Source organism: Mya arenaria, chromosome 3, assembly GCF_026914265.1.
Source record: "Mya arenaria isolate MELC-2E11 chromosome 3, ASM2691426v1".
NCBI lineage: Eukaryota > Metazoa > Mollusca > Bivalvia > Myida > Myidae > Mya > Mya arenaria.
In genome coordinates, this window is record NC_069124.1 from 44,755,949 (window position 1) to 44,873,840 (window position 117,892).

Below are 117,892 nucleotides of genomic sequence, written 5' to 3' on the forward strand. Positions count from 1 at the left end.
ATGTGTATTTTAATAATAGCTCGATATTATAAAGCTGGCATTAACTCCTACGTGTTTGACTGAGACAGTTTAACGCCAACGTTACATTTTAAGGTTTCCCGCCAAAAACACAGTGATTGTATCAAATAATTCGACGAAAGTACAACTAAATGCTTGTATGGCGAAACCTCAAGAACGGACGGTTAACTCTCGTTACAGTTTAAGGTGTTCCACCCAAAATGAAGTGAATGTATCAAACAATACAAAGTAAGTACAACTAAATGCGTAACCTCATAAAGTACTGTCGGTCAACTTCCGTTTCATTTAAAGTTGTTCCACCAAGAGTGCAGTGAAAGTATCAAACTATTCGATTTAATTATGAACTAAAAGAGCTTTCTTAATACAACGTTAAGAACAGACGCTTAATTTTCGATACTTTTAATGATCTACTTTTCATATTGATTGAAACAGTCAGTACAATGCACCTACATTACTGGCATTGCAGTTATAGTTTTATTTTAGTTTAATTGCGTATTCTCTCTAAGATGAAAATACAGAGATTCCTCGGAAGCAGATGAATGAAAAAACAGTCTCAGTTTGAATGATATGTATTGATAACACTGTCAACAACCTCAACTCCTCTCAGCGATCCCGCGGTTTTAATTGGAATGAGATCATGTATTGAAGTCTCTGTCAACAACCTCAACTCCTCTCAGCGATCCCGCGGTTTTGATAGCACTGTCAACAACCTCAACTCCTCTCAGCGATCCCGCGGTTTTAATTGGAATGAGATCATGTATTGATAGCACTGTCAACAACCTCAACTCCTCTCAGCAATTCCGCGGTTTTAATTGGAATGAGACCTTGTATTGATAACACTGTCAACAACCTCAACCCCTATCAACGATCCCGAAGTTTTAATTGGAATGAGATCATGTATTGATAGCACTGTCAGCAACCTCAACTCCTATCAACGATCCCGCAGTTTTAAATGGAATGAGATCGTGTATTGATAGCACTGTCAACAACCTCAACCCCTATCAACGATCCCGAAGTTTCAATTGGAATGAGATCATGTATTGATAGCACTGTCAACAACCTCAACTCCTATCAACGATCCCGCAGTTTTAAATGGAATGAGATCATGTATTGATAGCACTGTCAACAACCCCAACTCCTCTCAGCGATCCCGCGGTTTTAATTGACATCTCTGTCAATAACCTCTATGTCTATTAGCAACCACGCAGTCTCAATTTGAATAAGACCAGGTACTAACGGTACTGTCAACAACCACTACGTGTATCAGCAACCCAACAGTCTCGATTTATATGAGACAATGTATATAAAGTAATGTCAACAGCCATAACCTCGATCAACGACCCTGCATTTTCAGTATGAATGAGGCTATGTATTGACATAACTGTCAACAGCCAATACCTATAACAGCGACCATGCAATCTGAGTTTGAATGAGACCCTGTATTGACAACACTGTAAACAGCTTCTAGCTCGATCAGCGACCGCGCAGTTTTAGTTAATATGAGACCATATACTTATAACAATGTAAACAACCTTGGCCTCGATTAGCGATCCTGCAGTTTTAGTTTGAATATGACCATAAATTGAACGCAATGTTAGGAGCCTCTATCTTGATAGCGACCCCTGCAGTTAAAGTTTGAATAAGACCATGTAATAAAAACACTGTTAATAGCTTCAACCTCTATCTGCGATCTTGCAGATTTAATTTGAATGGATTTATGTATTGACACCACTGTAAATAACCTTTTACTCGATCAGTGACCCCGCAGTCTCGGTTTAAATGAGTATTTGTATAACTGATTCATGTGATGCTTAATAATACCGACCAACATCTTCTTAATTTACCCCCTTAGTGCAATAAGGTTCAAAGTACATTTGAAATGTTTTCGAGGTAATCGCATTTAGATGTTTTACTTAAAGATGCACTCTGACTCCAAAATTAGATTTACCCCAATCGATACAATTTTTAATATACCAAAATGGAGGAATAAATTTGTTAAACAATGGTTTTTATGAAGTATACCGAGTTTAATTTGAAAGAAAGGTACAGATAGAAGATCGCACTAAATCTTTTAGCACTCACCAATCATTTAATATATATGTATATATGTTGGTTGTAGACATTGTGTAACGTCTACAATGTCACGTGAGTAAGAGTCCTGCGACAACTACGCAGAAGTTGACGATAATAATACTGAGGTTATACATGACAATCAGATAAAAAATGCATAGAACATTGTAACACAAAAATATAAACAAGCACATGTATAACACTAAATTAGTTCATTTTTATTCATAGAATGCGCTCTATAATTCAGGTAGAGTGACTTTAATGTCTTATCGTTAAATCAATTTATTTTTAGGTCGGAATTTTGTTAAAGTAGAAATGCAGTCTCTCAAATATAGGGAAACTTGTATTAATTTACGCTAAAAAGTAAAAGAAATGACGTTTGTTAAGTTTAATTGTCAGAACTTAATGGATTTTCTTCCTTTCTGTATTATGAATCACATGTTTTATACTAGTTTAAAGAATTATTATAATTGATATAACTACCTTAATGTTTCTTTCTATCTCTTAATATCCGTATGAAATGAGATGCAAAAATAGATGATAGAAAAGATTAAAGTCATAATAAATTAACAGGTTTAGCAAGTTTCGTCAAATTATACTCATGATGTTATTTCGTGTATTAAGACTAACAAAAAATATACGTATGATTATAATGTACGGTTACATTAAGACATTTGCAGGGTTGAAATAGTCTACTGAATGGTCAATTTGTTATCAAACAAATACAAAAAAAAATGCATAATTTGAGCAACACTAAGGCAAAATGTCAGTGTTTCCGATGTCCTTAATTGTCTTTACTATCTCTCAGTTATGAGAGACGTATTATGTGTTAAAAATATAAAAACAGTCGTAAATACACTACTGTAGATAAGTGCAGATTGTCGGAGGTCATGCCTGTTAACAAAGGGCAACTTATAAGTCCTACCTAGTCTGGACGCGGATTGGTCAGTCGGATATCGACCGGCTAGTTTGACTTACAGCCGGCTCATGTTAATAATACATTCTTAATTATATTTTTGTTATGATACTTTTAAGCATTATACTTTCTCTTGATTATGGAAAAGAGTACCATATAACATTTGATGTCTTAATACTACAAGCATTTCCTTATTTACTGAATGAAAGGTGTGCCAGTGATGGTTGGAAATACATCGAACAAATGTGACGCTTAATGAACCCAACGTCTTTGACGTCATTGGACTGCGCCGGTCGGTTTCAGCCATTTGTCGAATGGATTGTATTTCAGCGAAATGTATTGCAATGAAAATTTCAGGAATTGTATCGGATATGTTACATGTATTGTATGTGAACTTTCTATGTTCTATTTGCAATGATATTTGAATTACTGAAAAAAAAGTCCACGTAATTCTGGATCAGCTTTCGTAGATGTAGTAGATATAATGCTATAACACTGAAATATACCAACAAGCCATTGTTGGTAAATATGTAAGTTGGCACCTATCCGCACTAAAGGGGAGAAATGTCCATTATGACCGTCAGTTGATAATTACTGTACTGGTGGCTTATTTGACGGACCGTTCATGTTCAGTATATTGAAAATATTTCGATTGACTCTTAATGCTCAGTGTATTTTATGCTCGGTGTACTGATAGTTCTTTCAACGGACCGCTAATGCTCCGTGTACTGATAGCTCTTTTGACGGACCGTTAATGCTCCGTGTACTGATAGTTATTTCGACGGACCGCTAATGCTTCGTGTACTGATAGCTCTTTTGACGGACCTTTTATGCTCCGTGTACTGATATCTCTTTGGTCAGACAGTTAACGCTTTATTGCTTTAAATTATATTCTCATGTCTCTTATAGATGTAATGTTACAACATTGAAGAACGGACCGTTTATGCTCCGTGTACTGATATCTCTTTGATCAGACCGTTAACGCTTTATAGCTTTAAATTTATATCCTTATGTCACTTATAGATGTAATGTTACAACATTGAAATATGCCAACAACCCATTGTTGGCAAATAAGTTAGTACACACTTTTCCGCACTAAAGGGGACAAGTGATCATTATGATAGTCAGTTGATGATTAATGTACGGGTGGCTTTTTGGACAGTCCGATAATGCTCCGTGTACTGATAGTTCATTTGACAGCCCGTTAATACTCGGTGTATTGATATTTCTTTTGATTAAAACTTAATGTCCGGTGTACTGAAAGTTTTTTTTAAAGGACCTTTAATGCTCCGTGTAATGATAATTCTTCTGACGGACCGTTATTGCTCCGTGTACAGCCGGTTCCTTTGGCGGTCGTATATTGATGCATTTTCTGATCAGTTCTTTCACGTAAGTATATTACTCGATGTTGTGACTGCTTGCTCATTTGACGTTCGTATATTGATCCATGTACCGATGGTTCCTTTTATGGTCGTAAGTTGCTCGATGTCGTGACTGGTTGCTCATTTGCCGTTCGTATATTGATCCATGTACCGATGGTTCCTTTAATGGTCGGAAATTGCTCGATGTTGTGACTTGTTGCTCTGTTGACGTTCGTATATTGAACCATTTACTGTTTGGTCCTTTTATGGTCGTAACTTGCTTGATAGACTGACTGGTTGCTCCTTTGACGTTAGTATATTGATCCATGTAACGATGGGTTTTTTCATGGTCGTAAATTGCTCGGTGGACTGGTTGGTTGCTCCTTTGACGTTAGTATATTGATCCATGTAACGATGGTTCTTTTCATGGTCGTAAATTGCTCGGTGGACTGGTTGGTTGCTTCTTTGACGTTCGTTGATTGATCCATGTAACTATGTTTCTTTTCATGGTCGTAAATTGCTCGATGGACTGACTGGTTGCTCCTTTGATGTTAGTATATTGATCCATGTAACGATGGTTCTTTTCGTGGTCGTAAATTGCTCGGTGGACTGACTGGTTACTTCTTTGACGTTCGTTGATTGATCCATGTAACTATGTTTCTTTTCATGGTCGTAAATTGCTCGATGGACTGACTGGTTTCTCCTTTGATGTTAGTATATTGATCCATGTAACGATGGCTCTTTTCATGGTCGTAAATTGCTCGGTGGACTGACTGGTTGCTTCTTTGACGTTCGTTTATTGATCCATGTAACTATGTTTCTTTTCATGGTCGTAAATTGCTCGATGGACTGACTGGTTGCTCCTTTGATGTTAGGATATTGATCCATGTAACGATGGTTCTTTTCATGGTCGTAAATTGCTCGGTGGACTGACTGGTTGCTTCTTTGACGTTCGTTTATTGATCCATGTAACTATGTTTCTTTTCATGGTCGTAAATTGCTCGATGGACTGACTGGTTGCTCCTTTGACGTTCGTATATTGACCCATGTACCAAAGGTTCTTTTCAATGGCGTAAGTTGCTCGATGTACTGATTGGTTGCTCTTTTGGCTTTCGTATATTGATCGGTCGTAAATTGCCCGATAGTTGCTCATTTGGCGTTCGTGTATTGATTCATGTACCGATGGTTCCTTTTATGGTCGTAAATTGCTCGATAGTTGCTCATTTGGCGTTCGTGTATTGATCCATGTACCGATGGTTCCTTTTATGGTCGTAAATTGCTCGATAGTTGCTCATTTGGCGTTCGTGTATTGATCCATGTACCGATGGTTCCTTTTATGGTCGTAAATTGCTCGATAGTTGCTCATTTGGCGTTCGAGTATTGATCCATGTACCGATGGTTCCTTTTATGGTCGTAAGTTGCTCGATGTATTAATGGCATCACATGCGGTCGTGTACAAGCAAGTTTATGAACTAGTGGCGGTCGTATGTTGTTCCAAGTACTGGTGCTTCCTTCGAAGATCGTATATTGCTTGATGTCCTGATGGCTGCTTAGCTGGTCACTACATGCGCGATGTACTAACTTGTTTTTCTTTTGACGTTCGTATATTGATCCATGTAACTATGGTTTCTTAAATGGTCGTTCATCGCTTGATGCACTGATTGCACCTTGGACGGTCGTGTACTGCCCCCTTCAGTCATGGTACCTTGGATGGTCGTAAATTTTTACTGCTCCTTGCACATATGGCTCCTTTTATGGTCGTTTATTGCTCGATGTATTAATGGCATTTCAAGTGGTCGTGTACAAGCTATTTTATGTACAAGTGGCGGTCGTTTGTTGTTCCATGTAATGGTGCTTCCTTCGAAGATCGTATATTGCTTGATGTCCTAGTAGCTACTTACCCGGTCACTTATTGTTCGATGTACTGATGACACCGTGGACGGTCGTATATTGCTGCAAGTAATGATACCTCATTTAACGGTCTTGTACTGCTCCCGTTTTCTGATGACCCTTAAATAACCGTGTATTGCTCCGTGAACTGATGGTTCCTTTGACGATAGTAGATGGCTCCTTTGACGACCGTGTATTGCTCCGTGAACTGATGGTTCCTTTGACGATAGTAGATGGCTCCTTTGACGACCGTGTATTGCTCCGTGAACTGATGGTTCCTTTGACGATAGCAGATGGCTCCTTTGACGACCGTGTATTGTTCCGTGAACTAATGGTTCCTTTGACGATAGTAGATGGCTCCTTTGACGACCGTATATTGTTCCGTGAACTGATGATTCCTTTGACGATAGTAGATGGCTCCTTTGACGACCGTATATTGCTCCGTGAACTGATGATTCCTTTGACGATAGTAGATGGCTCCTTTGACGACCGTATATTGCTCCGTGAACTGATGATTCCTTTGACGATAGTAGATGGCTCCTTTGACGACCGTATATTGCTCCGTGAACTGCTGGCTTCTTTAACCTCCGTATATTGCGCCGTGGATTGATGGCTCCTTTGATGAACGGAGATGGCTCCTTTGAAGGCCGTATATTGCGCCGTGAACTGCTGGCTCCTTTAACCTTCGTATATTGCTCCATGTTCTGATGTCTCCTTTGACGATCGTATATTGCTCCGTGAACTGCTGGCTCCTTTAACGGTCGTATATTGCTCCATGTTCTGATGGCTCCTTTGACGATCGTATATTACTCCGTGAACTGATGGCTCCTTTGACCGCCGTATATTGCTCCATGTTCTGATGGCTCCTTTGACGATCGTATATTGCTCCGTGAACTGCTGGCTCCTTTAACGGTCGTATATTGCTCCGTGATCTGATGACTTCTCTGACCGCCGTTTATTGATCAATGTTTTGGCTAGGTCAAACATCTGCAGAAATTATCCCCAAGTCTTAGGAAGTACAAACCCATTAAGGGTCTTACCTACGTACATGTATGACGAACCTAATTTTCGGAGGTCAGACCTTGATCATTCTCAAGCCACTTAGACAGCACATGGTTGAAAGTTTATATTTTGTTCATACGGACACTAAGAAATCCTACTGAAAGCTAAGGACAGACGTAAACAAACATGAAAATGACTATACGTATGGTACACTGTGTTCGACTCGCTGGAGTTTAAATCACTAACTGCCTCTACAGTTTTAGCGTATTTTTATGACACCATTTGGTATGAACACATTAAAATGAATTTCATAAAATAGTCAATTGAATATACTTCTATTCAGAGACATTAAGGGTGCGTAAGTTTGCAATAAAAAAGGATCACTAATAGTAAGTTATTTCCCTTTTCATTTTAGGTTTTGATGCGGTTTGTGACTGCGTCACTTAAGAAGGTACTCAACAAGTTAAGTGAAAACACTCCAACATTAAAGGGACTGTACACCAGATTGGCACCAAAAAAGTTTTTTTGTAACGAATCTCAGGACAATTATTTAATAGAATATGTTACGCTTTGATATCATAATTGTAAAAAAGTACCAAAAAATAAATAAAAATGTGTTGAAGACCGGGTTCGAACCCGTGTCGCCAAAATGACAGTCCAATGTTATTCTCACTGTGCTATGAAGGCTTACTTCAAACGAGTGGTATATTTAAGCTATATACCTAACTTGGTAATATCGACTAACCAATCACCCATAAGGAATGAATTCTACTAGGTAGACATACCCAGTTATCTTTTTTATTGGAAAAATACGAATAAACTGCCAAACTTAAATCAGTTGTAAACTATGTGGTACTTCAGTAAGTAAGTTTCAATGCATTGTAAACATTAATACCAAGTTTATGTCAGTTTTCGACAATTTTCTTTTTTTCTTGCAATTTGAACATCTGGTGCACAGGTGCATTAATGCATATGTTCAGTTCGATTTTTATTATGAAGCTTATTTTTGTATATAACTTATTAATTAATGTTGTATATCTACGACATAATTTTGAATTATTAAAAGCAAATGAAAGTGTTTATCATGGTTATCCTTTAACTGCATTCGAATTCTAAATGAAAACAAAATTATTGATAAATTAAAGTTCAAACATAATTAATATAAACAAAATATCTAAGTATAAGTTTTAAGTTACACATCTGAATGTACTTAAATTACTTCCACAGTGGTTTTGTTCAAACAGCATTTTTAATTCTCTCAGTACAGAACTTCTCATCATTATGTTTAAGGCTAATGCACACTTATAAAATAATACGTTTTTTGTTTAAAAAAATGTATGCATTTTTTTCTATTTTTATACAAATACCTATTATTGAAAACACCACTGTCATTTTTGAGTAGCAGTTAAGCTTAAGCAGTAAGATAAGGAATTTTTTTCCCTTAAGATTCGTTTTATGCAAATATGTCTTTCCTTCAGACTTTTGTGATTTATGTTTTCAATTTCTAAACATTCTAGGGTTGTTGTTGTATTCATGAAAAAAAAAACGATCAAACCTCCCGCAAAGCAGACGTGCATACTTTCTTTATCTCAAACATAACTCAAAATTGATTAAAAAATTACGGTTTAACCTTCAGTTGTTTAAGGTCAAAGCAGGAACATTCCATATCACTCGATTTCATTGATTAAAACGAAACCATGAACTGTTAACAACTGTTTATCACGATTGCAAATCGCTCAGGAGTGGTTTGAAAACGTGTTCAACGTACAAAGATGAATACCAGAAAATGTGTGACGTCATCAGTGAACATGAGTTCTATTAAGGGGGAAGTAACATTTTTACTTTCGAAGGATAGTGTCCAATGAACTGTTAGTCATATTTGCATCTGTTTTGAAATATTGTTTTATATTACCTCTAATGAAATATTACAAATTGTGATATTTTCTTCAAGCTGATCATCATCGTGTTATCGAGTATCGCGTTTTCGATCAGCATATTCACAGGCGATGGTCCTAACGGATTCCGTAGTTTAATTCTAATCCAATGTATTGACAAAACATGTGGCTTGAAACAGGGTATATGGTACAACTGTGGCTACGGTGCATGTCCTGACATTACCCACACCGACACTTGACACACCGCATTATTATCCACAGTGTTCAAATGGATAAAATGACTAACATTTGACTTTGTAAGTGTCCTGCACTCTCACATGCCCTAACCCATAATCAATGTTGACCTAACTTTCATGAAAATAACATCAGTTTGAGGAAGTGAAGTTGCAAGAGGATTTGATTAAAAAGATCCCTAATATTTTCGATGTACTAGCAGCAGGTGATAAAATGTTTAGCAACAATTAATCCCATACATATTTTGTTTCTATCGGTAGATTTTACTCTTAGGAAAACATGACTTCAAGATAGGCTATGTATAACATAGACATTCAAATAAAAACATAATTGTTCGAAACATGTTCATCGAAGGAGATACGGTTGTGGCCTTATTCGACTTATTGTCGATTATATAAACAATGAAAAAAATATTGCAGTAACTTTTTTACTTTCGTGTTTTCATCATCGTTTGGTCGCGTTTTTACAATTGTTATATCGTGATGTCGCGTTTTCACAATTGTAATACCTTGATGTCGCGTTTTCACAATTGTAACACCGTGATGTCGCGTTTTCACAATTGCAAGATCGTGATGTCGCGTTTTCGTAAGCGTTGTATCGTACCGTCACGTTCTCATCATCGTACTGTCACGTTATCATCATCGTATTGTCACGTTATCATCATCGTATTGTCACGCTATCATCATCGTATTGTCACGCATCTTATTGTCACGCATCGTATTGTCACGCTATCATCATCGTATTGTCACGTTATCATCTCGTCCCAGATTATGACATGAGATTAATGGTTTGTTTACTCCTAACTGTATAAACCTTGCTGACATGCTTTTACTCAGATAGACACATTTTAATGTTTGGCCCCATCAGGGATTTTCGTCAAATTTTGTTGTCTAGATAGCTGCATTAAATGATGTAGAAAAATGGATGCAATTGCAAAATAGAGTTAGTTTTAATTTACCCGTGCTATTTTCAGACTTCTGACAATGTGTTTGATGTAGTGGGTAAGAACCAGTCGCACAATAAGCTCAGTTTGTAAGAGGGCTGTGCTTGTGTTCAGGCTGTTGTGGGTTAGGGCCCAACACTGGGCTCACTTTTCCTCTCAGTTTATCTTTAATGGTGGCTTTGGTAAACAACAAGAGTCCCTCCGTCGGCCTCAAAGGGTATTAAACTGGGGAAAGGATTGTAATGTGTATGGGTAAGAACCAGCCACCCGGTTGTCTCAGTTGGTTAGCCGTTCTAGTGTTCTGGTGTTCATGGGTTTGAGCCCCACACTGGGCGCACTTTTCCTCTCCGGTTTCCTTTAAGGTTCCCATTATCGGCCCCATTTTAGGCAGATGAAAATCACCAAAACAAATGTGTTTAATGTTTCCTATATTGTAGGTCGCTGGAGGTGACTTCCCCCATCTGTTAGTGTATGGTCCATCAGGGGCTGGAAAGAAGACGAGGATCATGTGTATTTTGAAAGAACTGTATGGGTCTGGAGTGGAGAAACTCCGCATTGAACAACATCACTTTACCACTCCATCTAAGAAGAAGCTGGAAATCTCAACAATATCCAGTAACTACCACATTGAAGTTAATCCGAGGTAAAACTTCATTAAAATGTTGTGTTATTTTATTTTTAGTCTTTGTATACAAGATAGAAACACAGTTTGCACAAACCCGCAAGCCCTGCACTGCTTTAATTCTGAATTATAGATAGCAGGGTTTTGTCACAAATTTGATGCCATGTACTAGTGGAAGAAATCAGATATTTGTACAGAATATTTGCAATAACTTGTATGTTGTCAGTTTAAGATAATTAAAAGAGTAACATTTGTGTTTTACTCACGGAGATATTGAATGACGATCGCTGCACTGCCCTTTTTTGGTAGCACCTTTCTGCCTTCATACGAATAAACCATAAGACTGTTAAATATTCCTTTTAATTTGTTTATTAATACACACAAAAGTTAAATATTTTGCAGGTGAACCCAATAAAATTCCTAAAAAAACATAATGTTCAAGTTTAGTTCTTCACAGCCTGATACAATGTGCCCTTTTCTCACTTAGCACACTGTTCTTCTTCTTTAACACCCTGTCTATTTTAAAAAAAAAAAAGAGGCTCAAACCCTAAGCGCATCATACATGTATATATATATATATGTGGTACATGTATTATCATTAGGCCTAAAAATCTTTTTGTTTTGTTTCGGTCTTCCCACCTTAAAAAATACTTTTCTTTTAAAAAATAACTGTCATTAACTTTTGACAGAATAAAGCTCCATAACAACATGTGTATATATGATCTTTTAATAAAGTATATTTGAAAAAAAATTAATCCCTACTTAGTAATTTTGGGGATGTTATCCTAAATGGACAATTTGCTTTTAACAGGCCTAAACAATTATACATGAACAATGTCCAAGTATGAATAATAATATAATAATATATATGTTCCTTTACAGTGATGTTGGTAATAATGATCGCGTAGTGATTCAGGAACTCATCAAGACTGTGGCTCAGGTTAATCAGCTGGAATCTTCTACACAGAGGGACTTTAAAGGTAACTTAGCAATTTTTAGCTTGTCTGCTTGGTGTCTCTTTTCGGCGTTGTGCACAAACTTAAATATTGGCCATAACTAAAAAACTTTTCAAGATATTCACAGTGGTCGAAATTAATACAAGCCCGCAAGCCCTGCACTGGTAAAATGTTTTCCGGGCTTGCTCAAATTCTGAATTTTATATAGCAGGGCTTGTTCAATTTTTTTATGCCAAGCATTAATATAAGAATTCGGGCTTGTTCATCCTCAAGTCTAATTTCCATGACTGTATTCAAAAGTAACATTTTGTCAGAGACAATTTGTATAATGAACATGTATAGCAAGGCCCATTACTCTGTTTTAAATAATTACAGAGTTATGCCCATATTCAACTGGAAAACCCCAACAAGAGACAAGGGTTGGCATTCACTCTGTTTAGTTTTGTTTTATTTTTACTATCAAAGTTTTAAATCATACTGTTAACAAAAGAAATGGATAGGTATTTCAGCTTCTGTTACTGGAACATTGTAAAAAAATAACAAAAACAAATATTTGTTATTGTTTTTATAACAATATATGCTTTTGTTAAGTCTATGTTACTTAATTACACTGGTCAAAAAGATATGAACTATTTTGATAATCCTCCATGATAATCAATGTAGTTCATAATCTACAACATTATTAGTTAAAAAATTGAAATAAAAATGAAAACCTTAAAATGATTCCAGTCTAACGTTGGATTTAAAATCTAAATTGTTCTTTTTACATTATCAATAATTCTAGCCTTATTGTAGTGGTTGTGCTGACAGAGGTTGACCGTCTGACAAAGGACGCCCAACACGCCCTTCGTCGTACCATGGAGAAGTACATGGCCACCTGTCGCCTCATCTTGTGCTGTAATTCCACCAGTAAGGTTATCCCTGCCATTAAGAGCAGGTGTCTGGGCATTCGCGTTGCTGCGCCTTCATTGGATGAGGTACTGGTTGCTAGTCATATACTTGTATTTAATTGATATGATGCTTAAAAGGGATTATAATCACCCTTGATAATTACCTACTCTTAATAACAAAAGTCCAAATTTTTACACTGGTGCTTCACTTTAATCATTAACTCGCCCTGCTATAAAAAAAACCCCAGAATTTGAGTCAGATATGAACGCATTTTACCAGTTGCGGGCTTGTGCTAATCTCGGCCAGTTTATCCATAATTTGAGCAAGCTGGGAACACTTCTTACCAATTGCGGGCTTACGCTAATCTGGATGAGTTAATCCATACACCTTCATGTTTTGTCAGGTGTGTCAGATCCTACAGATTGTTTGTAAGAAGGAAGGTCTGAATCTCCCTATGGAACTAGCAAAGAGAATCGCAGAGAAGAGCAACCGTAATCTCAGACGAGCACTTCTCATGTGTGAGGCCTGCAGAGTTCAACAGTAAGCGAAGATTTATCACAGAAGTTCACTGAATTCTTTTTCATATTAATTATGAGCAGCATTACAGTTGGGTTTATAAAACCACGACAAGATATATTGATATAATCAAAGGATTTGATATTTCAAAAAAAAGAAATTATTTAAAAAAAACACTGCTGTCAGATTTAAAAACAGTTAAGCCCAATTTGTTGAGCCATTATCTGACGCCAAAGTGACTGGTTCTTTTATTTAAGGGTTACCGAAATTTGTCTTTAACAGCTACCCTTTCACCGCTGACCAGGCAGTGAGTGAACCAGACTGGGAGGTCTATCTGCGCGACACTGCACACATGATCGTTCAACAACAGAGTCCTAAAAGGTGAGCTCCTCTAGAAATTATGTCACCTTTTTGAAGTAGAATGCTGCCAATTGTATTGAACATGATATCTCCTTGGTTTAATCAGTTAGCCAAAAAAATTACCGATGGGTCAATGTTTATCCAATAATTGATATCGACCAATCAAATCACTTTAAATGTGCAAACTATATAACCTGTGGACAACTTATCCAAGTTTTATTCGATTGGCTTTAGTTTGTGTCCTCCTGCTTCCTGTTTAAAGAATTTAAACATAGTTTGGCCAACAAAATTTTAATGGTAAAAAGTGGCCGATAAGTCATTTAGCGATAAGTCGATAAGCTTTGGCTTTTTGATAAAATCTAATTTTGCCCACGAGTTCTTTTCTGTTGATATGATTGTGGCTGGATTACTTCTCATGTTTCATTATAATTACTTAATGTAAAAGTAGTTTAGCGACACAGATATTAAGTACATGGATGTATGTGTTTTAGTGTCATATCACTAGGCCATTTATGAATGAAATAATAAAAGTCAAAATAGAAATTTTATTTTATCTTAAGATTGAGAATTCTACTTTCTGCAAATGTTTGTTTTCAGACTGTTTGAAGTGAGAGGTCGACTTTACGAGTTGCTCACCCACTGTATTCCAGCTGACATCATTATGAAGGTAAAACCCAGTTCAGGTTTGAAAGCTCCATGATAAAATTAAAGGAAGTGATATTGTTAATGGCTGGTATTCTCAGCCATTCATTACTTCTTTGATCCACTGGCGCGTGCATGTCGCATGAGGGCACGGGACTATTTAATTTCTTATTAGAATTAATTCTTTTAAGGCAAAATTTTCAACTGTGACAATCCTGCAGTCTTGAACTGATTATGTCCATTAATGAACGTACATTATACAAGTTTATGTTACCAGGTATTGGATGTAGCGCTAATACTGTCTTGCTATGGAGCTAGCTTCTATAGTGATGTTTGAGTGTCCGTCTGTAGAGCCAGATGTTTGTTTGATCCCCACCTGATACACAAAACATATTTATGTTGTTTTTCACTAATAATCAACTGTTAATAATGCATGTATTATAAATCAAACTTTTATCTGGCAGGGCTTATTACAAAACTTGATCAACAGCTGTGATGGTGAGCTGAAGACAGAGGTGATTCAGACAGCAGCGTACTATGAGCACCGTCTACAGCTTGGTCAGAAGGCCATCTACCATCTTGAGGCATTTGTAGCCAAGTTTATGGCCATCTATAAACGTTTCCTTGAGGAAGGCATAGCAGACATTTTCTGAAGTGTTATTGACAGAATACACTGGACATGCAATATTTATGTAATTGACGGTCTGAAGTCGCTTTTGAGAAATGTGCTAGTGTTGAAGTAGAGACACTGAAAGACAGGTGACAGAGTCAAATGTCGGCAAGGATTTGAAAATTTTGTATTAATTAGATATTACCAATTGAAATTTAACTGTCATATGAATAATTGTGATTGTTGAATATTTGTTAATAAAGTAAGGGGAGATGTGAATCTTATGTTGACTAGTAAAAAAGTTCAGTATAGACACCAAATCGGAAATAATGGAGGATTGTCACATTAAGAAATCTTAGTCATAAACCTTGCCAGGCTGAAGAGTGCTCAGGGACACCTATAAAGTTATGGGCTGAATTTATGTGATAAATGTCTATGATTTATAGATTAAAACAGATTATGCCCACAGGGTTACGGCTGGAAATTTAAGATCTTGAGCCTTGCAATCTTTACTGAAACAGGGACACGGTGTGTAGGTCAAAGGTTAAGTGACATAGCTGGATCTGAACCTTTAACAATGATGAACTTTTTTAGTTCCTGTATACATATTTTAGCAGCATGCTGACCATGTCAAACCATGGGACTTTCATACATCGTTGGGCCAGTTTCAGTCTGTAATAAAGCTTGTGCCTACCAGTGGAGGAAAAATTGTGTAACTGCATTAAAAGTGCCCTGTGCTGATTAAATCACAACTTCCTCAGCTGATTGCTTTTACAAGTCAATAGCGTGAAATGGAAGTATATTTACATTTAATACAAAAACTATTTATGAAACTGGATTAGAAAGTTTCAATGAATGGTCTATACTGAATATGTGCTCGCAGGTAAAACTATGCTGCAAGGATTACAGCGACGCAGACGTCTGCAACAGCTTTTATTCTTTGAATATTTGGTTTAAAAAACATCCAAACAAAAGAAGCTTCAATATTACTGTACAAAATGTACAGGCCAATTGTAGCAATTTCAGCAGCCATCATGGTCCTCTTATTTAACCAAATTATGTACAGCAATTGACAAAGGGGCAATAATCTCAACATAGCTATTTGTACAGTTCTTAAATGATGCATCATGTTTTACAATAAGGCATTCTTTATAGTCATCACTGTAACTAACAGCTGAAGTTTCAGGGGAAATCTCCACATTTCACTTACAAGGAATCTGACCAATAAATAATAAGTTTTTATGATAGGTCGGTTGGTAGGTCTGTTGCAATTTTCCTTGGAATGGAATAAAAGAAAAGTCAGATGTAACATTGTTCCTATAAAAAAGGACATGCCATAGTATTGGGCCAGGAGTTTTTCCAACATCAGCTACGATAAGCAAAATGATTACATTGTCACGTAACCTATGTTATCAAATGTCATATTTCATTACGAGGGGTGAAAGCGAGAAAGCGTGAAGGTTCTATCTTTTTCTTTCTTCAATGTCACTTAGAACCTTTTCGCATTCACCCCTCGATTAGAGCACATGCATAGGAATAAGAATAATTATCACTCGTAACTTGTGTACAGTTCCAATTGCTTATCTTGGAACTGTTGCGTTGGGTTATGGCCAACGATCAGTTTTTGCATTACCTTCTAACTATGAACAGGCACAACTTGCCAATTATTCAAGCCAAAGTTATCAGCCTTGCTACAGATGTGAATTTTGCCATCAGTGACATGATCTGAAAAAAAGATTGATCTGAATATAGAGCTGTTTTAAAGTTTTTCCCTAGCTAAATGTTGTGCACACTAACAGTTGTCTGACGGAAGGCGCTTCGAAAAACCCATGAGCTTATGCATTCATTGTAGGGAAATACGAAAAAGTAGATAAAAACATAACTGTGTAGTAGTTTTATTCACAATATTAAATACATTAAAAAACATAAAAGCAGACTCTATTTAAGGTATTTATATAATACATATTATGTAAAATATTTCTGGCAGAGGTAAAGGTACAAAATTATATATCATGTGGTTAAAGCTGCAATCTCACAGATTGATTGTTATGACAACTATTTCATTTTTCGTCTAGGAATGAAACAATTATGGCGTAAATGTATGGAAAACAGTGTTATAATAATATATTAAACAATATAATATCGCAGCTTTTCCTATGTACGTTCGAAAGTTTTGAGGCTAAAAGAATTACTACTGCTGGAAAATGAAGTTTTCTGCAGTTTACCAAATAATTACGATCTGTGTAAGTTATCTTATATGACTAAATTGAAGGTACTGATGCCAAAATGAGCTGATTCTGAGACCAAAAAATTAAAAATGGTTAAAACTATCAAATTTGTGAGAGTGAAGCATTAACGCCCGAAGGCAACAAAGCGATTTACAACATAGAAGGTTTAGGCTCCTTCTGGCACTTACTCGAAGGTGTATGTTTTAATGTAATAGAAATAAAACTTCGTATAACTGTTGAATCCTTTAAAACCTCTAAGTTACACTCCAACAACTTGACAGTTTCGTTTTTTTTGTTACGAAATCAGCTGATTTTGGTATCAATGCCTTCAATTCAGTCATATAAGATGATTCACAATAAAACAGATCTTATCATTTGGTAAACTGCCGAAAAACTCATTTTTCTTGAAAGTGTTTGTAACGCCTTTAGCCATACATTTAAATTTTCAACCATAAATATGGACAACTGCGATCTGATCTTTTGCCAGCAGTCTTGTATCACTGTTTTTCAGACATTTACACAAAAATTGGCTCATTCCAAAACACACACACACAAAAAGTTGTCAAAACGGTCAATCAGAGAGAGCAGCTTTAAGGGTCTCCTTATATGCATATAGGAGTGTGTGATTTGGGTTTTTTACTCTTAAAACTTTAGTATAACTTTGGTTGTATATAAAAAATAAAATTCAAGAAATTAAATAAAGTATTAGGTTAAGAGAACTTCATGACCACACAATGATAACACAGTTTTCTTTAATCTGAATCTAGAAGTCTAAACAGCTGAAATATTACCAGAATATTTGATAAAAGAAATGTAAAACATATACTAATAACAATGTGAAACAAACACACCAGCTGTCTTACATGCCAAATTCTCTGACTGGGTGGGGAGGGGGATAAATAAAAACAAAAAAACAGGATTTTTAAAATTTCCGCGTTCTACTGGGCAGGGGATGAATATCCCCCAGATTTCTTCAGTTCTAGTCGATACCAGTTTGCTCGATATCACTTGGCTCGAATTTCTTGTTGCCTCGAACTTGATGTAAAGGATTGATTTTCATTTACTCTATATAAGCTTGGCTCAATATTCCCAAGGCTTGAAGTTTTTTTCTGGTCCCTGTGATATGGAGCCAAAACAACTGTTTATATTTTGGTATATATTATATTCCTTACAACATTTATACTCAATACAATGCATTTTAGTTAAAACAAAATCCCCACTTCAAAGCAATTTTTTTTATTTTTTTATTAATAATGCTTTATAAAAATCCCCCTTGTAGAGGGCAAAATCCCCTGGTTTTCTGGAAAAAACAACAACTTGCAAAGCCTGTCAAATGAGTGATCAATAAAATAAAGTCAAAAAGTACTTGATTAAATAACGTTTTTTTAGATGTGTTACATTTTTTCTATTCCTCTTTAGATCGGCATGACTATTATAACATACAATCCTTTACTGCAACAGGTCTCAGAAATAAAAATCATCCACGGTAAGCCTCAAGCCAACCATAACCTAACATTTACATGTATGTTAATTAATAATTTAATTAAAAAGTAGTACATAATGGGCCGATAGCTCAGAACTTTTGTTAAAACTAACAGCGTTGTTAACGTTATCGTCATTAACTTTCATATATTCACTGCTCAGAAAGTTTCATGGATTTACTTGTGATTTGCAGTATTTCTTACAAGATTTCAGACAACTGTTTCAGCTGAACTCAATTTATTTAACTTGTTGAGCGCTTATGAAATAGTTAACCTTTAAAGCTTCACTTTCACAGATTGAATGTTTTGACAACTTTACTATTTTTTGTCTTGGAACGAGCCAATTTTTGCAAAAGTCCATGGAAACTATTGATATAAGACTGCTGACAAAAAATAAGACTGCAGATTTTTATATTTAAGTTCAAAAATTAATGTTTTAATCATTTTTCTTAAACCATTAGTAACGGTTAAAGCCATAAAATATTAATTTTCGAACGGAAATATGAAAATCTATGATCTGATATTTTGTCAACAATATATTATCATTGGTTTGCAGATATTTACGCAAAAATTGATCTTTCCAAGACAAAAAAATAAAAAAGTTGTATAAACAGTAAATCTGTGAAAGTGCAGCTTTAAAAGTTAACAACGATGTTGTTAATCATGTTGTTAACTTTAACAAAGTGCTGAACAGCTGGCCCATTGGTTGGTTTCTAACTTCCTATGCTTGAAAAGGTCATACAGTCCCTCAACCTCTTTCTCACGTAAGAACACATAATTCAGTCAATGTTTTGAAGCTGATTATGATAAAAAACAACACCTATCTAAGAGTAATTCTGCAAGATTGCTCTTCACTTTTTGCGATTGTATGTGATAAGATATTCTGGGTACACTTGTTGTCTGTCATACGCAACAAACTCGCGAAAATTCCATTGACCGTCAGCGACCACAGAATCGTAAAAATCGTTATCTGTACACGAGCACTTGTCTTTGGAACATTCCTTACAGGGTGCCCTCGCAAATGTATACGGCGTCGATGTCACATACATTTCCCCGAGACAGACGCGACAGAGTAGCATATTCAAGTTGTTAAGTGTTCTTTTATCTCTGGGATCTGAAATGAATTAAAAACTGATCTAAGATCTTTATTGTGTACAAAACAATCAACACTTATGCTTTTTCGGATCATTGTCTTAGAGTAATAAAACCCTTCACAATTTAAACAATGATCATCATTTTTATAAAGGAAAAAGCTAATCGTTAATTTCTTCTGTTTGCAAATACAATTGTGGAAACATGCTCTTCAGCCTTTTAATGAGTCTCACTCATGGTTTGTAAAATGCAATTTTTATGCTCTTTTTTTAAATACGAAATAAAGAGTGTTAAATCAACACGAGTGTTAAGACTTAGATACTGACAGCTGGAACCCTTCAACAAATGTTAATATATGCTCAAATATTGTCTTTGAAGGCCACAATTTCCAAAACCTTTGCTAATGCAATTCAGCAAAAGGCTGTTATGTGATTGGTTGATTGTCATAATCATATGCATTCAAGGTATTTAATAGATGTTAAAATATCCAATAACATATGTCCCTGTGGCTGAGTTGTTATGCTTTTGGTTTTCTTTTTTTCTTGACTGTACCAGAATGGGTTCGTTTCCAATTGAAACCAGAATTTCTTTTTATTCTTGAATTAAATTTTTCCTGCAATTTTTGTATTTAAGAGTAAATTATTGATATAAGTGATTTCAGATGCATTGCCCGGAAAGTTTTTTTTGGTGCCAAAACATGAGCGAGTCCTTTTATATAAAGCAAGATTGCAATGCCATTTTGCCCTGCAGTTATGTCATCAATATGTACTGCCAAAACAACAGTTTCAGCACAAGAGTTTCGTCTGTCACTGTTACTGGGCAGTTCTTGCAAGCAAAATCTAAGGCTTTGATTTAATTGGTCAGTTTAAGTGAAACCAAAGCTAACTGTACATGTACACAGTAGATGGTTTTGGGGGAGAGGCCTGCCATAACAGTAGTTAGTTCCATGTGATATTTAAATGAAGATGCTGATTGCAGCAGTCTGTTTTTTTCATGTGTGAAGTTGATCACAGGTTGATTTGAAATTCATTTAATACATTGGGGCAAAGTTAAAGCTTTGAAAATTCAATGCTTCAACAAGTTGAAACACCAAGTCCATTAGTAACATAGAGCATTTGAATCACTTCAGTTTAATTATTTGCACAAAGAAATAGAAAGAAAGAGCTATAACAAACAAAAACCGAAAGGTGAGGACAGATCTTGCAATAGTTTAATATTTACCAAATGGTTTATTTGATGAATCAAGGTCAATTAGATGATATAAATTGGTATAATCAAAACCATATTTATTGGAGATAATTGAAGAATTAACTTCATAATTCACATTCTACACACTTAAATAGTAGTAATCATATAAAGATTTTAAGCATACACTCAGGCAAATTAAAAAAGTCAAACCTGCATATTGATCAGCCTTTGTAGAGCTTTCAGCACAATAGACGCCTTGCCCGAACATGGCTTGTGCTCCCGCCAGTCTTGAGTCCAGACCCTGCTGTACTATCTGATTGGCTACAGACGTCCCGTGAAACACATAGTGCTCATTTATCTCAGAATAAATGTCCTTTGCCAATACTGTACTGCTTGCTATTCTCGCAGTGGTCATCAGTTTAGCGCTAGATCCTTTAAGATTCTCGAGAGCTTTAAAAGCACCTTTCTTTATACCTTTCTTAAATAACTCTATGCGTTTGTGATAGTATTGTGTGAACAATTCATAGTTTTCTATTCGTGCAATTTTGGTCACCTGGATCGAGTCGTAATTAAGGTTTCCGAGTCCGTGAGCATCACGTCCCTGACCAACATGGTCTCTGACCCAAGTGTCCTGGACTAGTTTATCTATGGCATGGAATGTAGATGTGTCTACATCTATAATATGTGCTTTCTGGCTGCCAACCCTTGTATCTAAGGCCCAGTCAATAAGCGTTTGTCGATCATGGAAATGTGACCAGTAGGACGGGGTTCGGGGCTGGGCTTTGCACATAAACTTGAACCAATGGTCTACACCACGAGGAGGGGCATTTGCTCTATCCATGGAATTCTTGGCAGCCATTTCCAACATTTTAAATGGTAAAGTCATTTCGGCATTGTCGTCATCATCCTCTTCTGTAAAACAATAGAGAGTATTGATTTAAAAAAGAAGGAAACAAACAAGGAACGAACAAGAACTTTCATTGGAACCTGCTATGTCCCTTCCCCCAAATAGGTCTTGTTTGAGCGATTGCCATTTGTTTTTACATAAAGGTAATTTGAGATGTTGGCTGACTGTTTAATATATCAAAATATATCTTGACACAAATTCTGTGACAAAGATAAGTTCAATGAATAAGAAGTGTAACCTTGACCTTTTAGGTGAGCGTAAAACTGCTATGTAAGACACCCTATTCTATGCTGCTGTGCAATTCTATAAAGTTTCATCAAACTCTGCTTATAACTGACAAAGTAACAGCTTAGACACAATTATCACTGTAAAATACCTATCTAGTAACTAAAGACTGCCAACAAAAGATCAGATCGCAGATTTTCATTCCCAATTTAATGTTTTAAGGCTTAATCCGTTACTAAAATTAAAAAAAAAAATGCATAAAACATGAATTTTGGAACAAAAATAAGAAAATCTGCGGTCTGATCATTTGTCAGCAGTCTTTCATCACTGGTTAGCAGACATTTATGTAAAAATTTGCTCGTTCCAAGACAAAATATAAAATAAATTGTCAAAATGTTCAATCTGTGGGAATGCACCTTTAAACTGCTATATTAAGATAACTACCATACTTTTCTATCCCACAATACCATTCTTACCTTCATTCTCTGCTTTAAGGACTGCCTTCAGCTCATCATCGAATGCCTAGGGAATGTAGAAGATGAAATGTTACACATGAAAAACAAACAGCTGCCTTACATATAAAACTACAATTTTCATTTTCAGTAATTTATAGAGCAGGTAGGAAATCATTACATATTGGGCTTAATCATTAAGAATTTCAACTTTCCCAGGTGTTTAAAGGTCCGCTTACTGCCACAACTCTGATACACACTCCCTTTGTCAAATATAGCGTTTACAATGTGTCAGCCAGTGAGGTTGTATTTTAAGTCAGAAAGATGATCTGAAGAAAAACCTTAATGATAAATAAGGGCTCTTCCACTATGCTCGCTCTGCCCTTTCTTAATCATATAGATATAACTACATGTCATATATCTTTCACATAACAAGACTAGCAAACTTCACCAAATTTTGCCCTTTAATTATTTATCCTTAATGTTTGTGTGGTTTAAGCAATTAAGCATACATGTGATAACGTCCCGGACGTCCGGGATTGTCCCGGAAATCGTATCTCTGTCACGGAGTCACGGAGGGTGCATGTTTGTCCCGGAAAGTCAAAAAAAAAAACGAAAAAAAATAATCTCGGAATCGGAATCGATTATCCTATTTTACCAATGTAAGTCAGCTATTTTGCCTGTCCGGGACACTGGTCGTAAAACACAGGACATGTTGACACTAATCCGTTAATTGGTACGTGTGTCGTCGAGGTCATCGTCAATCACCCGATAATTGATCTATCGGCCTATTGTTGTGCTTAACGAGTGGGGGAGGGTTCTTGTATACAAATTCATTGTTTTCATATGGATTTGTTTGGTCTTATGAGTGATAGCTTTAAATTGATGAATTGATATTTTCCACACATTTTACCGACAAACGAGCATGAAGGTAAGTTCAAAGAAAGTGACAAAATGAGTAAAAAAACAAAATTAAAACACGGAAAACATCCCATATTCCTTTCAAATTTCAAAGTCGATACATCGTTATACTTTAAACAACTTTAAACAACTTACGCGTCCATAAGGAATTTTAGTGTTTTGACATTTTTTTCCGAACTATCGTGTGTATTTTTACGCCGAAATAAAACTGACGATATGGGGTTTACAGGTGGTTATATAGAATGCTTTAATCACGTGACCATGGTAAGTCACGTGATCGCTTTATACAGCCGATTGTTGACATGTCTCTATCAAAATTATATGCATCTCCAAACGTTTGTGTGGTTTAAGCAATTAAGCCATGACTCTGAAGAGACTGGAGTGACCTGACTGGTTATAAAACTTGGTCTTGATATTCTGCCAATATACATATTGTAAAAGTTTGAAGATGCTGGGACAAAATCTTCTCAAGTTTGAAAGCGGGCAATTAAGTGGGCACTGCTGATCATCTGCCTGCCATAAGTGAAACCATTATAGGTCCCATCTTGTAAAAGGCAAATATTTTTTTAATCTTGAGTTGGGAACAGCATTTTTGCTCTGACATATTAAACTAAAATTCAAGAGTTCTGTTCAAAATTTATTTACCCACCGCTTGCACTTTCTGCCAATCTTTTCCCTGGTTGTAAACAACAATACTGATTTTGGATAATCTGCTGTCATTATGACTTGTAATGAATTTGGAGATACATTTCAACATGATGTTGGCACTGACATCTGCTGGGAAATTCAACGATCCTGTTCCCAGTGCTGGGAATGCTATAGAGGTGACCGTCTGGTCAGCATTGGCCTCCTCTAAACAGTTGCAAACAAATCTGCACAGAATCTGAAAGAAATGTTAATACAGATTATAGATACACAATTTCATAAGTTGCATAACCTTAGTTGAATTTAATAAATGGACATTCTTAAACACTGATGGTTTTACAAAATAATATTTTTTTAAATGTTTCTTTCTTAGAGCATCAAAATAAGAACAGATACATGTAAAGTGAAACTCATCTTCCATATCCAAAGAACTCCAGCATTGACAATACCTTTGAACAGTATAAGTTGTGGTTTTAGAAGCCAGGTTACTGTATCTGCTGGACAAAATTTAAGTCAACAGGTTATCACACACAGGTTATGGCACAGAAACTTTTGAATTCTAGTACATGTTACACCAACAAAACAGTAAATAATGATTGTTATACCCTTTTAGCACTGTAGTTTTTCTTGTCCCACTTGGGCAGATTACCATGGTAGATCTTACAGTCTAGTTTGTAACCTTCAGTAACTGCTACGTCCCCCTGCCTCACTCCGTTAGGGTAACTTTCATCACACTCATCCTAAATGATAGTATAAAATATTTCAAATATTTTCATCAATTTAAGAATAAGCAGCAAATGTGTCCATTCAATCTTTTTAATGGACAATGCTCAGCGTGTTAAAAGATTTATGACAGTTTATAGATCAACTATGATTATTACATTTGAACTGGATTGTGAAGACGGCTACATGTATGAACTAATATAATTTACTCTCAAGTTCTCTTCCTCAAAAAATCTAGTTATGGCATCCTAAGAAGCATCCCACAGTTGGGATCAAATATGAAACCCTTTTGGACAGAAGCTGAGGCCCCATTTTCTGGAACAAGCTTAATTGTCCCTTATAACAGGATAACTCTAATATCATTATATTTATTATGATATGATTTGTGTAGTATTCTTATTTTGAGTTTTAAGACTTTAAAGGAAATTTTCATTATGACTATCACAAAAAACTATTTTCCAGTTTGTAAAGTCAAGGTTATCATTGTAACTTAATGAAATAAGATACTTCAGCTTGTTAAGTTTGTTTGAAAAATAAGCGCCAGACTCCTATACTTTAAGACAACATCCTCCCCTAAATTATATTTCAAACTATTAAATCTATGAGAATTTTGTCATAAATTTCAAATGTTCAGAAAACAATTCCACAATATAAACATTTTTGTCTGTAAAATGCTTTATGTAAATGAAATAAAGTTAAGATCGACAGGAGACGTACCTGCAGTTTAGTCCCTGCAGCCTCCAGTAGCGACTCACTCAAAGCCCCGTTGGCAAGCTTCAAGTCAGCCTTTGTATTATTTACAAGGACATCAGCCTGTAAATCAAGAATCATGAATTTTTACAAGCAAACGGTAATATGATTTTTTTCATTAAACAACCATTCCAGCTACATAATTAAATACATGTACATAATTTTATGTTAACTTTAACTATCATATTTTTATGTTTTCTTTTTAAAAATTTTTTTTTGCTGCATCAGAAATACATTTAGACAACTGTAGCTAATTGAATTATACTGGATAAGTTATCCACAGGTCATCTTTGGCTAGTTTGCACATACAAGCATTTTGATTGGTCAACAGTGATTTTCAAATAAATATTGACCAATCAATGAACATTTTGGTCAACTCTTCCAAATCCAAAGGAATAACAAGTTTGATACAATTTTGGCTGCCTGTAAATCAATAATTTGTTATTTTAGTACCAAATATTCCATACACATACAAAAATGTACATCTTACAGCTAAGAAACTAAGTCTGAATCTTCAAACATATAAATTGATTACTATATAGCATCTACATTTGATACACAATAAATACATTTTTCCGACCTACCTTAAACTGAGCCAATTTACCAGGGACTATTCTAACACTTGTGTTTCCAAGGCAACCAACTCTATGAGGGCCTTCAACGTTAATACCTGCAGAAAAAACAACAACAATAATTTATCATCAACAAGCACACTGGGAAATCTTTTACTTTACTATCTCCTTACATGAATATGAATATGGGTAAGCGTTTAATCTTTAACTTAAATATTTCCTGAAAATGAATATGGGGTGGTGTTTAATCCTTGAATTCACTGTAATAGCTCAATAGATGAATATGAGTTTGTTGTAGATTTTAATCAAGTTGGTTGCCTTGGAAATACAAATATCAGAAAATGTTAATCATTCACTTTAGTATCTCCTTACATATATGAATATGGGGAAGTGTTTAATCCTTGAATTTACTTTAATATCTCCTTACATGACTACAAATATGGGGTAAGGCTTATTCATTCACTCTGAAAATTTCCATACATGAATATGAATATAAGCCAGAGCTTGGTGTAGAGGAAAAGGTGTATGCTTCTCAACATATGGTCACGAGGCTTAGATACAATCCCCCATTAGGGCCTCTCATAATGAACTCCATCTCATCATGGTTTACATTGCCTACTTACAAGGGGGAAAGTGTAAAACTTGCCATAAATAATATAAAATTAGGAAATATTCCTATTGACTGAAGTGTATTTCCCTACCCTTCATGATGGACCTGACGCCTATAGTAGCAGCCCCTCTGGAAGGGCCTCGAATTTTGGGTTTGGCCCCAGCAGCCCCTCCTGAGGACCTAATCCTGGCCTCAGTCTCAAAAGCCTGAAGTCAAAAAACATAAGCATGTATGACATTAATGTTTTTATTCATCTTTTATAAAGCAGAAACTTCATAAAAAGTAAAGATAGACTGACAAAAGATTGAATGATTCAGTGTTACATAGATGAAACACAATTCTAAACTATTAAATGTTTATATCCTAACTGACTACTTTAAAGAGAATGATAATCCGACTACAATGATGAAAAGTAACTCTTCAAAAACAACTACATGTAGCTTAAATTCAGCTGTCAATGAGGTCACTTATTTCATTCATGTTACATATATTTTACCATAATAAGCAACATTTGACAAAACACAAGCATAGTTTTTTTAAAAGGTACTCCCTCATGTTTTTGGTCCAAAAATAAGTTTTCCCAGTAAGATAGTGATGGATATTTTGACCTTTAACAAAACATTGATAACATCACGTGATAATTTTAATCAATCAATAGCGCTACAGCAAGGCCATAATTAAGTGATCATAAGTGTTGTTAACGCTAATAGAAATTGAGGTCTTTAATATTTGAGTGAGTAACATACCTTATTTTTTTTTGTTTTTACAATACACAATATTTCGCTGATTGTTAGAAAATTTGTTGTTAACTTTGTAATTTTTACTGCTCTTAAGATTTAATGGATACACTTGTGATCTGCTGTTTTTCTAACAAGATTTTAGAAAACTATTTCAGCAACTTGTTTTATTTCAATATATTAGCAATCATCAAATATTTCACTTGTAAAAGTTAACAACTATCTTGGTAACAAGATTGTTTACTTTAACAAAGTTCTGAAGAATACCGTAGGCCCATTATCATGAACAGTTATCTTAATTTCAAATTGTAAATTCATACAAAATACTTACATCAAACACAGCCTCATCTTTGTAATAGATCACCACATTGACGTATTTCAGCTTTGTGCTTGGGTGATTGTTGCTGTAGTTTTCTATACACTGCAGTGTTGTCTTGACAACCATTTCGTTCGGGTACTTCAGGAATCCTGTTCCTAAGGCTGGGATCGACATTGATGCTTTGCCATGGTTATCTGCTTCTGTAAGGCACATTGTCAGGACAGTCTCCAACACCTGCAAGTAATTAAGAGTTTTTCTTATTGTAATGTTTGATAAACGTTCGAATAATACACCAGCAGAGGTTCATTGTATCGAATTTTATCCACAGAGCACTCCACAACCAAATCCTATGCAATGTTACCCTAAGTTAGCTTAGAACTCCACATATTCCTCTTTTTCAAGAAGTCTTCTTCTAGCGGTAAGTATTTTTTCCATTCAAATCATTGCATAGGAAATCAGTGTGTTAAAAACATGGTCTTTCTGAAGGCAGTGCTTAAATTTTCCTGCTTTTTTCTTTTTTGTTAGCTTTTTCCATTTTAAACTAGATTGCACTTATTCATTTAGGTAGTTGCTTTAATGAAAATAAAGGCTGTGCAGCAATTTGTAGATTGTTTTGCTTAAGCAACAGGACCCTGGTCCAGTAATCAATATTGATCTTGGACCGTATTCAATAAGCATCTTAGTGAGAATTTCGTAATTTTTGACAACGATTTTTCTAAATACCCGCTACTTATCATCAGATTTATTCATATGCATATATTGTTTACACCATTTTCTTGCTTATTTTCATATTTTTGTTGTACAAACATTGTTTGTTTTCTTAAAATTCAAATTTGAAAAAGCAATTTTTCACTGAGTTGAAAATTGTGACTAAGATGTTTATTGAATACAGCCCATCCTCAGACATGCCTCAGTGATTCCATTCAGTCTATTGTCTGCTTAATATTTAGGCCAATCAAAACACTTTCTAGTCTTGAACTTATGTTCAATCAAATTCAAAGTTGGTTATAGAAAACAGCCAAAGGTGTGTGGAAGAAGAAAACTGACGAGGTATAAATGTGAAATCGTAAAAAGAAAATGCTGAGAAGTATGCACTGTGTTTGTCATATTGGATAGCTTTTATGTGCTATTAAAAGGATTCGTATGAAGAAAGTAAAATGAAATAGAAAGCATTGAGATAAAACAAAAACAGGCTCTTTCCCAATCTCCAAAAGTACCTTTTTTTCGTCCTTGCCGGTGCCAGCCACTGGTAGCGCCACAAAGTATACCTTCGTGCAAGGCAGATTACCGGGATTAACAGCTGCAATGGTGTCATAGTCTATGCCATTAGGATACTTGGATTGCACGTCATTAATCAGGTCAACCCCTGCAGCCTCTAGTATGACCTTGGAGGCACGACCTCTACTAAGGTCGAGGTTTTTGTTGGCTGTACAGACCACTACATCGACCTAGAAGTGAACAGAATTTTAGACATTTATGTATATATCGCATGGTTTACAACAACCATTGCCATTTTCACAATCCAAAAAAATATTGTAACTTAAACGAACATGGTGGCTTTCTGGTCTGTGTCCAATCTATGGTATCTATGGATTTAGGGTTTTTTTCACCATTTTTCTCAATATTTTTGCCTGCATCCTATCTATGCAGTCATCCATGTACAGTAAATTACAGTAGTGAGAACTTTAATAGTTGAATTGTTTTCAAATTAAAAATTTGTTAAAATAAATCTTAAAGGGACAGTTATAAGCATGCTATTTTTTTTATTTAACCGGTACACAAAACAATTGACTCAAATCTTTTTATGTCCATAAAAAAATAACCAGTTTAACATGAAGCACTTTGTTTTGGAAGCACTGTACATTATCCAGTCATCAACCTATAAACTGGTAAGCAGTAATTGTACCTGACTGATGTGCAATTTCTATGTTTTCCTACATTCATTAATTCAGAATGGTAACCAGTAAGCGGAGCTCTTACCACTAATAAGTAGCATGCAGATAAATCACAACGATGTTCACTTATATGCACGCTAATTATTGCATGCTGTCCTTGACAATATCATAAACAATCTTCGAGCTGTGTATAATTTCAATAACTCTGGCCGTGGTTAGAGTAAATATTACAAAGTTACAATCGATATCTCTTAAACTTAATATACACACTCAAGTACCTTTTCTGTGGTAAGGTCCCCTTTAATGATGCAAACATTGATCTTCCCTCTGCCCAGGGCAAGCTTCCTTCTCTCGGAAAACATTTGGTTTTGATGTCCCTGTCGTCTCGGTGAAGCACTTTTAGAGCGTCTTTTTACCTCTAAAGTAAAAAATTGCATTATATATGAAAATTAACTAAAAAAACAATCATGCACATTTGAACATTAACTGTAACTTATAATAATCTCATGATTACTCAAATCATTACAGTTTAAATTTACTTGTAAAATTGCATTAAAATATGTTTTTTTTAAAGATAAATTAATGATTATCTTGAATGTTTATATATAAATAATATTAATGAGCTTCTAAATTTCAAATTTGCAAAAAATTGTTTAATGCAGCATGAAAAGTAACTTGATGGCGGACAACTGAAAAAGCTACAGCAGATATGACATTCCAGATCAAAACACAGTACTAATAACCCTTTTACTATGAACATTACTGGTTAAATCGCTTAAAAGATACATGGTTTTGATAATATAAATAAATTTAATGACTCTTTTCTTGTTTTATGACGTCATTATTACTTAGCGCAATTATATGTCAATATTGTGACATCAGTAAAGCGGCCGTATTGCACTGGAGTGGAAAACTTTTTTTCCTTTTCCGTTGCCATGGAAACTAGAGTTTTGCATGGAATTCATTTATTTGAACAATTTTGAGAGGGCACCATCCAATAAACATTCCAGTGAAGTTTTTTTTCTAAATTTGCCAAGCGGTTTAGGGGGAGACCCGGTATGAAGCAATTATTTAGGAAAGACAGACAGAATAGGAAGCTGGAAGGCGAAAATGGGAAAAGCTCATCCTGAGCGCTACAAGCTAACAACAACACATTGTGAATCAAAATCCATTGCTTGTCTGTTGGTTATCTTCTGTCCAAAGCAGGGGCATAACATGAATATTATTAAAGCAAGAGTTATACGTCTAAACATGTGCATTTCATTTGAATACCTTAAAAGTTATTTTTTTAGTTATTATTTAATTTTTTATGTGCACGCCACAGCTGCAAAGATCAAGGCTATAACAATATCCAGACTCTTGAAAAGTCAGACAAGCTAATTATACTCACAGGCTTCTAAAGTTTCTCTTACAGTTTATACAAGTTTGGCTTTTATATATACCCTAATTTGCCCCTGGGATATTTTTTTGGAGGCATTTATATGGCAGTTGAGGAAAGAAGTCCAACTAGGGCCTATGCCGTACCCGCATGACTTTTCCTTTAAAGTTTCAAGTTTCATTTATACATTTGCCCATATGGGCATGGGAGATAACAAATATATATCAAATTGTTATTTACTAATCAAAGGACCATGTTTCACAAAGGTCAAGAACTACTACAATAACACATACATCTCTGTACAAAGTTGTCTCCCTTAGAAAATGTGCAGCCATTTTTCACAAAGGGAAATAACTACTACAAATAATACACAACTCTCTGTACAAAGTTGTCTCCCTAAGAAAATACTCCAGCATTTCAAAAGCCATAATTCAGTCATACATGGGTGGATCTGGTTGGTTTAAGAAAGGAATGAAGCTCTCATGGTTATCTTACTACGGTACTGTAAGTTTGATTAAGATACAATTGAAAAATGAAAAGATTTTATCCCGTTCACAAGCCTTTTTTTACAGACACACTGTTGACGGAATGTGCGCCATCTAAAATAAGCACCTCTGGCCATAGGCTAGTAGAGCTAAAAATGTATATTATGAATGCTAATAGTTGGTGATGAAAACAAGCATGAAATATATTGAGAAGCTACTACTAGAATGGTGATAGAAATATACTTACTTACATGCATTATAACCGTATGTTGGAGTAAATTTTGAATTAATAAAGAAATCTATGGGTGTTTCAAGACAGATATTTTAAAACTGTCAACTGTATGAGTTCAAGTTTCAAGATTTCATTAAAAAAACATAATAAGAATCAAGTATGTGTTTAAAGTTGATAACTTCAAATATCACCTGAAATAGGAGGGTTTTAGCATTTAATGAAATGTATTTTGAAGGTTTAGCACTCCATTTTGATAGCATACATATATGCCTTGTGTCTCAAAGCCAAACTTCGATAAGAAAACCAAGCAGTTAAATCAGACATATATATATATTTCAAACATTTCAATCATTTGCTAAGGTACATCTGGCAAGAAAATTAAAAGTATGTATTTATAACAATTTCCTTCCATTATTTTGTTTTATTTGTCAATTATTTACAGTTAAAACCCTGGCAAAACCAAAAACTTCCAGGGAGCAAATAGATTTTTGCGTTTATATGACAAAACATACCCACTGGGGCAAATTTACTTTGTATTTACCGGTATAACTATTTCCTTCCTTTGTCTTGTTTTATTTGAAAATTATTAACAGTTAAACCCTGTCAAAATTGAAAAATTCCAGGGAGCAAATAAATTGTATGCGTTTATATGACAAAAAATACCCATTAGGGCAAATTTACTCTACCTCCAGATTTTTGGTAAATTTGCCTCTGTTGGTGAATTTACGCCAGTGGTTACATGCACTTATTATTTTTATTCCCTCAGGGTTTATCTCCTCTAAGGAACAGCCTACATAATTTTCACCTCTCAAGCTAATTTTACTTCCTGGTTGCTTTCCTTTTACACATATTTTACATTTACAGCCTAATTCTTTGAATTCAAGGAAAATCGTCGGGTTACTATCTAGTAACCTAGGTACATTGTATGAAACAAAATAAAAATATGAAATGCTTTAGTACTTTCTTGAATTAATCCATTCTCGTACACTACACTTTCAAAAGATTTATCATTGTCAAACCTCTGGTAAATGAGAATGGATTTTACTCTATGAAACACTACTTCAAAAGAAATAATCCTGCAAGAATGCACACCAAAATTGCCAATTAATCTCTAACCTATTACTGTTATTGAACACAGGATAATAACAATTCATATATCAAATAACTTCCTGTTTGGAATAGCTTTGTTAGGAAACGCTGTTAATATTATCTTTTTAGGATCTTCAGTTATGTATGACTAATACCGGGGGTATGTCCTTAAAATTCATTAACACCATTAGAGGATGTGATAAAGGCCCCCAAAGATAGCATTATTTGACAGGAAGACCCATTTGAAGGAATTTTAATAAAAGTCAAGTGGAGCAACTATGCATGTATGGGCAATGGAGTAAAAGTGTCTTTGAGATATTTTGTTTGCATTGAATAATATGCAAATTTATTCTATAAATGACCTTTGGTCTAACGATATGTAAAGATTGATCAAAGGTAGATAACCTTCAACATAAATATATCATCATGTATGTTTTAATGTCTAGTGCAAAGAAAATAAAAATAATCTTGAACTTTGTACAAATCACATTGCTATTTTGTACAAGCAAATGCAATGTCACTAGAGTTGTTTAAATGTAATAGATATCAAGGGAGGTAAATTGTGTACCTATTTTTCACAGTTATGGATCTTCAAATGGGTACAAATATTTTGCGATTTCTTTGAGAATTATTTTCATTAAACATAATGGTTTGTCAAAGGGAACAATTTAGGAACAAAAGGAAAGTTATGGTTTTTCAAATATGCAGCAGTCTTTTAATTTTCAATCCAATCAATGGAAGCAATTTGGTAAAATGGTAATAGAGTTATGTTTCTTATATTTGTTTATTTTTCTTTGATGACTGTTTCACATTTGAATATGAGTTCATGCTCTTTCTTATTGCATCTATGACCATAAACATGTGTTTCAGGATTAACCACAAACAAATCATAACAATTCTTTTTTTTCCCATGTGAATGTTTACATCAACACCGACTGGTATGAATAAACGCCGCTCCCGAATAGTATCGGACTGATACGCAAATTCAGACCCCATTCAACATTTTTGTTTGAGTCAATAAAATTTGAGGGGTGGTGGAAAAGTGAGGTGGCGAGCAGGAATGAAAATCTAGCAATTTATTTACAGTCGCTTAATGGGTTTAGCCAGGTTTTAAAAAGGAGAGGGTTGCAGAAGAGGAGCACAGGGGAAAAAGGCACATTGAAGCAGGCTTTGAAGAACTTGAAAATAATGAAATTGACAGAAATATGTTTCAAATTGTGTTGAAATGAAGTACAATTAGGATTGAACTGTGAAATAGCTTAAGTTTGTATTTATCATAGTATGATATCATAATTTTTAACTAGAAAAAAATAAATTCAACAGTCTTATATATAGGCAACTCATTCTATGAAGGCAAAGGATGCCCATGCTGGTCTCTATTAGGGCAGAAGGGTGCTACCAAAAAGGACAGGTTGCAGCACCATTCCGTAACTCTTAAGCTTAACTCAGTAATTTTATGCATGGGTGTTGAAGGATATACAATTTGACTACTGGTGAGGAATTTGAAATATGATATAAGGAAAGGCCACAATCAGATTTCTGACACATTTCTTCTATGACTTAGAGATATTTGTTAAAAAGCAGCTATTGGGCATTAGGTAAACTGTTTTATTTCTATCTTTACAAATTCATGTATTATCAACTCTATTACTGGAAACCAAGCTACCTATAATTTACAAAAAACAAACAAACAAAGCCTTTCGAACAAACCAAACAATAAAAAGGCCCATGACGTAATTAAGGAAACATTCAAATCTTAAAACAGGAGTAAATTCTTCCATTACTATATTTTAGAGACAAACTGTTCATTTAAAATTTAAGTTTGCTGTCAGTACAAGACCCCATATATAGTCCATTATAACAGGGTTAAGCTGAAGCTAGCTAGTTTTCTTTTTCTATAATTTGCCTAATATTTACTTCTTTAAGTGTTTGTAGACATAAAATAATAATAAATTATTATCTTTATGATAATAGCAATAAACTGTTTTGCATTTATCAAAACTAAATTTAAGTATGAATTTTGACTAACTGAAACAAGCTACTAAATCCTGTAAGGTTTAGACATCTGACAGTTAAAATATTAAAAGGACATTGAGTTCTTTATTTGAAAAACAATTTGTACCTTTCTTTGCAAACTACATGAAAGAAAAGATTAGAAATAAAACATTACGTCACCTTAGTGCAATAACTCAATAACTGCATATTGATATAGAAGCAGATATTGAGTTCTTGCACTAAGGGAATTTATGTCCTTAATCAAAGTATATTAGCAAGGAGACAAAGCATGAATTAAATTGCAGGGGTTATAGCTGAACTTTTTCTTTTATGTTGATAAGATTCATCAAAACTCACGTTCACTTTTGGATGAAAGTTTCCCATTAGTGTCACAAATTGATCCAGTGATTCTGTAAAATATCATCAGCTAAAATCAGGCTAAAAAAGAAATATATGAGTTCAGGGCAACAGGTCTCAAAAATGCTACGTCAGGTGACAGAGCCATTTGTTTTTAAGTATTAAAAGCAAAGCAAGTCCCAAACTTATAATGCTTACGGTAGTAACATTTTGGTATATTTTGTATTAAATATTTAAAACTTAAATTAGGTTTTTAATTGTGATCAACACAAAGATTCAACAACAACTAAAAATCAGATTTTTTTTATATCTAAACAAACAACACTCTAGGGTCAAGATGCCTTGTCAGGTAGAGTGGGGTTGTGTTAAACACAGGAATTTTTTTAATGCCTCAGCTGTCGAGACTGCTTTCCAATTCATTATTTCCATGACTGATCCAGAATGTAACATGATTTCTATAAATGTCCTTTTAAAGAGACAAGACACCAGATGATACAACTGCTAACTGGGAAACCATTTTGCACTATTTTTAAATGGGTCAATTCAGCTGAGAGAGTGACAAAATATATTCTTTTATTCATGTTAAGTGATGTATTAATGGTCTCATACTAATTGCATTGACAATTCTAGTCTTCTTTTGAGGAAATACTGTATTTGCGAATTTTTGAACCACCTGGTGTCTGGTCCCTTTAATACTCACAGGGTTTTGAGAATAACTGAAAGTGATAAAGGGCTTTAATCTTACGCTTGAAAAACATTTTACATACTTTAACCAGAAATGTATAAACATTGACAAAACTTGCCATTTGATTAAGTAAAGAAAAATAAAGCTGCACTCTCAAAGATATACCATTTTTATAACTTTTTAATTTTTGGCTTGGAAAGACCAAAATTTTGCATAAATATCTTTCAATCAATGATAAAAGATGGCTGACAAAAGATCAGATGGCATATTTGCATATTTCCGTTTAAAAATTACTAACGATTTAAGAAAAATACATAAAACTTTAAAATTTGAACTTAAATATAAATCTGTGAACTAATTTTTTGTCAGCCATCTTATATAACTGGTTTCCATGGATTTTCGCAAAAATTGGCTCGTTTCAAGACAAAAAATAACCAAGTTGTCAAAACATTCAATCTGTAAGAGTGCAGCTTTAAAGAAAAAGAAAAAAACACAAATGAAAATAACACAATTCAAAAGCATAAATGAAATACAATAAATATGCACATTAAAAAGAGTAAATAATAAAATGTAAAGCATTACTTCATATCTCAAGATCATTGATTTTTGGTAAATAAAAATACACTGCAAACAACAATAGGGTATTCTCCAGGATATTTAAATGCAAAGACCCGTGAAGAATGTTGCTTTTCACAAGTACCGGTATCTTGTATGAAAACAGAATGTTATGCACAATTCAATATGTAATTTCACAACAGTTAAATTCCTTGGTACCTGCTAAATAAATTTGTGAAGATAATTATAAATATGCTCGAAAAACAACACATACATAAAATGTGACTTTTATAACCGAGACTTAGTATTAATTATTGTATATTTTTGGTCCTTAAAATTATTAAATCAGATAAAGGCCTAGTGGCGACTTATCATTTAGAAAATCAAAAACACATTCTATATTACTTAGTGTTTAGTGGGTAGTGCCTATCAAGTGACTCTTTACTGGCAAGAGCTACTAAAAAACTCACTTTTCATTTTGGGTTGTCAGTGCTCTTCTAAATGATTATGAGTAACTATGTCCAGCAATCACATTGGCAGAGGCATAAGCCCGAAGACTACAATTCCTAAGATACAATCACATCTCATATACTCATTCACACAATTTGAATATGAATTTTAAGATGCAACAATTTAATTTTCAAAATACCGGTAATTAAAGAGAAAGAACTTATTCAGCAGGGAAATTTATTAAGTACTGTAAATTGAATATCTCATTACTGTAAAACAAGAATTATGTGAATTATACACTAAAAATAATAAATAACTTCCAGTTCCTAGAATTTCCAACCTTAAAATTAAAGTTATATAGAAACACAGCGCACACTTTTCCTATTCTGTATTGAGTATATACAATCAATCAGCAACTCTCTTACAAAATAAATCAACAGTGACAATAAGACAATCCTTTACATTGCTTGGAGACTTTCCCTTAAGATAATAACTTGGCAGCCGTTATGGGGAAATAAGTGTCACTCAGCCATATGAAAAAATGGACAGAAACAAACGAAGACGCACAAACAAGGATATTAATCATATACGAACAATTTTCATGATGATCTACTAATACGGTAATTTACCGTAAATGAGATAGATTCAACAGTGCGGGAATCCCAAACAATTTAATATTCTTCTTTCCAATATCTGTTAAATGGTGACATTCAAACAAGCAATGATATTCATCACCTAAACGATTATTACGATTATTGCTACACATGTGACATGTTCGACGAAATCCCTCAATATTATGACCACGACCTACTTCAATAGGGAATTTGTGATTTAAATCCAAACTGAGTAATTAAATTTCAGAGCCCATAACTCTGAACAATATAATTATATTGGTACAATCACGCATTAAACAAATACAATTGTTAACAGTATGCAAGTTAATTAAGTTTATGATATTTTTTTATATTGCAAACATTGCTTTAAGAGCTACACCTGGAGCACGCCTCCCGAAAATCTTAAGTTTACTTTTTATTTCAATATAAGAGAAGACAGGTAATAAAATACGCCCAAAATGCACCATTTCAGACTAGAAATTGTAAATTATTCTTGGGGAGGACCAAGTCAACACTTGCCGCCAAATAAATTTCGTTTCTGTGGGAGGGGAGCAAGTAAAAAGTGTATGCCCTAAGTTTCGCCCCATCTAACGTCGAATCCTGGATTCACCCCTGGCATTTCGCTTGCAAGTCATTGTGAGACTGGGTGAGAATAACTGTATCGTCAGCATAAAGTAATATAACAAGACGTTCAGTAGATAAACCTCTACATCATCTTCACTTAACCATTCTATTACAGGTACATTTCGGAAAGGTTTCAAGCCCTTCAAACCTACTTGACATGAACTGATTCAAATCGTTGAGAAACAGAGAAACTTGTATCGGGGAAAGTTAAGAAATCACCTTGAAGATTCCAGCTTTCTGTTTTCCATACTTGTTCGTTTCGGAATTCCCCACCCCTTTCTACTTTCGGTTTCAAACGATAACTGCCGAGTAATCCGCATGTAGTGGAGACGAGTTAATTGTTTGTAGATTTGCATTTTTATGTGCTTAAACATTCATTTCAATTCTAAAGTGTGCACCTAATTCATTTTTACTGGCATGACAATTGTAAAGTGTTTGAATGCAATCATACTCGATAAATTAAATAAATAAATAAATTAGATAAATACTATTTTACTACAAGTCATTTTGCCAGTAATTCGGATTAACCGTTTCGGATAGACAAATGTAATGAACCAGTCAATTGTAACCACGGCCCCCCAGGTCCGGGGAATAGCCGGGACTTTGACTTTCGGTCCACCAAACCCCGGGTAAAATCTCCGCCCTCCGGGGTCGAACTGATGGTAAAATCCCTGCCAAATTCCCCCGCACCCCAGGGATCCTAATTAGGCAAATTCCCCGCTATATTTTGCCCGAAGTTAAAACCACCGCATTCACCCGGCACTGCGGGGCCACCTGAAAGGTAAAAACAGGGCCCATTTCCCCAGCATACCCACGGACCTGGGGAGGGGGGGGGGGGCGTGATTACAATTGACTGGTGCATAATACATTCAACTTTTGACCTCTTTGTAATGCACCAGTCAATTGTAACCATGGCCCCCCAGGTCCGGGGAATAGACGGGACTTTGACTTTTGGTCCAGCCAACCCCGGGTAAAATCCCCTCCCTCCAGGGAAGAACTGATTGTTAAACCCCGGCCAAATGCTCCCGCACCCCAGAGACTCTATAAAAGGCCTAATCTCCGCTAAATTTGGCGCTATGACAAAACCACCGCGGTCACCCAGCCCTGTGGGGGCACCTGGAAAGTAAAAACACCGCCCTTTTCCCCCCGGCTATCCCCGGTATACCCCCGGACCTGGGGGGGCCGTGGTTACAATTGACTGGTGCACAATTACATCAGTTAGATTCAGCACTTGTTCTGAGACTATAAATGGTGTCAAATACTGACAAAAAGGACATTTTTGGACAAAAAATTGTCAAAATTAATTAATTTATCACTTTCAGTAGTAAATAATTAGGACCCAAAAATGAAATGAAAAAATTAGTGAAATCTAAAGAACTCCGTACTATGAGGGTAGAAATAAGCCCACTTAAAATTAATGACAGTTTATATTTAAAGAAAAATGTATTTATTGTGGTAAGAATTTTTTTTTAAAACTATTTTTTTGGGGGAAAATAATTACTGTGGTTTGCGTCTTTTCTTAGGTAGGGTCAAGTTACCGAAAACCCCCATTTATTTTAAGCCTTAAAGGGATACAAGAAGTCTTGGCAAAATGATATAAGATTTTGCAACTTCTTGCCATACAAGATCAATTTAATTAAATTGATTCTATAAAGTCAATTCTGACATGTTTATCAAAATGAATTTGCTTTATCGAGACCCCTTTTCAGTGACCAACCAGAAATGACTAACTGTACTCAAAGATCCGAATAAACAGGTTTTCTTAAATTCCCAAATACTTTAAACCACTTGAGAATAAACTTCCTTTCTGAATTTTAACTATTGTTATAATCATTTGTTTCATTACAATTTATAGTGCTTTTTAAGTATCTCTTTGTATTTCTAAGTAGCTGTTCATATTCCTTAGTAGCTCTTAGTATTTCTCAGTAGCTCTATAATAGTAGTTCTTAGTAGCTTTTAGTGGCTTTTAGGAGGGTCGGTATTCATTAAGCATCTGAAGTCATTTCTTAACTCTTAAGTTAATTTACTGTATCTCACTGTTAATATGATAACTTGATAATGTCTAAAATTTAGTTTTCATTAAATTTATGTACTATTCATAATTTTAAGTTTAAAACATGAGCACTTTTCTTTTAACTTGACAATGAAAATGTTAGGAAATCAACTTTAAAAGATAAGAAATGACTTAAGAAGTTCCAGGACTGGCCATAGAGAAACGGGAGAGGTTTGCCATATAAATAATCGTAAAAAAAGTAGATCAAAGTACAATTATTTAGTCTACTTATATTAGGTCATAATTATTATTAGTATTTGGCACCAAAATCATACTGAGATACTCACTCACTGTCTTCCATAAATGTCCTTACCTTCCAGTCTGCCATTCTGGATTGCTTAGTATGGGTTTTGTTTGAAAGTTGTAGGATAATTGCTGAAATTTGCAAGGGATTTTGGGTATCTCCCAATCAAGTTTCAAGCGTGCAGCACATCATCACATCATCATCATCATCATCATCCATAATTCAGAATTTATAAATGACTGCTAAAGTGAAAACCCCATTTTAAGTTCATGTATATTCAGCTTACATGTTTTATTTCATGTATGTATGTATGTGCCCTTATTTATTTTTCAGATGTTCAGCACAAAAAGTTACCTGGAGCGAAAAACAGGGCCCTATGGTATTGGACGGTTTAGTTATCTTCAGTCACTTGTGAACGAATACCAGAATACAGATGACACTGATTCCAAAACACAGATAATGGCAAATCTTGCAAACTTTGCCTATGACCCAATCAATTACGAATATTTGCGGGCTCTAAATGTTATAGATCTCTTTTTGGATGGGCTTGAAGAACAAGATGATCAAATTGTTGAGTTCGCTGTTGGGGGAATCTGTAATGCATGCAACGATCTGCAGAACAAGAGGCACATCAGTGACAATGGCGGAATAAAACTGGTGATTAACTGTTTATCAAGACCGTCGGAGGAAACTGTTTTGTCAGCAATAACATCTTTGAACTATCTCGTTACGCCAGATAGTAAAGCTGACATTGTCTGCCTCCCCGTTGTTGAGTGCATGCTAAGACTGTCAAAAGCAAAAAATCCCAGATTGAAAAATCTGGCGGCGGTTTTCCTACAAGATCACTGTGATTCTCGGATAATCAGTCAGGCTGAAGAAATACAAAAGAGAAACATTGGACATTTTCAATCGTAGTTATTTTATTCTTTAAGAGATTCAATATTAATCTTTTCAGTCACAAATATACATGTAGAAATATACAAATAAACATAACAGCATTGAACAAACTTCTGGTTATAATGTTTATGTACATGAAATGTTTAATTATGAAATTGATTAAAATATAAGAACGTGTGTATATATACTAGACATTAGCTCACAAATTAAAACAATGCAAATGTTTTGACAGTCATATTTCACATTTAATTAGCATTCGAACACTCATCCTTTTTTTCATTTTGCCAAGAGACAAATCAGCCATAGTGATAAAACTTTCATGTAAAAAATGTACGCGGTTTTCATGTTATGGCCAACAATTATTTTCCCCAGATGACTCAGGGGCCTTTATCACATCCTGTGATGATTCAATTGCTCTGACAGTAACACTAATTGATCTTTCAAAAGGGGACAAGGAAATAAAACGAAAATTATTTCCATCTGTTTTCCATTTGTTTATAAAGATTTATGAAACTTGAACATTTTTGGGAAGAAGAGGAAGTAATATGATGAGTCAAAATTTTAATTTTGTGTCCTAAGTGGACATTCTATCCTGACTATTATGTATGCTAAGATATGCTGTAGCTCTTTGAAATTGTTGGCCAAGCAATTTATCACAAAGAATATTGAGTTCACTGTTGACTGGCAGTCCTTCACAGAAGTCATTTGGCAGGATTTCCACTATTAGCTGCTATTCATTCATGCATTGGTGTCATCAATCATTCCTGAAGTACCGACATCAGACCATATCGAGCATTCTTCCAATTTCCTTCAGCTGATTTGTAAAGTTCTGGAAACAAAAATATCATGAAAGTAAACAGTGAGACATGTCACATAAATTGATAGACCTTCTATTTCATACATGCTTTTAATGTTAGATGTGTCACAGGGTGAGAAAAATGTGCAGCCAGACCAGGCTTGAACCAGCATCCCTTGCTCTCAGCACCAGTGCTCTTCCTACTGAGCTTCTAGAAAAAACCTTCTCAAAACCTGTACAGGTAATGGATAGGAATGTCTGTTATAAATGTACTTGTCGCTCAATTTCCCAGTATTTGATTAACCTTTTTATATCCATTCCAAGGGTCAGATTTTCTGACCCATTCCCAATTATAAATTACTTTCAAATCATAAAGAATTCCCAATTTTATCAGGTAACCCCTGGATTTTTCATTCACAAGTTAAGGATTTAATCCTTAAATATTTCCAAATAGCAAATCCAATTATATGTTCCTTAAAATAAAATGCCTAGAAAAAGCCATGTATCACCAAATGTTATCAACTACATGTATTCAATTATTTAATATGTTGACCTTAACCGTTGCAATGTGAAATACAGCTTGCATGACATAAAAGTGGCATACATGCCTACCACATGACTAGGACCAACAATATAACCTTAAACATTATGCCACACTTTATTACCAAAGACTATTCTGATATGACCTTCATGACTAACTATTCATTAAAGATCACTACAAGTAGATGATTTCAAGAACAGCTGCAAAGAAAAGTTGCAGTTCATGTAGTGATATAAGATAATGAACTGATTGTTCAGAACTTTGTTAATGTTAACTGATTGTTCAGAACTTTGTTAATGTTAACTGATTGTTCAGAACTTTGTTAATGTTAACTGATTGTTCAGAACTTTGTTAATGTTAACAATGTGATAAGCAACATTGTTGATAACTTTTTAACCTGAAATATTCCACGACTTACTCAAATATTAAACTCTAAGCAAGTACAGCTGAAACAAGTGTCTGAAATTTCATTAGAACTACAGCAGATCAAAAGTGTATTATTTAACTTTCAGAGAAGAAACAATTTGAAAGTGCATAAGGTTGTCTTTAACAACCTTGCTAACTTAATTAAGAAAAGTTCTGAACACTCTGCCCATTTTATGTCTATTGTTAAACTGGATTTCTAGCCATAGAAACTTACCCTAAATTGTATGGTGGTTAATTCGAGGGTGTGTATTTTAACACTTCCATCGGGGTCAGCAACTGTCAGTGTCAAGGTCACGTAGGGTGAGTTGAGATTTCGGCACTGGTCCGAGCTAACTGCCACTCCAACCTTCCACTGGATGTCAAGAAGCTGAAACAGATAGTGTTTTAAATCAATTGTTATGCACAATAAAAATGGAGAGTTCTCAAGAGTTTTTCATACAATTTACTTGGAAAAAGTTTATAGTAGCTCATAGATTCATGCATGAGATTATTTCCTGGGTAAAAATCAGTACTTATGTCTGTTTTGAGAGGCAAGGCCTAAAAAAATACATTGGTTCGGGTTACCCGACCCTACCTACGGAATAGGCGCCGACCCTACCGTTTTTATAGTCATTTTGAAAAAAAAAATGAAAAACTAAAAATAAATAAAATAATAATGATTTTCTTTTCCTTTTTTTTTTAAATTGCTTTTCAATATGTAGTTTAAACCTTAAATGCTTATACAGAAGATAACTTTAACACCATTCTCCAATGATGAAATTGGTATTCTTATATAAAGCCTAAAAAAAATTTTTTTTTTTTTTTTAAAAAGCCTACCTACCCTACCTATTTTTGAAAAGTACGTAACCCTAACCAAACAAATTGTTTTTAGGCCCAACAAGAAAGTTCCCCTTGCGAGGATCGAATCCACATCCTCGGGTTAAGGGCTGTTTCCTGGGTAAAAATCGGTACTGATGTCAGTTTGGAGAGGCAACAAGAATGTTCCCTGGTTAGGATCCAACCCACAACCTAGGGTGAGGGGCAGACACCTAAATCACAAGACCACTTAGAGGCATGGAGAGAATTAAAAATAATTTAAGTGAGTCCTAAACATGAAGGAATATGATAAATCCACAATTGTTAGAAATATCTCACTTGTCCAACCCCCAATATGTGTTGTTTAATATTTGAAGACTGCAACTGATGTCTCTGAAATAAAACATTTGAGAAATGTTCATTAAAAATACCAGGTAATTAAAGAAATAACCAATTCTGAAATAACAAATATAAAAAATTATTTTATTTCAAAGTTAAAGATATCATTCTTCATCTTAAAACAACAGGAGTGCCACAGAACTAAATACAAACACTCATCTCTTTCCTTTTCAGAAGGGGCATAACTGGACAATATTTAAAGTCCGAGTGGGCCTTGTTATACATGTGCATAATATTCAGGGATGTGATTGACCTGGCAACTGGAGGGAAGAACCATTTCCGCCATGGGTCCTTGGGGCACTTTTGGGGTCAAAAGCACACTGCTGTAGAAGAAAAACTGGCTTTTTAGAAGCTTTTTGGAGGGTTCTTCTGCCTTTAAATTTAAAACAAACTTGTATATCAACTCTAACAACCAAAAGCACTCTAGTAATTTTGTAAATCAGCTAAAAAAATCAATAAAAAAAAATCTTTTTTGGGGGGGTCCCTGGGCCATTGGATCCGCGGAATTCCGCGAATCTGCGGGCAAATCACATCCCTGATATTGTCTCCAGCAACATGTCTTCCAAGTGTCATTTGAATATCTTGAACAATATCTATGTTATGGCCAAGGTTTAAGTTTTTGAGCAACAACAATGACGACACCAAGTCTTTGACAATTCCTCAACATTTTTCTTCAAATAACAGACAAGCTTAAATGATTTTTTAAAGCATCTCAAATAATGTACATTGCATCACACACTTTGTAAACAAAGAATGGAGGTCAAATGCAGAGATCTTAGGAACATGGTCAATGGTAATATTCATGGCATTCACATTTATACATGAATGATTTACAGTAAAGCAAGTATTATTCTATTACTACTTTACTAGTATTAAATCTTACTTCTGAACTATTTAATGATTTTTTTTTTTTTAAACATGGGATGGTTGTTCAAAGCTTTGTCAAAGTTAACATTGTGATAAGCTTCATCTTTGTTAACTTTAAAAGTGGAATATTTCATGTAGTGTTTTCATATTTAAATACAAACAAGTAGAGCTAAAAAGCTGTCCAAAATCTTGCTAGAAATACAGAAGATCACAAATTTATCATTCAAATGTCCAGAACAATTAGAATTTTAAAGTTAAAAAAGTTGAAGTTAACAACCTTGTTAATTCTAAATGGGGCAAATAAATGAGATGAAGATGCATGAGGATCATTTGAGATAATGGGCAATGAATATATAACCTTATAAGGGAAGATATAACTATGTGCACATTCTTAACATTCGATTTCGAAAAAATGCAAATAAAATTTGGAATTAACTGGCAGGGTATGTTTTTTAATGGATGGATATGGTGACAGAAAATATTTTACCAGATGAACATGACATTGTGAAAGTGTGCATTACACAATCCTGTAAATGAAACATTTGAGTAACAAAACAGATCAAATTAATTGGTCATACATTTAGTTAACACCCTCAATTACTAAGCAAAACATCTTTTGACACACACTGTAAAATGTGAGAATTATTAACATACATACAACCAAAAGGCCTAAATAATATAGTGACTCCCTTAAAATAGTGACTTCTATGTCCTGCTATCCAATTGAGTTATGGATCTTGACAATGGTGAGTAAAAAACTGCTAATTATAATTAGTCTTAGTCTTAAGCATGTCACCACTATTGTGTTTGCCAGACAAATTCTGATTTTATTATTTACAAGGCATCTGACAGCCCATTTTTTAGTGAAGTATAATAATAGCAGTTTGCAAATGCACAATAGCTATTATGGAGGCATACACATTACACACCAACTTAATCACAAACTTTACTTAAGCAAAAATGACCAACCTACTATTACAAAAAAAGTGTTTTTTTAACGACAAACAAACCTGTTCCGTCCATACTGCAGACAGGCAAGAACAAGATGATGGCTGGAATACTGTTGAGGAGCTCAGCATGGACATGAAATCTTCCTCGGAGAGGTCAGCTTTCGCTGACGACCTGAATGAACAATTCAAAATGAGCATTGACACCTGTATGATGTTTTAATTGTTTCCGTATTATGCCCTGCATCTATGCTCTGCATAAATCTCATCAAAGAACAATTAAGGCTCATTGATACTAATTGCTTGTCTGTTATTTAAAAAATTAACATAAAAAGTAATATGCCAGCCAACAATTAGCAGGAATCTTATCTTTTAAGAATATCCTAAGGCCATTCTCAAATAACTTTTAGATAAATAAGAATATTTTTTTATATGATTATGAAGTTCTATTGGATAGAAGTTGCTATGGCATTTTTTTAAATGGTTTGGATAGGGTAACATCCTTTTCAAAACAGGTAGGAAAGGTAGGCGAATGGTGTTAAAGTAATCTTCTGTGTGAAGCTTAAAAGGTTTTAAACTGAATATAAAAACACACACTTAGAAAAAAAACCCCAACTGACTATAAAAATTGGAGGGTCAGCGCTTATCTTTTAGGCCTATGGTATAATGCCATTATAGTAGCAGCTAGTACGATGGTTTCTCTGTTTAGTTGTGTTTTGACAAAATGACAATCAGCAAATGTAAACATACCTATACAAGTATATCAATGCATTTATTATGTTCTGTATATTTTCTTTGGTAAACTTGGTGCCAGATTCTTGAACTTTCTGCAAAAGAAATGTTATTAAAATGAAGTAAATATAACTAGAGTACATCATCTATAATAATCATGATATTGCATACATGCTGATGTATTTGAGTGCTTTACTTTATGTACTAAACAAAATGTGACTTAATTGTCACAAAGTTGAGCAAAACAAAAGTAAATGCGCAATAAATTGATTCACAAAATTAAAGGAAGACATATGGAATATAGAGTTAAAAATGAGAGCACCAAGGACAGGGCAAACGCCAAGTCTTGTCTGTTGTTTTTCAGCGAAAGAAAATGAGGTTAACTCGACATTTATTCAGAGAAATAGGCTTTTTACATACTTTGGATATAGTCAGCATCTTAAGAGCTTTGACTCACATTTAAAAAATTTGAAATCAACATACCAGGCTTACACTTCTATTCTAATTGGTACACTGAACTTGTGATATAAAGCTTATTATTTATATGTTTTGGTTTAGGAAATGAATATTGTTTTCATTTAGATAATTACCTTACACCAACTGTCTGTATTCACCACTCCAAGAGTGTACTGCAAAAACTGGATGACATCTTTGCTCTGCAATATAGTTCATAGGGTTTTAGCTAATGAGCAATAGAAAGGTGCTGCACCCTGCCTATTTTTGGTAGCACCCTCATAAAAACCGGCATGTGCTCCCTACTGCCTTCTTACAATTAAACTTATGATTATAAAATATTTGTTTTATTTAAAAGCTTATTACATAATTATAAATATATAAACTACTCACTAAAATGAAATATCTGACAGTTGAAACCTACAACTACTTCAAGTAAACACATTATTAACTTTTTTGTCAAGTTTATAACATTTCATTTTTTCACAGGCCATAAAATGTGCCCTTTTCATCCTATCCACCCGGTCCCTTTCCTGCAGCAACCTTCCCATTTTAAAACCTGGCTAAAACCCTAACATAGTACTTCAACTGCTGCTTATTACTTAGTTACCCAACACAACTCAAATCTTGTTAATCATTATGTCTAGTTTGCATATAACAGTTATCAGAAAAGCTGTTGTCAGATATTTTTCAAAACACTTGCCTTCAAATAATATTTGTCATTAGATCTATATAAATGCCATTTGATTTGTTAGGTCATCAAGATAAGTTTACACTATACAATCATGTACAGTACAAAATTAATTAAAGTACATTAAAGCTTTAAGATTTCAAAAATACCAATTTGCTCAAATGATCTGCATTGAGCTGGTTCATCAGTGTCACAGCAGCCCCAAACCCTGAAATAAATAAATCAGAAGTGTTGCAATATTTATATATGTTAATTGACTGTTGTTCACTTATTAATCAATTAAACTTAAAAGTAAAATTACCCGTTCTGTAAATTAATAAACTACTATTAGATTTCAACTAACAGTCAGTCTTTTTGTATTTTTTTTTTTTCAGACAGGGTTTTAAGAATTATTTTGAAAACAGTTTCAAGAAATGTACTTTTGGCCAAAATGCTCGATTTAAATCAATCTTGTGACTTATTTGTACATGATTTTAAACATAATTTACCACATACTTTTAATTTTAAACCATTAAGAATGTATGAGATGAACGCAAAAGTTCATTTATCATTTTTATATAATCAATATCTGTCTTTATCAAATTAAACATGAACACTGCAAGAGCTTGTCTGTGGTTTTTCTGATGCTGTAAGGTTAATAATTTATATATAACAATATAAAAGAGTTATGGGGTTGGCAAAACATGGCAATATTGCAACAGTAAATAAATTATGTAAGCATGAACATGGCAAAAATTACTCTTCCGCAACATTAACTGCACATTAAGAAATACATCATTATTACATGACAATTATTATACATAGAATTTTTTCCATAAATATATTTTGTGAGTAAAAGGCACAGGTGCTTGACACAAACTTTTTTTAATGTTCTATATGGGCTATATACTATATCTAATTATAGTGTATAGCCCATATAGAACATTGAAAAAATAGTATATAGCCCATATAGAACATTAAAAAAAGTTTGTGTCAAGCACCTGTGGTAAAATGCTTAGTACACATTTTATGGTCAAATCATGAATAGTTAAGCAAAAAAAAACGTTCATTTTAAAAAGACTGACATTATCAAGAAATAAAAAAGGCAGCACATAGTCTAATAATGGTAAAAATGAAGAAAAATATTACACTCACCATCTGGGGCTCCTTGCAGAATGTCTGCCATTTTGAATGTCCCACAGACGCTTGTTCAATATAAAGGACGACTACATGCAAGCGTCTTAATATTTTGATAATCACATGACTTGTACACTGTAGCAAAAGTCACATGATAAAAATATGATCAAAATGGCTAACACCCGTCAGTTATTTTCAGTAGTTTTACTTCTTGTGATTTTAAATGTTGCTACAGCTCAAGGGCCAGTACACCCGTACAGGTAAAATATTGAATGCACTTTGATAAAAAAATGCCGATTGAAATAAAACTGATTTGCCTCAATTGCTACATTAATGCCTGTCATCTGCAATACACTACAGCAACCAGTACATAAACCTGGAAAGTTTTCTTCTTTTCCCTGAATCCATTTTAATTGCAATAAGACTGTACTTATTGTAACTCACTACATGTACATTTATTAATTAACTGATGTATAATATTTTATGTCAATTTGTACTTTATTTCTCACGCTTATATCAGCTGTACTCATTACGCCTGTGCTGTTTCAGGCGTTTCAAGTCAAGGCCCAAGTTCAATCCCTACTGCCAAGCTGGGGTGGTTCCCTTCTGTCCCACTGGTCGAGTTGACAACACCATGCCCAGGTTCCATGACTTTGACAAGATAGAAGTGTATGCCCTTAAGGCCCCAGTATTTGAGTTTAAACTTGGGGACCTCCTTGGAAAATTTGTAAGATTTAATATGTTTTTCGTGGCTTTCCAGTTTTACCAATCTTAGAATGCATACCAGCTACTTTTAAGAAATAGGACATATATTCATTAGTAATTAGTGTACATTTATAAATGCTTTTTAATCAGTTGATTCTAAATTACCTGCTACTGAGACTGAAAATATATGGAATACAACATTATTATTCATCTCATTTTGATGAAGAAAGTGTGTATGGTGAACACTATCTCTTATTACATCTCGTAACCACATTTCATTCACCGTGTGTTAACTTAATAGTACATGCAAACTTTAGGACTGATTTTATATTCTTGTAGCACATAATGCATGATGCGATGGCTTTCAAGAACCTTGACACCGGCTTCAACTATACACTGGAATGGTATGAATTGGTGGAATTGTTTAACTGCACATTTGCCCACACACTGGAGGATGATTCAATGATCTGGTGCAACCAAGGAGCTGCTTGCATATATGATGGGGTGGATGATAAACACTGGCTGGAGTATGGCACTCTGGTTAAAGTTGCGGAAATAACTGGTAATGCTAATTTAATTAATTACCAATCTAGGACATGACCGTCCATGTACATGATAATGACACAAATAAAGTCGATTTTGTAAGATACAAATTATTCTGCAAAGGTTTTAATGTTACACGTTTTTTGATCGGCCAATATGTCATTTAAATGAGATCCGCAAGTTGTTTTTACAACAAGTGGTTTTTACAAGTTACTAGTCAAGTCATTTTAACGTCATGTGAGTTGTTCAAATGAGTTTTTAAGCAGTTAAAACGAGCGACTTAGTCAGATGCGTAAGTGGTTTTAACAAGATAAGAAATTACAGGTATGTCACCTCTATGCCACCATACGTACCAGTACACCATGTTTTCCAGGTGCCATATCTAACCAGTTTGCAGAATGGGTGGAGTGGGATAATAACACAGCCATCTACTATGAAACCTGGACAGTCTGGGATGAACCAGGTTTGTTGGTTTTGCATGTCTTCAGTTATGAGAAAATTCCCTGAATCGTCTTTTGGAATTAATTCCAGCAAATGTCTACCAGTATATTAATGTTAATAATTATAACAGAAAGCTTTGATTCTTGTTTAGATATCATAATAAAATCTGCTAATAAAAACTAGACCATTACACTCAGGATGATATGTATAACAGCTTCATGAACACTTGAACACTAAATGGTATTCTTTCTTTCTTATATTTACAGGAGGTCAAATGTGGTTTGATTCCTTTGACTGTGCCAGTTTTGTTATACGTGCATTCCAAGAACTTGCCAACCTCGGGACAGAGTTTAATCAGAGCGTTCACTTGAACTACACTCGTATAAACCTTTACTCGGACAAACCTGTATACCTTGGCAACGATACTGTTGTGAAGGCCAATGAAAGTTTGTACCAAAACATCACAGATTTCTACAAGAAGTTCCAATCTCATCAGTCATTCCAGGACCTTATGACACATCTGATTGAGGGTTATGACGAGGTTTTTGAAGATCACATGTTTTACCTGTACTACAACTTTGAGTATTGGTTCCTACCCATGAAACAACCATACATGAAGCTGACATATTTTGAGAAGCCTCTTCCTAAAGCCAATAACACTGACACTCTGTATTTTCAAAGCTATGGCTCAAAAAAGAAACTAAACTAATTAGGAAAAAAAAGAAAATTGTTTGAATCCTGTTTCACTGCAGAAAACCGATAAGAAGGTAGGTCAAGATTTTTTAAAATAAAAACATGTTCAAACTAAAAAACATCATTTTATCTTGGTATGTTAGCGCGTCTTTTTAATGCAAGAAACTAGCGAAAATGTTTTTAAAAAAAAATTAAAAAAAAATTGTGTGTTGGCAATCAAAGGTTGGTCTGGAAACGGGAAACAAACAGTTTTTTTTATGCCTTATTGATTGACTGTGATATACTATACATGTAAATGTTCAAGTTAACCTCAATGTGCTTTACCTCAGATTGGCTCAGAATGTAAAAGACACTGACATTGATCTCTGTATTTAAGAAATCCAAAACAGAGCCAGCTCTTATTTGTATTCTTTGTTGGTTGAAATAAAACTTTGAATCAATCAGATCTCAATTTATTTCTTAAGAAACCATAAATATATGCACACTTTCATATATACATATAATAAAAAAATGGTAAAAAGAATGGGTAAGCGGTATTAGAATGAACACTAAAAGGAATCAGACCGAGAGTGGACGGCAGCTTATGAGTCTGCGTAACTTTTTTTAAACATTAGAGGCTTATTTTAATCTCCTATCAAATTTGATTAATCAATTAATAAATTATAGATCAATAAAATTTATTTATTTGTACCTATTCATCATAGAATATTCAGTGTAACATTAAGAAACGAAGTTAACAGTACAACAGTAGACTAACGAGTCATATAACAGGGCTACGGGCTTCATACATAAATACTGGGATATCTTCCTAACTGGCAGTTTCTAATCATACACAAACATGATAATACTTGTTTCAAACTCTATAACGTCAGAAAACAATGTTCTGGAATGTTATTATAAATTATTGATCATGAAAAAAGATCTTAAAGGTGACAGAATATTTTAAACCATGAGTGGAAATATAATGAAAATGAACTTTTTGATCCAAAAATGATGTATCACAATAAATTTGTTAAGTCCTATAGATGATGGAAATCTGTTTTGTGTCCTCCAGTTGAAAGCACTGGACCCAACACAGTGCCGAAATGCCATGTTGTTTAAAGAGAACAGTCCTATGGGTAAAGTTAAGGTGGAAGATCAATATAAACTGGTCTTCTTCATGATTCTTAAGAACTCCTCCTGGTTAATTTCACCATCTCCATCTCTGTCTGCCTCATCTATCATTTCCTGAAGAATAAAAAAAACACATAAGTATTCATTTTTACCGTTTGTCATTTTTTTTTTGTAACAAATTACAGCATCTTACATGACTCATGATTATGGCGACCTCTCTTTATCTATTTACAAGTAGAAATTGCTACTTGCACTTTACCTGAACCCCTGTGTCCAATGATCAAGTGAGTGTTCACTAACATGTAAGTTTTTTTAGCTGTATGCGAAATTTATGTCTGGATGTCATTATTAAGTGAAGTGGAAGATGGCATGTATGATACTTGTACATGTTACTTAGAAGTTAGACTTGTTAGTTAGACAGAAAGTTCACAATACTGGTAAGACAAGGTTCAAAAAAGATAACGTTACTGATAAATCATGGCTCCAAAAAGTTAATGTTACTGATAAATCATGGCTCCAAAAAGTTACTGTTACTGATAAGACATGGCTCCAAAATGTTATCGTTACTGATAGATTTTTTCAAGGTGACACTATTCGCACAATGACACCACTGACAACGACAACAAGGTTTTTTTCAATATATTCGAAAACTAGATGAGCTCAAAATTACTGTATCCCTATAGTTATTCAAAAAAATATTCCATCTCATCATTACAGTGAAGTTAGACTTTTGATGAACAAGCCTGAAGACTTATAACATTGCTTAACATTAATTTTTTACCAAGCCCTGCTACATTAAAGAATAAACTCCAGAATTTGACCAAGCCCTGAAGCGTTTTACAAGGGCTGGGCTTGTCGGCTTGTGTATTTTTGACCTACTGAACTTGACCTTTTTCTGCCTTTACAATTGTTTGAAGAAATTTTCTTTACCTGAAGCTCTTCATCTGTCAAGTTTTCTCCAAGCTCTTTGGCAACTCGTCTGAGATTTTTGGCGGAGATTTTTCCTGTCTCGTCATCATCAAACAACCTGAATGCCTTTAGAATTTCTTCTCTGGCATCTTTTTCACTCATCTTTGTGGTCATTATTGACAAAAAGTCATTAAAATCAATGGTTCCTGAAAAAAACATGGTATTTGAATGTAGTAATTTAATAAATTTCCAATATTTATCTTCTTTGCTGGTGTTATTATTTCCTATACCTACACTTTGTTGTACAGAAGGACAATAATTCCTAAAGAAATACTACATGTGGGCCCAATTGTTCAAACTCTTGTTAGACATTTTACCCACCAGTCTGCATACCGTAAGTAGTTTAACAAAATTTTTGAAGAAATGTTTTATCTTGATTTCAAAGCATTAATATTTTTACTCATTTGACATTTATGCTCAAAACAAAGACATGTATGATTTTTGACAGATAAAAAAAAAGCTGCGTGACAGCAAATTTTTCCAGTTCAAAAAGCACCAAAATGTTTTTTATCAAACGTTTTTGTATATTACAAGGAATTAAATATTAACTATAAAAAAAATCTTTATTTTACCGTAACTTGTTGATTACAACTATTAAACAAATACCTGTGCCTTCTTTATCAATTTCTGAGATCATTTTCTTTATTTCCTCTCTCTTAGGTTCAAAACCCAATGCTCTCATGGCAACCTGTAAATATTCACATTTTAATAGAGGAAAGCATACCAAGGAAACTGTGAGAAATATTAAATTATATGTGAATTTGAATATTATAAGAAATTGCAGCCCTTTTAGTATGGGTATGGTACACATATACTCAAAAAGATTCAGGTTTAATTCCCATATTCATCAAGCAATATTTACATCATGACGTACACAAAGAGAAAGTTAAAGTGCATGTTAATAGTAACAAATGCATTCAACAACTAACCATTATCCTTGCCAGATCACAATCAAACTTTATTTAATATAACATGTACTTGCTGCATCTCATGAATAAAAAAATCAACAACTAACCTTCAGTTCTTTTGCATCAATGGTACCAGAGCCATCGGCATCAAACAGATCGAATGCTTCCCTGATTTCCTGTTTCTGTTCTTCTGTTAATTCAGGTTTTGGACCAGTCTTTTTTCTACCACCTCCAGCGAGTGTGGTTTTCTTGTAGTTTGCTGCCTAAAAAATAAAGTTTTACAATTTTAGTTATTCACATAACATTACTTGTGCTTCTGTCCGGATTGACAAGAGACATGCTATGTTTTTTCTAAAAAAAAAAAGGGGCACAATTGTAACGCGACACTGTTCACTCTTTTCAAAAAGGGCACCCTAAAACTTTGACATGTTATCTTTTACAAGCTTACCCGAACAACTGTGAAAATGGGTATGGGTAGCATATTTCTGGTAGTCATAAATTGATTCATATATCGGGCCGTTACTTCAGTGTTCTCAATAAGAACTGCCTGCCGGTCAAAATGGACAGTTCAAATGGCAATTGGGCTGATTCAAATTTGGAAAACTAAATGAATTTTAAGTAGAATAAGTAGAAGCTGGGCGGTTACTTTACTATTTGAGACGGTTCAACCGAAACTTATTGAGAACCCTGTACTTAATGATCTTTTTACCCGAGTTTAAATAATTGACTGTTGTATAAGTCAGTTATAAAAAATTATTACCAATAAAACTTAATCATTCCTATGGTCGCAGTCAATACTTCAAATAAGTTTATATGAAAAAAGGAACAATAAGTTGAATAAGCTTTTAAAAAAGACTTGAAAAATCTTTATTCAGTTTTTATAAAATTTTGCTTTGAATAAGAGTGCTTTACAACTGGCTGGAATATGAAAACACAAGTGAGAGAATGCAATAAACTTGGAAACACACTCAGACGAAAAAGCAGCGTGAGCCTAAGCGTAATCAGAATTTAAACATAAATTGAATTTGAATAGTAATCACAGCAAAATCTTGCATTTATAACCGTACTGGCTAGCTTATTTTTAAATCATTCAAACAACTCGGCATTTAACCTGGAAGGGAAGCTGAACGTACCATATTTTTAGACTGTCAATATTGTTTGTTGATCTTCGAAACCGTGTTTTCACCGGAAGAGCAAGACCGTGCTTGCATATGCATTACAATATGATTGGTCAAAAATCGATACAGATTTAAAATAGTGTGCCTTATTGTTATTTGAGGCTAAACTACACTAATAATGAGCTGAAGTTTCTATATGCCCTAATTCTGTATACTATATAACATGTATTCTGAATAAAAAAATATAAAAAAAAACGTATTTAACACATTTGTTAATATCTGTCTTTTTAATAACTTTATTTTTACAAAACTTATCTATTTGTCAAACTCATGTTTGTGTCAGTCAATTGTTTTTTTATCATGGCCAAAGGTTTAAGAATTTGCACAATGAGATTACACCTAGCTCAAATTTCTCAAAAAATTCTTAAGTGAAACAAGCTCAAGTAGCTTATATCATTAAAAAATTCTTACTTAATCTTGATTTTACTTTAAAAAATCCGTGATTTCCATACAGATAATTTCCTTTTGCAGCTAAAAATTTCTTTACAATGTAATCATTACACAAACAAAAGTAATTGGTCCCAGCATGGACCTGGTTTATAGGTCCATGGTCCAAGTAAGCAACAAGAATTTTCGAGATATTGAGGCTAGGGTCAAGTCAATTCATTCAATCTTTTCTTGAACAACATGTGAGCTTCATCTGGGAGCATTATTGGTCCCAGGCTTAATTAACATTAAAAAAAGAACAATATCAATTCCATTTTTTTCAGTTTATTTTTCTGGATCCAAAATCCTTCTATACACAAACATTTATGCCTGTAAGGCATAACAAATATAATAATCCATTAAAATCTTGCAATGATTATATTAAAATACATTTCACAAATGGAATATATGTTATTTCTTAAAACTGGTTCAACATCCACAAGGCATTTATAATTTCACAAAAATATACAGACTACTGGCTTGATTTCACCAAAAAGTGACTGTGGGACCTGTACGATAAGAAAACAAATTCATTAACATGTGTTTACTTAGAAACAGTTGACTTTGGAAGTCACTTAAAAAATTGCCCCCAAATACTATGGCATTCGGTCATAATATAAAAATAAGTAAATCACAAATCATACAAAATTCATTGTATTGAGAGGTTTAGTTTACACAAAACAATTTGAAGCCCCTTAAACGCCAACAGAATTTTACACAATCTTAAACCAAAATAAGTTAATCTCCAGATTAATATTTTAACCTCACAACTGATATTTCAACAATCCACACTCATTATTGAACACATGGTTACCTGCACCTTATTTCATTGAATAAATAAAAGTGAACAAGTAGTTTTCAGACACAGAGATTAATCTTATTGACATGATCCTATCATCCATTGTAATTTTAATTATTTTATGTAAACATGCAAAAAGAAGTTCATATATCATATGTACAAAAGTGATTAGTTAGCTATTAAAGCTTGTTCGTTGCATACTTGTACATTTTTTTCATTGCCTTATCCATTCAACAGAAAGCCACTAACAATATTTAAAACAACAACATAAGAACTTAAAGTGTGACCTTGACCTTTGACCTTAAGACATGGGGTTTGAATGCAACATGTCGTCTTCTCATGGTGCATATTTATACGGAGTAACTTTAAAACCCCCAATCCATGGCAAAGTTACAGCCCAGACAAGCAAAAATACATGGAATTTAGACCAATGAACATCAAATGTGAACTTGACCTATAGAAATGGGTCTTGTATGAGTCACACTGTCTTCTCATGGTGAACTCTTTACCAAGTTATTTTAGAATCCCTAATGCGTGGCAAAATTACAGCCTGGACAAGCCAAAACTAGACAAACATACTCCTGGACGGACGCACATACAACGAATCACCATTGTGGCGACTATGTCAAGCTCACTGCAAGCGAGCTCGACAAAAACAACAAGCTAAAACATCATACTGTAGCAGCTCGGCCATTATGTTTACAAAACTGTCCACTGTTCAATTCTTTGAAGACCTTAATGCAGACATTTTTTTTCATTTTGTACATGTGTACACAAATAGATAAGTAAACATTATTGAAGCATAATCATCATCATGTTAACAGGTCAATTGGGCAGCATACACTGTAAGTTATAGAAATATTGTAATTCTTGAATCACCACTATGAAACTCTTCATTGTTTGGGTGGAGTTGGTGTGGTTCGTTTCTTGGCCTTGGGTTTTCCTCCGAAGGTCATGGGGGACTGTGGTGGCTGTTGCTTCAGGATCTGGTGAAATTGAAGCTGCTGAGTTGGCTGGCCGGTCGCCTGCTGCAAACCTGACCTCTGGAAAGTCTGCAAGTGTACAGGTAAATTCAAATATCACGCAAATGTTGAGAACAAAAATAACCACCTGATGAAATAGAAGCTATGTAATAATTGTATAAGGAAAGATATTGAAAATGAATACTATTTCTCTTAGTACATACCATACTAATTTATTTGAGCTCGATTGTGATGAAAGCTGAGCTTATAGAATCACTCACGAGTCCGTTTCCTGGGCAGAAACCTGAACTGTGTCCATTTTAAAGGCCATGAGAAAGTACTGGTGGGGACACAACCTCTTGGGTGAGAAGCGGATACCTCTATACCACTATACCACTCTCACTATTTCCCTTGGTATGCCAAAAAGACAGCTTAAAAACTGCCTTAATTTGTCAAAATTGTTAGCTTTGTTTTATAAATTAAGATCGATTATTCCTGAAACCACTGTTTATTTTTCTTCCTTCCACAACTTGTTATACTTTGTGCCAATGCTTTTTATTGTATTTTATTGCGTATGGCTATAACTGTGTAATAAGGTCATACCAAAATTTCTCATGTTTAGCGTAAAGCCTTAGTTCAAAATCCTATCTAGCTATGCTGAAAAAACAAATGAACCCTCGAAGAAATGTTGTTAGGCAATGATATTCAGATAACCTGATAGATAATGCAGCGCTAATCTATATGTTTTACTCATAAAAAAAGAATGATTAAAAGCCTGATTATCATGGGCAAGACCTACTTGTTGTATTTGGAACTGTGGTTGTAGCTGTACAAGCTGCTGGGGTGTGAGGGTGGTGGTGATGCCTCCGCCTGGCCCGGGCTTGCCCTGAAGGGACAGGTGAGAGAGCACCTGTTGACCTCCACTCAGACCCGGATTTGATAGGATGGCTAAAACATACAAAATATGTTACACTGAAAGTTATGAGCACTATGGGAACCTTTCTATAAATATCTTAGTTGATTTAAGATAAAATGGTATACAATAATTTTGTTACATTTATGAATACACTGTATGAGTTAATAATCTTACTTGTGGTGAGTGGCCCCTGTATGGAGGTTGAGGGTCTGACCCCCATTGTCCCCAGGGTCTGGCCAGGCTGGAGTCCTGCCCCAGGCTTCAGGGTGGTCCGCTGCTGCTGAAGGTTCACAAACTGGATACCCTGCTGTCCAAACTGCAAGAATAAAGAGGTACATGATTGCAGTCAGAGAATATTACAGAATTTTTACAGAAACAATGTCCCCTTTTTTCTCAGATAACAATGTCCCCTTTTTTCTCAGATAAAAAAGAGGGTATTATGATAATTAAACAATTATTTAAATTGGAGAGAGGAGAGTAATTGTTTCTATTTTTACAAGTCATTGAAAATTCAAATTAAATGTTAGGGCTTTTTCATTTACGGTAAACATATAACCCACAAGGGGCAGGCAATTCTAAATTATCCCCTTATAGAAGCAAATTTATTCTTTTAGTGTCCAAATTAGAGAAAAATGACACCTGCCCATATACTATGAAAATAATTGCCTTCCCCCGTGGGTTACATGTTTTACTGGAATAGCCCTTATTACAATGTACATTTCACTCAAATCTGTTTTAATAAGATAATTTAGAAAAAATATTTGCTGGTATATAAAAACCACACTAATCTGAGACCCCCACCTGTAGCTGTAGGGGCATTGAAGATGAGGCCCTGATCTGTCCTGCAGACTTTAGGCCCTGTTGTACCAGCCCTGGACCAAGGTTAATGGGCACAGACAACATCCCTGTGCCCGACATCACATTGCTACCACCCTGGCTTATCACACCTGGAACAAGATGTTTCATAAACTACTAGAAAAACCTGAGAAGCGTTATGATGGTTATTGATTTATAAATTACAATAAGTCAACATTGAAAGCTGATGATAAATAAAAACAAATGTAAGCAAAACCCATTGCCGAATTTTGTACTGCATATCATCAAATAGTTTCTGAAAAGTTTATTCAAATGGTTAATGAAAGCCAGCATGAGACGCATGTAAAAATAGGTACATACAACAATGCTTTTTCAGTCATTTATTTTACGTATAAGTAAGCAAGTAATACAAAAATTATATAGGATCAAGAGGCATCAAAATTTAACATTATGAGCAATGGCTCAATAAAATGACAAGTTCATTTGTACATTGGGAAACTTAAAAAACAGGCTGATTATGACATGGAATAATGTAGTTTTGCACTGAATTGAAAGTCAACTTGTACAACTTAGGATTTGGTTTCGGACAGTCATTTTCAAGAATTTTGTTCGTCGTTCTTACAAGCAAAATATTAAGCTTCAATTTAATTGAACAGTTGAAAATTTATGGAACCATTGAAAACAATACAAGTTTTCTGCTTTGAGGAGCAATGATCCAGCCTCTTAAAATCGTTCCAATTGATATGAACAACAATATGCCAAATTGTTGATGGTCACAGACAGTTTCTCTTTGATGTGTGAAGAGGATTTACAGCCTATAGCTGTTGCATTTGATTAGAAACTCACAGTGCAAAAGATACGAGCATTCAATGCTGGAAGCCTTGAAATGCAAAGTTCATTTGCAAAACAGTAGTGTATATCAATATTATATTGACATCGATGTTGAAAATACCTACCAGTGACAACATGTGAGACTGGGACTGATGTCACTGTGGAGGTTGACGTGTTGACAAGGTGATGGGTTGTCATGGTAACCACACTTGTCTGACCCTGCTGATGACCTTGCATGGAAGGAGTACCACCCTGGAAAACAGAAGATTAATACAGTAAGCAGTTACAAACTGAGTTCAACAATACATGGAGTTGATTCACTAGAGCAGATATTTAAATATTTTTGTATAACCCTGCACGAAAGTGAGATATTCACTTAAATACTTTTGTAAGAAATCATCACAATTAGGTTATCGGCTGATAGTTCAACTTTGATTACATCACTGTTTTCATTCAAAACTTTACTGCTATGGATGTTTTGTAGACACACTTTTCTTACAAACTTGAGACAATTGTGTCAGCTGTGCTTTTCTTGCATACCAGACGTGTGTTTCCGGTCATGTGACCAGTGCTGGAAAAACCCATCTTACATACCCCATGTAAGACGAGTCACGCGCAACAACGCGCCACTTCTTATTTCATTTATTGTATGGTTTATGAAAAGTATATTATGCCATTTCAATAAAGAGCAATCTAATATAAATGTATGCAAGACTTTTAATTAAAATTGAAATAAATAATCGTAAAAAAAACGCGATTTTTTGTTATTTAAAATAACTGCGCTTTATGACGTCAGTAAACAACGCCATACGCGCTTTTTGGTGAAATGTACAAAAGTTCGTTTTCTGCGTCATTCTTTCCACTAATTGATCATTTTAGATATGCAAGAAATAATATCAATCATGTTTTTCCGGCCCAGGTCAAAAAATCTCGGCAAGCCTCGTTACCGGCTTACACGCGTGCTCTCGGGTCAGATTTTTCTATCCATACCGGAAACACATGATAGATACTTATAGTGTTATATAAATCAATCAACAGGTCATAATATAGTTCAACTTTTAAAGTTAACAACAATGCCGTTAACAACATTATTAACTTTACAGAGTTCTGAACAATCGACCTATTTACTAACAATAAAGTGCACCTATTAAAGTTAACAACGATTTCATTTACAATCTTGTTAACTTCAACAATGTTCTGAACAATCAATCTGTTATCTATCAATCAAGTGCACCTTTAAAAGTTAACCAAGATGCCGTTAACAATGCTGTTAACTTTAAAAGTTTTGAACTATCAACCTACTGACGATTAACAAAGCACACATTTACTAGTTAACACCATTTCCATTAATAACATTGTTAACCTTTACAAAAATCTGAACAATCCGACTAATGTTTGAACATTACAGCAACTCATCCAATTATTTCACTAAAACTCAAATAGCATAACAGATTATAGACAGATTAAAAGACTAAACATCAACAGAAATGGTTCCACACTATCACCCCAGTTGCTGATACCAGCTTGCCTACCTGTGAGTTTTGATGGGCTCCAGCAGATGAGACAATGATGCCTTGGTGGTTGGCACTGATCATACTAATGGGCACAGCTAAACCTCCATGTACGGACAATGACACCTGTAATAGAGTACCAATACACATTAGGCAATAAAAAATTAGGTTTGGTTAGGGTGACATCCTATTCAAAAACAGGTAGGGTACCTTGGTAGGCTTTTCATTACTATTTTTTTCTTTTATCAGGCTTTATGTAAGAACGTTATTGTCATCATTGGAGTATGGTGTTCATGTAATCTTCTGTATAAAGCTCTCAAGGTTTTAAACAACATATAAAAGCACACTTTTTTTTTTTTTAACAACTGACTATAAAACCGTAGGGTCTTCGCCTATTTAGTAGGTTTTCATGAAATTGGGGAATTTCAGAGGCTTATTTGGGGAGAAATGAGGGTCAGTCACAGATTCCGACTACAACAAAGAAGGGATAAAACACCCCAGCTATAGTTGCGAATAATAATAGTTTACTACAACTTCTAAGAGATTCATTTTGGCATTTATATAATCTTCTGTATAAAGCTTTAAAGATTTAAAATACATTTAAAAACACACACTAAAAACAAGGATTTGGTAACCTGCACCCAAATTGTTTATTTTAGGCCTTCATGTGAAGTAAAAAGGTTCTAAGTGATATCATATGAAATTTTTGAGCTTCCATCTGTCAATGTATTACCTGCATGTTCTGAAGGCCCTGTAGGTTGGCGATGTTCATGCCAGGGAGCCCTGTGAGATTCTGTATGTTGATGTTGGGAGGGATGCCCGTGATGTTGGAGCTGTTGCCAAGGTTGATGTTCACTACCCCACCCTGTGGTGCTGCCTGCTGCTGCTGCTGTTGTTGCTGTTGTTGTTGCGGGTGGCTCACAGTGGGAGTGGAGGATGCTGAAGCAGAGCCGTCACCTTCAAAACATGCCGTGAAATATGAAATAGTCACTGATTCCATACATTAAATTTTTCTCAGCATTTATCATGAGGAAATGTTTAAAAATAAATAAATCAAGACTATCTTACCAAAGCCTGAGCTTCTAATTGCAGTACTGAGCTACATAATTCCTCCTTTGTCATTTTTACTTACACAGCATTTCTGCACACAAACACAATGACAAACATTAACCAATAAAGCGGCATAGACTTAGATATAGAAGTTGAAATACTTTCAGCTTTATGAGTAATAGTAATCATTATGTCCAACAACACCTCCAGACAGAAGCGCATCTCAACTTTTATTATAGCCTGAGCAATGGGACTTTATACACATGCAAATATTGTCACTAGTAACATGCGTATGAAGTAACATGGGAATTGCTTAAATGGTATTAGACTATGACCAACATAAGAAGTTTTTTGCATGTAGAAACCAACACCTGTCTACCAGTATGTGTACCAGTACGATTAAAGGATGCAGTCAGTTTTTAAATTTGTTTGCCAAACCTCTCTTTTTACGCATATCGGTAAGCTAGAGGATACTCACATCAAACATAATCCTCATGATATTGTGGATATCATTATTACTCATGTTGTACAAGCCTAATAAGACCTGTTTGACGTAGATCACAAATAAAATATGGCTTCAGGAAATCAATTGCCGGCTTTAAACTTATACAAAGTATACATACCTGCATGACGTAGATCAGAAAATTAACATGGCTTCAGGAAATTAATTGCCGGCTTTAAACTTGTACAAAGTATACATACTTGTTTAATGTAGATGGCTTCTTAAGATTGATCGCAGACTTTAAACTTGTTTAATGTAGATGGCTTCTTAAGATTGATCGCAGACTTTAAACTTGTTTAATGTAGATGGCTTCTTAAGATTGATCGCAGACTTTAAACTTGTTTAATGTAGATGGCTTCTTAAGATTGATCGCAGACTTTAAACTTGTTTAATGTAGATGGCTTCTTAAGATTGATCGCAGACTTTAAACTTGTTTAATGTAGATGGCTTCTTAAGATTGATCGCAGACTTTAAACTTGTTTAATGTAGATGGCTTCTTAAGATTGATCGCAGACTTTAAACTTGTTTAATGTAGATGGCTTCTTAAGATTGATCGCAGACTTTAAACTTGTTTAATGTAGATGGCTTCTTAAGATTGATCGCAGACTTTAAACTTGTTTAATGTAGATGGCTTCTTAAGATTGATCGCAGACTTTAAACTTGTACAAAATATACATACTTGTTTAATGTAGATGGCTTCTTAAGATTGATCGCAGACTTTAAACTTGTACAAAATATACATACTTGTTTAATGTAGATGCTTCTTAAGATTGATCGCAGACTTTAAACTTGTACAAAATATACATTCCTGTATGACGTAAATCACAAATTAAAAAAGGCTTCCAGAAATTGATCAAACTCTCTATACATGTACAAAGTATACATACCTGGTTGCTGTAGCGCGCTAAAGGTAGATGACTTTTACAGGTAGCTTTTACAACCTCTATTATACCTTAACTTGTTTTTTAAAAATGGATGAGCTCAAAAATGGCAAATCACCTTGAACGAGTGAAGCGTGGTTGGTCTGATGTGCCGTCTGGGCCATGTGGTGAATGGTGGAGGACTCTGCGGTAAGGCTTGACTTGCGGCCAAGCTGGGTTGGGGGTGACATGATGGGTGGGGGTGGGGTTGGAGTGGGGGTGTGACTCGGGGTGCGACCCCCTTGGGCAATCTGGGGAGAGAGGCCAGGCTGCTGGGCAAGCATGGTTGGTGTCTGTCCGGGCTGGCTCCCAAACAATTGTGCTGGGAACATAAATGGTTATGTTGGAAATGTACATAGATATATGTTTGTCATTTTCATTGTATATGCTAATAAATGTTTCATTGTGTATGCTAATAGTAAAATGTAATAGATTAACATGGAACATAATCTATCAAAAGAGATTTATATTTACTGTTTACAAAAAAACACTTAAAAATGTGCTGATATTTTGCATGAAATTTACATCTGACGACGCACCTCTGAAGAACATTATTCTGCAATTAATTTGGTTTTCTCCAAGTTTGTAAGAATTAAAATTTGCAATGCCATTATTTAAGCATCCAAAAGTATTGGTAAATTAACATTTAGGGAGGTTTTAAATTATTTACCTGATTCGCAAAGTCTTAAACACAAAAGACATAGACCCTCATAAAAACTTAAACCCTCCCCAAATTGAAATAATCTACAGGCCCCAATTTCTCGAAACTTCTTAAGCTTAATAGGCTTAAGTCGCTTATTTCAATTAGCCAAAATACATACTGAAAATAGATTTTGATAAATGAAAAATGGTTTCTTCTAATACGCATACAGATATTTCTTATATAATTTAAAAAAAACTCTTAAAAAAGTAAATATAACGCATATTATAGAACAACAAAAATAGTGAGTTTAGCTTAATCCTGTTATAAGGGACTTAAGAAGTTTCGAGAAATTGGAGCCAGCACTGTTTGCCTATAAAATCTGTATCTCAAACCTATGGGTGGTTGTTGTGTGGAGGGACTGGCGGAGGGGGCAATACTGGTGTGAATGCCAAGCTGCTTGAGACGCTGGGATGCCGACTGGGGCTGACTGGCTATCTGCAAGGGTAGCCTCATTCCGCCCACAGGTGACTGGTTTAAATTGGTGGGCATACTCAGCTGGATCTGGTTAGGGGCCTGGTTCGGTGTGGCTGGATGGAGAAATATAAGGATATTATGTGTGATATGAAACATGCTGTTAAATTGGCTCCACTCCGGATGGTCCAAAAATCGGCAAATACAGTATTTCCTCAAAACAAGCCTAGAATTGTCAATGTAAGCTAGTAGGTGTCCGATGATACATCACTTTAAATGGTTAAAATAATGAACACAATCTGTTTAATGTAAGAGTATAGATAATTCTACTGACACTATTTTACTAGAATTTATGAGGCAGACAACAGTAGTAAATTTTGAATTGAAAAAATGCGCAAAAACTGCAAACGATGCATGTGTCGTAAGCAATATGATACATCAGAAAGTAAGATTCAATGCGTTTGAGATGACCGCTTATCAAAATGATTATGAGCTAATGAAGAATTCAAATAAAGACTTTCAAAAATAACAAAATTATGCTAAGTTGAAGGAACACATGTTTGTAAAAATAAATAAATTTACATGAATTCCACATGGCTGAGTCACAAAATGATAGCAACAATCATATAACCCTTTTGTGTAAACACTTCTTGGCCTGTGGGAATGGGAGTGTCTGCAGAACTAATGGTAAGAGTCAGCTGTATGGTAACACTTGCTACATCCAAACCCATTAAAAACAAAATACAAATGCATACCCTGTTGTGTAAATACTGCTTGACCTGGGGGGTTGGGAGTGCCTGTGGGCCCAATGGACAGAGCCAGCTGTATGGGCATCGTCCTCTTCATTCCAACCCCACCCATTCCTGCAACTGGGGACACCTCCATAGCCTGTATGAAATGGAAAAGTTCATTTGTTATCCATATTCTATAACAATTAAGCAGTCTGCCACATAATCTGCATGCCAGACTCCTCTTGCAAGTAAAACTCAAGCAAAAAGTATTCTATATTAGCTTGCTTAAAATGACAAGTAAAACATTCTACTATTAACTAAGAATTCCCAAAGTAAACTATGTTTTAACATGTGCTATAACTAAAAGTACTAGAAATGCTACTGTGCAAAGATTTTGGTGTCTAAGTACACGCTGCATCTTGCCCTTCCCATTGTTCATACCATCCACATGAGCTTGTTTCTAAGGCTTAAAATTGGATTGGTAAGGGTTATTTTCTTTTCAAAAACAGGTAGGGGGTGTATGTGAATCCATGTGTAAACCATACATGAATCCCAACCTGCTGTGTGGAAGACGTGGAGGTTTTGGCACCGCTCACACTACCAGGAACAGATGTGACAGGGAGGTTTGTAGGTGTGGTCTGGGTACAGGTCACCTGGGGTGGTTGGCCAGGCCTCTGGGTGGTGATCTTCACAGCCCGCCGACCCTCCTCCGTGAATATCTCCCGGAACTGGTCAAGGTACCTATGTATGATTTTAAACAATAGCATTTACAAGGATATACTGTAGATTGAAAAATCTTCATAAATCAAATTATGCCGCAAAGTCAAAACCTAGAGAAACATTAATTTACATTTGTTGGCGAATGATTAAATATTGGTGTTGCGATTATGAGTTGTTGTCATCTTAGTGAAAAAGCGTAGCCAAAAAATTGGATGTCATACCATTTTCGAATAAAAACATTCATGTTTAGTCAAATATGAATCAAAAACACATATATAATATTTAGCCAGAACAATTAGCTTATTATAATTATACTTAAAAAAAAATACAGTGAAATGCATCCTGATTTTTGTTTACCATTCGAACATATGTTTTAAGTAAAAAGAACTTACTTTCTAACTGAATCTTTATTACCAAGCAGAAATCTGAAACAGAGCACAAAACAATGAAGGTGAATGATTCTGATATTTGACTGTTTTTTGCACCCCAGAATTTTGATGTGCTCGAAAATCAAATCTGGCACCTCTCATGACTGACGAGTCCTTGGCAACATTGAGCCAGTTTTTAGTTCTTTTGTTATATGTTTCATGGATGTGAATTTGTGACATTTTAATACAATGGAAACAAATAGATATTATTTGGCAAGAGTTATAATTACAAAAAGAAATAAGTTGTCTTAAAATATGATGTTTCAGAGGAAATTAGTGATGTCATCATTGAGATAAAATTCCTATGCAGCGTGACATCAGTAAACAAGGCCGCTAATTGGTTAAAGGTGAGAAAATTCATTTTTAAAGGTATATCTTTACACAAATTTAAGGTATGCAAGAAAAACACCAATCATGTGTTTCTGTCCATATCAGAAAATTCAACCCACAAACATGGTTGCCTGGCCCAAACTTGGCAAACCTCATCACCGGCTTGCTGTTGGGTTGGATTTTCCTATCTAGACTGGAAATACTTGATACAATATTATTAATCTTTCTAAACGTCAAATACAATCCAATATAAACTTTATGTGGCATTTTGGAATTTAAATAACATCACAAGGCTTCCATCAAGTAATCCTACATTAATATATGAACTTGTTAACTTATCTGATCCGACAATGTATAATACAAAAAATTCATGTACATTGTATCTAGCAAAGACAGTGAATGCTGTGTACAGCGTTTCACTTACCTGCATGTGGCCCCCTTGGACTTATCCTCCACGTAATCATGGTCCAAGTACAGTTCCCCGATGTGGGCGTCGTCCAGGGGTCTATGATAGATGGTCAGTTTGGCCAGTAGTTTCTTATCCTGGACCCCGTCCCTTTCCAATACCTGCTCTTCTACCAGTGCCTGGTGAATGTTAGAAATATAAGGTTCGACTTGTTAGAGTGGGAGTTGCCCACGAGGCGGTGATAGGTCAGTTTGGACAGAAGTTTCTTATCCTATATCACATTTCTCTCAAAAACATGCTCCTCTATGGTGAAGGTAAGAAATTTGAGGTCAGACTTGTTAGAGTGGGCATCGTCTAGGGATCTGTGATAGGTCAGGTTTTGTAAGCAGCCAGCAGAAAGAAAGAAATTTGATTAAAATTATGTGAAAACACACACCAGATATTCAAGATGCATTTACCATAGGGCAAATGACATAAAAAAAAATGTATTTCAAAGGTAATCTTGTGTTCGAACTTCGTTTTTAAGCAAAAATAAATTTTCTGTTTAAGGGACAAACTGATTTGAAAATATCAAAATTGACCACATATGACTGCTGTTGTTGTGTAAATGAAATAAATTGCTCCCTCAGCGATTGTTAAATAATTTACATTAGAAACTAAAATATGACAATCAAATCATCCTACCAGAGAGTTTTCCATGATAAGCCTCTTGTCTGGCTTGTCCATGACGCGGGCAAACTTGTCCACATCTACACTGTCAGGCGGTACCAGGCTCACAGCCTTCTGCTTCCAGAAGTCTACACACTGGAACAACAATTGGTACAGGTCAGCGTTTTAGTTATGCAGTATCATGATTTGTGAAAATAGTGAAACTGAATGGCGAAAAGTCTAGATTTAAAAAATAGAAATACGTCTTTTATCCTTGCTTATTGTAAATTCTAAAATTGTTTACTGGAAATTTTATTACAACTGTCCATGAACAAAATGTAACATTTTTCTGATTTGTGAATTTTGCTCCAACTTTTGTTGAAAAATATTTATTTTTTTATTTGTACATGTTAATAAAAGTGTACATGCTTCATATCCATAGTTCTGAAGGTTACATGCACAATAAGCTTTAAATAGTTGAAATTCATGAGGCTGTTTGCTTTAATACTTAAAACCCACTGCTAAGAATAAGTGTCTTGAAACTAACAACTTCTAATTTACATGACTCTAATAGGCGCTTTGCTCCAACTGGTCATTTGTTGGTTGAAGATTGCCAGAATACTTCATCAGTTTATATCACCATGTGCTAATATCTATCGATGAAAAATAATATACTTTTAATAGTCAACTAAATGTCTGAATATGAGAACCACTGCCTTTTTAATTAAACCAACCGCTTTCCCAAGTTTAGCAGCAGCTGATGTCTTTTTCTCTTTTTTCTTGGCGATGAACTCGTGCAGCTGTAGTTCTCGAGGGGCAGAACTAAGGGCAAACTTCCGCTTCCTGTTCATCGCAGCCTGCGTGTACTTTTTAACTGGCCTGCATAGAAAAACAACACACATTTTGTATAGTCCTAATATTATATATTTTTTAGTCTAAAATGTTACATATACACTGAATACCTAAATTATAAAGGTATGTATACACATATCTGAATGTGTTAGATAAAACACACCATTTTATAACGGAGTTTATGGTTCAAAATAATGTACAAGTAAATCATAAATTGCAGACTAATGGTTGAAATCAGCATGAGCCCAAATGCCCTGCACTGTTAACAACCTCACCAGGCTTGCACAATTTCTGCATTTTAAATAGCACGCCTTATTGATCATTTTAATGCCAGACACTTGTATTTTCATCCAAAAGTCTTATTGTGACAAATGCTGCAAATCTTAAAAAAAAGTGTTTTTTGACATATTCTTTTATAAATCCATGCATGTGCCTTAAATAAACAACCCTCAATACTATTCCTGCTACACACCTTTTCAGTTGTGGCGTGTTCAGCTTGTTTCTATCATACTGCTGCCTATTGGCCACAAGGGCGACTGCTGGGGAGGGGTCTAGACACAGGGGTTCCTCTGTCGCCAATAGCAACTTCCCCTCCAACATGTACAGGTCCTCCTGAGTCCACACATGTCCGTCTGATGTCAGGTTGTTTATATCACACAGCAGGGTCTGCAGAAGATAGAAAGTGTTGGATGAAAGCCTTTCACCAAATGGATCTGACCCCAAGTTTGATTGGTAAAAAAGTTTAACCCTGATTTGTAAAGAATTTGCATCATAGTAGAAATGACTTCAGAATGACAATAATTACATTTTATCATGACTAAATCAATTTCCAACTTCTGGAATGTTCTGCTCCCTAGAAACAAATTAAAGAATAACGTTGTCAGCAATTTATAATAAAGTATTTCATTAATTCTGTGCTATACCTGTGGATTGGGTTTCAGGAGGACATACTGCATATCAAATGTCCCGTTTGTGGCCCGCCGGAAGTCTCTGATCTCTACTATCACACAGCCACTGTAGAAAACATTCACCTGAAACAGTCATACATTAAGTTTATGTACCGACCAATCCCAATTAACCTGATATAATCTTAATTTTATAAAACATACATAAATTGTCGTCTCAAATAAATTGAGGATCAAATGTTTAAATATCAGGTTCATCAGTGTATAAAAACATTTGTTTAGTGGACAATTAGTGACTTTTAAAGGGTTATCTTACTACAAGCAGGAAAATAACTCTTCTAAGACAATTGAACATAGTATAAATTTGGCTGTTTCAATAATGGCATGAAGTCAGTTGTTTGATCGACATGACACACATTTAACAGCATAAAACATCATTTGACCAATCATAAGCATTGTTTTTGTACTGCCAGAGGTTTATGGAAGATTTGGCATTAAACAGAATATGTAAAGGTACACAGTGAATTCCAACTTAGGAACAGCAATAGGAGTGTTGATATTAGATAATTAGATGCACTTACAATTTATTTCGTTTTAACTGAACTTTGAGTGAGGTTTTTCCTAATGTTAGAAAACTAAATGTTTGTGAAAGGAAACTGACCTGAGCCTTTTCCAAGACATCAACCAGGAAAGGAGGAAGCTGAAAAAAGAAATCACTTTCACCTCAAAACACTGTTTATCCTATGAAACATCAAAACAGGTTTTAATAGGCTGAACAGATAAACCTGGATTGTACATGAATACATTATCAATTTCATTGTTTTGAAATTAAAATTGTTTTACAATTAAATTAAATTTTCTTGGTAATTGTTCTCTCATTTTTAGTATAACATTTGATGTTTTTATTACAAAACTTAACTCTTAAAGGTTTAAATCACTTAACATACCCCGGTAATAATTGGCAATACTTTACTGAACTTCTCTATATTAGGAAATTCCAAAATAAATTCTACTGCCAAATCTGCCAAAGAAACATAAATACTATTAACTAAACACAACCGCCTATCTGTTGTTGTTGTTTCAGTCACAATAGGGGCATAACTTCACAATGATTGAAGCCAGGGTTATTGCCCAGCTATGTTCATATAACTTAAGTAAGGTGTGAACCAAGTTTCATTAGAATATCCCAAACAGTTTTTGAGTTTTTTCCAATGACATCCCCAACAATGCCTACAATGACACCACAGCTATAAAAATAACTCCACATTTTTTTCATTGATAAACAGACAAGCTAAGAACTACATAAATCTTAAACATGTAATATATATACCTCAGAGTCATCTATGTAATCCAACAACTCAGTAACCTGAAAATATCCAAAACAAATATGCATGTATCATATTGTAAAATACATTTTTTTTTTTACATTGATGTCAATTCCTGTTTATGACATCATTTCCTGTATTGCATAAAAACTGATTAAGGCCAAGATGTCTGACGCATTGTTGAAGTTGGACTTGTCTTAATTATTGATAACAAAAAGTATCAAAAGTTCCTTCGGACGATAAAAAAAGTCATTTTCAATTTGGAAAAACTAATAGTGACAATGTATTGTAAATGCAACTATTAATGATCTTCATGCAAGATGGTTTAACCAATAGTCCCACTTATATATATATATATATATATATAATTTTTTGATTTTTAGAATGGATCATTGTGAAAAGTAAGGACTCAAGTTTTTTTTTTTTTGAGATCTTAAAACTTTATTTTGACTTAAAATGTACTGTTATCATTATCATCCACCTCATACGGTAGTTTGCAAGTCTCAGTCTCGATCCCTGCCTTGCTGCGTAGCATCAGCGAGTAACCCTCGTTGCCTGGATACAGGTTCAGAATGAGGCAGTTCAGCTTCTCCCGACGTACCAGCTTCCGCAGCAGATGGGTGTTACACTGCAGCTTCTAATAGAAAAATGAGTTAATTTTGTTAATTCTTAATACCTATTCTAAAATTGTGAAGATATATAATTATGATGATATGAATTACAGTCAAGTCTGGTTCCTTAGTAATAAACTGCCCTGCGTTCAGAAAAGGTATTTACCCCTTATGTTTGTGACTTGGTTCACAGCTTATAGTGTAGATGCTACGATGCAACACTGATTCAAAACAAAACAACTTGCTAATTCTAACTTGTGCCACTGTTATCCTTCACTGAAATCAGGGCTGGTGTTAAATTTACAAGCAGAGGATGATCATTTTAACTAAAAACTGATTGCACAGCCTCATTTTCTTTAATGAATACTTGCTGCACACAATTTTATTTAAAGCAACAGAAGTAAGATGATATTTAATAACAGTCAGGAAGTGGATGAACTGGCTAAACAAGAGTGATGTGGAGCAAACACCATTTCTCACCTGTCATTTTCAGTTAAAAGACTGGCACTCTTAACAATTATTACAGCGAGAGTTAAGGGCCATGCTGTACATGTGTTGCGTATTGTCTCTGGCAACATGTGTACCAAGTTTCATCGAAATATCTTAATCAGTTTTAGCACTATGGCCACGGTTATAACACCTCTGTCAACAACACCAAGACTATGACCAGGGCTTCTAAGAGTTTGGAACCTCAACCAGACCAGACCTGGAGACATCGACCCCCCCCCAATTTTCTGTAACTGAAATCAGTCGGTCCAGACTGGCAAATGGCTGTTTGTTAGAAGACCGAACTATAACAATTCCTTGAGCTTTTAAAGCTTAAACTAATAACCAGAACTGTGTATCATTATTTCACAAAGTAAATTCCCAAATAAAATTTGCATGAATACAGAAATGATTTCCCCATCTAACCTGGTCATCCTGCTGTTTGCCTGTCTCCTCTATGTACAGGTCCAACAGCTTCTGGTGGATGGACTTCCTAAAGGGCAGTAAAGACAATGGCACATGTTAATAGTCTTGTATAAAAAGAACAGCATTAAAGTGACATGCTTTTTTATGGGATTGTTATTAACTATTTTTTTTTTAACTGAATACACGTACCAACCAGTGTTATGTTTTAAAATCAATTATTCTACTTACACAGAAAACGTAATTGAACTGTTACACAATGTATTGTTTACCGACAATGCAATCAGTAAAATTATTACAAGCCTGCTAGCCCTACACTGATAATATTTTTTATACTTTTACTAAAACAAAAGCTATACATACCAGTAGCTAGACTCTTAATATTTTTTATATTTTTCTTAAGCTAAGTAATAAGGTTTGATATTATACCTCACATAAATTTGTCCCTTCTTTGTACATATATAAACTCGATCGGTCCGTACATCACTGTATTTTGATGAAAATCCAGTTTAATGACGTCAGCGGTCCATATTATACTTTTGGCCGGTCCGGACCTCGCCAAAAATGTAATATGGACCGCTGACGTCATACATTTGGTAAGTGCGGCTTGCTATTTTCACAATGGCGAAAAGTTGTCGCAAGTAAACATTATTAGCTTTGCTCAATAAAACATATTGAATTGTAGTGTAAAATGTTCGGTATAATTTAAGAAATATAACACACCACTTCGGGCCATATGGCATTATATGGACCGGTCAGTCAGCCCTCGAAGGTGAATGGACCTCAGCTTACGCCTCGGTCCATAAACACCTTCGGTGGCTGACTGGCCGGTCCATATAATGCCATATGACCCTCAGTGGTGTGTTATATTTCTTAAATATAACAGTTGTATTTAACCCGTTGGTGGAATTTACGACTATTATGATTTTGTACACTGACAAAATGGACGACGAAGATTAAACATGCCGATTTGGCAAACGATTTACGAAATTAAGTCGAAACGACATGATTCCATTCAAGGTAGAGTGCTTTATTCATAAGTATGTGCAATGTCACTTTAAGGATGCATGTCAAAATAAACAAAAGTCAAGTCTAGAAAAGCAGACACCATGAATGAATAAGGGATAAATACGGATTTAATGTGAACTAACGGTAAGTTATAAGAATGTTTTTAACCGAAATGGTAATAGTTAATTAATAAAACATTATAGTATGAATGAAAGTGATTAGGCTTGGTAATGATATACGGAGGACTAAAATCTACAAAACTATACATTGCTCTACAACAACCTCCTTTGTTATGGCAAGTCAGCATGGAGCGCCATCTAGGTCCCTGTGGCTAGAATTTTGCTGCATTGTGAATACTGCTATTTAGATTTAAATCATGTGGAATTTCAGTGGGTGGATCTTAAACTTAGCCATACTTTTTCTATTGGTTAAAAATAGACTACCGCTGATAGAATTCAGATCATTGCTTTTCATACAGAAGGCTCTAACAGAGCTTGATGCAGTATTCTCTGTCTCTACAATTAGCCATAGTTTGCACAATCAAGGTTATGAATCATAATATGGTATAATCTAACCCTTTGCTGGACGCGGATGGTGGATTTTTAACAAGGGCTGCTGGGTTCTGTCTGCCAAGCTCCACCAGATACTAAAAACACAAGTGTGGATTATTAATACATAAGGCTGAAAAAATAATATGTTTGTTTTTGGTTCCATGCCTCCACTGAGGTAGTTACAAAAAAGCTTAAAAAACATCTATACAATCAGAATTAGCATAACTGGTATTTTTAAAGCTGCACTCTCACAGATTTACTGTTCTTACAACTTTTTTATTTTTTGTCTTGGATAAAGAAAAATTTTGCGTAAATATCTGCAAACCAATGATAAAAGATTGCTGACAAAAGATCAGACCGCATATTTGCATATTTCCGTTCGAAAATCAATGTTTTTATGGCTTAAACCTTACTAACGGTTTAAGAAAAATGCATAAAACATTAATTTTTGAACTTAAATATAAAAATCTGCAATCTAATTTTTTGCCAGCAGTCTTATATACTAGTAACTGGTTTCAATGGATTTTGGCAAAAATTGGCTCGTTCAAAGACAAAATATAAAAAAGTTGTCAAAATGTTCAATCTGTGAGAGTGCAGCTTTAAAAGCCCAAAACTCTTCATTTTTAATTTTTAAAAGAAAAAAATCAAACCAATGATATATAAACATATATTTCAAGGTTAAAGAATCAGGGTACAAAAAAAGGTTATCAGAGAAATGGAAACAAACATTATTTTATGCCTAATAATGCACCAAATGTGGGATTTACAAAAATGTAGACACACTGCAAATTAGATTGCTTTACTATCAAAAGTATTCGCTGTTGAATGTTCTCTATAAACGCAGTGAGCAAACATAGATATGTGCATTATACTATTGCTGCATGTAATTGTCTTGTAATATATGTTACTTATACTGAAGTTAACAAAACTGAAACAGAAAAGCATTCAGTACACTCAATCCAGATTTTGAAATCTTCATAATCAGTTTTTAATTTTCAAAAGATGTATATTCATTTATTGAGATTTGAACCTGTATGTCGGTTACTAAATTCCAATGTAAGTGTATTTGTGAATTCATTTCTATATTAAAAATCTTCTGAATTACAGGCACAGGTATTATTGACTTTGTTTTATGTAATCACTGGTATTATTAAATCTTTCCATAGTATCCATCTGTAATTCTTTCAAGAGTAAAATTGAAATTTGTATTGGTATGTCAAAATTTTCTTTATAAACGGGAAACATGGCTTACCTCAGCATAATCAACAGCCCTTTCAAAGGAGTTCATGGTTCAAAAGAACTTGGATTCCTACATTCTTTTGTTATTAGTTATGACCTGAAAATACAAATATACACAACTTTTTACTAAGCTAAGTAATTAAATGTTGATCAAATTAGATATTTCCTGGAGTATGAGGCAAGAGGGTTATGTATTATGTATCCAATCGCAGTAATAAACAGATTCATTATTACCACAGAAATAGTAGACCTAGGCAGGAGGGTCTTGGATTACCCCATCTCACAAATATTTAGAACATCCATTCAGTTGATAGAGGGGTTTATTATAAAAACAAAGAGTAGATCTACAGACTATTATTTTATTTCCATCATCAAACAGTAACAAAGCGAAACAAAAAGATTTGTATACAACAATATTATATGAAAATGAATATATAATTACACGAGAACAAATACAGCATTTTTAAAAAATGAAATATAATCACACCATATGACGCATTGTATATTAATTATTGATTTGTCATGATCTATTCAGTCCTATACATGGTGGAGTCCATGCTGGCCCAGACTGCTGCTGCCTTGTCAGGCCTTGTGCTGCCACCTGCTGGTGATGATGTCACTGGTGATGTCATCAGCTCACTGTCATCTGCTTCCAGCTGGGACTTGGCTGTGGACTGCACCTACAAGAAAACAAAGAGAGTCCATGAGCGGGGAAAATAAAGCAAAACAAATGAAAAATTACAGATATAAAAATTATTAAATATTGAAATGATATGAATGGATACCAGCCTGAGCCCATTTCCTGGTGGAGTATGTGGTGAACATGGTATGTACACCCTCACAGACGCATAGACGGAGGAGCAGATGTAGCTGCCGGTACTGGTTCACCTGCATCTCTGCTCGCAGACACGCTCCACCCAGCTCTGACAGGTGACAGTCTGCATGGAGAAGAAATACATGATATAAGGAATACAAATGGTTCATCAGTAAAATGTATCTTCAATAAATGATATTTACTAGATCAAAATTGCAATTTTATTAAAATACAGGCATGTGTTCATTTCAAATTTCAGAAATTCCAGAACACGTATATGAAATCTAGTTATTCCCTGAATTACTTACCCATGGCTGCTATGTTGTTGTCGCTGGCCTGTAGAGACACCAAATGTTCTCTCAGGGTTAAGGCTGCTGTTACTACATCCATGTTTCAAGTTTTGTAGAATATTGAGGTTGTGTATACTTTCAAGGGAAGTCACTGAATGTGATGTCCTTTCTAGTTTTCCACCACAATTTATACTATTTTCAAAAAGATTCATTTTTCACACTTCACACTTTCACAGCTTACTATTGGCAAACACCACCACTTTTATCTATGCCTGATCAAAGGAAGTTAAAAGATTCACTTTTCTAATTAACCAATCAATTAAGTAATGGAGACCAATTATTTTCAATAATCACTTGGTTGGATTTCAATTAATCAAGTTATTGTTTATTTATCTTTAGGCTGGATTTCATAATTAAGATAATTGTTCAAATTGATTTATTATTGGAGATCAGCAAACAGACAATGAAGAAATGAGTGATTTTAAACTTATACAATGCATAAGCCCTAAGAAATATAATCAATATTGGCTTGCTGTATATTAAAATAACATATTTAAATTAATACTATATCATGAACAATTAACAAGATAATTTACAATGATGTATATTATATAAACTGTAGCAGGTTCACAGAAGAGTATTTGACATAACCTGTAGCGGTGTCACAGAAGAGTATTTGATATTTATAAAACTGTAGCAGGCTCACCAAAGAGTATTTTATATTAACTGTAGCGGGCTCACTGAAGAGTATTTTAAACAGAATGTAGCAGAATAGTATTTTATATTAACTGTAGCAGGCTCACTGAAGAGTATTTTATACAGATTGTAGCAAAAGAGTATTTTATATTAACTGTAGCGGACTGACCAAAGAATATCTTATATAAACTGTAGCAATCCACTGCAAAGTTTTATTGAACCGTGTCAGGCTTACCAAATTGGTCTGAATCGATGGTGATGGTAAACAAACTCAACATCCTGATCCCCACCCAAAGAAAAAGAAGAAACTAATAAATTTAAACTTAAGCATATTTAGATTTGACCTAGTGACCTAGTTTTGATCCCTTGTGACCCACATTTACAAGTCATCTAGATTTTATAAAGGGGCAAGGGGGAGTTTTAACATTAATGTAGGCTGAGCCTAAAATGTTTGTAATTTTTATATTCCCAGAGTATAATTCTTTCTAGTAGAATTTCTATTTATGTATTTGAAGTGTTCGTTTTTAATATGTATGTGAAGACATTATTTTAATATTGAATTTCTACCCGTAGATTGTTACTTATTGTGTAGAATTTAACATATATATAGTCCATAGTACCCACCTACGATCAAAGAACGACCCCTCCCCCACCTTTTAACTGACCAAGACATGGTTCTGGACAGATAAAATGTGATGGCTGGAAGGACTGAAAGACAGAAAGTTCAGCAGGGGACAAGAAAGAGTAGATCTAGGCAGGAGGGTCTTCCCAGGACATCACTATCTTACTTAATTATATAGTGACTAAGTCATAAGTTGATACAAGGGTTCATTATTTCAACAAAGAGTAAATCAAGACAAGAGGGTCTTGCACTACACCATCTTACTTATATTGCGACTATCGCATAAATTGATACAGGCATTTATTATTATAAAAAAGTAGATCTAGGCAGGAGGGTTTTGGACTACACCATCTCACTTATATTGTGACTATGGCATAAGTTTATATGGGGGTTAATTATTAAAACAAAGAGTAGATCTAGGCAGGAGGGTCTTGGACTGAACCAGCCTACATGTATAGTGACTTAGGCGTAAGTTGATAAAAGGGTTTATTAACACAACAAAGTAGATCTATGCAGGAGGGTCTTGGACTACACCATCTTACATATATTGTAACTATCCATTTTTTAATAAAAGGGTTCATTATTTTTACAATAAAAAGTAGATCTAAGCAGGAGGGTCTTGTACTTTATCATCTTAAAAATCTTGTGACTATTTATTAAGTTGATAAAAGGGTTCATTATAACAAAAAATAGAACATCTAGCCAGGACTGCATCATCTTACATATATTGTGACTATCACATAAGTTGATAACAGGGTTCATTATAAAAACAAAGAGTAGATCTAGACAGGAGGGTCTTGGACGAAACCATCGTACAACTTACGGCTCATTAAAACAACAAAGAGTAGACCTGTGCAGGAAGGTCCAACTGACGAGGAACTAACAATTTTATGACTTTTTATGATTATGATTTTATAATATTTATTGGAATGGTGAAAGAGGGGCTCATTATAACGGCAAAGAGTAGATCTATTGACTTATTCTTTATTTCAGATATAAACAAACCAATTAACAGCATTGACATCTTTATACAAGAGTATTCATGAAAGTGTACATGATGATGTACACACAAACAGTTGGAGCATTTACATTCAAGCAATATAATCAAACACAATGACAAATCATAGCACATTTATTACAGAATTATCATTATCTATTCAGTCCTGTACATGGTGGAGTCCATGCTGGCCCAGATGCCTGCTGCCTTGTCTGGCCTTGTGCTGCTACCTGCTGGTGATGATGTCACAGGTGATATCATGGGCTCACTGTCATCTGCTTCCAGCTGAGATTTGATGGACTGTGCTGTGGACTGCACCTACAAGAAAACAAACAAGTTATATGCTATGGGTGGAGAAATAAGGCTAAAAATTATGAAATAAAAAAATATGGAAAAAAAGTCATTCAAAGTAGATATTGAAATCATCGGAATGGATACCAACCTGAGCCCATTTCTTAGCGGAGTATGATGTGAACATGGTGTGTACACCCTCACAGACAGACAGACGGAGGAGCAGATGTAGCTGCTGGTAATGGTTCTCCTCAATCACTGCTCTCAGACATGCCCCGCCAAGCCTTGCTAGTTCGACATCTATGAATAATTAAATTACAATTGTGCTTATTTAGGGAAAAAAAAAATTTAAAATGCATTTTCATCAATTTCACATATTTCAAAACTTCAGGACATATAAACATGTAAAACATTTGTTTAATAATGATTATGTTTATGACTTACCAAGAGACGCTATGTTATTGTCACTGGTCTGTAGAGACACCAATTGTTTTCTGAGGGTTGTGGCTGCTGTTACTAGGTCCATGTTTCAGGTTTTGAGATATTACCGGTAAAGTGTTTGTGTGTTTTCTTTCAAAGGAACTCACTGTATGTGATATCCTCCCTCATTTTCCAAACAATTTATATCTTAATCCAAGTTCATTTTTCACACTTTACAGCTTACTTACAGCAAACACCACCACTTTTATCTATGCCTGATCAAAGGAAGTTCAAAGTTAACACTTTTCTTTTCAATTGGCCATCTTATGTCATTATGTCTAATTAATAAAAATAAGCACTAAGTAGGATTTCAATTAATCAAATAAGTGTTTTTATATTGCTCAGGTGGTTGAAATTAAATACAAAATTAATCAACTATCTAATACTCAAATGGTTGCTTACTGTGGCTTAATGCAAGTTCTGAAGCCAAAAGCAGCATAAAATTTTAAATATGTAATGATGGCCATATGATAAAAATTTTGTATGAAAAAAAAGTAAATGAGATTCCTTTCTTTACAACTAAAGTTTAGGGCAAGGGAAATTAAAGGATTTAAAGACATGAGACTATGTGTTATTATAGACAGTATACTTACTTAAAATGATGATTTAAAAAAAATCGGTATTTCCCATTTCAACCTTTCCACCATCAATTTAAATCAACTTCACATAAAAAAATCCGTCTGCTGCCTTATATTCTGGTAAGTATAATGTGGAACCAACCACAAGCGTAGGGGGCTTAATACCTAGTCCAAATAATTGTACATTTTTTTTTTACGATTTTTGATATGGCAAATACGCAGTTTGCATTGATTTCACATAAACGTTCATGGCTATTGTAGCTTTAAAGTACACTAGGAACAATGAAACAGCGAAAAACAGAATTCTTCAACACAGAACTCTTCAAAGTTTAAAGAATCATTTAACTGTCCGAATCTGCCTTAGAATTGGTACAGATTTATTAATCTCAGTGACCCCAGTTTTTTTTTTAAACAAAATGAAATTAAGATTGGAATTAACAAGCATGTTTTGCTAATTTTCTTTGCAAACAGTAGTAGCTTAGAAAATTAAAAAGGTCTCCGTTCTGGTCACAAAACGAAAAAAATGGAGCAGTATTATGTCACCATATAATGATGTTTTGACCACCTGTTTAACGAGAGGTCCAGGATTAAAACACCGGTCATATACTAGATACCCGGGGGGGGGGGGGGGAAATTGTCACTGAAATGATGAACAATAACGTTGATTAATCTCAAAATAAATTCACAAACATATCAAAGCATTACCTTTTGTATGGCATGTATTTTGTAAAAAAGTTAACATTTTGGACAGACTGATGTTTGAGGAGATACTTGCAGGAACACCGTTCGTCAAAACACTAAAATTGTGACCATTAGGGAAGTATTTTTTGTAACGAGTTCGATCAAAGTTAAAACCTAGGTTTCTGGCGAAAATAACATTCGAGGATGTCTTATTTAAAGTAAATATATTTTGCTGATATAAATTCTTGTTTCCAAATTGAATGGTAATGTCATATTTATCGTGATGTATAGGTAAATTAGTTTGCAATACAATCGGCTGATGTAGACACTCAAAACACTAGAAATTACCAAAGAAATCCCAATGTCAACTCATTTGATGTATTTTCATACATGAATACTGTGTGTATCAATACCTAAGTCCTTAACTTAGAAATATTACCAACAATTAATCATTAGGCCTGACCAGTAGATGTCCCCTAAGGCCTACTGATTTTAAGTTCCATTTGTCATTTAGGGCACACTGACCTTGAACGTTAAAAGCTTGCCGGAGTGATAACTTGTTAATGCTGGAACCCATGGCCCTCACACTTGACTTGGAATGACATGACCAGTATTGTGTCCGATCAATAACTTTAGTAACCTTTGACCTATCGTCATCAAATTTGCTCAAGTCACTCGCACAAGGTATCGTCCTTAAACAATCAAAGAAATTGACTGAAATTAGTCTTGTCTCATCAATAACTTAAGAAGCCTGTGTCCATTCATCACCAAATTTTGTGGGAATATGTATGGGCATTATATCTTAGTTATGTTGATAACCAGCCATATTGCTTAAGTCATTCAAGACTAGAGTTATCACCCTTAAGTTACAGAAATTATATCAAATCAGTATTGTCTAATCAATAAATTTGGAGCCTTGTTTGATCATCTTTTAATTTTGCCAGAATATGTACAGAAGTTATATTATTACTGGAATTTATTTATATATATGGCAAGTTAATTAACCAGCTATCTCCCTTGAGTCGTTCATTAGTAATCTCCCTTTAATTATAGAATTATATCAAATTGGTCATGACCGATCAATAATTGTAGAGGTCTTTGTCCATTCATCACCAGATTTAATCAGAATGTGTATGGGCAGAGTATCTCGGGTGAGACTCAATAACCTGTCATGTCATCTCAAGTCACTCCAGAGTTATTGCCCTTGGATAGGCAAAAACTGTCTCAGCTCTTTAAACTTTGCTTAATGCACTACCACTTTTCTTCAAACATGGTGCCCTAAAATTAGGATGGGCATATTTTGTGATAGTTGGCACTCTTTCTTTTATGTTCCAACTGCATTATTTTTTTTAATAAAAGCATCCATTAAGCTGATATTTTGTATCTGTAAACAATTCATATATATATGCTTTTTTGCTTGTTTTGGTAATTAAAGTCAAATTAGTTACACAATAAACATAATAATGCATTAAGAAAAGTGTTTTGTACCAACCTATATTGTGTCCCTTTTGAAATTGAATATCATGTTACTATCAAGGGCAGTAACTCTGCTTAGATTTGGCTTTGTTCAACTTTTCAAAACTCTAATTGATTTATAGCATGAAAGCCAAATAGCAAGCCTATCTGACATTAAGGATAATGTTTTGACTAAATCCATTGACCACTCCTGCTTATACTGATGACTTGCGGATATAGATCTTGGTGGACTGACTTATATTAAGAAGTAATGAATGTGAAAAATGGATGAAATGTAATTTATAGTTTCAATTAGGGTTCCCAAAGTAATGGAATAGTCTGAGGAAATGATTTTATTACAAGGTGAAGGAATATCAGACAAATCTTTAATTGGTCAGGGAAACTTTGGAAATGGGCAAATGTTAGGGAAAAGTCTGGGAGGGCCATGGAAACAATTTAAAAATAGAAGATATGGTAGTAGGAAATAAGGCTAAAGCAGTTTCTTCCTTTCTGGTTAATCCAAATAATTTAAAGCTTTTATTGACACTAATTTCAAATTTCCCAACCTTAAGTTATAATCTTTTTTCCAATCGTTTCTCATAGATGACCAATTAAGCTCCAATGAACACTGATAGGAAAATGGGATTTGATGAGGGAAAAGTAAGGGTATTTTTTTTTCTATGATTTGTGGGAACCCTGTCAATAGTAATGAATATTTTTATCAGATTTATTGAAATTTTAATCTATTTAATTATGTTTAAAGAATATATGTGCACATATTAAATCTCCAATGCTCTCATTTTTATTACATTTTTTTTTGTTTGTAATTTGTGGTTGTTGTGTATGATTTCTTTCTTACAATAAATTAAAGGTAAAAACATTCCTACAGTTTTACATGTATGCTTGAACTATAATAACTACGGTAATTTCAAAAAGTTAAATTAAGCCTTAAGGGTTTTGAATGTAGTTATTACTGCTTCCTGATGACATGTATTGTCACATGGGTCTGAAAATGAGTGTACCTGTCAACTCCAGTGAAAAAGGGATTCATATTTAATTTCATTCGTGTAAATGTTAAAAGTATTAGGATACGGTACAATCTGTTTTGATTGGAAATATTAAGATATTTTTGGACTTTCAAAGGTAAGAACTTTTTCTGTGTATTTTTGAAAATGAGAAATTGGGAAATGTTATCTTTTAAATCTCAAACAGGGGAAAGAACATTTTCAGAAGTACTTTCAAGATTTTAAAGAAATGGGGTTGAATTTCTGACCTTAAGTCCTTTTTCGAAAAAGGCCTAAAATAAGTATGCCTTAAGTTTCTAACAAATGTAACAATTAACGTGCAAGTTTAGTTGAAAAATGGGTTTTATAAGAGAATGTGCCATCAAATGTCATAAACAGTTTATACTAATGCTACTACATTTTAATTTAAAAACAAATAACTGGTAATGTTCTATTATACTTGCTGGGTATGTGTCTACGAGGTATGTTCGGAAAGTTCCCGGACTGAACCCATTCCTTTTAAAAGGCTCATTGTAGTATAATGAAACTAAGTACGGATTTACTACATCTATTATTCCATATCACTCTAAAATTTCGATTTCATACATATGATATAACAGTAAAAAAGTTACAATAAATTTAAAACATGTACCAATGATATGGCGGAGCAACCCGACGTTAAAATTTATAACGTCAACATCAATTCAGTTTACTCTTTCTCTAAATAGCGGCCATGTGCTTGCACGCAACGTTCATGTCTCCTTACCCATGATGTGTAAACAGTTTGAAACCATTGTTTATCAAATGATGACATTATTGTCTGCACGTGACGACGTAGGCTCTCGAGATCGTGGAATCGTATTCCGCATAGCTGGGCTTTGACGACCGGGAAAAGCGCAAAATCAAGTGGCACAAGGTCTGGGCTGTAGGGGGGCGTGCTCCAACCTGCCGATCCCGAGAACATCCAACTCCAACTGGGCGTACTGGGCCCTGTGCGCTGGGGCATTGTCCTGGTGTAATAAAACATTTTCTATGTCCTCTTCCATGCTGGGCCTCTTCTTGCGCTGTGCTTGGACCATATCCTGCCTCACGACCTGTTCAATAAATAACACAAAATTAAATACCAAGTTGACTTTTTGAAAAATAATGCATTGTGAGATTACACCGTTTCATTGCTGTTATGATTGAATTTATGCATCAGTTCTCTATGTGTGATTCATAGCATGATTATATAAATGTGTAATTTCGTGTATAAATATGTTTATAAAAATGTTTACCTTTGAATAATACACTGCATTTACGGTAACGCCCGCCAGGACTGCATGTGTCAAGATTACACCATTGGCGTCCATTAATACGATGAACATGAACTTTCCTTTCGGTTTCGTCACCCGGGCCTTCTTTGGTGGTGGTGAAGACGATGTTTTCCAGACCATACTTTGCTGTTTAGTCTCTTGCTCGAACAGATGAAACCACGTTTCATCCGTTGTGATTATTCTTTGAAGAAATCTGTCCCCTTCAGGTCGATAGGACCTCAAAAAGTTCATTGATCTATTCACCCTATCCTTCATCTGATTGTCATCAAACAGCCTTGGTATCCAACGTGCGCACACCATCTTAAACTCTTCAGTAGTTAACTTATAAGCTGTTGCTACCCCAAAGTCACATTCCTCGGCCACTTCCCGTGTAGACACCCGTCGGTCCCTATCAAGCATTGACTTTACCATATGCGCTTTTTCACCACAAGTGCCGGCCTCCCACATCTCTCGTCGTCGGATGTTGACTCGCGCCCCTCCTTAAAGCGTCTGTGCCACTCAAAAACAGCTGTGCGACCCAAAGTTTGGTCTCCAAACGATTTCTTCAACTTTATCAATGTTTTCGACGGTGAAACATCTAAACTCTGGAGAAACTGTATCACGACACGCTGTTTTTCAATAATTTCGCGTTGCATGTTTGCTTTGAGCACCTGTTTTGAATTTTGTTTTGCGAGGCGGTGTCTGCTCAAATGACGTCATGCGTATTTTACTTATGACGTCATGTTGTGGTTAGACGTCAAGATGATGTTTCCCACGTTTTTAACGTTACAAAATGCGTTTAATGTGAAGATTACAGGAAGACCACAACAGCAAATATTATGTTGCTATGGATACAATATTTTTAGAATGTATTGGCTTATTATCAAGATGAATATATATGTGTCTCAACTTGACCGAAGTTTCAAAGCTCTACGTTGAAAAATAACAAAGTTATTAGTACAGTCCGGGAACTTTCCGAACATACCTTGTACAAGCTGGGTTCGTATCTTTTTGGGAGCCCTTTCCGCTAAATAAGAACTGTTTTCCCCATTCAAAAAGATTGTGCATTAAATACAGTTCTCTACATCTCACTCAATCAATCCTTAGTTCCTTAACATTCCTGGTGTGAAAGAAACTAAAACATGGGAGACAACTTTCCTTAGCATTATATTTCAAGAACATGTTCTATACAGCCAAGATAATTTGCGAAAATCTTTAATGTCTTCAATATAAAAGGCTTAGCATAATAAGCTGCATTGAACCCATGACCTCTGCATTAGAAGCAAAAGATCTACCACTAGGCGGCATCTGAACATGTTGTCACCATCACACACATTTTATTTCAGGTAGTGCGTTGACTGTTTGACAGTAGTCTTCGGGTAGTCATGAGCAAGCTGGACTGGTTCTGGAGATGGTTCATTGTCACCAAGATCTACACAAAGGGATGGGGAAATCCTGTGGACATGAAGAGGTTAGTCCGCCATTATACAACTGTACAAGTTTGCTGAAAATATCTTAAAACTAATTCCTTCAATATCCACTGATAGACATGTCAGAATTGTGGTCTTTCTCTTAAATATTTACGCATAAACTGAAAGTTTTTGGCTTTTGTAATACTATTATTCAAGAACAAGATTCTTATTTAGGATAATGTTGCTGAGAAAGCGCCTTGGAAACAGAGAAGCCCTCAGCAAGATTCTTCCTCGTGATTACCCGGTCTACATTGACAAGGTAGGGGCTCACCGTATTCTGTTGACCTCTCAGTTTCAACCTTCCAGCAAGTCAGAGTTCATAGTATTCATTGTTCTTGTTGATTTTTCCTACTTTTCTGAAAGGCCTTCTTTTAAAGGGACTAAATACCAGATGGTCCCAAAATCGGCACAGTCTTTCCTCAAAACAAGCCTAGAAGTATCAATATAAGCTAGTATTAGGCAGATTATACACCACTTTACATGATTAAAAGAATTTTATTCCTGTCTCAGCTGAGTTAATCTGTTTAGAAAAAAAAATGCGTATGGTTTCTCAGTACAGATACATATATACTGATGCTATTTTAAATTTACTGGTACTTACTGGGTAGGCAAACCCAGTAAATAATGAATTGGAAAAATAGGCAAACACTGCGAAAGATACATGTGTCGTAAGCGATGTGATACGTCAGTAAATTAGATTTAATGTGTGTCAGTCTTATATAAGTTTTTGACAATTTTCTTTTTTTCTTGCAATTGTATCATCTGGTGTCTAGTCCCTTTAAGTGTGAAATCTATTATTCCAACTATTGAATGAAAATATGCTGATGTATAGAGCAGTTTTCTTTTAGGTGTTGTGTAAAATTTTCATTGATTAATTTATGTTGCATGGGCATTTGTGTAACAGTCAAAACTGTTGTCCTGAGGTGGAGGGGATGATCTCTGAACTGTTACCCGAGGCTGATAGGCCGAGGGCAACAGTTTGGAATGTCATCCTGACACAGAGGGACAACAGTTTTGACTGTTACATAAAACCCCATGCAACAACTGTTTGATTACCTGATCAATCTCGGAAACATCTTCAAATCGCAACATTGTTTGTTTATGTCTGATGGTGATTTGTTTTCTTCTGTTAATAATCTTGATCATATAGACAATTGAGCACTTGACATTTCGTTGGTATTCTCTTTGAACCAATTTAAACGATATGCAGTTTAATTTTAGAATCTCGGTAAAACCTATGACGTTGCCTCAGGCGCAGGTAATAGTTCATACTGTTTTCCTGTCAACAGTTCAAAACATTGATACAATGTTGATTACTATTTGTATAACAGTTGAAAATAGTGAATAAAAATTTATATAGGACATCGGGTAAGATTTTGGTTTAGTTAATCCTGAGGTGGCCAAACATATTGAATGACCAAGGAATGAAATTGAATGTTAAAATGATTTTTTGTTTCTAAATTTTAAACAACAAATTGGGTATAAATTATGATGTCATTACCAAATAAATGATATCATTCATGTTTGTTCATGGTTTTAAGGTAAAATACTAGTTAGTTGAAAATCAAGTATTATTGGTGACGTTGGGCGATCATCATCAAGTATTCAATTATCCTGTTGTATTTGTTGTATAGGAGACGCGGAGCTCTGATTTTCGGCTACTGGAGGGCCACTTCCTCTCCCCTGTGAACGACCACTGCCCTGGGATCATGCCTAAAGATGTTGAAGTGGCCAGGTAAAACATTCTAAATACAAAAAATATTCTACATAAAAATATGTTCTAAATAAAAAAACTGCAACAAAGCATGCAATGAGCAAAATGTTTATTAACATTTTATTTTCAATCATTCTACAGTTTTAAAAATGTTTATTTTACTTTGTTGGTGATAGTGTATACTTGACTTTATGTCAAGTTTTACACAATAAATTTAAAAGTAAATTGTTCAACTTGGAAATAATAGCTTAAGATTATATCACATACATTATTTAAATGGAACAACTTTTATCCATAAATGCAAATTCAAATTCTTTTCAATGGAAGTATACTCTATGAGTGTAAAAATTCTAACATTTAAGGCTCAGCCTACATAATATAAAAAAATGTTTCAGCAGTAATGGGCTAAGCCTACATATATAATTTATTGATATATAGCTTATTACTATTGCGGCATGGGGAGGGGGGAGCTTATTTACCCTCACCATCGTTTTATACCCATTCGGCGAGCACGCTACGTTTTACAATAATTCTACAGTTTTTAAAGCAATTTTTGGGTGCTAAGGAATATATATATTATGTTAAATTCTACACAATAGGTAAAAATCTACGGTTAGAAGTTTAATATTAAAATAATAGCATTTTCTATCTTGTATGCGATTCTACCACATACGTTTTGAAATTGAACAATTCAAATACATAAATAGAAATTCTACTGGAAAGAATTATACTCTGCGAATATAAAAATTACAAACATTTTAGGCTAAGCCTACATTTAAAAAAAAAGGTCTATATCTATGAATATAAATGTATTGAGACATTAGAATGTTATATCTCTCTATATTTAAATTATATAGATATAACATCCTTGGCATAATTTACTAGCTACATGTATTGTGTAGTTAGATTTTTTTTAGAAAAAAAGGAGTTCTTATTCTGTTTGCTGATATCCAATAATCAATTTGAACAATTATCTTAATTATGAAATCCAGCCTAAAGATAAATAAACAATAACTTGATTAATTGAAATCCAACCAAGTGATTATTGAAAATAATTGGTCTCCATTACTTCATTGATTGGTTAATTAGAAAAGTGTGAATCTTTGAACTTCTTTTGATCAGGCATAGATAAAAGTGGTGGTGTTTGCCAATAGTAAGCTGTGAAAGTGTGAAGTGTGAAAAATGAATCTTTTTGAAAATGGTATAAATTGTTGTAAAAAACTAGGATGGATATCACATTCAGTGACTTCCCTTGAAAGCCCACACAACCTCAAATATTCTACAAAACTTGAAACATGGATGTAGTTACAGCAGCTTCAACCCTGAGAGAACAATTGGTGTCTCTACAGGCCAGCGACAACAACATAGCAGCCATGGGTAAGTAATTCAGGGAATAACTAGATATCATATACATGTTCTGAAATTTCTGAAATGTGAAATGAACAATTTTATGCCCGTATTTTAATAAAATTGCAATCTTGATCTTGTAAATATCATTTATTGAAGATACATTTTACTGAACCATATGACTGTATAAAATGTATTCCTTATATCATGTATTTTTCTCTTTGACAGACTGTCACCTGCAAGAGCTGGGTGGAGCGTGTCTGAGAGCGGAGTTGGAGGTGAACCAGTACCGGCAGCTACATCTGCTCCTCCGTCTATCCGTCTGTGAGGGCGTACACACCATGTTCACCACACACTCCACCAGGAAATGGGCTCAGGTTGGTATCCATTCAATATCTAATAATTTCAATATCTGTATTAATATTTTTCATTTGTATTTTAGTTTCATAAAATTTTGCTTTATTTTCCCCGCTCATGGAATCTACTTGTTTTCTTGTAGGTGCAGTCCACAGCCCAGTCCATCAAGTCCCAGCTGGAGGCAGACAACAGTGAGCCGATGACATCACCAGTGACATCATCACCAGCAGGTGGCAGCACAAGGCCTGACAAGGCAGCAGGCATCTGGGCCAGCATGGACTCCACCATGTATAGGACTGAATAGATGTGTTTAATGACTGAGGGACCAAAATGTTACTTTTCTGAGGATATAAATGAGCTAATTTATATGCGATTTATGCTTATTGTATTAATTATACATGTTGTATATTATTTGTTGATGATTATGAATGGAGGTGAATAAATGTAAAAAGTACTTTCATGTGTTATTGATTATCTCATTGACCCTATTACTCTTCTAAAATTGCAACGAACATACAATACAACCCCCTAATGTTGCTGTAAAAGATGATCATATGTTCAGCTGCAAACAGCCATGGTACCATTTTTAATGTATTTTTGAATGCATGCTAAGCTTATCAGCCAACTCAAGTCCATTTATTGCATCGCATATATGTCAATTTGCAACCAGCCAGGCTGCAAATGTTCCCATTGAGATAACCCTGTTTCAGTCTCTCAATCGACTGAAAATGTTGGTTAGCCGACATTATGGGTGTGGAGATGTCATTTTCAAAGGGGCATAATCCATGGACGCAATCTTATCAACTAGGGAAGAACAAAATATTGTATAATCAAGATTTTCAATCCATGGTACCAATTTAATTGAACATTCCAAAAGCTGACTAATAAAACTATAAAAATAAAGTTTTTAACAAAATTGTATTGTCATATTTATTTAAAAAAAGGATAGTATGATATATGCATATCTTACATCAATAACTCTGTCTATTATTTTTTGGATAGCCAAAGGCCTTGGTTAAAGGAGAAAACAATTTTTGTTTATAGCTCTTATTCAGCAATGATTTGATTTTTATCAAGATTTTCAGTTTATGGTTCCAATTTTATTGAACATTAGAAACCTGACTAATAAAACTCTTAGTTTTTAACAAAATTGTATTGCTATATTTATTCGAAAAAATGATAGTATGATATGGCCCGAAATGCATATTAAGATCAATAACTCCAGCTATTATATTGAATTATAGCCAAAGGCTAAAATGAGAAAACGATTTATGTTTATAGCTCTTATTCAGTGATTTGAATTTTATTTCAGGTTTGAAATGGTGCTGCCGAATGAATGGAAGTCAGATTTGCGGCCAATGTGTGTCCATATGGGTGGCACAGGGGATCATGTAAGTGTTTTTGACTGGTGATCATCACTGATGGCAAATCAAACACACATAATATATAAAATAGGAACTGGATTTATGCTGTTATCTGAGTTATGGTTAAGTATGGATAACTATTAAGCTTCTGGGTCCTGTTTCTATAAGTTACCTTTACCATAAACTTTACGCTGCTTTGGAGTGATGGGCAATATATGTCATTACAATTTTTTCATTTTTTTTTACAAAACCAAACAACAAAGACATTTAACTCATCAGTTGGCATCATAGGTTTCATTCAGATATCAGGTTAATAGAGATTGAAGAAATATATATATATATATATATATATATATATATGGAGATTTGAAGGTGTGTCCATCCAAGAAAAAAATATTGATAAAAAATTAATGACATTACTTAAGAATGAAGCAAAAGAGGCTGTTATATAAAATGGGATAAACCCTTGTAATGTCATTATTTATTTATATATATAGATGAGTTTCATTTATGCTTTCAGGGTTTTGGCAGGAGGCGGAGAATGTTTGCGAAACCACTGTTGAAGGCACATGGCATCGCCTCGCTTATTTTGGAGAATCCATACTGTATCCTTAAATTATTGTCATTTTACTACTGTGTCAAGTACCTGGGTTGTCAATCCGATAACAAAGCATATCATATTGCAATTTCATACCGAATACATGCCCGTGTTGCTCTGCCAAGTTGGACTCAACCGTCCAATCCAACAATTACTACTGTGTAAAGTACCTGGGTTGTCAATCCAATAACAGAGCATATCATACTGCAATTTCATACCGAATACATGCCCGTGTTGCTCTGCCAAGTTGGACTCAACCGTCCAATCCAACAATTACTACTGTGTAAAGTACCTGGGTTGTCAATCCAATAACAAAGCATATCATACTGCAATTTCATACCGAATACACATCCGTGTTGCTCTGCCAAGTTGGACTCGACCGTACAATCCAAGCAGATTTCTAAAATGTCCATGTCAAAATATCTTTGATTGTCAAAAACTTACATAGAATTGACATTGCTGTGTTTAGCGCATTGAATCTTACTTACTGACATATCACACTGCTTACGACAAATGCAACTTCACAGTTGTTTTGCATCATTTCATTTCAAAATCTCTGTAAAACAGCGTTGGTATATTTATCTGTACGCATAAACAGATATGATTTAAACTGGGAAACCATTATGCTCTTTTTTAAACGGGGAAACTCAGATGAGACAGCAACATGATTGTTGGGTTTATTCTTCTCATGTAAAATGATGTATTATTGGCCTCCTACTAGCTCCCATTGATGATTCTAGGCTTGTTTTGAGGGAAAACTGTATTTGCCGTTTTGACCATCGGGTGTCTAGTCCCTGTAAGTTTCAGTTTTAAACCATTGCAGGCTGTCCTTTTATATTGAATCTAAGAAAACTTGAAGGGGTGTGAAGGATACAGTTCCTTGTGCTTCAATTGGCTTGTTTTTAAGGGAGGAGTTACTGTAAAGTACTCAAAGATTCATTCAATACCTTGAAGCTCTAAATTAGTTTGTGAACTACTGTAGCATCTATAGCCATGAAGAATAGAAGAGCATACAAGAAATCCACCTAATAATAGACATATCAGTGTGAATATTGTAGTGTTACTGGTTTGTATTACATTACTATTGCTGTGGTATTGATCAATTTTGTCCTGGCCTTGGCTGGCAGCCTATGTAATCAATATTTCTCTCAGGCCACTTTGTGGTGTTGGCCCCGACATCCCTTCAAAAGCTGAGCTGGCACTCTGACATGATAACATTTTAGAGATGTTCTTACTCCTTGCACACAATATATCATAAAAAAATGTCACTTGTGGCCTGTGTTTGAACAGTTAAGTTTATCACATTTCACATGATGTTAATAACCAAAATAGGGATGTTACAGCAGTTAAAAGGGTGTAGGTTTGAGCATATTTTATATAATATTGAGTTAGGAATTGATTTAAACACTGTCTGATGGGTTTAATCAAACATTTATTTATTTGGTAAGATTTATGAGTATAGATCAAAATACCAGTCTATGCATAATAAAATAGCATTGCGGATAATGATTTAAATTGATAAAAAATATTCATTTGGTAGAATTTTTTGAGTATTTTATTTTATTATTAAGAACAAAAAAACAGTCTATGCATATTAACAAAGTTCACTTAATGAATGATTTGCAGGATTGGTGTCATTGTCAGGGTATGAACACAATTGGTCTGGTCAAAGTGTGTGGAGTCCGAAGGACACAATGCATACTTTGACCAGCCCAATTGCGTTCATATCCCTGGTAATGACATCAATCCTGCAATTCATTACTTATAATTACACCAATATTTCACAACACAATGCATACTTTGACCAGCCCAATTGCGTTCATATCCCTGGTAATGACATCAATCCCTCAATTCATTACTTATATTTACACCAATAGTTCATTATTTCATTCAAGAATTGTTAATAGAATACTTCATTTCATTTAAGAAAACCTTTCGGTAATCCCTTCTTATAAGTATCTATCATGTGTTTCCGACCTGAGGGCACGCGCGTTAGCTGGTAACGAGTCTTGCCGAGTTAACGGCCACGCTGCGTGCCCGAGGATCAGATTTTTCGATCCGGACCGGAAATACATGATTTATATTTTTTCTTGCTTAACGGTATCTGTAATTATCAATTTGTTGAAAATTTGATGTAGAAAATGCACTTTTGTACATTTCACCAAAAAGCGTGTGCGACATTGTTTACTGACGTCTTAAAGCGCAGTAATTTAAATCACTATTGACGTCAAGTAGCTCCTCTAAAAATCACGTTTTTACGATTATTTATTTTCAAATTTAATTAAAATTCTTGTATACTTATATATTTGATTGCGCTTTATTGAAATTGCATAATATACTTTTAGTAAAACTACAATAAAAGAAATAAGAAGTGGCGCGTTGTTGCTCGTGACTCATCTTACATGAGTGGTGTAAGACAGGTTTTTCCACCACTGGTCACATGACCGGAAACACACGTCCGGTATGCAAGAATACCCTTTCTGTAAATAGAACGACTTTTATCAAATGACGTCACAATTACGCGGGAAAAGATCAACCACTTGAAATCACTTTTAAATATAAAATTGAAACACTTATGGCAGCAATACATTAAACATATCATAAATTAACACTTTCTAAAATGTTGATTTATATTTTACGGGATCTGCTGACACAATACAAACAACAACAAGATCAACAATTTTCATGTATATTGTTATGCGATGAATTGCGACCAACATATCCAAAGATATTGCTTTCATCGGATGATAACCACAATTGCCTGTACACAAATCGTATTCTTTTTATTTCTTTAAAGTCAAGTGTGCAAAACATGATAATGAATTAAAATTAAAAAAAATATATTTCTTTATTTATATCGTTTTTCCTTTAAAATGTGTATCATTATTACTTCAACTTATTAATGTGATGTTTTCTACGCAAATGAGACCTGGTCAGGTTTTGTGGTGAGCAACTTATTAATGTGATGTTTTCTACGCAAATGAGACCTGTTCAGGTTTTGTGGTGAGCAACAAAAATAATTTTTCAACAACATATTGGGTTATATAATACAGGTATACAACAATGTGTAAAATTATAATCAAAACCTTAGATATTGAAAAAAAAGCCTGCTTATGACGAACAAAACCTTGCAAAATGAACAAATAATTTGTTTCGCCACAGGACTTTTTTATCACTGATGAAAATGAATTATATTTCAAGACCATTAATTCATTGTATTGATGGATTTATATTTCTTTAACCATTTTATCAGATGGTTGCAGGAAACCAAAGCAACAGCTGTAAGTATATGACCATGTCCACTGGGATAACATCACTTTGATGTTTCTTTATTGTTCTAAAAACATTCTTCTCATCTATCTCAACTGATAATAATCTTTCCTAATTAACCACAAATCATGATTAATTAGCCTGACTTGTTCACATTGTGCTAGACCAACTTTTTTGGTCACTGAATAAAAGTAAACAAGTTTGTAAATAAGGATGTACATATTTTATAAAATTAAGGCTAAAAAAGAAGAAGTTTGTTTCAGGTTTCCCCACCTACCCTAATTTTTGGCCTCGACCCTTAACCTATTTTCTAAAAAAAAAAATTCAATTCTTAAAAAAAAAAATCTTTTAAAAGGTAGAATTTAAGTGTTTTTGGCTTTTAACAATACCATTGTTGCTAATACTGATTGTATAGATACATGTTCTCTTATGTTTTCTTATGCATATAACTTAAAGGTTTTGGTAACATAAAATTTTAAAAAATGATTTGCCTAATGAAAAAATAAAATGCTTGCCAAACCTACCTACCCTGTTATTATTATTTATTTATTTATATTTGGTGGTGGGGGGGGGGGGGGGGGGGGGTCATGAAACCTGAAACAAACATATTATTTTTTACGCACATAAGGATAAAATAATACAAATTTCATCTATTTCATAGCTTCATAGTATTTAGATTTACTTTATCGCATGACTATCCTTGTTTTATTTCGATATAACCATTATTTATGTTCTTGTATTACACGAGAAACTGATGAAACTTTTTACGGACAACTTATGTTATTTTCTGTTTTAACTTCTGGTTTGATTAAATGTATGTTATTATTAACATCAGATAGAATATAAATATACCATCTCCATTAGTGCATATTTTTCTTCATTAAGTCTGATCAATGATGATACCTATTATGATATACCATAAATATTTTATTGGACGCTCATGTCTAATGATGATACCATATACCGTAAATGTCTTATAGGACGCTCATGCCCAATGATGGTACCATATACCCTAAATGTCTTATAGGACCCTCATGCCCAATGATGGTACCATATACCCTAAATGTCTTATAGGACCCTCATGCCCATGCCCAATGATGATACCATATACCGTAAATGTCTTATAGGACCCTCATGCCCATGCCCAATGATGATACCATATACCGTAAATGTCTTATAGGACACTCATGCCCAATGATGGTACCATATACCCTAAATGTCTTATAGGACCCTCATGCCCATGCCCAATGATGGTACCATATACCCTAAATGTCTTATAGGACCCTCATACCCATGCCCAATGATGATACCATATACCGTAAATGTCTTATAGGACCCTCATGCCCATGCCCAATGATGATACCATATACCGTAAATGTCTTATAGGACCCTCATACCCATGCCCAATGATGATACCATATACCGTAAATGTCTTATAGGACCCTCATACCCATGCCCAATGATGATACCATCTACCGTAAATGTCTTATAGGACCCTCATACCCATGCCCAATGATGATACCATATACCGTAAATGTCTTATAGGACCCTCATACCCATGCCCAATGATGATACCATATACCGTAAATGTCTTATAGGACCCTCATGCCCATGCCCAATGATGATACCATATACCGTAAATGTCTTATAGGACCCTCATACCCATGCCCAATGATGATACCATATACCGTAAATGTCTTATAGGACCCTCATACCCATGCCCAATGATGATACCATATACCGTAAATGTCTTATAGGACCCTCATACCCATGCCCAATGATGATACCATATACCGTAAATGTCTTATAGGACCCTCATGCCCATGCCCAATGATGATACCATATACCGTAAATGTCTTATAGGACCCTCATGCCCATGCCCAATGATGATACCATATACCGTAAATGTCTTATAGGACCCTCATACCCATGCCCAATGATGGTACCATATACCCTAAATGTCTTATAGGACCCTCATGCCCATGCCCAATGATGGTACCATCTACCCTAAATGTCTTATAGGACCCTCATACCCATGCCCAATGATGATACCATATACCCTAAATGTCTTATAGGACCCTCATACCCATGCCCAATGATGGTACCATATACCCTAAATGTCTTATAGGACCCTCATGCCCATGCCCAATGATGATACCATATACCGTAAATGTCTTATAGGACCCTCATGCCCATGCCCAATGATGATACCATATACCGTAAATGTCTTATAGGACACTCATACCCAATGATGATACCATATACCGTAAATGTCTTATAGGACACACATGCCCAATGATGATACCATATACCGTAAATGTCTTATAGGAAACTCATGCCTATTGATGGTACCATATACCCTAAATGTCTTATAGGACACTCATGCCCAATGATGATACCATATACCATAAATGTCTGATAGGACACTCATGCCTAATGATGGTACCATTTATACCGTAAATGTCTTGTGGGAAGCTCATGCCCAATGATGGTACCATATACCGTAAATGTCTTATAGGACGCTCATGCCCAATGATGATACCATATATACCGTAAATGTCTTATAGAACACTCATCCCCAATGATTATACTATATACCGTAAATGTCTTATAGGAAACTCATGCCTATTGATGGTACCATATACCCTAAATGTCTTATAGGACACTCATGCCCAATGATGATACCATATACCATAAATGTCTGATAGGACACTCATGCCTAATGATGGTACCATTTATACCGTAAATGTCTTGTGGGAAGCTCATGCCCAATGATGGTACCATATACCGTAAATGTCTTATAGGACACTCATGCCCAATGATGATACCATATATACCGTAAATGTCTTATAGAACACTCATGCCCAATGATGATACCATATACCGTAAATGTCTTATAGGACACCCATGCCCAATGATGATACCATATACCGTAAATGTCTTATAGGACACACATGCCCAATGATGATACCATATACCGTAAATGTCTTATAGGACACTCATACCAAATGATTATACCATATACCGTAAATGTCTTATAGGACACACATGCCCAATGATGATACCATATACCGTAAATGTCTTATAGAACACTCATGCCCAATGATGATACCATATACCATAAATGTCTTATAGGACACTCATGCCCAATGATGATACCATATACCGTAAATGTCTAATAAGACGCTCATCCCCAATGATTATACTATATACCGTAAATGTCTTATAGGAAACTCATGCCTATTGATGGTACCATATACCGTAAATGTCTTATAGGACACTCATGCCCAATGATGATACCATATACCATAAATGTCTGATAGGACACTCATGCCTAATGATGGTACCATTTATACCGTAAATGTCTTGTGGGAAGCTCATGCCCAATGATGGTACCATATACCGTAAATGTCTTATAGGACGCTCATGCCCAATGATGATACCATATATACCGTAAATGTCTTATAGGACACTCATGCCCTATGATGATACCAAATACAGTAAATAACTTATAGGATGCTCATGCCCAATGATGATACGATATACCGTAAATGTCTTATAGGACGCTCATGCCCAATGATGGTACCATATACCGTAAATGTCTTATAGGACCCTCATACCCATGCCCAATGATGGTACCATATACCCTAAATGTCTTATAGGACCCTCATACCCATGCCCAATGATGATACCATATACCCTAAATGTCTTATAGGACCCTCATGCCCATGCCCAATGATGGTACCATATACCCTAAATGTCTTATAGGACCCTCATACCCATGCCCAATGATGGTACCATATACCCTAAATGTCTTATAGGACCCTCATGCCCATGCCCAATGATGGTACCATATACCGTAAATGTCTTATAGGACCCTCATACCCATGCCCAATGATGATACCATATACCGTAAATGTCTTATAGGACCCTCATACCCATGCCCAATGATGGTACCATATACCCTAAATGTCTTATAGGACCCTCATACCCATGCCCAATGATGATACCATATACCGTAAATGTCTTATAGGACCCTCATGCCCATGCCCAATGATGGTACCATATACCCTAAATGTCTTATAGGACCCTCATACCCATGCCCAATGATGATACCATATACCGTAAATGTCTTATAGGACCCTCATACCCATGCCCAATGATGATACCATATACCCTAAATGTCTTATAGGACCCTCATGCCCATGCCCAATGATGGTACCATATACCGTTAATGTCTTATAGGACCCTCATACCCATGCCCAATGATGGTACCATATACCGTAAATGTCTTATAGGACCCTCATGCCCATGCCCAATGATGATACCATATACCCTAAATGTCTTATAGGACCCTCATGCCCATGCCCAATGATGATACCATATACCCTAAATGTCTTATAGGACCCTCATGCCCATGCCCAATGATGATACCATATACCGTAAATGTCTTATAGGACACTCATACCCAATGATGATACCATATACCGTAAATGTCTTATAGGACACACATGCCCAATGATGATACCATATACCGTAAATGTCTTATAGAACACTCATGCCCAATGATGATACCATATACCATAAATGTCTTATAGGACACTCATGCCCAATGATGATACCATATACCGTAAATGTCTAATAAGACGCTCATCCCCAATGATTATACTATATACCGTAAATGTCTTATAGGAAACTCATGCCTATTGATGGTACCATATACCGTAAATGTCTTATAGGACACTCATGCCCAATGATGATACCATATACCATAAATGTCTGATAGGACACTCATGCCTAATGATGGTACCATTTATACCGTAAATGTCTTGTAGGAAGCTCATGCCCAATGATGGTACCATATACCGTAAATGTCTTATAGGACGCTCATGCCCAATGATGATACCATATATACCGTAAATGTCTTATAGGACACTCATGCCCTATGATGATACCAAATACAGTAAATAACTTGTAGGATGCTCATGCCCAATGATGATACGATATACCGTAAATGTCTTATAGGACGCTCATGCCCAATGATGGTAACATATACCGTAAATATTTTGTAGGACGCTCATTGCACAATGATACCATATACTGTAAATGTCTTAGAGGATGCTCATTCCATATAAGATGTGCTCAGGCTGTAAGATTCCATGGGTTAATTTGTCGGTTTTGCAAATTAAACAATGCTTACCTTTACTTTAAAATTACACACCACCTATTTGCTAACAGAACAAAACATTTCTCATTCTTGTTGAAAATTGTGCATTGTTATATTGAAGTCATGTGTCGAGTGGTTCATTTTATTGATTTACACACCAGGCTGTGTATACAACTATGCTGTAGCCAAAACTGATAACTGATTGGTCAGTCATAGGCTTTCAACTCCACCTTTTGTCTAGGTGATGGATAATTGCGACAAGTGCAGTCAATATTGGTTATTTATGTCTCTCTACACATGATTTATCATTGGTGAATTGGGAAAAATGGTTCTTATTTAGAACGCAAGTTCTTAAAAAAGATATGTGCCTGGTGCATCTAACGGTTGTGTCTAATAGGGCATTTACAGTACATTAAAGAAATAAATTCCACAAACCGCTTTGAAAGTACGTTTTTCAATTAAAATGCATTGATTTATTTCTGTAACACTATAGTTTTAATATTCTCCTGATGATATTATGTTGAAATGGATACATATGATCTAAAAGATGCTCATAAGATAAGGATGATTATTCATTGAAGTACCATGAATTCCATATATTTTTTAGATAAACTGTTACTAAATCTGTTTTTCAAAGGGTCTTGTCATTGTGACAGTCTCACTGTTTTTGACTTTTGGCATTGTTGTCGTACAACAGCGTATAACTTGAACACCGTGCACAGATATTTACAATCAAATTTCTAAATTATATTAGATTAGACTTCAGGAATGAAACTCTATCCAATAGTAAAAGCTGTGGCAATACTCTAGATGTCATTTATCGCAGGTCTTGTGGCATTTTTGGTACAAAATTACTCCTTTGGCGAATATCCCATTGACTGATGGGTGTCAAATTCCCCCTTTGGCTTCAAAATTTGTTTTAGTCACACTTGGGGATGTGAGAGGGTCAAGCCATAATGCAGCCATTATAGGGCATGGGCACACCATTAGAAACATACCGACAACAGATTTTCACATCAAACTTAGTTCATATGTTACTTGTCACAATCCCCATATATGTGGCTTTAACAATAGACAAGTGTTGGCATATGCTTACAGTGGTTTTGTTTTTAACTGTGTTGCCTATTGTACAGTCAAACTTGCATGAACTGACCCTGCCTTTCCTTACAGTCGTTCTAGCCTGCATCATGTGACAGACCTGTTTGTGATGGGGGCAGGGCTTATCATGGAATCCAACATCCTCTTCAACTGGTTGGACAGGCAGGGATATGGGCCCCTAGGGGCAACAGGGGTCTCCATGGGTGGTCATGTAAGTTTGAGTTGAGCGGGGCTTATCATGGAATTAATACCCTCTTGAATTGTCTGTACTGGCAGGGATATGGGGGCCCGTAGGCACAACAGAGGTCTCCCTGGGCGGACATGTTAGTTTGTTATGGGGTCAGGCTCATCATGGAATTCATCATCCTCTTTAACTGGCTGTTCAGGCAGGATAAGGGCCCTTAGGGGCAACAGAGGTCTCAATGGGCGGACATGTAAGTTTGATAGAGCTCGGGCTTATCATGGAATAAAATATGTTCTTGAATTGGCTGTACAGGCAGGGGATTGGGTCACTAAGGGTAACAGGTGTCTGCTTGGGCAAACTACTATGTTTGTGATAGAGAATGGACTTATTATTGAATCCTCATGACCTGTCTGTTCAGGCATGATTGTGGGCAGACATTTAAATTTGTGTGACGTTATTGGGGCTGGGAGGTATCATGGAGTGAAACATATCTTTGGCAGAAACACTGCAACAGGGGTCTCTGTAGGTGGACGTGTAGTTTGTTAGTAATATAAAAGAGAGCACCATCTCCAGACCCCGTTTTCTCGAAACTTCTTAAAGGGGCTGTCTCACGTATGATAAAATAGCGGGGGAAAAAGAAATTTGTCGAAAACTGACATAAACTTGGCATCGATGTGTACAATGCATTGAAACTTACTAACTGAAGTACCACATAGTTTACATTTTATTTAAGTTTAGCAGTTATTTCGTATAAATTCGACACAATTTTTTTTTTACATTTTGGTACTTTTTTTACATTTATGATATCAAAGCGTAACACATTATGATATCAAAGCGTAACACATTCTACTAGATAATTGTCCTGAGATTCGTTACAGAAAAAAACTTTTTTTGGTGCCAATCTGTGACACAGTCCCTTTAAACGTAACCGGCTTAAGTAGCTTATTTCATCTAGATAAAACACATACTTTGGTATATAAAATATGGTTTATTGTGATAATCATAAATGTTACTCATATTTAAAGTCTAATAACTCTTGGGAAAGTAAATATTATATATATGACAAAGAAAATCGTGGGCTTACCTTAATCTTGTTATAAGAGACTCAAAGAAGTTTCAAGAAACTGGGGCCAGGTGTATGACATTTGTTTAATTTTGTCAGTCTTCAATGTTCATTGTATAAAAGTCCAGAAATCATTATTTGTTGATTGTGGAAAGTTTTGTTATGAGATGCCTTTAATGTTGCTAATCTTTGTCAACATATAAGACCAAAACTATGCTTCTGTTACAGATGGCGTCCCTTGGAGCCTGTAGCTGGCACAAACCAATATCCTTGATCCCTTGTCTAGCCGGTAGTACTGCCGCTGGGGTCTTCACTCACGTAAGCACACTTTTTTTTTAATTTTGTGATTTGCCATTGTCGGTTCATTTACATAGGGACTGCATCCATTACCTTTGGGGTTTTTTTTGCTGTTTTTTTTCTCGTTTATCTGTGCTTGAATAAATATCTGTTCCTGCAGAAAATTATTCTGATGAAATTATCTGTAGGAATTGAATTACGTAATTGCATAAATGTTATGAATTCTTTTGATAATTTTTTTATTACAAAGAATATTCCTTTTAGCTATTTACATTATTGTTCGATTTCAATATGGAACTTATATAATTAAATGAGATTGTCCCATTAGCATAGTGGTTAGCGCCCGCTTCTCACCTAGGCGACCCGGGTTTGATTCCTGGCTTGGGTGCATGTGAGTTTGGTTTGAGGCCATTAAGTAGGCCAAGGTAGTTTCCTCCATGAACTCCAGTTTCCCTCACAACACAAAGCCACACTATCTCATATTGTGCCAATGAGAATGATAAATATAATGTTATAATGACTTGTTTCAGCATCATTGCATCATTTTATTTTTTTTAACAACTGACTATCCAACTGACTATTTAAACGGTAGGATCAGGGCTTATTTCATTGGGAGGGTAGTGTAACCTGAACCAAATGTTTTTTTAGGCCTAACCTAAGAATTGGTTTGAATATGTATGCATCCCCTTAGCAATATATTTGTCTTTATGAATTTAATACAAACTCCTTATGAAAATAATTCAAATGAAATGTATGATGCTATTGTAGGGAGTGCTAAGTACAGCAATTCCGTGGAAGATTCTGGAAAAACAGTACCAGGATGTGGATCTCTTCCGGGAAGAAATCATGGGCCTCATTGAGTCGCCAGAACCGGTATGCTTATTCAGACATTTTGAGTTTGTCTTGTTTTTTCTAAGACAGACGTTGAGATATTGTAGAAGGTTTTGTTATGGTTGAAACCATTATATGGTAGGCGGTATTCATCATAATTAAGAATCATTTTAAAAAGTATTCATTACGCAAGTAAATGATAGCATTATGATTAAACAAGAACTAAAGAAATAGACAGTTTTCAGTAGGTGGACTCCAAGTAGGTTCAAAGTATTTGTAAGATAGGATTTGGGTGAAAACTAAGTTAACTTAAATGTACATGTACACGTATGTGATTTCAGTACTGGAACTCCAAGGTTTCCATGTACCAGAGAGGGAAGGATTTCTTCCACAAGCTTAAAGATGACTGCTTGGAGGGAGCAGGTCCCAATTCTCAGGAAAACCAGCCAGACTTGTTAGTCCATTCTGCTCACACCCATAGAGACATTATTGGAGCTGATCTTGCCAGTGACAGTTTCTATAAACCATCTATCACCTGTGATACATCCCATATATCTGGTCAAAGTGCCTCAGAGGATCACGTCATAAGTAAACCACAGGAAAATGGTTCTAGTCAAGGTTGGGTGAACAGCATTGTTAAAAGTATTCCTAGGTATCTAAATCTTTACAAAGGAAAAAATGACAATTCTGAAGCAATGAGAAAACAACTGGAGCTTGACTGTAAGCATTTCATGAAAGGTGTGATGGACGAGTGTACTCACTTGGACAACTTTTCACGGCCTCTTGACCCCGAGCTGATCAAGATAGTGATAGCTAAAGATGACGAATACATCCCCCACAGTGGCTATATGAAGCTCGAGCATATATGGCCTGGCTCCCAGGTCAGGTACATCTCCGGGGGTCACATTATGGGTTATCTCGGGAACAGGAAGATTTTCACGTGAGTGGTTTTTATTTAGCTAATTGTAATTGAAGGGTAGGGTTTTACCTATTAAAGCAGTTAAGGAAAGGTGCTGCACCCTGTCCATTTTTGGAAGCAGCCTTCTGTCTTCATGGTGATAACATTTTCAAATGTGGTGTAATAATATATATTGTACAATGATTTTAAGAAAACATTCTCAAATATGGTACAAAAAATATAAGAAAACAATCTGAAATATGATACATAAATTATTAGAAAACATTCTAAAATATGGTACAAAACTTATTAGAAAACATTCTGAAATATGATATATTATATATTAGAAAACATTCCCAAATATGGTACAATGATCATTAGAAAGCATTCCCAAATATGGTACAATGATCATTAGAAAGCATTCCCAAATATGGTTCAATGCATTAGAAAACATTTCTAAATATGGTACATTGATCATTAGAAAGCATTCCCAAATATGGTACAATGATCATAAGAAAGCATTCTCAAATATGGTAAAATGATTATTAGAAAACATTCCCAACTATGGTACAATGATCATAAGAAAACATTCCCAAATATGGTACAATAATTATTAAGAAACATTCCCAAATATGGTACAATAATTATTAAGAAACATTCCCAAATATGGTACAATAATTATTAAGAAACATTCCCAAATATGGTATAGTAATTATTAAGAAACATTCCCATATACTTAGTATGGTACAATAGTTATTAAGAAATTTCCCAAATAAGGTACAATAGTTATGAAGAAACATTCCCAAATATGGTACAATACTTATTAAGAAACATTCCCAAATAAGGTACAATAGTTATGAAGAAACATTCTCAAATATGGTATAATAATTTTTAAGAAACATTCCCAAATATGGTATAATAATTTTTCAATCTAATTTCCTTAAATCATGACCATCGAGACAAGCATTTCTGGGGGTTTTAAGATTTATTTTATACGGAAGTTTTTGATTATGAGTTTTTATTTTATATTCCAGGGAAGCCATCGCAGAATCATTTGAAATTCATTCACAGAAATACTTCAACAAGAAGGTTCGCCAGTCTTCTTCATGATGACAGATGGCAAATAGTGCTAAGGCGTAAAAAATAAGTGTTTGTTTCCACCAACCCTACCAACCCTATTTTTCCCTCCCCACCATACACTTTATTATGCAATAGTGTGGATATTTTTCATAATTTCCAAAATAATTTGCCTTTTGAGTAAAAAGGTTAAAATTTGAGCATTTTATGTTAAATTTTTCTATAATTATAGTGAAAAATAATACCCTGAAATGGTCAGTTTGGTACAGAATCTAGGTTTTGAAATAAAAGAAGATAATACCTACCAACCTACCCTATTTCTCTTTGTCAAAGAAGTTAGTTGAAACAAAGATTACTTTTTGGCCTAATGAGTGCTGGAATGAGGACTACTACTATCTAAAGAAGAATATTTCAAAATTTAACATCAATAAATAGGGACTAAAAAAAGATACATTTGGTTCGGGTAACCCGACCCTACCTATGAAATAGGCAACGCGGGACCCTACCGTTTTTATAGTCAGTTTGAAAAAAGAAATGAAAAGCTAAAAAAAAATGGATGTTACCCTAACCAAACATTTTTTTTTGGCCTTAAGTGTGCGTCTGTTAAAGATTTGTGAGTTATACAATTTAGAAGGCTATGAACTGTGATTAAAGTTGGTGTTCAATTTAGTCAAATTGTTGACTACATGATTTGTAGATTTTAACTTGAAATTTATGAATGTTAAGATTGATTTGACTGTGATTTTTTTTAGTTTTTGCTTATTTCAAAGAATTGCTAACTGGATATCTAAATATAAAAGAAACAACATATTAACTAATAATATGAAATTGCTTGCTAATTTTTAAGCAATATTGAAAATAACTTTTAACTTTCATAACTTTAAATGAAAAGTTAAGCCTTTTTATAATATGATATGCATTTTTAAATATGTTATTGTTATGATAAGTTAAAAATAGCTAGCCGTTGACAAGTATTAAATAACTTTTTTTATATTTTCCAATAAAACGATATCTATTTCAATTATTTTTAAGGTTTACAGAAAATATGTTTTGAGTGAAAAAAGTTTCTGTGATAAAGTTAGTATCATGAAGTATATGTGCTTGATACGTTGAAACTATGGATGAATGGTGTATCCCAGATAATCTTTGTATTGTGTTAATATTGGAACAGTAAAATGATTCTGTTTTATATGGTTAACAAAAATAAAGTAATTGACAAGTATTGTTGAAAATTGTAAACTTATATTTTAATTAAAAGAACTCACACATTTTTTTTTTCAAATCAAACTAGAATGTCGTTTAAAACACTAAACAGTAACCAACAAATGTTCATTTATGAACAGAATTTTGTAATTTCAAGCCTAACTAAATATTCAATTTCAAAAGCATTACTTTTGCTTTTCGGCACTATAAAGCATTTTATGTGATATTTTCAAAAAATTATAAAGAACAGATATCTTTTTTGAAGTTGTGCTGGCGTTTTACCATTAGTACAAGCATTTTGTTAATATGTCACACAAATGAAAACAACTCATAGTTGATCCTATGAAACTAGAATTAGTCTCTTTAATTTACACTGCCATTAACTTGTGAGGTATTATTTATCATAGTTTAGTGTCAGCAGCAGCCAGTTGTATGAAACTTGGGCAAGTTGTCAACAGGTTATCTGAAAGGCCTAGTTAAAGCCTATAAGTGCCCCCCCCCCCCAATTTATAAACATCCTCTGTTAATTGATCTTAATCTTATTGCCTAATTGTCTTATCAGATCTCCTATCTAAGTATCCTGCTGTGTAGTTTGGGATGTTTTATTGTAAAAATGGACCCTAAATGGCCCTGAGCCAATAAACGAATACACAGGAAATTGGCCCCTACTGTGACACCAGTGCAAATAGCAGGAGATGCACAGCAGGGGATAATCACGCCAAACATTCCTTAGACTAGACCTATAAGGCTAGTTTGTAATTTGAAATGATTTGATTGGTTAATATTTATTGTCGGATAAGTATTGACCAATCAATAAGAGTTTTGGCCAACTCTAACCAATCCAAAGACTTAACCAGTTTTATACAATTGGCTGCTGCAGGTAAATTTTAGTATTACTTGTTTTGTTTTCGTGCAGCTAATAAAGAGCATTTAACCATGTATATTATTCCGTATATATGATATTCATATGAGTTAAAAATAAACATACTTGAAAGTATTAAATTGACTGGTCGTTGTTGTTGTTGTTGAGTTTATAAAGGTCTGCCCGCGCCCTACAATGGCTGCATTATGGCTTGACCCTGTCACATCCCCAAGTGTGACTGAAACATATTTTTGATGCCAAAGGGGGAGGTTTATTCCCACCGTTTTGTGGGATATTCGCCAAATGTGTAATTTTGAACCCCAAATGCCACGGGCCCTACGATAAATGACATCTAGAGTGGTCCCACAGCTATGACAATTGACTGGTCTTTTACAATCACTATGTATACAATAGTAGGGACGTATGTCACGTGCACCTGCTGGATCTGTTCAAGGCGTACTTGGAAAACAAATGTCAACAAACCAAGTGATTTTACACTATTTACCAGACATAGTTCCATAAAAAGTATAAAAGCAATAGCGCAACTAACATCTATATATGCATTGTTTGCACGGTAATGGTTTATTTATGAAAGTATCTCGTATAAGTCTGAAAATAGAATAAATGTTTTCTAGGTATGGTTGCCTGCGGAATTGTTTTTCTTTCAAGTCAACAAAAACGATAGTTTTATGTGTTAAAAAGGCGGCAAAATCTCGCAAAATTGCCCTCTGAATCTGGTGAAATGGTTGTCAGACATGACGCTCAAGACCTGTATAGAACAGTCCGATTGCCTAAAATGATTCCACGCAGACGAGTTGCCATATAGGTTTCCAACCTGACGTCATTTTCTTCAGGCCCAAATTCTCGAAACTTCTTAAGTCCCTTATAACAGGATTAAGCTAAGCTCACTATTTTTGCTTTGCAATAATTTGCATAATATTTTCTTTTTAAGAGTTTTTATACTTAAGATAGGAGTTATGTTTATGATTATCACAATTAACCATTTTTTATTTATAAAATTTCAATTTCAGAATGTATTTTGACGTATTGAAATAAGCTACTTAAGCCTGTTAAGCTTAAGAAGTTTCGAGAAATTGGGGCCAGGGGATTAGTTAATATCTAAATGATGATTGTTGACGACAAAGTTTATTTTCATACACAGGAAAATAAATATATTCGGTTTGTCGTCTGCTTGCTAACCTGATGTTGATTAAACTGTTTCATTGAAATGGTATGGCCCCTCATTATATACTGATTTTGAACGGAGTGTAGTTAATTTAAAAAAGGTAAACTTCAATCTCAGATTGATACCGGTATTTATTTGTGTTATTTTTGTTCTATCACTAGAAAATGTGTCATAATTTATTATGTTATTAATTTTAGCTGAACTGTGTTTCAAAAAAAAAGGTTTCAATAATTGTCATAGGTCTACAATATAGTAGTTTTTATTAGAGATGCAAACGAATGGCAAAATTGATATTCGAATATTCGGTAATTCTTTCGATCAAATATTCGAATATTCAATTACCAAAATACATCTTTTAGAAGTAGTAAACTACTATTATTATTCGCTTAAGTAATAGCCAGGGCATTTCATCCTACTTTGTCGTAGCCAGTACGCGCGACGGACCCTGATTTTACCCAAATAAACTTCTGAAATGTTACACTTTTAACTCAACTAGTGACCTTGTTGGCAGAGTCATGCATACACATTAGTCTTTGGTCATAAAATGTGTTCAATATTTTCATATGCTTCTTAGTAACATGTTAACGCTGATAATTTGCATATATGTGTAGTGAGATCGGCCACTCTTAACTTCACCAATTACAGAGTTATGCATTTTGTCATTAGAAAAACAGTCGAGCGCTGGCATGTTGGATCATATGTTGGGATTAAAAAGTTGAACAAATTCCACTAGCGGATCCAGGTAGGTGGGTGCCCCCCTCCCCTAAAATCGTCCAAGATCATGTTCATTTCAATAAAGGAGAAAAAAGTAATAAAATACGCCCCAAATGCACCATTTCGGACAAGATATTAATAATTCTTTTCAAAAGGGAGTACCCCTACCCCCACCCTCGCCAACACCTTAAACCAAATATATTTCGGTCCTCATGGTTGGTGCAAGTCAAAAGGTAACGCCCCTTAACTGAACCCCCCTCTAACGTCAAATCATTGGACCGCCACTGAATCCCACAACAGCTTTTGTCAAGACTGACAAATTCTCCACATTATTCTATTATATGTCGTGTCTGAGTAGAAATGTTGTTAAATGAGTTAAAATGTAATTTTATACACTATATATAAATAGTAATTAATTAATTCGAAAATAGCAGGACAAATAATAAAAATATTAGGGGGATTTCCCGTCTATGCAAACGTTTGTGTAAGAGTACAATATTTTATAAATATTTCAGGTCAAAATTACTTTATTGGTCGGTAAAGGACATTTATACGGTAGACATATTGATTATGAAATTAAATCCTTTTGTCATGAGTAAATATATGGTCACAGATGCAAACAAAAAGCATCCCATTAAAGAGTCCAGCAACGTCATTGGGAGGTCTTTTCCTCCAGCTGCCAGCAAACATGCCATTGTAAGGTTCACTCACAACAATAACTTGATACTACAAATCGATTTTATATACCTATAAAAAACTATCAAAACCATTTTTTTTCACTAAAAACCTTTTTGCAAACATGAAAGATAACAGCATGACACATACGTACTTTCAACCACGTAAAGGAACACGAAGTTGATGACAAGAACACAATCAATCCACTCTCATTGTAATTTAGTTTTAGATATGTCTTTCATTGATATATGGCCACTGGCTCAACATCCAATGTATACGAACGATCTGTACTTCAATTCTAGTCTTCGACTCATGAGAGGTTTTTTTAAATGGTGAAAACAACAACAAGTATAAATATTATTTTTACAAAAAAACGCGGATGTTATTGAGAAATGTTTGAGTGGTAATATATACAAATTTGTTTTACCATCATTGCTATTTTAGACAGAAAGTTGCAATGAAGTTAACTCAGTATTGTGTCTGTTCGTAAACATTGGCCCATGTTAACTTAAGGCTTAAATACGGATACTTATCTTGTGAAGTTTTATGAGTTTTATTTCATAATTTAATAAAAAAAACATAGCTGGACGTATTTTCATAGAATCTTAGATTCTTCGCAACAAACAAATAATAAAAAATAGAAGACATACCAGGATTTGGACCCGAGTTCTGTAGGTCTCTGCATTTAGGGACCATATTCATTACACCAAGGCAGATACATTCTCCGAAAGGGTTTTATTTAACATATTAATAAGACTTATAATAAGGTTTATACTTTTAAGTTTGCAATTATTTATAAATGCTCTCAGCAGTTAAATGGTCGTATCAGGCTATTTCATCATATGTTCTAGTTATTAACTTATTAGTCACTACGCGGGATGGTTCAATATAAAGACTTGCCCCTTACAGGGCTGTTCTTTGTAAATACACATATTTACTCTTTAAATTAATGACTTGGCAATAAATTTTAAAAGTATAGGAAAATGTCTTGAAAGAGAAATGAACACGTACGTATAATTTTATTTGCCGATGGTATTGAATTTGAAGTATACCTATATATGCCCTGCAAATGGTGTTGTCAATTGTAGATTCTTGGTGCTCCTCAAAGTGTATGTTTGATAATATTAATAAGAGCAATGTTGTTCATAGTATACCAACAACAGTTCAACGTTCAGACTCTGTGTTTACATGTTTGCACGTAATTCTTATTACTGATTGACAGCTTGAAAACTTTTTATTTGATCTTGTACAAAGTTCTATTACATAATAATATAATAATATACCTCTGCAAGAATTGTTCTGACTGTAAAATTAATAAAGAACTTATTGAATCATGAATAAGCTGTAAATGTCAGTTAATGCTCCCGTAACATAGTATGTTGTACTATAAATATTCTTCAATTTTGAAATTAATGACTTTCAATTGACCTTTTTACTTTATTTGGGATTGTTTGGATAAGAATGAGGTTTTGCACACAAAGTGGTTTAACACCCCAAGTAAATTTACATTTTACTGACTGTTCAAAGGCGATACCTAACACTCCTTGATAAACATACCGAGTTTTTTTATATAGTATACATGCACTATTCTGTTACTGGAGTTTTGTGTTGTTGTTCCAAGTTTCTTGTTTGTGATTTTTTGTTTTTGTGTTTATGTCTTTGGCGTTTACCCTGTGCCATTAAACGGAGTTTATGTTTAATTATTTGGCTACTGAACTTGTTTCTGTAGTTTTCACATAATATTATTGATAATCTTGATTATTTTCAAACAAACTTATTTGGAGTTGACCTCTTAAACAGTCAAGTGGGCCATACCCGAGTATTTGAAAGTAAAAACTATTGCCTGCGGGAATGTGTTATATTATAGATATGTCAATACTATCTTCATTGCAAAGGTCTATGATGAGAGCAAATTCAGCGAGTTACATGGTGGGTGCCCTCTACCAACTTTTAATAAACCATTATACCACCTATAACCTATTGTTACCCGTACAACATTAATACGTTAATTAGTTATTAGTAACATACTAACTGGATAAACAGTTATCGCTAGAAGCCAAAAGTGCATTTATGAATATGTGGAAACATGAGTGTTATCTAGTTAACCAGTTTGTATGTAACTTATTCCGTGGCGAGTCAGAAATTGAAATTGTACCAAACTTATGTTATTTTGGATTTGTTCTTACGTCTGGAGGCTCCTTTATTGAGTGTCTAAAACGTTGTCAGAAAAGGCAAATAAAGCAATTTTTGAAATGAAGAAATACCTTCAAAGCTTTGTTAACATATCCACTGAACATGTTTTGGATTTGTTTGATAAATTAGTTTAGCTTTTTTATTTTATGGAAGTGAAGTTTGGTTTTTTTCCAGTGCAAACAATGTAAAAAGAATTCATATTATGTTTTGTAAGAAGTAACTTGGTGTTAATTAACTTCTACACAAAATACTTTTATTTATGGAGAACAAGGCAGGATCGTATTTTACTCGATGAGATTAACAGCTATTTTACAAAATTGGATGAAGATAGTACACCGTAATAAACAAAAATACATAAATATAATATATAAAAAACAATGTTATTTGAAATTGAAATATACCCTGGAAATAACAACTTGGCAGTTATGGTGAAAAATATGTAATGCAAGCTCGGTTTTCTAGACGTTTGGATAACACAGGTGTTGGTAACAAAAATATATTCGCTAGCATATTTAAGCGTCAAGTAAAGGATTCTTTTATTCAAAATTTGTACAGCAGATTATTAAACTCAACAAGGGCATCTTTTTTTATAAAGTATTAGTTAAATTTGAAATGCAATCATATCTTAATCAATTCAACATTCAGAAGTATGGAATAGCACTGACAACGTTACGTTTGTTTTCACAACGGCTTGGTATTGAGACTTGTCGATGGAGAAACGTATAAAGAGAAGAACAATTATGCGCTACATGTAATATGTTAGCTGTATTTATTGTTTATGCGTTTGACATAAGAAATGTACATACCCAAATCCAGGTCAATTAAGGGAGAATCTCTAATCTTATTATGCAATTGCATGCTTATATAAACCCGAAAATGAAGTTTAAGAACGAACGTACATTATACATTTCGAGGGCTCAACGCAATACTGTCGTAACTACATTTTTCAAAATTTGTTCAGGAGAAGGAAAAAACTTTCTTAATTTATATATGTTGGATATATTTAAAGTATTTGAACATAGCAATTTTGTACTGTATGATAGTTTTAAACCAAAAAATATATTATCTTCAAACATTGAACACAAAAGATGAATTTGATGAAAATTTTACTTGCTACAGTTTTCCACCTCAAAAGTCAGATTTCATCAAATTATATATTTATGCAACACTGTCGTAACTTGACTTATTCAGATATTATTTCAATTTGAGAAAACATATTTATGCAACACTGTTGCACTTTTTATTTTTGTCATTATCAATGAGAAATATGGTTAATAACTAAACTCTAATGGACAACTTTTATATAATTATGATAATTATTATTACAACCCATAGTGCATCATGTTTGAAAATGCTCGTTTGAGTTGAATAGAAGTCTAACTTTACACCTAAATAATGGGAAAGAGTCAGGCTCTCTTAAAACAATGAAGCATAAATCAGAACATAATACAACATGTCTGTATTACTTTTGAACATTTAATCACTCAAGTATTTAATTTTCACAACAAGATTTGTTCATCCTGTATCTCAAATTTAACATTAAACAACAATGTTTATTTAAAGCTTTAACAAAGAATAGATACATGATTTAAACATAAATTCAAAAACAGATCATTTTCGCAAAGCTAAGCACACTCAATACTGTCATTCAATTCTAAAATACTTTCATTTTATATGCTTTACTTTATAACAATCATTCCCATATAGCTGACAAAAATTGGCAAATTTCTTGATAATTCCATCTGACTGCCTGATAAAATTTCTTTAAAAAATCAGCAAAAATGTTTTTGAAAATATAAAAAAACATGACCTTCAAAGGAATCTTTTAATGATAATATTGACCATTGTTTTTAAATATTTGGTTTGTTTCCATAAAGGGGAAGTTCTTATTAATATACACAAGTTCACTTGCCCTATGAGCTCTACTCAACTGGTTAAAAAACACTTTAGGTCATTGCCAGAAAATATGTTTTAGTCAAAGCAGCATAACACCAAGTAAAACAAATTTTTTCGGATGACTTTGGAAAACTATTTTCAGACTACAATGTGTTGAATGCATGTGTTTCAAGCATCAATACAAAACAATCAAGTTTTTGTGTCTCCCCCATTCATGGGGAGACATATTGTTTTTGCCCTGTCCGTCAGTCAGTCTGTCAGTCTGTATGTCACACTTTGTTTCCGCTCAATAACTATAGAACGCTTAGACCCTGAGGAACTTCATACTTGGTAGCTTGTTGGTCATGACTTCTAGATGACTCCTATTGATTTTGAGATCAGTAGGTCAAAGGTCAAGGTCACCGTGACCTTGAGGTGAAGAAACGGTTTCCGCTCAATAACTAAAGAACGCTTGCACCCAGGAATTTCATACTTGGTATGCTAGTTCTGGGATCAGGTGGTCAATGGTCAAGGTTGCGGTGAAAAAACATTCTCCGCTCAATAATTAAAGAATGCTTGCACCCAGGAACTTTATACTTGATATGCCAATTGGTCATGACTAGATAACCTCTATAGATTTTAAGGTCAATTGGTCAGAGGTCAAGGTTGCAATGACCCTGAGGGGGAAAAACATTTTCCAATAATTACTAAAGAAAATTTGCACCCAGGAACTTCATATTTGGTATGCTAGTTGGTCATGACTAGTAGATGGCTCCTATTGGGATTGGGATCAATAGGTCAAAGGTCAAGGTCCTGGTAAAGACCGCAGTGACTGTCAGGTAAAAAAAATCTGATTAATTACTGAAGAATGCTTGCACATAAGACATTCATACTTGGTATGTCAGTTGGTAATGACTAGTAGATGACCCCTATTGATTTTCAGGCCAGTAGATCAAAAGTCATGGTGACCTTGAGGTAAAATAACGGTTTCCGCAGAATAACTAATGAACACTTGGGCCCAGGAGCTTCATACTTGGTATGATTTTGATTTTGAGGTCAGTAGGTCAAGGTCACAGTCACCTTCAGGTGAAAAACAATTTGTTGGTCAACAGTCCGTCTGTCACACTTCTATCTGCTCGATAACTTAAGAACACTTGGACCCAGGAAATTCATACTTGGTATGCAGGTTGGTCATGCCCAGTAGATGACCCCTATGTTTGTTTTTTTCCATCATTGCTTTTTTACACCTATGACCACATAATGGGAGAGACAAGCGCTTTTTCAAAAAAGCAATCTCTAGTCTTATTTGCGAAGGCTACCCTGGACTTTGAAACTGCAGTGTCATGTGAGAGTAGGAGGAAAGAGGAGTGGTGGGCATCTGGAATGATCTGCTTTATGCACAAGCTTAATAAATATGTTTATTACAATAGTTGATTTTTAAATTGGGCTTTGACTTTCATAAGCTAATGAATTTCCCCTTTGTCAACAAGATAAATCAAAGGTATATCATCATCTTCCTCAAAAAGACCACCATCATCATCAACATCAGCATCATTGCCATCACCCCAATCAGCACCATAATCATTAACATCAACCACATCAACAGCATTGCAACCAACCACATCAGCATTATAACCATTAACATCAACCCCATCATCATCATTGCCATCAACCCCATCAACAGCATTCCCACCAAGCACATCAGCATCATAACCATTTACATCTCCCCCAATCAACAGCATTGACATCAACCACATCAGCATTATAACCATTAACATCTCCCCCATCAACATCATTGCCAACAACCACATCATCATTATAACCATTAACATCAACCCCATCAACAACATTGCCAACAACCACATCATCATTATAACCATTAACATCAACCCCATCAACATCATTGTCAACAACCATATCATCATTATAACCATTAACATCAACCCCATCAACATCATTGCCAACAGCCACATCATCATTATAACCATTAACATCAACCCCATCAACATCATTGCCAACAACCACATCATCATTATAACCATTAACATCTCCCCCATCAACATCATTGACATCAACGCCATCAACAGCATCCCCACCAACATTATTCCCATCAACGACATTACTATCAATACCACTCCCTTCAACATCATAACTCTCAACATCACCATCATATCATGCCCATCAATGCTGTTATTCATGATGTAAACTGTAACATCATCATTGTACAAGCTTTTACAAACATTTACATTATTTTCAGAAGCATCTCTTAAAGTATTCAAATGAAATGTTTGAAGGAATTCTGAAATGTTATTTAAGTCTGCCATTGCCTAATTAAGAAAAAATGTAGCTGTCTGTGTCCTCATCATCTAAACAACCACATTCTTCACAACTGATGTCTGATACATTTGACACTTCCTGAGCCATGACTCCGTTAATGTTAACGAAGTCCAGAACATCAGGAATGTCATCTGTTGACCAGTATGGCCTTTTCAAATTGACATCGCTTGTTTGTCACCCTTAAATAAAATTTCATCCATCGTTTCCTCATTCCAGTTTGTTGGTTGATTTGTATAGGATGTTACTAATGGGCACACCAAATTTGCTACACATGGTCTCCCTCTGCTACAAAACACTTTGCTTCCTTGATGCCTAGTAGCTTTTGCTTGGAACATGATGTGAAATCTAAAGATTGCTTACAAAAAATGACAAGAACTGTATTTGAATTAGCATTATTTAATTCTCAACCATTTTGACTTATCAACTTTAGGGAGCAAATTCTTATCCAAATCACAATATTTTGCCTTAAGTCTTTATTTTTCTACAAATATTCAGATTTTCAATACCACATAAAAATGCAAGCTATTTTAACTAGTATGGTATAGAAGTAAGTAATACTGATTTATTTATCAAAATGCTACCATAAATATCCTGTAAGTTTGATAAGTAAGTTATGGAAAAAGTCAGTTTTATTAGGATAAGACTTAATTCACTTAAGATGATACTGCAATAACTTATATCGCCTCAGAATATCAAATATTAAGGTAATCATTTAACTTTTTCAAGCACAAGTTACAATACATAACTAGGATAAG

The 117,892-nt window shown here is 34.6% G+C and overlaps 10 protein-coding genes across 23 annotated transcripts; 4 read left to right on the forward strand and 6 right to left on the reverse strand.

Moving 5' to 3' along the window:
* The first annotated feature begins 6,406 nt into the window (after positions 1-6,406).
* Positions 6,407-15,205, forward strand: LOC128226048 (replication factor C subunit 3-like). The gene is made up of 9 exons (XM_052935946.1): positions 6,407-6,844; positions 7,673-7,708; positions 10,767-10,972; positions 11,834-11,931; positions 12,703-12,884; positions 13,202-13,338; positions 13,597-13,695; positions 14,272-14,341; positions 14,781-15,205. Exons 1-9 carry the CDS (start codon positions 6,407-6,409, stop codon positions 14,967-14,969), a joined length of 1,455 nt encoding a protein of 484 aa, XP_052791906.1. The 3' UTR covers positions 14,970-15,205.
* A 1,604-nt stretch (positions 15,206-16,809) lies between these two features.
* LOC128228688 (uncharacterized) lies at positions 16,810-38,417 on the reverse strand. Of its 6 annotated transcripts, none has more exons than XM_052940142.1 (12): positions 38,355-38,417; positions 29,950-30,089; positions 28,994-29,224; positions 27,789-28,010; positions 26,812-26,926; positions 26,123-26,208; positions 25,506-25,601; positions 24,671-24,805; positions 24,070-24,303; positions 22,524-22,569; positions 21,126-21,827; positions 16,810-19,749 (listed from the first exon to the last, which is right to left on the reverse strand). In XM_052940142.1, the coding sequence occupies exons 2-12, from the start codon at positions 30,031-30,033 to the stop codon at positions 19,487-19,489; spliced, it is 2,214 nt and encodes a 737-aa protein (XP_052796102.1). In that variant the 5' UTR covers positions 30,034-30,089; positions 38,355-38,417; the 3' UTR covers positions 16,810-19,486. The 6 variants fall into 6 exon arrangements, with proteins under 6 accessions (XP_052796102.1, XP_052796100.1, XP_052796104.1 ...); XM_052940140.1 differs by lacking the exon at positions 38,355-38,417 and adding an exon at positions 38,288-38,313; XM_052940144.1 differs by lacking the exon at positions 38,355-38,417 and adding an exon at positions 38,031-38,265.
* LOC128228689 (armadillo repeat-containing protein 7-like) lies at positions 31,519-41,477 on the forward strand. 7 transcript variants are annotated; one of them, XM_052940152.1, is made up of 2 exons: positions 31,519-31,548; positions 40,766-41,477. In XM_052940152.1, the coding sequence occupies exon 2, from the start codon at positions 40,766-40,768 to the stop codon at positions 41,345-41,347; it is 582 nt and encodes a 193-aa protein (XP_052796112.1). In that variant the 5' UTR covers positions 31,519-31,548; the 3' UTR covers positions 41,348-41,477. The 7 variants fall into 7 exon arrangements, with proteins under 7 accessions (XP_052796112.1, XP_052796110.1, XP_052796106.1 ...); XM_052940150.1 differs by lacking the exon at positions 31,519-31,548 and adding an exon at positions 38,442-38,475; XM_052940146.1 differs by lacking the exon at positions 31,519-31,548 and adding an exon at positions 38,486-38,525.
* LOC128228690 (COMM domain-containing protein 6-like) lies at positions 41,332-49,171 on the reverse strand. The gene is made up of 8 exons (XM_052940153.1): positions 49,111-49,171; positions 48,126-48,184; positions 47,423-47,488; positions 46,851-46,927; positions 46,164-46,275; positions 44,227-44,280; positions 43,307-43,459; positions 41,332-42,158 (listed from the first exon to the last, which is right to left on the reverse strand). The coding sequence occupies exons 1-8, from the start codon at positions 49,139-49,141 to the stop codon at positions 42,108-42,110; spliced, it is 603 nt and encodes a 200-aa protein (XP_052796113.1). The 5' UTR covers positions 49,142-49,171; the 3' UTR covers positions 41,332-42,107.
* A 48-nt stretch (positions 49,172-49,219) lies between these two features.
* LOC128228691 (ceroid-lipofuscinosis neuronal protein 5 homolog) lies at positions 49,220-51,914 on the forward strand. Its single transcript, XM_052940154.1, has 5 exons — positions 49,220-49,352; positions 49,642-49,819; positions 50,137-50,359; positions 50,714-50,803; positions 51,048-51,914. Exons 1-5 carry the CDS (start codon positions 49,255-49,257, stop codon positions 51,488-51,490), a joined length of 1,032 nt encoding a protein of 343 aa, XP_052796114.1. The 5' UTR covers positions 49,220-49,254; the 3' UTR covers positions 51,491-51,914.
* On the reverse strand, positions 51,911-55,722 carry LOC128228692 (uncharacterized). The gene is made up of 5 exons (XM_052940155.1): positions 55,598-55,722; positions 54,572-54,727; positions 54,163-54,244; positions 53,518-53,702; positions 51,911-52,701 (listed from the first exon to the last, which is right to left on the reverse strand). The coding sequence occupies exons 1-5, from the start codon at positions 55,598-55,600 to the stop codon at positions 52,612-52,614; spliced, it is 516 nt and encodes a 171-aa protein (XP_052796115.1). The 5' UTR covers positions 55,601-55,722; the 3' UTR covers positions 51,911-52,611.
* A 615-nt stretch (positions 55,723-56,337) lies between these two features.
* LOC128227732 (transcription factor SPT20 homolog) lies at positions 56,338-81,708 on the reverse strand. Of its 3 annotated transcripts, none has more exons than XM_052938535.1 (24): positions 81,626-81,708; positions 76,166-76,249; positions 74,938-75,008; positions 73,358-73,424; positions 72,316-72,471; positions 71,840-71,875; positions 71,171-71,209; positions 70,528-70,635; positions 70,077-70,270; positions 69,487-69,631; positions 68,789-68,908; positions 68,123-68,283; positions 67,333-67,365; positions 66,778-66,961; positions 66,245-66,377; positions 65,411-65,605; positions 64,455-64,697; positions 62,637-62,842; positions 61,925-62,029; positions 60,518-60,644; positions 59,547-59,692; positions 58,920-59,061; positions 58,629-58,777; positions 56,338-57,919 (listed from the first exon to the last, which is right to left on the reverse strand). In XM_052938535.1, the coding sequence occupies exons 2-24, from the start codon at positions 76,199-76,201 to the stop codon at positions 57,761-57,763; spliced, it is 2,955 nt and encodes a 984-aa protein (XP_052794495.1). In that variant the 5' UTR covers positions 76,202-76,249; positions 81,626-81,708; the 3' UTR covers positions 56,338-57,760. The 3 variants fall into 3 exon arrangements, with proteins under 3 accessions (XP_052794495.1, XP_052794494.1, XP_052794496.1); XM_052938534.1 differs by having other exon boundaries at positions 62,637-62,860; XM_052938536.1 differs by lacking the exon at positions 64,455-64,697.
* On the reverse strand, positions 76,680-77,356 carry LOC128226049 (uncharacterized). Its single transcript, XM_052935947.1, has 3 exons — positions 77,275-77,356; positions 76,942-77,090; positions 76,680-76,832 (listed from the first exon to the last, which is right to left on the reverse strand). The coding sequence occupies exons 1-3, from the start codon at positions 77,354-77,356 to the stop codon at positions 76,680-76,682; spliced, it is 384 nt and encodes a 127-aa protein (XP_052791907.1).
* On the reverse strand, positions 79,728-80,504 carry LOC128226050 (uncharacterized). The gene is made up of 3 exons (XM_052935948.1): positions 80,307-80,504; positions 80,014-80,162; positions 79,728-79,889 (listed from the first exon to the last, which is right to left on the reverse strand). The coding sequence occupies exons 1-3, from the start codon at positions 80,386-80,388 to the stop codon at positions 79,728-79,730; spliced, it is 393 nt and encodes a 130-aa protein (XP_052791908.1). The 5' UTR covers positions 80,389-80,504.
* An 11-nt stretch (positions 81,709-81,719) lies between the features above and the next one.
* On the forward strand, positions 81,720-108,301 carry LOC128227733 (protein ABHD18-like). The gene is made up of 12 exons (XM_052938537.1): positions 81,720-81,819; positions 86,702-86,826; positions 87,002-87,086; positions 88,462-88,562; positions 91,558-91,636; positions 92,130-92,214; positions 95,461-95,488; positions 101,815-101,953; positions 103,218-103,307; positions 104,055-104,159; positions 104,459-105,057; positions 106,050-108,301. The coding sequence occupies exons 2-12, from the start codon at positions 86,741-86,743 to the stop codon at positions 106,123-106,125; spliced, it is 1,473 nt and encodes a 490-aa protein (XP_052794497.1). The 5' UTR covers positions 81,720-81,819; positions 86,702-86,740; the 3' UTR covers positions 106,126-108,301.
* The last annotated feature ends 9,591 nt before the right edge of the window (positions 108,302-117,892 follow it).

Excerpts from the sequence above, each read along its gene's own strand:
- LOC128228688 (XM_052940140.1), bottom strand. Across the intron at positions 25,602-26,122 it reads GTAAATTGGCTCAGTTTAAG|GCTGATGTCCTTGTAAATAA; the intron begins GTAGGTCGGAAA and ends CTTGATTTACAG. Across the intron at positions 22,570-24,069 it reads ATTGGCAGAAAGTGCAAGCG|GCATTCGATGATGAGCTGAA; the intron begins GTGGGTAAATAA and ends TACATTCCCTAG.
- LOC128226050 (XM_052935948.1), bottom strand. The coding sequence starts at position 80,388 with ATGGACCTAGTAACAGCAGCCACAACCCTCAGAAAACAATTGGTGTCT. Across the intron at positions 80,163-80,306 it reads CAATAACATAGCGTCTCTTG|ATGTCGAACTAGCAAGGCTT; the intron begins GTAAGTCATAAA and ends AATTATTCATAG. Across the intron at positions 79,890-80,013 it reads CCGCTAAGAAATGGGCTCAG|GTGCAGTCCACAGCACAGTC; the intron begins GTTGGTATCCAT and ends GTTTTCTTGTAG.
- LOC128226049 (XM_052935947.1), bottom strand. The coding sequence starts at position 77,356 with ATGGATGTAGTAACAGCAGCCTTAACCCTGAGAGAACATTTGGTGTCT. Across the intron at positions 77,091-77,274 it reads CAACAACATAGCAGCCATGG|ACTGTCACCTGTCAGAGCTG; the intron begins GTAAGTAATTCA and ends TTCTCCATGCAG. Across the intron at positions 76,833-76,941 it reads CCACCAGGAAATGGGCTCAG|GTGCAGTCCACAGCCAAGTC; the intron begins GCTGGTATCCAT and ends GTTTTCTTGTAG.
- LOC128227733 (XM_052938537.1), top strand. The coding sequence starts at position 86,741 with ATGAGCAAGCTGGACTGGTTCTGGAGATGGTTCATTGTCACCAAGATC. Across the intron at positions 91,637-92,129 it reads TGGGTGGCACAGGGGATCAT|GGTTTTGGCAGGAGGCGGAG; the intron begins GTAAGTGTTTTT and ends TTATGCTTTCAG. Across the intron at positions 101,954-103,217 it reads GGGTCTCCATGGGTGGTCAT|ATGGCGTCCCTTGGAGCCTG; the intron begins GTAAGTTTGAGT and ends CTTCTGTTACAG.
- LOC128228690 (XM_052940153.1), bottom strand. The coding sequence starts at position 49,141 with ATGGCAGACATTCTGCAAGGAGCCCCAGATG. Across the intron at positions 47,489-48,125 it reads CAGATCATTTGAGCAAATTG|AGCAAAGATGTCATCCAGTT; the intron begins GTATTTTTGAAA and ends ACTATATTGCAG. Across the intron at positions 46,276-46,850 it reads GCATTGATATACTTGTATAG|GTCGTCAGCGAAAGCTGACC; the intron begins GTATGTTTACAT and ends TTGTTCATTCAG.
- LOC128228689 (XM_052940145.1), top strand. The coding sequence starts at position 39,486 with ATGAAAAAATTAGTGAAATCTAAAGAACTCCGTACTATGAGGGTAGAA. Across the intron at positions 39,591-40,765 it reads AGAAAAATGTATTTATTGTG|ATGTTCAGCACAAAAAGTTA; the intron begins GTAAGAATTTTT and ends TTTATTTTTCAG.
- LOC128228692 (XM_052940155.1), bottom strand. Across the intron at positions 53,703-54,162 it reads AATTGATAAAGAAGGCACAG|GAACCATTGATTTTAATGAC; the intron begins GTATTTGTTTAA and ends TGTTTTTTTCAG. Across the intron at positions 52,702-53,517 it reads TGACAGATGAAGAGCTTCAG|GAAATGATAGATGAGGCAGA; the intron begins GTAAAGAAAATT and ends TTTATTCTTCAG.
- LOC128227732 (XM_052938534.1), bottom strand. The coding sequence starts at position 76,201 with ATGAACTCCTTTGAAAGGGCTGTTGATTATGCTGAG. Across the intron at positions 73,425-74,937 it reads CCATCCGCGTCCAGCAAAGG|GAAGTCCATCCACCAGAAGC; the intron begins GTTAGATTATAC and ends ACTGCCCTTTAG. Across the intron at positions 64,698-65,410 it reads CACACAACAACCACCCATAG|CACAATTGTTTGGGAGCCAG; the intron begins GTTTGAGATACA and ends TTATGTTCCCAG.
- LOC128228691 (XM_052940154.1), top strand. The coding sequence starts at position 49,255 with ATGATCAAAATGGCTAACACCCGTCAGTTATTTTCAGTAGTTTTACTT. Across the intron at positions 49,353-49,641 it reads GGGCCAGTACACCCGTACAG|GCGTTTCAAGTCAAGGCCCA; the intron begins GTAAAATATTGA and ends GTGCTGTTTCAG. Across the intron at positions 50,804-51,047 it reads GACAGTCTGGGATGAACCAG|GAGGTCAAATGTGGTTTGAT; the intron begins GTTTGTTGGTTT and ends TTATATTTACAG.
- LOC128226048 (XM_052935946.1), top strand. The coding sequence starts at position 6,407 with ATGGTTCCTTTGACGATAGTAGATGGCTCCTTTGACGACCGTGTATTG. Across the intron at positions 12,885-13,201 it reads CTGCGCCTTCATTGGATGAG|GTGTGTCAGATCCTACAGAT; the intron begins GTACTGGTTGCT and ends ATGTTTTGTCAG. Across the intron at positions 13,696-14,271 it reads CAACAACAGAGTCCTAAAAG|ACTGTTTGAAGTGAGAGGTC; the intron begins GTGAGCTCCTCT and ends GTTTGTTTTCAG.